The 144,179-nt window shown below is 38.2% G+C and overlaps 7 protein-coding genes across 18 annotated transcripts; 6 read left to right on the top strand and 1 right to left on the bottom strand.

Moving 5' to 3' along the window:
• Positions 1-27,115: 27,115 nt before the first annotated feature.
• On the top strand, positions 27,116-30,897 carry scoca (short coiled-coil protein a). Of its 8 annotated transcripts, none has more exons than XM_079859936.1 (4): positions 27,116-27,304; positions 29,079-29,150; positions 29,259-29,336; positions 29,527-30,897. In XM_079859936.1, exons 1-4 carry the CDS (start codon positions 27,241-27,243, stop codon positions 29,667-29,669), a joined length of 357 nt encoding a protein of 118 aa, XP_079716062.1. In that variant the 5' UTR covers positions 27,116-27,240; the 3' UTR covers positions 29,670-30,897. The 8 variants fall into 8 exon arrangements, with proteins under 8 accessions (XP_079716062.1, XP_079716061.1, XP_079716066.1 ...); XM_079859935.1 differs by having other exon boundaries at positions 29,256-29,336; XM_079859940.1 differs by lacking the exon at positions 27,116-27,304 and adding an exon at positions 28,148-28,191 and having other exon boundaries at positions 29,256-29,336.
• A 46-nt stretch (positions 30,898-30,943) lies between these two features.
• On the bottom strand, positions 30,944-46,269 carry clgn (calmegin). The gene is made up of 15 exons (XM_079859923.1): positions 46,087-46,269; positions 45,395-45,568; positions 45,193-45,266; positions 44,788-44,846; positions 44,539-44,680; positions 44,352-44,433; positions 43,421-43,613; positions 42,921-43,110; positions 42,530-42,643; positions 38,871-39,027; positions 38,393-38,608; positions 38,174-38,290; positions 36,175-36,337; positions 35,974-36,083; positions 30,944-31,943 (listed from the first exon to the last, which is right to left on the bottom strand). The coding sequence occupies exons 2-15, from the start codon at positions 45,566-45,568 to the stop codon at positions 31,863-31,865; spliced, it is 1,872 nt and encodes a 623-aa protein (XP_079716049.1). The 5' UTR covers positions 46,087-46,269; the 3' UTR covers positions 30,944-31,862.
• A 1,076-nt stretch (positions 46,270-47,345) lies between these two features.
• naa15b (N-alpha-acetyltransferase 15, NatA auxiliary subunit b) lies at positions 47,346-72,263 on the top strand. The gene is made up of 20 exons (XM_079864707.1): positions 47,346-47,634; positions 54,763-54,847; positions 55,172-55,276; positions 56,138-56,295; positions 57,766-57,900; positions 62,580-62,733; positions 62,939-63,058; positions 63,171-63,266; positions 63,351-63,457; positions 63,541-63,613; positions 64,618-64,787; positions 64,993-65,145; positions 65,234-65,362; positions 65,475-65,688; positions 69,043-69,236; positions 69,396-69,504; positions 69,900-69,998; positions 70,140-70,283; positions 70,383-70,480; positions 71,756-72,263. The coding sequence occupies exons 1-20, from the start codon at positions 47,581-47,583 to the stop codon at positions 71,954-71,956; spliced, it is 2,598 nt and encodes an 865-aa protein (XP_079720833.1). The 5' UTR covers positions 47,346-47,580; the 3' UTR covers positions 71,957-72,263.
• A 738-nt stretch (positions 72,264-73,001) lies between these two features.
• Positions 73,002-75,480, top strand: rab33bb (RAB33B, member RAS oncogene family b). Its single transcript, XM_079864715.1, has 2 exons — positions 73,002-73,473; positions 74,528-75,480. Exons 1-2 carry the CDS (start codon positions 73,261-73,263, stop codon positions 74,996-74,998), a joined length of 684 nt encoding a protein of 227 aa, XP_079720841.1. The 5' UTR covers positions 73,002-73,260; the 3' UTR covers positions 74,999-75,480.
• A 2,075-nt stretch (positions 75,481-77,555) lies between these two features.
• htra3a (HtrA serine peptidase 3a) lies at positions 77,556-87,075 on the top strand. 2 transcript variants are annotated; one of them, XM_079857082.1, is made up of 10 exons: positions 77,556-78,316; positions 80,956-81,055; positions 81,339-81,561; positions 83,894-84,088; positions 84,193-84,225; positions 84,312-84,426; positions 84,689-84,748; positions 85,605-85,662; positions 85,840-85,935; positions 86,236-87,075. In XM_079857082.1, the coding sequence occupies exons 1-10, from the start codon at positions 77,899-77,901 to the stop codon at positions 86,402-86,404; spliced, it is 1,467 nt and encodes a 488-aa protein (XP_079713208.1). In that variant the 5' UTR covers positions 77,556-77,898; the 3' UTR covers positions 86,405-87,075. The 2 variants fall into 2 exon arrangements, with proteins under 2 accessions (XP_079713208.1, XP_079713209.1); XM_079857083.1 differs by lacking the exon at positions 84,689-84,748 and having other exon boundaries at positions 77,566-78,316.
• Positions 87,076-121,768: 34,693 nt separating this feature from the next.
• gpr78a (G protein-coupled receptor 78a) lies at positions 121,769-125,362 on the top strand. Of its 2 annotated transcripts, XM_079862831.1 has the most exons (4): positions 122,252-123,263; positions 123,358-123,471; positions 124,378-124,430; positions 124,528-124,804. In XM_079862831.1, exons 1-4 carry the CDS (start codon positions 122,593-122,595, stop codon positions 124,617-124,619), a joined length of 930 nt encoding a protein of 309 aa, XP_079718957.1. In that variant the 5' UTR covers positions 122,252-122,592; the 3' UTR covers positions 124,620-124,804. The 2 variants fall into 2 exon arrangements, with proteins under 2 accessions (XP_079718958.1, XP_079718957.1); XM_079862832.1 differs by having other exon boundaries at positions 121,769-123,263; positions 124,378-125,362.
• Positions 125,363-125,965: 603 nt separating this feature from the next.
• On the top strand, positions 125,966-140,315 carry cpz (carboxypeptidase Z). 3 transcript variants are annotated; one of them, XR_013820411.1, is made up of 12 exons: positions 126,015-126,233; positions 126,820-126,849; positions 127,533-127,907; positions 128,133-128,348; positions 128,983-129,218; positions 129,996-130,157; positions 131,641-131,802; positions 131,890-132,025; positions 132,299-132,438; positions 138,370-138,469; positions 138,599-139,106; positions 139,829-140,315. XR_013820411.1 is itself a non-coding variant. In XM_079864711.1 (11 exons), the coding sequence occupies exons 1-11, from the start codon at positions 126,092-126,094 to the stop codon at positions 138,943-138,945; spliced, it is 2,046 nt and encodes a 681-aa protein (XP_079720837.1). In that variant the 5' UTR covers positions 125,966-126,091; the 3' UTR covers positions 138,946-140,315. The 3 variants fall into 3 exon arrangements, 2 of the variants coding, with proteins under 2 accessions (XP_079720837.1, XP_079720838.1); XM_079864711.1 differs by having other exon boundaries at positions 125,966-126,233; positions 138,599-140,315; XM_079864712.1 differs by having other exon boundaries at positions 126,013-126,233; positions 128,983-129,179; positions 138,599-140,315.
• Positions 140,316-144,179: the final 3,864 nt, after the last annotated feature.

Here is a 144,179-nt window from a genome sequence, read left to right as displayed (position 1 = left end):
CTGACTGGCAACTTTTTTTTAAAAAACGCTGGTGGGGAAAGAGTTAAAGTAATTAAAAGTATATTACAAGTATAAAAAAAATAATACCTAAATAGGAACATAGCAATATACAACCCCAAATCAGAAAAAGTTGGGACACTGTACAAATTGTGAGTAAAAAAGGAATGGAATAATTTACAAATCTCATAAACTTATATTTTATTCACAATAGACTATATATAACATATCAAATGTTGAAAGTGAGACATTTTGAAATGTCATGCCAAATATTGGCTCATTTTGGATTTCATGAGAGCTACACAGTCCAAAACAGGTAGCAATAAGAGGCCGGAAAAGTTAAATGTACATATAAGGAACAGCTGGAGGACCAATTTGCAACTTATTGGGTCAATTGGCAACATGATTGGGTATAAAAAGAGCCTCTCAGAATGGCAGTGTCTCTCAGAAGTCAAGATGGGCAGAGGATCACCAATTCCCCCAATGCTGCGGCGAAAAATAGTGGAGCAATATCAGAAAGGAGTTTCTCAGAGAAAAATTGCAAAGAGTTTGAAGTTATCATCATCTACAGTGCATAATATCATCCAAAGATTCAGAGAATCTGGAACAATCTCTGTGCGTAAGGGTCAAGGCCGGAAAACCATACTGGATGCCCGTGATCTTCGGGCACTTAGACGGCACTGCATCACATACAGGAATGCTACTGTAATGGAAATCACAACATGGGCTCAGGAATACTTCCAGAAAACATTGTTGGTGAACACAATCCACCGTGCCATTCGCCGTTGCCAGCTAAAACTCTATAGGTCAAAAAAGAAGCCATATCTAAACAGGATCTAGAAGCGCAGGTGTTTTCTCTGGGCCAAGGCTCATTAAAAATGGACCGTGGCAAAGTGGAAAACTGTTCTGTGGTCAGACGAATCAAAATTTGCAGTTCTTTTTGGAAAACTTGGACGCCATGTCATCCAGACCAAAGCGGACAAGGACAACCCAAGTTGTTATCAGCGCTCAGTTCAGAAGCCTGCATCTCTGATGGTATGGGGTTGCATGAGTGCGTGTGGCATGGGCAGCTTACACATCTGGAAAGGCACCATCAATGCTGAAAGGTATATCCAAGTTCTAGAACAACATATGCTCCCATCCAGACGTCGTCTCTTTCAGGGAAGACCTTGCATTTTCCAACATGACAATGCCAGACCATATACTGCATCAATTACAATATCATGGCTGCGTAGAAGAAGGATCCGGGTACTGAAATGGCCAGCCTGCAGTCCAGATCTTTCACCCATAGAAAACATTTGGTGCCTCATAAAGAGGAAGATGCAACAAAGAAGACTTAAGACAGTTGAGCAACTAGAAGCCTGTATTAGACAAGTTTAGGAATAGGAATGTTGTCCCATTCTTGAGCAACTTGTCTCCTCAGTCCCCAGACGTTTGCAGACTGTTATAAAAAGAAGAGGGGATGCCACACAGTGGTAAACATGGCCTTGTCCCAACTTTTTTGGGATGTGTTGATGCCATGAAATTTAAAATCAACTTATTTTCCCTTAAAATGATACATTTTCTCAGTTTAAACATTTGACATGTCATCTATGTTGTATTCTGAATAAAATACTGAAATTTGAAACTTCCACATCATTGCATTCTGTTTTTATTCACAATTTGTACAGTGTCCCAACTTTTTCTGATTTGGGGTTGTACTTAAAGTGCAAAAATAATATATAACTAATAAACTATGGCATGGTTTCATAGACAGTGCTTAGATTAAGCCAGGTATAGGCCTTAGTTTAATTTTTAAAGGATTTTTTAAAAGAAAACATTAAAGACAAAACAATGGCACTGACATAAGATATGCCAGTGCAAGTTGCGTTCAGTTAAAACAGCTCAAACATACATTTTAGTCTGTCTGTGACTAAAGTATGATGTTACGTTCCATTAAAAGAAAAGTAACAAGTCCTGCAGTATAAAACTATAACTATAGTTTACTGAGAGTATACTTCAAAGTGCACTTTCATAAACTAAAAAATGTACTACAAGTATTTGACTAGTAAACTAAGTATACCTATAAGTTCGCTTAGTAGTAAATTAGTTGTGTACTCAATGTTTACTACTGTTACACTTAGGCCTATACTTTTTTTATACACTAAAACGTGGGCAAATAGTACACTTCCAAGTATACTAGTACATGTCTATATACTTACTACATCAATATACTTGAAAAATATAGTGAGTGTGTGTGTGGTGTGGTGTGTGTGTGGGGAGGGGTGAGTAATTGTGAAAAAGTGCTGCTGCCCAGTCTAGTTTGCTGAGTAGGGCTAAAACAAATTGTAAACACATTCATTCTCTCTCTCTCTCCCTCTCTCCCTCCCTCTCTCTCTCTCTCTCTGTCTCTCTCTTTCAGATATACAGATATAGTCAAGGCCAAAAGTTTGCGAACAACCTATATTTTAGTGGGACTATTCTGGACCTGTTTCTCTGGGCCATCAAGATCAGCCTTTCTCCTGTTTTAATTGTATATAATAAAGTGTGCCAGACAGACTGTCTTTTTTAATTTTTTGCAATTATCTTTGATCAAATTAGCAGGTATGCTAAAATCTTCATATATTTTAAAAACTCAGTCTCAGACAAGAACAATGATCTGAGGATGTTTACTGAACATGAGAATTGGCTAAATATTGATGCATAATTTACCATGCAAGTTAAAGGGGTGGTATAATGCCCTTTTCACAAGATGTAAATAAGTCTTTGATGTCCCCAGAGTGTATATGTAAAGTTTTAGCTCAAAATACCCCACAGATATTTGTATATAGCATGTTAAAAATGTCACTTTTTGAGGGTGAGCAAAAACGCTCCGTGTGTGTGTCTTTAAATGCAAATGAGCTGCTGCTCCCGGCACAGAGGGCGGAGCTTCAACAGCTTGTGTCCTTTTACCTCACACAGACATGCACTGAATATTTCAAAAACTTTTAGCCTTTTATGTTCAAACCGGAGTCAGACAAAGATGGAGAGACTCAAGAAGAAGTGACAACATGTAGAATGCAACAGGACGTTTCTGAATGGTTAGTTGATTAATTTGTAGCTTATGTGTAGTTATCTTCTAGTCATTGATTAGCATATTCTGTCATGATAATCTATTAATCGCGTTCCGGGGGGCGGGGTTTATGTAAATTTTAGGGTTAGTGATGTCACAAACCCGAGAGGAATGTCATGTACACTGTAAAAAATTATCATGATTTTAACGGTAAAAGACCTGTAAAAATGTGTTAATTGGTTAACAGAAAGTTTCCGTACTATATACGGTAAATAACTGTGATAGATCTAATGGTACATTTAATGTAATTTTACTGTAAAATACAGTTAAATTTACAGTTTTTGAAAGTGAAAAAGAACAACTCATTGTATAATTTACAGTGAAAAACCGTAAATTGACATTCCCACAATTCCCTGCGTGACACTTCACATTTGATCTATTTTTGTTAAAATAACTATGTTTCTTCATAGTTTTCTTAGTTTGTTCTAATCAGTTATGTACATTAGGGTTTTATGTTACATTTAATGTTGTTAAATTAATGTTTATTGCATTTTTAAAATTTCATGTGTTTTACCATGATGGTGTTTAATGTTTGTGTGAATGACACTGTGCAGCTTCTATTATATTAGTATTACATTTCTTGTGTAAGAGCTGCTTGTGATGAGCTTTGATTGATCATGTGACTCTCATCACTGCTGTAATTGTTGGTTATCAGTGTATTACAATGGTACAAAACAGATATTAATACTTCAATAGGATGTTAAATTCACAATATATCAGATAATGAATTACAGTTTATTACTGTAAATTTTAAGTTAAGTCTGTAAAACCAATAACGTTGCTACCGTATTTTTGACGGTAAAGTACTGGCAACCACAGCTGCAGTTTTTTTACAGTGTAGTCCCTAAAAAGAAATTTCTTTAAAAGCAAACATCTCCCTTTACTTTGAACTTTGAGCGTTGTAACTGTTGCAGATGTTGTTTATGCTTAAACAGCAACATTACACACTAACTAAAGTTAGAAAAGTGAAATCATAATCAACCACCCCTTTAAGTTTTTTAATTGTTAGTCATTCTAAATATGGTATCACAATTAATTAACAAGGTCTCACTCTTACTTGTTGGACAAACAACACAACACATTCTGAACAGTTTTGCTGTTGTAGTGTTAAAGAAAAGCAAAGAGAATTGATACATTGTGCATTGAAAATAAATTCTAGACTAGAGGAACCGTGTTTATGTGTGTGGGTAGTTCTAAGATTTTGTGTACTTCTTGTTGGTGAAGAATAATATATGTGATACTGTAGCCCAGGAACCAAATGTTTATTTGCCCTCGTGTCCATCAAGGAAACGAGTGAGCGAAATGTTTTCAGTGTAAATCTCAACCTCACAGTGCAATTCATGGGAAAAAAAGCAGTAGGGCTATTACTTCCAAAGTTCTAGGAATATAAACAATACATCCACCCAGGTTTGGGACTCTCTGTACTTTCTCTAATGGTTGATACTGACACTAGTTGTTGGAGTTAAACTGCACTTTAGTGTTTGAGATATTGGTTTGTTTTACGTCTGGTTCTTTCACTTGGTTTAACAGCTACAGAACTCAATCAGATCTATAAACAAACAGGTGTGTCAAACACTTCACGTTATCTGAAACGCACCGCGTGGAATGATAGTCAGAGGACCGTTTAACTTCATGCATTTTCCCTAAAGTTTGTAATTAAAGCAGGTTGTTACTTGTAGCACGTACAAACAATTCATTACCAACAATTACTTTTATGTAACATTTACAGAGTAACGAAGAGTTACAGTATGTACTGTAACTGTTGAAGTAGAGCTGTTTGATCACCAGAAATTTGCTTTGAATATAAACACTGAAAGCAACTAAACAAAAGCGCAGTGATGTGATGTTTTTGTTTTAAGACATATATGTTCAGAACCTCTATAATGAAACATTTATGAATCACCCATCTGACCCTAAAACTTTTCTTCTCCTGCAATAATTTTGTTCATCAGGAACTCCTTTTACTCTTAATCTATTTCTCTATTCTTGAATCTCTGTAGAATCTGAATTTGATTACTTTGACTACACTATCATTCAAAGTTTTGGGTTAGTAAGTAAAATCAGTACGATTTTTTTAAGGTGAGACACTACAGGCAAAAACACTGTTTATTCGTGCATCTATATTTTGAAATTTGGGGCTTTTCATAAAGTGCTTTTTTAGACTAGTAGAAAGAAAACATCCAAAATACACTTTTAAGTGTATCTTTTATAGCAGTTTATCTATTTGTGTCTGTAGATTTCGATTACAGTACATATCTTTAAAGGTCGTTTTCACAAAATGAGTCAGAAATCTCTATTTCCATAGAACTTACACAACAAACTGTTTTATTCCTATCTATATTCTGAAGGTTTCTACAGAGGGGTTTGTTCATATAATTTGCCTGATTTTATACAACATTTTATTCTTTAAAAAATTGTGAAAATGTATTTATTTTGCTGACTGATGGCAGTATTTTCTAATTAATGGAGTAATAAAAAAAAAGAAATCCAAAATCCCCTCTGTAAAAACCTTCAACACTAATATATCAACAAAACGAAACAAGAATTTTGAACCTGGTTTAATCCAATGTTCAGGTTTATGTTCAAGAAATTGTTGCAAATTAGTGCATGTTTAATTAGATAATGCCTCATCTGCATGTTTAAACATAACATTTCAGTTGTAATACATTTTTTTTTTTTTTTTTTTTTTGCAATTCTTAATCAACTGGGGAAGTATGGTCATATCTATTAGTAATCATTTTTCACCCTATTCACCTGGGTAAATTAATTTTATTCAGCAGGGATGCATTAAATTACTCAAAAGTGACCGTAAAGACATTATAATGTTACAAAAATAGATTTCTTTCGAACTTTCTATTCATCAAAGAAAATCATGGTCTCCACAAGAAAAAATATAAATATAAATATATAAATATAAATATAAATGTTTTCAACATTGATAATAATATTAATATAATAATAATGAATGATTTCTGCAGGATCATGTGACACTGAAGACCGGAGTAATGAAAATAGTCAGCTTTGCCATCACAGGAGTAAATAATATTTTAAAATATATTTAAAACAGTTATTTACAGTAAAAAAATTGATTGTTTTCTGGTATATTTCAAAATCCTTAAAACAAGAGACATTTAAATCGGAAGCAAAACGACATAAAATCTATGCTGTAATGAAATTTAATGAGGTATAAAAAACTATTTTCCAAGGGGGTGAAAAAAAACATTCCCTTTTGTTGAGTCTGATTGTTTGATTGACCACAATCATTTTCTCATTTCAAGCATAAACCTCAGTAAATTTAATTTAGAAACAATTTTCAGAAAGCATAACGGGAATTATTCATTTTTTGCAGTACATAAAACGTGGGACGAGCATTGAATCAGGAAAAGAAAGGAGTGGTATGGTCCACGTTTTCTGTGATGTTGGGAGACGTTGTAAATATTTAATGTGGTCACCCATCCATTAGAGTGCTGATAAACAGAATCAATGGAGCTGATAGATTGACTATCCATGGAGAGAGAAAACACAAGAGAGGATAAACGGGAGCATTTTAGCAGTTATTTCACTGCTATGCTCTCTCGCTTTTTATAATCTATAGGAATAATAATACTAGATAATGTTATGAGTGAGGGGTTAAATGTTTCATTTCAGAGGGACTCTTTTGAATATGTTTAAGCGTTGGTGAGGAAAAGCCAGGGAGTTTAGAAAAACAGTGTGACACGACATAGGTAAATCTGAACACATGACTCCACTGCTGTGTGTGTGTGTGTGTGTGTGCGATTTTTGCAGGCAGCTCTGCGCTGAATACGTGACTTCCTGTGTGTAGTAACTGACATTCGTGTGAGTGTGTCAGTGTGTGTGTTAGGAGTGAGGGGGATCTCTGACTCATTCCCTCGGTATTCAAAAAAAGAATCGGATCTCTCAAGAAGAAGAATTAATGAGAGTTTTTAGGACAAGAGGTTGGAGGACAAAAGGGAAAGGCATGTGCACAAGGGAGAAAACTGAGGAGAGGAATTATGAGAAGAAAGAGAGGAGAGAAGCCGTGGCAGGTGAGCTGGCAGTGTGTGGTGTGTGCCGTGGATCCGTGGAAATGCTCCCAGTCACGCATCGAACATGCAGTCACTTAACATACAGAGGGTGGGAGGTGTGTGGGTGTCCTAGTTTCTGCACAGTCATGACTGCGCGTTGTCTGCTCTGCCTTAAATCATGACACTTTACACAGGTCTTCAAATCCACCAAGATACGAGTGCTGCTTACATTTACAAAGGCTCACTCTGTCATTTTTTCTTTATGTTGCCAATTGGCTGATCTATCAGTTGTCTTGGACTTGGATACTGACACCTAGTGGTGTACGCATCATGCCATGAAGCATCATGCCAATCAATCAATCAATCAATCAATCAATCTATCTATCTATCTATCTATCTATCTATCTATCTATCTATCTATCTATCTATCTATCTATCTATCTATCTATCTATCTATCTATCCATCCATCCATCCATCCATCCATCCATCCATCCATCCATCCATCCATCCATCCATCCATCCATCCATCCAGACAGCAACATAGTGTCGGCCCAGATCCGGCCCACATCTGGTACGCATGGAATCCACATGTACCAGATGTGGCCCAGATCTGTGCAGACACTATGTTGCTGTCTGGGTATCTATCTATCTATCTATCTATCTATCTATCTATCTATCTATCTATCTATCTATCTAATATATATATCTTGTAAAACCCCTATAATTATGTTATTGTAATTTAGCATAAAGTGCATATAAACACATACAGTGAGGAAAATAAGTATTTGAACACCCTGCTATTTTGCAAGTTCTCCCACTTAGAAATCATTGAGGGGTCTGAAATTGTCATCGTAGGTGCATGTCCACTGTGAGAGACATAATCTAAAAAAAAAAAAATCCAGAAATCACAATATATGATTTTTTAACTATTTATTTGTATGATACAGCTGCAAATAAGTATTTGAACACCTGAGAAAATCAATGTTAATATTTGGTACAGTAGCCCTTGTTTGCAATTACAGAGGTCAAACGTTTCCTGTAGTTTTTCACCAGGTTTGCACACACTGCAGGAGGGATTTTGGCCCACTCCTCCACACAGATCTTCTCTAGATCAGTCAGGTTTCTGGGCTGTCGCTGAGAAACACGGAGTTTGAGCTCCCTCCAAAGATTCTCTATTGGGTTTAGGTCTGGAGACTGGCTAGGCCACGCCAGAACCTTGATATGCTTCTTACAGAGCCACTCCTTGGTTATCCTGGCTGTGTGCTTCGGGTCATTGTCATATTGGAAGACCCAGCTTCGACCCATCTTCAATGCTCTAACTGAGGGAAGGAGGTTGTTCCCCAAAATCTCGCAATACATGGCCCCGGTCATCCTCTCCTAATACAGTGCAGTCGCCCTGTCCCATGTACAGAAAAACACCCCCAAAGCATGATGCTACAACCCCCATGCTTCACAGTAGGGATGGTGTTCTTGGGATGGTATTCATCATTCTTCTTCCTCCAAACATGTTTAGTGGAATTATGACCAAAAAGTTCTATTTTGGTCTCATCTGACCACATGACTTTCTCCCATGACTCCTCTGGATCATCCAAATGGTCATTGGCAAACTTAAGACGGGCCTTGACATGTGCTGGTTTAAGCAAGGGAACCTTCCGTGCCATGCATGATTTCAAACCATGACGTCTTAGTGTATTACCAACAGTAACCTTGGAAACGGTGGTCCCAGCTCTTTTCAGGTCATTGACCAGCTCCTCCCGTGTAGTTCTGGGCTGATTTCTCACCTTTCTTAGGATCATTGAGACCCCAGGAGGTGAGATCTTGCATGGAGCCCCAGTCCGAGGGAGATTGACAGTCATGTTTAGCTTCTTCCATTTTCTAATGATTGCTCTAACAGTGGACCTTTTTTCACCAAGCTGCTTGGCAATTTCCCCGTAGCCCTTTCCAGCCTTGTGGAGGTGTACAATTTTGTCTCTAGTGTCTTTGAACAGCTCTTTGGTCTTGGCCATGTTAGTAGTTGGATTCTTACTGATTGTATGGGGTGGACAGGTGTTTTTATGCAGCTAACGACCTCAAACAGGTGCATTTAATTTAGGATAATAAATAGAGTGGAGGTGGACATTTTAAAGGCAGACTAACAGGTCTTTGAGGGTCAGAATTCTAGCTGATAGACAGGTGTTCAAATACTTATTTGCAGCTGTATCATACAAATAAATAGTTAAAAAATCATATATTGTGATTTCTAGATTTTTTTTTTTTAGATTATGTCTCTCACAGTGGACATGCACCTACGATGACAATTTCAGACCCCTCCATGATTTCCAAGTGGGAGAACTTGCAAAATAGCAGGGTGTTCAAATACTTATTTTCCTCACTGTACATACATAGGCCTATACATTGTCACTACCTCTAGCCCTTGACTTACATTAATTATTTATAGCCATTTAAATCTTTGAAGGGACATTCAGTACTTTTAAAATATTTATTAAATTTAGAATATATTGTATGGTACACATTTGAAAATTAGCGCAAAAATGTGCACAAAACCGTATCTTCTTACAGCATGTTAACCATAAAAAAAGAAGCATTACCAACCAGAGCAGTTGTATCACTGTATATATTTATATGTTTTTTTTCTCATTTATTTCCTGCAGCTGGTGTTCACAGTAAATCTGTTTTACACTGTCGCTTTTTGCCACAGCCAAAGCATGTTTACAGTGAAGTAAAGACAACATGTGTTGCACATATACTCTCTGACCTGTGTGGAAACGCACATCGCTCCAGGATCTTGGCTGAAGAATCAATGGCAGAACAGCAGACTGCAGCAGACAGCAGAGGCGAGCAAACGTTTGGCCTGTGCTTTCAACCACGCTCTTGTTTGCTGCCTTTCTCCTCTTTTTTCATTTTTATAGGAAAACAGAAAACAAAAAGACAAGTTTATTTCTCCAAAAATGTAAAAAATAATAATAATTCCTCCTGAAATCATGTTTGGACACCACACCCATTGAAAAGTCACATGCATAGGCCATTGATTAAAAATCTTTTGAAAATATAAGGTCAAACTGTTTAAATAGAATTAATCACATAACATTTATACTTTCATAAGAAATGTTGCATTTACTCTTCCCAAACCCCCAAAACACAATACAAATACAGTGACTTACAATATTCGTCTGAAACAGATATGGAGAGGAAACTATTTTTATATTCCTACTATAGCTCTTTAAGCTCTCGTACAGTTGTCATCTACAGCAGGAAAAAGAGGTACAGCATAAGTGGCAACAACATACTGTAAGAACGACAGCTCACATGAGACTGAGCTCTGAGATCTGTCTAGTGTATTTGCCATGGTTTGATTACACTGGAAAGACAACCTTTCCCCGGAACACTCAAACAGAGACATTCCTTTTTCCCAAAAGAACAGATTTATGCATCTTTTGTCATCTTGACAAAAGAACTCAGGCGTGATTGTGCTAATTATTCTAATTAAAGAAAATGAGATGCATGGAACATTTCCCATGATTCAACTGTCCACATGCAAATTTAATTGCCGCAAACTCCTACATGCATTAAATGTCTCTTTAAAATTCTTTGACGGAATAGTCATAACAAGTTTAGATTACCAAAAAAAGCAAGTTCAGATCTGTGCCAAGTATGCTACCTACTGTATGCTCATAAATACCATTCGCACATTTCTTTCTTCCTTTTATGACGATTGTTTTGCATGCTTCTATGATAGTTTTGCATCATTTTTAAAGCTTGAAAGTGAAAAAGAGTGACGCCATTTTCTTCAATATGTCTACTTTTATGTTCCATGGATGACAACATTTTCATTTTTTGGTGAACTATTCCTTTAATGGGGGTTACAGAAACCCTATTTGCGAAAACAAAATTTTGTTTTGACAACTTTGTTTTCACATACATACCACAGTCACGGCTGCAATGATGACTGTCCAAACCACTAATAGCAGTTTGGTTGGTTTGGTGCAATTAGCATTGTTGTGTAGTGACCAGGTGTTCTCAGCACACTATAGGTGCTCACAGAGATAGTGGAACTGCTCTGTCTCTCTGTGTCTGAGTTGATGGCATTAGTTGATGACCTATGTGGCCAACAGTGTAAAATAAGAGCATGACCTCATTTTTTGTTTACCTGCTCAATCCTACAGATTAGTGTTTTCCACATTTGACTAGTCATGCTGAGATATGACTACTTGGACTCCTGGACTGTCTATGGGCTACCCAATGACTCCGCATATTTTAGTGAACACAAGACAAGGCCTGAATTCTTAATAAATGAACAGATGAGCAGTGAATGGAAGTGATTAACCTTCAGAAAATGGTGATGTTTAACATCAAGGAGGTCAAGCTAAATATTATATGAGATGGTTTAATCTCTATTTATGAAGTTATATGTATATTCCTAGCAAAATATGGGACTTAAAAATAAAGTTTAAAAACAAGATTTGTGTGATTTTGTAATTGATAAATTTTAAAGTCAAATATATAAACTCTCATATATAATTTTATTACGAAAAATGTACCTGAATCAAATGGGACTAGCAAATTTGCGACCAAAATGGCTTGCAGTTGATACATATAAAATAAATATCTGTTTGATTATTTATTCTTACAATAACCTGGGTAACATATCTGAATGATTGACGAATGCAGTAAGCATAACAATATTTGTAAATAAAAATGTTAAATTGAATGCGATTATTTAATTGTCTTCAAGGCATGAGATGGTTTAAATGATGACACCTACAGTAGTTGCAGCTTTGAAAAACATTTAAGTTTTTTTTTATGGGGTGAAATCATGAAACTAAATGTATCAATTAAAATGTCAAATATTAAATATCAACTGAATATAATTTCAAAAGATTATCAAAATTATGACTGGTGTATGGTTTAATTGTTCAAGGACAATTTTAAACGTTGAGGGTTGACATAAAATTAGCAGCTTTTCATGCGAGGTAATAGTTTATTTAAATATCTAATAATTCTCACAAAAGTGGATTTCGTGCCTAATACGTGTAAAAATGTTGTGTACTTTATTAGCCTAATACACTCAGAAAATACAGAGGTCAGTTTATTAGACAAAGAAGTTCATGTTGACAATGTAAATTCTATGATTGAGTGACAAAAGGGAAAGAGTGAGAGAAAGGTGACTTTTTGTGAAACTCATAATATAACACTGTAGCACTTTTACAGTTCTTTCTAAAACATGAAATGGAGTCACAGCAGGTAAGTAGGACTCACATTTTAACTCCTATAGCCTACACATCAGTGTGTCTATCCCAGGAGAGAAGCGTACAGCTTTAATAAACCATGTATTCAAACTCAAGCACATCCACAGATCAAAATGTAACTGAACCCACAATAGATACACACATGCACAAACTTAGATTAAATGAGATTAGTAAAATGAATTGCACAGGAAGAATAAGAAAGACACACAGACATTCATGTATTCTCACACACAAACACACTAAAGTGAGTCTGTGCCAAGGCAGACTACTGAATGGTAGGGAAAACCCTGGTGATTAGCTGATCATTTGAGGACATGAAAAGTTGCAGTCAGGATTAAAATTTAATCTGAGCTGTGTGCGCATGCGTGTCGGCGTCCCACTTAAAGTAGACTTGTTCACATTTAAAGTCACCATGAAATAATTTGTTAATGGTATATTGCAGACTACTAAATGGTTTATCTGTGCATCTTTTATTTTATTATTCATGTGCCCTCATAATCTTAAAGGGGACATATCATGAAAATCGGATTTTTTCCGTGTTTAAGTGCTATAATCGGGTCCCCGGTGCATTTACCAACCCAGAAAATGTGAAAAGTGACAACCCAGTAAGTTTTGGTCAGCCTTTCTCTGCAAGCATGTCAAAAAAAAAAAAAAACAGATCAGATTTCGCTCCCCTTCTAACGTAAGAAGGGAATGTTATTATAATTTTACCGCCCCTTAATCTGCACGTTTCCACCCACGGCGCCGCCATTTTGATTTCGCAAGCAACAACAGTGTAACCAGTTGTAAATGCAATGGCAAAGGTTCGAGCAAAGTAAGCAAAAAATTTATTTGTCTTTGGCTGCACAGACGAGCACAGAACACTACTTAGAGTCCCAGCCTCAGATGAGACAAGAGAGCAGTGGATTCATTTTATTTTCAACGGAAATCCCCAGAAACAGATTAATCATTGTAACTCCACAACACTAACCATTCAGAAACGTCCAGGTGATGTCTAAAAGTTGCAACCCCTTCCTGGGTCTCTCCGTAAGGCTGCACTCCGCTACTGATTATTTCTGAGATTTTGGATGACTGAAATTTCGCTTGTTTTGTTATTGCCGAATGTATCCAAAGCTCGTGTAAAGGATTGGCCCTCTTCTGAAGGAACAGCAGCTCATTTGCATTTAAAGGGACAACACACACACAAAAACGTCGCGTTTTTGCTCACACCCAAAAAGGGGCCTATTTGACAAGCTATAATAAATTATCTGGGGTGGTATTTTGAGCTGAAATTTCACAGACACATTCTGGGGACACCATAGATTTATATTACATCTTGTGAAAAGGGGCATAATATGTATTTCACCTTTAAATTTGTAATAACTTCACCTCCCTCTTACATCTCTTCTACAGTGGGACCAACTGTCACAATTATCCAATCAATTCCTGATGGACAAAATTGGACAAGTATGGTCTGTGCATGCATTCTGTATGGTCATTCAGTAAGTCACCTAAAAACCTATTAAATTATTGAATTGATGTATAAGATCAATACCACATTGTGCTGATATTCGGGAAAACGGCACTTTTGCTCGTGTGATATTGCTTATATATTAAAAACAATAACTTTGGAGAGTTTTTTGCACCATATCTTGATTTTTCTAAGCACTTTTATTAATTTTGATGCCATTTTTGCCCCACGCCCGGAAATGTGTTAATTTCCCACCCTGGTGTGTGTCCGCTTCTTGATGGTGGGGTGCTCTTTTTCGAGTACAAGCGGACATAGCAAAGGCCGCAACTGTTCGGATACTATAATGTTTTGCTGTCGTGACTGGCAATGATGCTTTTAGCTAACTGAGTCATCCACATAAATGCATTTGCACATTTAAAATAAAGGATGGAATGAGAGACGCGGGTCAGCTGGAGAAACTGGGACTTTAAACAGAAATATGGAACTTGAGTGTAGAGGTGAGCAGAATTATTACAGTTGTGTGAGCTGGTAGAGTGGAAGAGCGAAACATGAAGAGGACTGAGTTGAGCTGAACTGTGGAATGTGAAACTACAGGTTGCAGATTGAGGAAAGGTAAACTTCCAAGAAGGTCATTTAGAGTGTTCACTGAAGCTTCCTTGACTAATTAGAGGGTGGGATGTTAAGAAAGTGGGTTGCTAAACTGCTCTCATATGTTGATCCTCTCTTAAAAATGTGGCGAGAGAACATAGAAGGGAGAATGACAATCAGAATGTTAATAGACCTGTTTCTGGTCATTTAGAGCAGGGGTTCGTTCAACCTTCCCCTGTTCTACTACTGTGCTCAAAGAAGCATCCTGATTCTTTAATGTTTCTGTTGTATTTTTCTCTTCCATGCACTGTATGTGGAGGGTGTGAGCGAGGTTTCTCTGAAGCTATTTATACAGACTTATGGGATTATCAACTTTATCATTGGGTATTCTTTTTACTTTGTTTTTGTCATCTGGACACTCCTAAAACACTTCAACTGTAATTAATAAAGATTAATTAATTGTATTGTTAATTGTTATTAAAATAAATACATTTTGAAATGTATATTGTATTTGTAAGCCAATCCTATGTTGTCCATGTAGGGTAAAAGATAGCCTGCAGGACCTTCACAGACCACTAGGGGTCCACAGGAGCAATCGGACAAAAAGTCAGACTTTAGAGCAGTGGTTCTTAAAGAGATAGTTCACCCAAAAATTGTAATATTTTCATGATTTACTCATCGTACTCATAGTATATACCGTCAACTCTTTGGTTACCAACATTCTTTAAAATATTTTCTTTTGTGTTCAGCAGCAGAAAGAAACTTATACAGGGTTGAAACAATTGAGGGTGAGTAAATGATGACAGAATTTAAATTTTTGGGTAAACTATCCCTTTAAGCTTTTTGCTTTAATGGTCCTCTATTGTCCACAACAATATTCAAAGGCCCTATAATTTTTAGTAATGTTTCCTATAATGTTTCTTCATAATTTACTGGATGAGGATTAAAAAAAAATGTTTTACTTGCAATTTTAGAGCTAGTAAACTGTATATTAAAATGACTCATGATATTTTAAGATTTTATAGGCTACATTTGCACTACTTTTCCAGGTCTAAAAATCACACTTTTAATAACCTTCTTATATAAGTTTTCAAGACAGTAGGAACCCTGGTTCTTTAAACAAAAATAAATAAACAGTTAAATCAAAATAATTAAATGTTTGTTTTGTCTTATTTTAAATCATTTTAAAGTCCCCCTGTGGTGAAAATCAAGCTTTTAATGTTGTTAAATGTCTATGTGGTGTATTTAATATGATTTAAGACAAACCATGCGCAAATTTATAATTCAACACCATTGCTGAGTATTTTCTCTTTAAAACTGCAGTGAACCAAAGACAGTCTCAAAAACGCGGTTCGAAATCGCTGGTGTTTCTGACGTCACAAACTACCTTGTAACCAATCACGTCAACGTGGGGACGAGCTTTAGCATATCATTAACTATATGACCGCTCTGAAGCAGTGAAGTCTCAAGAGAAGCCAGGTTATCCCGGTATATTTTTCTGTTGATGTGAAAAATTGTGTAGATTTAGCAATATAGCAGGTGTATGATGTATTATGATGTTATGATGAACTATATGTCTTTCTCCACTGCGTTCTGAGTTGTTGAAAGTGTTTGTAAGGATACCGATCGTGAGAAGGCAGCGGTCTGACTCTGAGGTGGCGAACGAGAACATGGTCCATGTAACATTAGCAACGCACTATTAGTTGTTTGATAACATAGTCAAACAAAATGCTACTCATATTATCGTTATGTGTCCGACATTGTAAAGAGCGATACCATTGTGTAGTGTTTACCTCAGTAAAGTTGAGCGAGTGGATCTCTGAGCTGGTGTGAATACGGTGGCCCAGTAGTGCACAACACAACGAAATTAAACATAAGTTCACAACACAACGAAATTAATCCACAACACAATGGAAATGAGCCACAATACAACGGAAGTAAGCCACAACACAACGGAAAATGTACAACACAACGAAATAAAGCCGCAACACAATGGAAATGCTCCCGACCACTAGAGGGCTCTCGGAGAACGATAAAGTTAGTTTTCCATGCCACTGTTCTATAGCAGTCTAACAAATATATCAACACCACAATTAGTTTTAACAGTATGTAGCCATTGTATATCGACATTTATTAATTCAAAATCGCCTACGTGCATTATAGCTGCATTTATACTCTTGAATCACTGATATAGAATGATATTATATTATATATGTCATTATATACACTCACCTAAAGGATTATTAGGAACACCTGTTCAGTTTCTCATTAATGCAATTATCTAATCAACCAATCACATGGCAGTTGCTTCAATGCATTTAGGGGTGTGGTCCTGGTCAAGATAATCTCCTGAACTCCAAACTGAATGTCAGAATGGGAAAGAAAGGTGATTTAAGCAATTTTGAGCGTGGCATGGTTGTTGGTGCCAGACGGGCCGGTCTGAGTATTTCACAATCTGCTCAGTTACTGGGATTTTCACGCACAACCATTTCTAGGGTTTACAAATAATGGTGTGAAAAGGGAAAAACATCCAGTATGCGGCAGTCCTGTGGGCGAAAATGCCTTGTTGATGCTAGAGGTCAGAGGAGAATGGGCCGACTGATTCAAGCTGATAGAAGAGCAACTTTGACTGAAATAACCACTCGTTACAACCGAGGTATGCAGCAAAGCATTTGTGAAGCCACAACACGCACAACCTTGAGGCGGATGGGCTACAACAGCAGAAGACCCCACCGGGTACCACTCATCTCCACTACAAATAGGAAAAAGAGGCTACAATTTGCACGAGCTCACCAAAATTGGACAGTTGAAGACTGGAAAAATGTTGCCTGGTCTGATGAGTCTCGATTTCTGTTGAGACATTCAGATGGTAGAGTCAGAATTTGGCGTAAACAGAATGAGAACATGGATCCATCATGCCTTGTTACCACTGTGCAGGCTGGTGGTGGTGGTGTAATGGTGTGGGGGATGTTTTCTTGGCACACTTTAGGCCCCTTAGTGCCAATTGGGCATCGTTTAATGCACCATGTCACAAAGCTCGAATCATTTCAAATTGGTTTCTTGAACATGACAATGAGTTCACTGTACTGAAATGGCCCCCACAGTCACCAGATCTCAACCCAATAGAGCATCTTTGGGATGTGGTGGAACGGGAGCTTCGTGCCCTGGATGTGCATCCCACAAATCTCCATCAACTGCAAGATGCTATCCTATCAATATGGGCCAACATTTCTAAAGAATGCTTTCAGCACCTTGTTGAATCAATGCCAATTAAGGCAGTTCTGAAGGCGAAAGGGAGTCAAACAGTATTAGTATGGTATTCCTAATAATCCTTTAGGTGAGTGTAGTGTCTAGTGTCTGTTGTGGCTTATTTCCGCTGTGTTGTACATTTTCCGTTGTGTTGTGGCTCATTTCCATTGTGTTGTGGCTTAATTTCGTTGTGTTGTGAACTTATGTTTGCTTTTTAAATTTCATTGTGTTGTGCACGACTGGGCCACCGTATGTGAACGAGTGGAGACAGTGCTAATTAGTATATTCATAGATCCGCATCCGCGTATACTGAACGAAGCAAGGGTGTAGAGTTACATTCAAGCTATTTTTAAGGCATGAATAATTTTTTTGTCACAGGAAAAAACGTTTAAATATGTAATTTTGGTGATCAAAGAATTATTGACTACAGGGGGACTATATGTTATCTTGAGGCCCCTTGGAAGTTTGTTAATGCCCCCTAGTGGGTTCTGGCCCCCTGGTTGAGAACCACCTCGTTCTTGTCCAATTGCAGTGAGCCCAGTATTGACCATAACAGAGTAACCAAAACCAACATGGGCCACACAAAATGAGAATTTGAAAGTGCAAACTGTGGATAATAACACTGACCACGAGTCCACTGGATCTAAAAAAAAAGAGTGTGTTATTTACTTGCATTGCATGTGAATTTATGGGTGGAGGTTCTGTCAGGAGAGGAAGATGACATCATAATGTCATAGAGACCATCATTCTGCAGAGATGGCCCTGGCACTCCACCACGATAACAGCTTCTTCCTGTTGTGCCGCAGCAACAACGCCTCGTGCTCCCCTTCCTGAAGCCTCTCCAGGACCAACCCTCCCAAACTCTCCATATCATATTCTCAGCATGAGCACGTAAACATGTTCAGACAACATCAGTACATTATATACTGGAAATTAGGTGATGCTTTCAGTGTCACGTGATACAGAAATGCTGATTTGGAGCTTAAGAAACATTTCTTAATTATCATGGTTGACATGTTCAAATCACACGTCCAGTCAAATACTATTAAATACCCCTATTATCATACACTTCTGCTCATGCATTGCTGCTGACTGCTGCATTTCTACAGTGGAACTGGTAACTAAAAATAAGTCTTGCAATATTATTGTTTTTTCTGTAGTTTTAATAAATCAAATTCAGCCTTGGTGAGCATTTCTTCCAATCTTTTGATTTTAGTAGTGCTTTTATAGGTTTGGTTTGTTTCATGTCTGTGTCATTGCATAAAAAGCAAGACCATTTTTGTCTTTCTTGAGGTCTTGTTAGGTATCTTGAGGGATTTTGTGCTCTACACAGAAGGGAATTGATTTGAAACATGCCTTCTGGGTCTGGGGTTCAGTTTTACTGCATTATTTTGCAGTGCAGCCAGATTGAACCTCGGCTGGATGTCACGCCTCAAAGCACTGGAGCCAGGTTCTGTGTCGCCTCCTCTTCCCCTGGCTTGGCTGACCAAAACGTGGGCACAGGGGCACCTTCACTCCCTGGTGTGTCCTACAGTCTGGACACATTATGTTAGCAAATCATCATTTGAATGGTGGACAGGAATGTGATTTCCACTGATAGAGAGGACAGTTCTGCATGCCTCGTGAAAAAAGAGGAAGACATAATTGGTTTGAAAAACAGAAAACTGTTACACCACATGCAGGTGTGTACTGGCTGTAGTGCATAATATTAAAATAGCAAATAGGCCTAATATATTATACAGCTGTTATTTTTTAGTGTGGTTGAAGATAGTTTTTAGTGACTTTTTTGCATGTGTACATCGTTCTGCCAGTAGGTGGCGACAAGTGACTGTTTTGAATTACACTCAATTTTTTTGAAACACTGACTCATTCAGGAATTAAACTGACTGGATACATCTGATATTGCATGTTCTCTGAGCAGGTGCTTCTTTTGAACAAGCTCTTACTTTGCCACCATTAAGAAAAGTATGTTTTATATTAATTTGTGTAATCTGGACGTACTACATTCGTCAAGTTGTCATTGTCATGTGATCTACCAGCCTCATTGCCATTCCCAAATCCTCTCCCGTGGCTTCATGGGAGAGTAAAGGGTCAATTTGATGTGCACTTTTGAGTCTTGCCGAAAGCAGTAGGTCATCTGGGTGTACTTTTTGTGAATTCAGACATACTACTTTTTTCACAAACTATTTTTTTAGCAAAGAATATATTAGGTAAGTAGCTTGAATGCAGCTAAGTAACTGTCTGTATTAGTGAGTCATTGAATCATTCAAGCAACTGATTTGTTCAATACAGTGATTCAGGAATGAAAAACTACTTACTATACGTACGGAATGTCGCCCAGCGTAACAAAGTAAAAGTACAGGGGTTTTTTTCAGAGTGAAAGTAAAAGTAACCACATTTTAATCTGCTCTTAAAAGTACGAATTCTCCAAAAAATACAAGTAAATGTAACAAAGTAAATGTAATTCAGTACTACCCATCTATGCTTACCATCTTCTTGGAGACATTCTGCTATGGCTTCATTTGGAACTATTTTCAATAGCGGAGATTGTAATATACAAACTAACGGGCAATGTTGTGTCAACATTGTTAGTCAATACCTTCTTGCTTACTGAACTGCTGTAAAAGCAATATCACACTGTTTCTGTTGTTCTAAATTGCATGGCTGTGATTACCTGATTTATTCTGAAATGTAACTTACTCGATATTAACTTCTTTTTTCATAGCATTACATTATTTCTGTCTGTGCAGGGAGAGATCCCGTCACAGCATGTGCTAGTAAGAAACATGGTTAATAACTGTTCTTGCACCAGTCAAAAAATAACATTAATTCTCATTGCTCTGCTGGTGTTCCTAAACCCAAAGCTGATTTGGGGTCTGTACAGGGTTGACTGTTGCTGGTGCTCATGCACAGTGCAGATGGGTTGAGCTTCCTTTACAAGCATCAAGAGAGCCACTGCCAGCCATGGGCATCTGTTAACTCTGCAGTCTGAGAGGAATGAGAGATAGAATGAGAGATTGCCTATACATCTCCATTAGTGCTTATTCTTCAGTCTGCCCCTGTGTCACATACTGTGCCATTGTCTATCTGTCAAACTCTTTATCTCCTGTCAATGTATCATTTTGTTCCTGCATCTCTCTGATTTTCCTATCTTCATCTCATCCTTCCCATCTCAACCTTCATCATCCATTCATTCCTTCCTTTTCATTCATTCATGTTCTACTTTTCGTCTGAAGAGACATTGATGCTATATGTTAACCCATTTAAGCCCACCGGCAACTATAGTTGCCGCAGTGCATAGTTGTCATTTTCCTTTTGTAAATATTTTTCTAGATGTTGTCCATGTTTTATTTCTCAATGACATGCAAGCAAACAACCAAATAAAGGATTTCAAGAAGAAAAAAAAAGGTATTCACTTCCTCACTGTCACATGAGGCTGTCAACTTCCTACCCCTACTTCCAGGAAGCATGGCGAAGGCAAACCCTCCCAAAGAAAGGTCATTTTCATGTTACTAATAAGTATTTTTTGTTGACATATATATATCTACATAATCACGAAGGTCTCTAGAATCATCCAAACAAAACAAATCTTACAAGAGATCTATAGTTTTTTGTATACTTAGTCAAAAGTCCAAGCGGCAACTAGTTGCCGGTGGGCAAATGCCTTGTAACTACATATAGCATGGGAAAATGGGGTATATTGTGTTAATAGGTTATAAATCAAGTTTATTGGTCTTGTTTAGTGCATAAACATAACTTAACCATTTAAATGACATCTCTATATAGATATATTTTTTCTTCATTCTATTTATTTGTATTTATTTATTTTCATTTAACTTTTTGATATACAATGCCCTGTTATGGCTGCACTTTGTTCTGCACTATGTTCCACAACTTTAACCCTTGTGCGCTGTTCGTTTGCGGTTTACAGTCAGGCTGTTTGGGGTCTGAGAGACTCCAGGCAACAAAATGTAATTTTGTAACAATATATATATTTTAGGGCTGGGAATCGATTAAAAAAAATTAACTAATTAATTGCACAATTTGCTGTAATTAATTGCAATTAATTGCATTTCCACCAAGCTTGTAATCATCAATATTTAAACTTACAATCACCTAATTAAATTAAACAACACATGAAAAAAAGGAACAGAAAATCGCCCTATATTAAAATAATATTAAACATGAATATATCAATATATTTTTATTTTTCAATAATCAATCAACATAATCAATTTAACAGATTACACCACCCAATACACCACAATTTTTTTTTCTACTAATTATCAAAATAAAATATAGTCCTACTAAGCTATTATTACCAGAGCATGTGATCAGAGCTTTTACCATTGTTGACTATACCAGCATGACTATACCAGCTCAGCAAACAGAAGTATACAGAGAAATTTCACGTTATTTGAGTGGACTTTACTTTTCCAGTGCTCGGTACATGATTGGAGCGTTTGGGCCGTTAACGACAGAGCCGCCGACACACACACACACACACACACACACATGCTGCGTGTGCTGCGTTAATTGCGTTTTTTTTTTTTTAACGCGTTAAACATTTCGTTAATTCCCCCAGCCTAATATATTTTAAACAAATGTAAATTTACTCAGTTTATTAATGTTTTTACTCTACATTTGGACATTTTTACTCCACAAAATGTTCAAAAAAAGAAAAGAAAAATTCTCCAAAAATATATATATTTTTTTGCCTTATTAAATACCCACATTTCTAACTTTCATTCATGGGGATAACATGGATAATTTGACATGGTTTAGTGTAAGATTTTTGCCCAAATTTTGGAAAATGCAGTTTTAAAAGTAAAAAAAATAAAAATAAAAATAAAAAATCACTTTAACCAGTAGATGGCTGCAGAGCTCTAAAAGTACTAAAAGTTTCAAACTAAAAGACATATTCCAGTTATCTTTTCCAGTTAGATTCATATCTACATATAATGAAATCACAATTATAACAATAAAAGTTACTTTTTGTCAAAGTTTGGCAGTTTTTGTACTGAAAAAAAAAACAGTTTTTCAATAATGTTACATTATGATTAGAATCAAACCTGATCAGGATGTTACAAAGAGAAAAGTTGGAGGTTTTAGAGTTTATCATTTATTTCAAACATCTGTTTTTCATATAATTCTACAAATTTAAAGTGTGCCACTTCATTTCTGTCTATGTGTGTTCTGTGTTGTTTCTGATTTTGAGGATGAATTTTGTCCATTGATCAAATTCATTTGATTCTAATCATAATATAACATTACTGAAAAACAGATTTTTTTTTTCAGTACAAAAAGTGCCTAAACTTTGACAAAAAGTAACTTTTATTATTATAATTGTGATTTCATAATATGTAGATATGAATACAACTGGAAAAACTTGTGAAAAGATGTCTTTCAGTTAGTCAAATAGCAAATAGTTCTGCAGCCATCTACTGGTTAAAGTGATAATTTGTTACTTTTAAAACAGCATTTTCCAAAAGATGGGCAAAAATCTTACACTAAACCATGTCAAATTATCCATGTTATCCCCATGAATGAAAGTCAGAAATGTGGGTCAAAAAGACCCTGAACAGCGCACAATGGTTAAGGCAAATGGATTTGTTGTTTGTTGTGTTTTCATATTCAAGAGATTATAAGCTAGATGCAGTTTTTTTGGGTCTGCTTCAAATGTTCTTCGACTTTTATACATAATAAATTTGTTTATGAATAAAGATTGATTTGTTGAAAGCAGTTATTTCGAGATAAATTCTCCTCCTATTCATATTTTACATTGAAGGGGTGCATACAACATATTTGCCCACCGGCAACTAGTTGCCGCACATTCAAATATGATTTTCAAGAAAGAAAAAAAAAAAACCTGGGGAAAATAAATGCAGAACATGTTCACATAGGACACTATTAACACGATTATATGCATGAAACCATTCAGAAAAATTTGGGCACAAATAAGATATCTCAAATTAAATTAGTTGACTTTGGAATGAACTGTTTTAGTTTTAAAGGGGTAGTTCACCCAAAAAAATGAAAATTACTCACCCTCATGTCGTTCCAAACCCGTAAGACATTTGTTAATATTCTAAACAAATGAAGATATTTTTGATAAAATCTGAGAGCTTTCCCCGCTCATTTTCAGCCTAAGCAACTACCACTTTCAAGTTTTTTTTTTCTTTCTTTTTTAAAATAAAGGCTGTGTCCGAAATCGGTTACTCTCTTGTACTTATTTTAAATAGGTAATTACTTAGCGACCGCTAAAAAGGTTTGTTCTATATGAGTGTGTGTAGTATGAATCTAATCCAGAGTCCATACGTACTCCATTCGCCATGTTGTAGTATTGTACTTCAGTACTACCCACCTACCCATTTATCAGGGGCGGCTGGCCAATAGAGGGCCCTAGGGCAGCACACAGCAGTGTTTGTGAACGAATCTGCGGCTTTGAACGAATCGTGAGAGTCAATGATTCATACATAAATACAGCCATTTGCTGTTACTGTATGAATAAATGACTCGATGACTCACTCATAAAGACAGTGACTTACTGCCACCTACTGGCGGTTTTGATTTCATATTTAAAAGCATCACTTCGTTTTTACCATCATTCCATATTTCTCTATTGAACTTTTTTTTTTTTTTTTTTTAAATTTAAAGCATTATTTATTTTATAAAGGTATTTATAAAGGTAAGTAAAAAATGCACTGGAAAAATCGATTTAAGGGGGCAAATATGGTCCCTTACTGAAAAAGGTGTGATTGCAGAGAAGGGGGTGCAGAAGGATGTTAAAAGCAATACCAAGGGCAGAAAGTATTATACAGAGGTCACTTGCAACGGTAGGTTAAAGATACAAACAAAGAGGGATTCAAGCAAATAATTTACAGACTGTGAGCTGAAGAGTAAAATTCAAAGAAAAACATTTTCTTAAGAGGTTTTTGAAGGAAATAAGGGTGGATGCTTGACGGATGTCTTGAGGAAGAGACACAACGCTAAAAGACCTGATGGCTCCCATGGTTACCAAACTATTGAAACTGACTGAATATGGCACAGCCCTATATTTTTCACCAGCCGCCACTGAACATTTTTGTTGCTTTAAATAAAATAAACGAACTGAAAAAAATAAAATAAATACTTAAACTTATTTTATTTCAGCAAGTTGCCAGGGCAACATTTCTCATTTTTATTTAGTTTAACTTGGTGTACTTAAATAACTCAAACTAAAATTGAAATATAACTTAATAATAATTATATAAAATGTATAAAAATGTCAAAAAACACAACAAAATTACTAAAACTTTAACTAAAATGAAATTGTAAAATATAATAATAAAAAATTCAAAATATTATTTAAGTTTAATATAACTATTATATAACTATAATATAAGAATGATAATAAAATAACACTGCATAGTCCAGTCATTCCCTTCATGTTTTTATTATGTTTAAAGCAATTCAATTTAAATAATTGAGTGAAAACATTATACTTCAATTACAAACAGGTAAAGTGTACTTGCAACTAGTTTACTTAAATGGTATGGTTTTAACATTAAGTAACATTAAGTTTTCAAAGACGCATATTGGGCAAAACGTTTTGGGACAGGAGTGTACTAAACTTTCAAAGAGAAAGACATGAAATTCCTACTTTACTCAAATAAGTATTGTTATGATCACTTCTGTTCTGTTTAGTTTTATATGTTTAGCTATTTTAGCTTGGTCTGCGTGTGTGTTTTGATTAGGCTCATTAATCTTGCATTAACTGTGTTTCTCTGCCATGTAATCACTATCTTGTGAATGCTCAGGCTTCCACGGAAGTGTGAACATCCTGTCCAAAACCCCAACCCCGAAAATACACTCCTTTATGGATCTTGCAATAAAAAAAGATTATTATATGAAATAGCATCATTTATAGGCTTGAATAAGTTTGGGGCATTTGCAGGAATGTCGTATTGTTCAATTACCGTGAATATAATCAAAGGCACAGTCCAACTGAACCACAGTTAGTTTTGTATTCATAAAAATGATGCTGCAATCACTATAAAGGCCAGTCTATTGGAGTGATATTGTGTATTAATTGGTGTTGATAGGATTATCAATACAGTTTCAGCAATTACATGCTAGTATTTTTTGTGAAGCTGCTAATTGTACTTCCAAGCTGACGATTTATTATAAATTCGATGCAAATTATGTTTATGCAATCAAATCTATTTATTAATATTACTACATTTAATAGCCAAAATTAATATATTAAAAATAAAATATGACTATTATTTAATAGACATGATACAAACATTTCACAGTCTAGCTGTGATGCATTAGTACATTTGTTTATTTATTTATTGACAAGCGTTACATATGTGTTTCATGAGTACAGATGATGAAGAAACACAGTCAGTTCCTCCTTTATTTTAGGGCAGGCTTTAACCACTAGGAGGCACTTCACACATACTTGTCATACTTGTTTTTTGGGGGGCAAAAGACAGACTTTACCAACCCAGAAAAGGTGATTCTGCACAGATGATCCTTACCAAGAAATATTAATATTATAACATTCTACACTACACTTTCATCCACGTTCCTGCTCTCAAATAGATTTAGGCTACTAATAATTTGTTAAACATTTATAAAGTTACCATTAAAAGAAAATATAGGTAAGCTATTGAAGTGTGTTGTAGCATCAAAAATAAAATTAGCTCTTTGGACATTAGAAAATTCTCTACTGACATATATGGACGTGAGTTTTGGTTTTATAAGTCTTTAATCTCATTATTTGGCACATTTACAGACAGGTGCACTGGGTGTGTGATTCATCTTATTTGCCCAGTTTACAAGCACTTAAACTCATTTACATTCTCACTAAAGCTGATCCTCTTCAAGTCTGTTAGCTTTGTTTTATGCAGATATATAGTAAGATATGTATCTTTGAATTTGTATACAATTAAAAAACTGTTTTGTTATGCTATTATAGAAATTATGCAGACTGTGCATACAAAGTATTTTCTGCACTGTGAATCAGAAACTAGACTAACAACATATTCTTACTTCTGCAGCTTAAAATAAAACAATTATATTTATTTTTTATTTTTTATGAATCATCATTTGAACAATCAGTGCATGATGGCACACCTTTTCAGTATAGCTTGAAGTAATACTCTGGGCTTTTTACAACACCGATCAAAGTGCAAAACAACAAGGCACTGCCATGTGGTTTTGTTTGTGTGAGGCCGGCCATCAGAAAGTCACTTTAGTTAACGTGTCACACTATAGCACAGATAAAATAGGACAGATGGCACGAGAAAGTTAAAGGTGTGCGCCTTTGGGTGAGAAGGTTTGGGGGGGCGTCTCACTGTAATCTGAGAAAGTGAACGAGTAAACTTTGGATCTTTCAGGCGTTGCCCTAAGTCTGCTTTAGCATAGTCACCTGAGTTGCCACACAGGTCTGGTTAGTAACCGTGGTGATGGTGAATAATTGAGAGGGCACGACCAGACACACACACAGCGTTTCAGGAAGAGAGAGAGCTAGATAGAGTGAATATACTTTTCCAGAGACATTGAACTAAATTGCTTAACTAAATTGCTTGCGCACACATTAAGTCATGGAGGATGACGTAGATGAAGCGAATTGGACTTTTACTAACATTTCACTAGATGATGAATCAGGTAAGACGCGGATCTGAAACCTTCTTTCCCTTTTCTTTTTTTTCTTTTCTTTGAGAAACCAAATCAGTGATGGAAGTGGGAAATGTGCATGAAAAAGCACACAGGTGCACATTCAACTTGTTGTTCATTCTGCATCATGCATTGTCTGTGGAATGTTTATACAAGTCAGCCCATGGCAAAAACATATGCAATTCCATCTGTAATTAATTTATGTAGTGACATCTATAATTACACTATTTATTCTACCCCTTAACCCACCCTTAAACAAATGCATACCACCAAACCTGTCAGTAACTTTAACTGTATTCTATCAGTAGTGTTTTGCAATACAACATGAACACAATAAGTATATTGTACCTTACAATTTATATTTCTGATGTAAGTATACAGGCCTACATAGTGGTTAAAGACACTTATTATAAAGTGTGACCAGAATGATTTAACTTGTGTTTTTTAAGTAATAATAACTCGGCGTCTAAATGCTTTAGTGCTGTGCAGCATGTAGTTTTCTTGTCCAAATACAGGAATGAATGGCTAGGCATTGAGTCAACACATGTCAGAAACCTCACTTGCTATAATGGCCAGTAAGTGTGTACTGTGCATGTGAATAGGGACTGTGTAGAGATGGGCTAACAACACATACAGTGAGCATGTGTGAATGAAGCTACTGTCAGAGCAGTAAGTAGAACAAAGGCTGCATATTTCAGATGACTCATAATCTACCCTGAGTGCTAATATGATGGTTCACCCCAAAAAAAGAAAATTCAGTCATTTAGGCCTTCTCACTCTCATGTTGTTCCAAACCTGTATGACTTTATTTATTTTTTCTGTAACGCAAGGAGACATTTCCACTGCCCCAATAGCACATGATGTCAAACTGTATGGGGGTAAGTTGTCACAGTGGAATCTGACATTAAACAGACTATTATAGAGAGCAGTGGTTTTATTGTGTTCACTATTACTATTCTATTATTTAAAAAATAGAGGGCAGTATGCAGTAAGTAGCATGCTAGCGTTGCACACTTAACAGAGAGCTTCTGTCTCCCTCTGTCGGTACTTCTCTGTAGTGAGTGAATGTAAAAGAGAGAAGTGATGAGGTAACGGACGGTCTGTACCATTACATTGACATCTGCTTTGGAGGCCTGCTTATTTTTGATCATCTTTAATAACGCTGAGAGGTTTAGTGTTATATATCAGGTAGGACTGTGTGATTGTATATTTACTTCGGGGCTTCACTATTTCATGCGATCATGCTAATTTCGATTCAGCTTATAATATTTCCTAAAGGCCCCTTTACCAATTTTATTTGTGGCTAATCATTTCAAATTACTTGTTATTGGGGCCTTTTAAAGCCGTCTTTCCTCTCGAGTCCAGGGTGCAGCGGGCTGTAATGCATGAGAACGAGGGGAGACTTAGTTTTGGACGTGGCATGAGTTAAAACTTTATAAAACCAGAGTAGTAATGTTATGTCTCGAGTAACGTTACTAATAGCTATATAATTATATTTTAAGCGTGCTATGTTAATTACAGTGATCTTAGCTTTCTGTGACTTATATTTATTTATGTCAGGCGATGGATTGTTTTGTTAGCCAATAGCTAACGTTAACTTAGCCAACTGTTTTGATGCGCTGGGACTTTGAAACGGCTAAGTTTGCATTATGCGCGAGGTAATTCAACGAATACCATGAAATTACTATAGAACATGTCCAAAAATATCAGCACATGGTTTTATTTGTATTAGTATATTTTATTTCACATTGACAATCTCTTACAGCTGACGGAGAACCGACAGTGCAGCGCTTCATACTGGAGGAACAGTACAGCATCATGAACTGCGAGATTGATGGTAAATATCACTCGCAATTTATTATAATTATTTTATATTGTGTTGTTAAAATGCATGTTTTCCGTTACAGTTTCAGTAGTTTCAGATGTTGGTGTATCTTTTCAGGAGATATGGAGAATCAGGTTGAGCAGGAGGAGAAGTCGAGACTCATAAACCAAGTGCTGGAGCTTCAACACACACTTGAAGGTATAAAAGCACTTTTTTTTTTTCAAATGCATCTAGTCCCAGTAGTTTCTTGTCACTGTTTTATTTTGTTACTCAACATACACCCTTCATGTTGCTGTTTTTCCAATAACCAGACTCAACTGAGCACTCTTAATGGCTGCCAGTTAAGGCTAAGTGATGCACTCTAATGCTTTCTGTCTGTCTTCATTAGATCTCTCTGCGCGTGTGGATGCAGTAAAAGAGGAGAACCTTAAGCTCAAATCGGAGAACCAGGTTCTCGGGCAGTACATAGAGAACCTGATGTCAGCCTCCAGCGTGTTTCAGACCACCGACACCAAAAGCAAACGAAAATAAGTGACCATGTGGATCACGTCAGCTTAATCCATCTCCTCTCTTCCCAACGTTCAAACAACTAGCCCGTACATAAGCCGCTGTTTGTTTTGTATTTATTTTGTTGTAAAATTATACTGATGCCTCTTTCAGCATGGATTTGGTAATACTTGAATGGACTGAGCTGCTGCCTCTCCCTGTCAGCTAACTGTGTTACAAGACCTAAAAGGATGCATGATGCATTTTGTGATCAGATAAGTACAGACTGAGCTGGTGTAATAGCACCTCTTCTGTATAATTCACTTAGTACATAACCAATCTCATTTGACCCTCTCATCGACTTCACCTTTTCAAGTACTAGAAAGCCAAAGTCTGCTATTGAGTTCTTTTGAAAAGATTTTTTGAGCCATTTTAGCCTTTCACTACTAACATTTACATTTAATATGCATTATGTAAATTCAAAGCAAGCACAGACTGTACACAGATATGTTCCCTTGAAAGTGCATGACATCCCATAACTCAAAACTAAATTGCATGATTTAAAAGGCTGAATGGATATCCCAAACTAGTCCTCCCTCATTTAGTATGTCTTTTTGTTGAACCAAGGTCTACATTCCCCTTACAAAATTTCCATGACAGTTGCTCAGTTGGCACAGAAAATATGCAATTGAATTCTGCCATACATAAAATGTGGTCCCTGATCCATATTTAAGTACTTGTACAAATATAAGGACTTCCTTTATTGGCCTCTTAATTTTAAGAGACCTTGAGTCACTGAATTGCATGGATTTATCTTAAAAGATCTGACTAGTGCACAAACCCGACATCTTTTGAGTAGGATCAATATACCACAGTGTAAACGGCAGCATTGTGTTGTAGAGTTCGCTCTTCATGGTCACATGTCCTTTGGATCAACTTAAAATGAATGAAATAGATGGATTTTTAGCTTTTACTGCTTTCAAAGACTGAAGTGAGGTTGCTGAGTGATATTGATCTGATTGCTTCGAAGCGTCTGCTTGAGCGACATTTATGAATCTGGATGCTCTGCTCTTTGCTCAGAGTTTGCTGATGTGAAATTTTACTTCGTTGGAATTATTGACATGACACTGAAGGATCTGCCACGACACTACATACTCTGTTCAGTATTTCTTTTGTGAAAATTTTCATTTATGTAATTTATACCTGCCTTTTCTGAAAGTGTACATTTTATTTTGTAACTATTATGCCTTTAATAAAATAATTTGCCTTTGCACAGACGAGTAAACTGTTCCTGGTTGAAGTCATGGCAACAGTGCACAGATGTTTATAGTAAATATTTATTTCCAAGAGCAATGAACAGTTCGCAAACATGTAAACAAAAGGCTGTCCTCGTAAGGCTGAACACATGACCTATAAAAAGCAGAAAAAAAAAAAACTGTTCATCACTTGAAAAACAACCTGTTTGTTTCCAAAGCTCTATGGTTTCATAGATGGCGGTCAGTCTGATGTCAGTGGGAGTGTTTTCAGTGTGCTTATGACTGACTCTGCGGTTAGAGAGTGTCAGTGATGGAAAAACTGTGCGTAACGACTTTCTTCGATGGCGGAAAAGCAATACTGATCTGCGTTCCTAGCACTCCGCTGACCTAGATGTTTGGTGGAGACGGCCCCTGGTCTCACGGAGCTCTTCTCCGCAGCCAACTGTGGCAATAACGCAGTAGAATGCGAGATTAAAAAGTTCTATGCCTAAATTGCATCAATTTTCAAACAAGACAAACAATAAATACGATCAAAGCTCATAACTTAAAAACTCACAAAAGAACCAACCTCTTTTTAATAACTTAACAAACTGAAACGTTGAGGTGATCATAAACTATCTCTTTAAAATATCCATTGAATTCCCTTCACAGTATTCAGACTTTCATCACTAGTAGGAAAAGACTGGCCCAGTAAAACTTCTTGAACTCTAATCTAAAAAGATAAAATAGGAAAAAAATGTGGAGATAAAACTCAGCAGGTCTGACTTTTGTATCTAAATCCAAATCCCAACGGTAACTGATAAGAACTAAGCGGAAGACTGAAAGAGTCGAGGCGAGGTTTAGTCGAATGAAGGATGACCTCTTCGGGAGAGCGGCTAGGTTTGCCGTTTTCTGCATGATAAAGGGCATAAGCCGAAAGCATGCAGCAAAAAGAGGCAAAGGACTGAGAGAAGGGAGGAGGAAACGAGGAAAATGTGGTTCTTCAGTCCTTCCGTACTCTTCTCTTTCTCACAGCTTTAGGTTCTTCTCCTGAGCCCTGAATTTCCTCAATGGCGTCCTTCATCTGCAAAGACCAAAAAGGGTCAGTCTAACAACAATCAGTGGATCTAGATTATCAGTACAAACCGACTTAAAACAAAACAAAATGATTATTGATGTTAAAGCTGCAGTCTGTAACTTTTGCCGCTCTTGCGGTTAATAAACATAACTTCTCTTTGTTTATGTCTATGACGAGTCACGCGGTTACTGGACTACTCCGCAGTGGTACGACCCGAACCAGTCTAAAATAGTCCGAATATAAACACTTATTATAGGTGGACCGTAGTGATTCAGGATAGGACAAAAACACGGTTTGGAAAATGGATTCATGATGTACTCGCTCACCAAAGTTTGAACACAATAAGTTACGGACTGCAACTTTAAGTTAGGACAGTGTTTCCATTTGTGACCATTTTCCAGCAGGTTCTTTCTAACTGGTCTGTTATCGATTTCTGATTTGCATGCTTCTTAATGTCACATAAAACATTATTATTATTATTTTACGTTATCAGTCAAACAGTCTCTTCTCGTCCCACTATGATATTCGCAATGCAGAAAACGCAGACGAATCGCGAAATCCAGCCATATAAATGGAATTTCCAGTATAAAGCGGAATGTCACGAATTTGGCTGAATGAAGGCTGTACACTAAATCAAATCGTGATATGGATTAGCCAGTGTCTGAATATTAAAGCGTAAAAAGACAGCTATTTAAATATAAAGTATGAATGTTCTGCGTGTCTCTGTGTAAATAAGCGGCGCAGTTTTCAGGGCGGCTGAGTCCGTAGCCATTTTCAAGAAACGGCTGGAGATCTTTTTCGGCAACACTTGATCCATTAATACTAACATTTTCTCTTCTATTCTATATCTATTTATAAAATAATGTATTACTGCATTAGATTAAACTGGGAAGGGTCATAGCACTTGCATATTGTTGTCCTATTGTTAGTTTAACTGCTTCTATTGTTTTCATTTGTAAGTCGCTTTGGATAAAAGCATCTGCTAAATGAATAAAAATGTATAAAAAATGTAACAACATTGGCTATCGAATCATTCGTCGTTGGTTTGAATTAACAAATTCAAATACTCTGTGTTGCTAAAAACATTTCTTCCTGAATACAAAAGCTGGTGCACTTTGAACTCGTGAGTGCAAATCAGGCTTTGGCTCCATAAAGACTGGAACCAGTTGACTTTTTCGACACTAATGTCACCTCAGAGACATTCCAAACCCCCCCTTTCCCCTCTCTGGACCACAGAGAGATAACAAAACTTGAAACCTTCTACACACACACACACACACACACACACACACACAAACATCCTCCTATAGAAATATAGTTTTAATGTATGTAACTCAGATTTGGGTTTGATCTTCCTGTACGCATGTTTTATTAATTCGTTTGACCATATAATTATGATTTTCTAGAGGTGTGGTTTTGAAATGTATTCTTTAATCAATAGTGTTTTAGTTAGAGAGGGTTCACTAACATTCTCTGGCAATCCCTTCCCCCCTGTGTGGAACTGTGTTTTATTACCTAACGGAATGTTAGCCAGAAGAGCAGAATTAGGTGTTCATCCTAGATATTTTATATGTATAACCATTGAAGAAATATGTAAGCCTGAATGTAATTTCTCTTTTTCATGATTGTTCTTCTCTGTGATGGGTTTTTGTATTCTTGTAAACCGTAAAGGAATAATGTTGCGGATGTGCACCCTTTTTAAATCATAGATATGCCATGTGGATCTTTCTAAAGTCCAATCTTCAATGCCCACTTATCAATGTACACCACATGTTGGGTTCATTTTATTCCTAGGTTGTTAGTTTAACTTTTAAGCTTATTTTTACAGAATAATAATCTATCTCGACGTGTACCTTCGAAACATATCTAATTCGGTATCCACGTAAAGCTCTCCTTGTACTGGAACCAAATGTATGCATCAGGATCTGGTAAAATGTATGATACTATTTTTACCCTCGTTAGAGTATAACTGATCACATAATAACGCTGCCATAAAACATGCAAATTAAACTGGGAACTAAGACAAAGACATTTTTCCCGCTTCAGACCTTTGGACGTTCATTGGTTGTTCGCGCGAACAGAGGCGTCAACCCATATTGTCCATAAAAGACCGACTCAGAAAACCCTTCTCACTCTCATGCCTACGCTCTCTCCTTCCTCCTCCAAAACCCAAGTCCGGACCGGCTTCGGCCTGCTTCTCTTTTCTTTTTATTTATTTCTTTTATGTTTTTCTATAGTCTAGTTTCGTTTTCCTCTTCGCCTCTGTTCATTCATGAGCTGAATGAACTTAGCCTGAATCATTCCCGGCAACTCTTTGAAGCTCCCGCGCTCGCACGCGCGCCGGAAGACAGCACGCGCACGCCTCCCCTCAGACGACTCGCGCTGCTTTTAAAGACACGCAGAACCCTGCGGTCCTACACACCTCATACAAAGAGAACCATATGCCATGCAAGTATCGATTATTGAATTGAACTTATGATGTGATTTCTTTGTTGTGTCTTAAGGGTTACTGTCTGTGATTTTGCCATAGCCAACTGCGATCTCTGATCGCAGATTTTTGCTTTCACTTCCGATCTCGTCCCCCATCCTTCTCTCCATCTCTCGCATCTTCCGATCTCTCTCTCTCTATCTATCTATCTCTCTCTCTCTCATTTTCGTTATTCGTTATCTTGTATTGTTTAACTGTATTTGATGTACATAGACATATAATCCGTGTGTATTGTGTAGTTTGATATATTCCTTAGTTCGATGTATTGGTCCAATTATTAAATTCCATATGCCATTGACTGACTCTGATTTAATTGCCCATGTTACTTAGTCCCTGAAATGTTCGATCTTAGCTATATGCTTTATCTTGGTAGGCTACGATTTAAGTAACCTAATTTTAGTCTACAGACACCGAGAGTGTCTTTTCAAGGCCTGGAAAAGATACTCTTTCTCGTGTTTGTAAGAAGGATAATTTTCCTTGAGAGTTAAGTTAATCTTACGTATATGTTTGCTGGACAAACAGATTGTTTGATAACTAAATTAATTCCATTAAAGTTATCCCATAACTTCGAGCTGAAATAAGCACAATTGATGTATTAATGACGAACCATAACCCGTTATGGTAATCGTTCATATATCAATCTAGTTCAGCTGCGCTAAATTAATGTAACTGTAACATACAACATATTAATCATATTCATGATTAATTATTAAAATTCCCAATAGATAATTTGAGCTAATATTAATATTAATATTAATATTAATGTACGACCCATTGTTCTTACAAAAATAAAGGTTTCGTCTAGTACACATAAACTCCTTTCACACATAAAGTCATTAGGATTGGGAATCAAAAATCGATTCCAGAATTGGTACGCGTCTTCTTTTGCTTGAACGCACAAAATTAAGTTAAAATGTCCTTGTAAACACAGTCTTAAGTGAATGTCTTAAGTGAACTTAAGTGTCTTCAGTGAACGTAAACAGCTGAGAAAGAAAGCGCATGTTAATGAAAGAACAAAAGAAAAAGAATTTGAATGACTTTTGTAACTTTAATAAGATTTAATAATTAAACTATACAGTGATTTTAAATTTATTTTCAATTTCTGTACCTGAATTGTGTTCCGTTGTATTTATTTGTGCCATTGCTAGTTTGTTTGTTTGTTCTTTGTTTGTGCTATTACTGTTTACTTGTCTATAACAATGTTTGAAATTTTTATCAGTTAGTCTGTGTTTTTGCTGTGGTATTAATTCAAATGATACCCAACCCTAACAGTAATTACTGTTAAATTACCGGTAAAGCAGGTGGATGAAGAAAACGGCTCAGCGTTTTAAGGTCATTTCTGATGATTGACATCACAGAGTTTACTGGTATTTTGGTACTGATGTGTGAATGGTATCTTACCAGTAAAAAGATGGAACGCTGTTGCTTGTATGAACAGCACATTTTTATAGGACCCTACTCTTTTTGTCTAAATGGGCGGAGTAATCGACTTCATGTTGATCAAAAGTCTGGCTACAGAAGACTAAAAGACAATGCAAACTTGCTTACTTCATCCTCTGAGGCTGAGCCATTTGGCTTACCGGCCTCTTCCTCCTCTTCATCTGTATCTCCTCCATCTCCTCCAATGTCCTTCTCCATCCCGTCCCCATTCTTATCCACTGGTGAGGGAATAACAAAAGAAGAAAATTATGAATAACAGCTACACTGGAAAATAACTTAAAATGGGAAAAAAGGATTCATTTAACAAACCATTAGCTTCATCTGCTTTAGCTTCCTCTTCATCTTTCCCTTTCTCCTCCTCTTTTTCCTCCTCTTCCTCTTCCTCCTCCTCCTCCTCCTCGTCTTCTTCTACCTCCTCTGGTTCTGCTTTGGGCTGATCAATTTTCTTGTATACGTAGTCATCATCTGACTTCTGCAATACACATATAAACGTGCAAGTTAAAGTCCCCGTGAACCGGAAGTTGCAAACGACTTTTCTCCAGTGTTGTGACGTATTTCCAAGTGAAACGGAATATTGAACAGAGGGCAGGGTTTTACTCTAGCGCTCCTCCTCTCCATCTCTCGCTCATAGCAGACTAACGGTTTGAGGGGAGTGGTTAAGCGTTTTCAAACCAAGCCGTCAAACCTATGTCATCAGAAAAAGACGCCATTCCAGACCGGAAGTAACTTTTCAGATTTTGATTAAAGATTACCATGGTAAAAAAAAAAAAAGGTTTTTATATTTACTTGCACGGATTAATTGTTCACCACAAGACTAGTAATATGCGCTAACAAAGTAAATAGGGTCAATTTTGATTTCATGGGGACTTTAAGAATATTCAGGAAGCAGTTGTCCAAGTCCACTTCACCATGAAAGGCACTATCACCGCGGTCACACTGAAGAAGGAGGAAGACGTGCACCATCCTGTCTGTCATCACAGATATCTGGAGACAAACCTGAACGCTTCAGGGCAGGTCACTGATACTCTGTTGCTATGCTACCAATGATAAATACTCATTAAGAGGATTTTGTGCTTGCAAGCTAATCCTAAACACTATAATCTTTAGCAACATATCAATTGAGTTAACATAGTAAACCAGATTAATCAGCTGTATTGTTTATATTTCAAGCGTACCGTTTATGTGGATCTCGTCACATAGCAAACACACAACAAATACTGGATTTGAGCCAAGTTTCTCAGAATGACCTATACTTGAAGTACCTTTTTTCTAAAGCCTTGTTTTTTCCCCCTATATATATATATATATAAAGCAAGGCTTTGGCTTGAGTCACGTGTCCTTCACAAAGACAGATCTGCCTGATTCTGATCTTCTCTGATGAGTCCAGTTTTCAGCTGGTCCTCTAATGGTTAACAATTCTAAGCCTGGAGAGGCCTACAACCTACAGTCTTTTGCACCCACAGTATAATTTGGTGGAGGATTGGTGATGATCTAGTGGTTCTTCAGTAAGGCCAGGATCGGGCAGATACGTCTTCGCGAAGGATGCATAACTCAAGCCGCATACAAGATTATCCTGAAAGAAAAATAGCTTCTTTCTGCTCTGACAATGATCCAATCCACACAGCCAGGCCAATCAATGTGTGGATCTTTTTTCCTTATTTTGACCAGTTGTCATTTTCTGCTAATAAATGCTCTAAATGACAATATTTTCATTTGGAAGAAATGTTGTCAATGGTTTGAAGAATAAATCAAAAATGTTCATTCTACTGTACTCAAACAGATGCATATAAATAATAAATGCAGAGGAACATTCCAGTACATTTTGGTATTGTGTTTTACAGCAGTTCTTACTGTCTCCTCAGAATGAATCTCTTGTATAAACCTAATTTTGTAAGTCGCTTTGAATAAAAGTGTCTGCTAAATGAATACATGTAAAATGTAAATTTGTATGGTTGACTGTGCATGAGTGTTTATTTCATTCTGCTGCTCTTGATATCTGCTTTATTTATGGTAGTACGAGACAGAATCTTGCCATTGTGATCAAAACAGGTTATTATGCTGTACACACACACACACACACACACACACACACACACACACACACACACACACACACACACACACACACACACACACACACACACACACACACACACACACACACACACACACACACACACACACACACACACACACACACCTATAGGATTCAGAGCAAAATACTGACAGCTTAAATATAGCTGTGCCTGCTATATCAAGTGTTTCCTTTTGCATTCAATGGGATCTCCTCTATGGGGTCAGGCCTTACCTTTGGCCAACAGAAGAGCACAGCCAGTCCAATAGGCAAACCAACAGTAAGGATGTAAACCACCCACAGCCAGGGCCTCTCTTCTGCAGCCAGAGCCAACTGACTCAACACTCCAGGCTACGACAGAAAAAGACAGTCAACACAGTGAGTACGTCAACCGAACTAAAGCCCAATGAGCAATAATTACCAGAGCAAAGCTTATGTAAGGCAGAGGCATACCTCATTGGCACTAGCCACCAGTTTTTTGAGTCCCCAGCTGTCTGCAGCCCAGCGGTCCGCCACTTCCTTCTCGGCGGTAACGATGAAATTGTCAAAGTAAATGTCAGAGGTCATAGACCACAGCTCCAGACCTACAGCTCTGAATGGTTCCATCCTAAACGGGTGAAGATCCTCAAAGTAATCAGGGTTTGCAACCTTCCGTGGACTCCACACACCCTGTTAACAAATACACAAAGATAAATGAACATTTTCAGTGGTCACCGAGCGCAACAGTGAACACCCACTTTTTCAGTGTATACTTTAGTGTACAGCTTAAGTGAGGGGAAATAACTAATAACATATATATTTTAGTAATTAGTAAGCAGTAATATGCAATAGTTTTAACCTAATTTTCAAGAACAGGCTTTGTGTCACATTTGTTTGTACTGAATAAAATCTGGGAGCTTCGGCAACATTTCCAGACTCCAGATGTCAGTACCTGGTAGTTAGGGTTGTCTATGAGAGGAGCTTTCCATTTGCCCTTATACTGAGGATTATTGACCATGGGTGGCTTCCATTCACCACATCCAGGAGCAGCTGTACATGCTGGATTTGGCACCTGAGGAGCCTCCCATTCTCCATCCATTTCCTCATCCCTGAGAGAGAGAGAGAGAGAGAGAGAGAGAGAGAGAGAGAGAGAGAGAGAGAGAGAGAGAGAGAGAGAGAGAGAGACAAGATTCTTGTTGCTGACAAGGTTCTATAAAAGTTAGAAATACAGTGACAGCATTGCGTATTGCATAGTGTAATATTACTACAGATGATTGTCTGCCAATTCTATCAGACAAAGGGAGCATTTTTTGTGATTGTATAATAAAATGTGTGAAATAATTGCCTAATAATAATGTACTTGGGTGACACACAACACCAATACGGCAAGATAGTCTAAGACCGCTTGCCAATGACAATATGTGACATAAGAGTCTGAGATAAAGCGCATGTAGCTACGTGTCACGTTAAACGACCAACAGCAACATCCAGGGATGCAAACTTCTCAACATTGTCAAAATTGTCTATTTTGATTTGATTAATGTAATGTAATTTCTAACTGAATGTGACAAGACAAGAACCATTAACAGAGCCGTTTTCAGTATATTTGGCACAAGATTATGAATGAATGTGTGCACATTGAAAATTTTCATATTGTTAATTTTGTAAATAATTCACTTGTCAAAAAAAAAAAAAAAAAACCCATAAAACTCAAATTGGGAGAGTTATTGTCCTCAGACTTGCGCTAGAACATGGAAAAATGTATGGCTTTGACTCAAGTGTGTTTATAGGTTGTGGTTAGGACAGTCATTTAGCCTATTAAAATAAATACATTACTTGCAAATAGTTCAAAATCATTACTTTACAGTACATTATAGTTCTTTTACTATTTTCCTTCATCTATTTCTTTATTTCTTTCATTTTCTCCTTTTGACAAGAAACTTTACTTTATAGAGGCAGAACATGAATTTCAGCACAACATTTCAAGTTTTAACAGTAAAAGAGTGAGATAAAATGTAAGTATATAAAACGTAATAAACGACATTCAGCATTTTAAATGATACATGTAATTTCAAAATGAATGTTACAAGACAAACATTAGCAAAGCATATTACACAAAAGATTAAGAATGTGTGCACATTGTAAATGTTCATTTTGTGAAAATTCATTTGTCTAATAAAAACATGCATAAAAGTGTTTGGAGTTGGGAGAGTTAACGTTCTCAAACCTACATTAGAATATGGTAAAATGTGTGCCATTGAATTAAACGTGTTTATAGGATGTGGTTTAGCCTATTAAAGTGCCCCTATCATGCTATTTTAAAGGTTCTTAATTTAGTTTTGGAGGTCTCCTACAATTGATTGACATGCATTAAAGGTAACACTTTAATTTACTCATGATATACATATCACCTCATTTCTCAAAGATTCTGAAAATGGTTCGTTCGAAGATTCAGTCTCTCTAAACCGCGTAAAAAGCGTAATAGGGGCACTTTAAATGTAAAATATTTTTTGGAAAAGAGTTTAAATACATTACAATAAATTCTAGTTCTTTAAATATTTCTCTTTATTCCTTTAAGTTTCTCTTTTTGACAAGAAACCCCAAAGTTTGTATTTGTCCATGTAGATATCCCATGTCTGGTCTGTGCTCAAAACGTTAAAGGAGAACTCCGGTCAATTTTAATGTCGAGTTCACGCGCGTGATCATAGGTAACTAAACCTATGCGTGTGAACTCGACAATCGACTATTGTGGACTTCGACCGAAAACAGGATGTAAATACAGGTATGTGCGCTGGCTGAATTAACATCATTTTTATTCATATCTTGCACATCTACTGCAGTCACATTCACCCGCGTTCACTCTGAAGGACTCACTCACATTGGCTGTGCACTTGTAATGACACATCAAGGATGTTAAGAGACTAAAAGCAGGTTTAAAACTTGCCCCATTGAAGTCAACAGGGTGCAAATTTTAAAAAGAGGATAACACGGTGTAGGCAACACCGATTTTTGTCGTTGTTCTCTGTACTGACAGCACTCCAAATTTACAAAAAAATGAGCTCAATGTTAAAATTGACCGGAGTTCTCCTTTAAAGGGTTATTTTACATAAAAATGAAAATTCTGTTATCATTCACCCACCCTTATGCCATTCCATACCCAAATACTAATTTCCAAAAGACCGACATGGTTTTAAAGCTTTTGTTATCCAATTTTTCAAATGTGGGACTAACTCTATACAACAGTTCAATAAACAAGAAGTTAATATTGTGAGCAAAATTATAAACACAACATTGGCTCTTATTTCACCCACAAAAAAGCCGCAACAGAACCGTTGTGTGCCGTTGTAACACACAGTGGTGTTTCGTTACTGAATGATTCAGCCGATTGAACGAATCGATTGAATGATTGATGACCCAATGACTCAATGGCTACGTTTACATGCACAACTTTTGTATCAATCGGACTGAATTCATTCCGATTGATGAATCCGAACGTAGTGTTTACATGAACGCTAAACGTGATTGGGTTGATGTGCGCATTTATATGTCACAAGATTCAAATCGGAATAGATTTTTTGATGTGCACACTGCACGAATATACAGCGTTTTCTGCTGTTTGCGCATAATAACTATTCTCCTACAATGGTTCTTTATTTGTTTTAAACAGCAGACTTAATATTTATCCATTTCTGGTCATAATTTGGAGACAATGAGCATATGAACCGGTGTGACGTGCTGCTCATATCACGCAGTACAAATGTCCAAAACCAGTCGTCTGTGGATGAAAATCCGGAACAAGGACTGGGTGGACGTTGTCCCGCTCCACTTCACAGACGCTGAGTGAAAGGAGAATTTTAGAATGACGGGACACTCATTTATATGACACTTTATTCAACAGGAAAAACAGCTCGTTCAGCACGTCATACGCCTTTATGCTATTTCAACATCATTCATTGCACATGCGCAGTCCTTTCAGTTTCGGTTTTCAATCCGATCAAGCGTTTACATGTTCTCTCGATCGGATTAGAAAAGGAATAAACCACCCCTTTCAATCTGATCGAAATTTCGTTCGGATCGAGCTCAATCGGATCGATTAAGGTGTTTACATGAAGGCTTTTCTACGGTGGCCGAGAAGTGCAAAGCAAACCACAATTCCGAAAACAATAAACGCTTTATAAACGCAATGGAAAGACTAAAAACAAATGAACAAGTTAGTTGTGAAAATGAAAAAGGAGTTTATTGATTTAAAAACGATTGTATTGCTTCCGCTGAAGAAAATAGTCAGTTCCGTCTCTACGGTTAGAATCCTGCGTCCATAGCAACGCTCTGTTTTTCATGGCAACGGTGTATTATACTTAGCAGCGGTCTGTTATCAAGAAATAACAGACCGCATTCTACATTAGAATTCAACCAAGCCATGTAATAAAACACATTATTACATGGCTTGGTTGAACTCTAATGTAGAACCTCAGTGCAAACTCGAACAAAATTTAGTCGCACCAGCAGGAAAAAAGGTTGCAAAATGTCTGGAGCCCTGCTTACTGTGAAGCTCCTCATTGATATTGAGCACTGACATATCCACTAGATTAAACAAAATACTTCTGTTCTCACCAGTCCTCAGGCTTTTCTGCAGTGGGGTCAGACACAAACTCTGGCTCATCATCCAGCCAACCATCAGGCTTCACTGCATCAGGATCAGGCACCTTAGCAAGGGCATCCTCATCCCTAGATAGAGAGATGGATGGATACAAATAAAAGAAATAGTGTCTTAACATACCACTTCTGCTATTCTCTTGACACAACTTCATCATAAGTTTATGTGGTTCATCATATGAGTACCATGTTTGTCACTATGACCTTTAAAATTTAAATAAAAAATGTGAAAGTAGTCACAACAATGTACTGTTAAGGCTTTGGCAACAAACAAAAAAAACACAAGCTTTAAAAAACACGCCAAAGACATTCTTTGCGTTTGACTTTGCTTCATATTCATAGATCTCACCAGTCATCAGGTTTGACTGCTTCTGGGTCCGGGATTTTGGCTTTCTCATCCCAGTCCTCTGGCTTGGAGTCTTTGGGATCGTCAATCTCTTTTGGAGGGTTCACAGGTGGGACGACATCTGTCAACATGTTTCCCCTGCTAACACTGGACTGGTCAATAAAGACCTCATAGCTATTGTCTGGATTTAAAACTGAGAAGAGGAAAAGAAGAGAGCAAAAATAATTACTAATAAATAACTTACCACTGATTAATGTAATATAAATCATTCAATGCATGCAAAATTACTTGCAATTGAACAGAAAAATGTCACATTTCATTTGTAATATGGCGAAATACTTGTCAGATTTAATCTCCAATTACAATTGATAAATTCAATAATTTATTATAGCATTTATTATATCCATATAATGGTAATAATAATAATAATAATAAATATTTTTAAAAGGTTGTCAGAGCTTTCACAATCTTATCATGACAAGAACACAAGTGTGTGTACGCACCAAGTGTGTAGAGGTGAGTTTTTTTATCAGTATAGATCTTTTTCAGATCGACGTCGGGCCGTTTGGCATGTTTTTCTTCTACATCTCCATTAAGTGGGTTTTTATGTCTGAAGATGAAGTGGAGTTTGTAGTCCTCTCCACATTTGTCCGGCCCAAACATGATGCTGTATGGTGTCCGGTCATGAAACTGTTCCTGTGAGACAAAAGACGCATACATCACTCTTAAAATCTATATTATATATTTTTTCTTTTTTTTGCTTTGTAATTTTCCTTCAATTATATATCGTATTCGAATCCAGTGTCTTTTTATTCACACTTGTTCACACTTGTAGTTTGGTTCACTACACACTTGGTCTGGACCAAAAAAAAAAAGAAATGATACATTTAGTCCTGGTTCGCTTAGTGTTCACACTGTCATCTTTAAGATCGAACATCTTTTTTACATGTGATGGTATTTTGAGCTCGATGGTGTTTTAAGCCCCCAATGGCTCCTTAGAGGCAGCTAACCCTACCCTCAACCTTAAACCTACCCATCCCCTCGCTGCCTGGAAGGCGCCATTGGGGGCTTAAAACACCAAACACCGTATTTTGACCAGCTGAGAACTCATGAATAGCTTATAAAATGTGTAAAGAAATCAAAACAGCGGCAGGAATCCCTCCGTCACACACAAACGGATGCCAACTTCCGTCCGTAATGTGGCATCACGTCCTGTTTTTGGTTCGTTTAGAAGTCCTTGGTCCGTGTTGCGTTCATATTTTATCCGACCTGCACCATCTTTTCAGGGGTTTCTGTCCGCTTGTTTGGTGCGCACCAGGGTTCAGATGACTAACAGACCAGTCGCACCAGAGTTTGTTTTAATCAAACCAAACATGCCAAGTGTGAACACACCCTTAATTTATTCCAAACATATTAATCCGTTAATGAACATACCAGGTCTAAGTCTTCTGAGTCTGACAATAGCTTGATGTAAGCGCCGCCACAGTCAATCCCATCCTGAAAATTGACCTCATACCTGCATAGATCGGATTTTGTTAGAACGCACATGCTTTATTTTACAAGTATCATAGAAATCCAGTATTCTGTGAGATGTCAGGTTGCAAGTAAGAACAGCACTCACTGGACAATGAGGGGCTTGTCCTTAAACACGAAGGGTTTGTTAAGCAGAGCCGCGATAGCATGATGCTTAGCACGAGATTTCAGCACCAAGCCCAAATCACCAGGCACCTTGTTTTCCTTAAGGGGCTCAACCTCCCATTTACCTACAGGCATAAGAGACATAATCATCTGGCAGTTGATTTTTTTAATGATAAAATGTATTATCAGTATTATTCTCAAAATCACAAATCCTCTCGGCTGGAAAACTAACCATCATATTTCGCAATATCTTCATCAGCATCCTCCTTCATTGTTTTAGACACCTGCCAACTGCAGAAAATAATAAAACATGAAAAAGCTAACAAATAATTAAGAAATAAGTAACAAGAGGCCATGCTATTTGCATAGAGTTCTATTAAAATTTGATTGATTTTGTGAAATATTTTGATCATTATATCATCATCATCGTTTTGACAATCTGTGGAGTGCAGAATTAGTTATCAATATTCTTAGTCGGTTCGCCCACAGAAAAGCTGTACATTTTAAATGTTGTCAACATTTATGCGTATAGTTGAATAAAGATGATCTCAAAGCAAACATACATGGATTACAAGCCACAAAACTGTCATTTTGATTTCATTCTTTGTGCAATATCAAATTGATAAGCTTCACAAACCTGCCCAAAGATCCTTCATCAAATGTCTCAGAAAAGAACACATCTCCTGTTGGAACTGGGGTCTTGTAAGTTACCTGTGCAATTCATATGAGTATTTACAAATTCTTATGAAAATTCTTGAAAATTCTTATACACATTTTCTTAGATGAGCATTGTCCATTATGACATGCATATTTTTTGATTTAGTGGTATGATATCTTACCTGAAAAGACACATTGGCGTCTACTTCAATGCTTTCACCACTGTCTGTCTCCACGTCCACATCTCCATCTTCCACTTGAGCCTCCTCTTCATCCTCCAGGTCTTCTTCCTGGGCCCATGTTACCATGGAGATGGAGAGCAACAAGAGACACGTCCAGCCCCACCGCAACTTCATCTACAAAAACATGCAAAATAGAGCATGACCAAAGGAAAACAAACAAATAATAATGATAAAAACCGCCTTTTTTTTTTTTTTTTTTTTTTTTCTTTGGGGCGGAGCGTCTGATTCCATGACACTTTGACCCCTATATTAGTCGACACATATGCCATCGGAAGAGCAATTTTTTTCAATATTTGATGGAAGACTTCACTTTTTATAACAGAATAGAATTAAAACGAATAAGATGAACAGGTAATCTTTAAAATACTTCAATTACATATTTTACATTTAATCACAATTTTTTCCCGCACTTTGGTGTTATGGATTTCTCAGAATAGTACAATATTACATTTGTTATTAATATTATTTATTATTTCTTTAATATTTATAACAATATTATAGTAACGTGCTCTGGCTAGCTGCGGTACCGTTAGCTGGGTGATGACGATGATGATGATGACGATGAAGAAGATGATGATGATGCCTGTCTGCGTTAGTAGTGTTTAACAGAAAAAATGTCTTTTTTCACTCACCTCCTCCAGCTGAATTAATATTGGCAATGTGTCGGATAACTGTAGCGCAAGCGGATGGGTTTGTCATCCAGTATTTCGGCGCGAAGAGTCCGCTATGAATGAGGGCGATAGCCAGTGTTATCAGAAGCGCAGGACGCCACTGTCAACCGCTCCTCTGCGATAAAAACCCCTTCCGCAACACCTATCAAAATAAAAGTCCCATACATTAATTTGCCACTGCACTGTATGATAAAATCCACTTTCACATCTCACGCCAAAATAAGTCCCGTTAATTTTTTCTCAGTCTTTTATGTTTATATGCTGTCACTTTGCTCCTCTGTAAATGTAAAAAAAATATAAAAACTTCCGCATCACTTATAAAAATAATGAACCAATTTATTTATCCAACATTTTATATGCCACTCACCCACCCAGCTGTCGCAAAATAAAACCTATATTTTACACGAAGACGGTTTAGGATTCTGTTCCTAATTTATATGTAAGGAGCTAAAATAAAAATGAGATAACATTGTCATGCTTCAGTAATGATGTTACAGAAATTATTAATTAAATGTTCCCAATAAAGATCGCCATGGAACTCAACACAAAACAACAGCGAAGTGGAAAAACAAATATATTTTGAATCAATAACAAAATAAAAATGTTCGCAAAAATAAAAAAAATATATATATTTTTATACATTTAATATATTCATGTGAGATCTGTGGTAACGACAATAAAACGATTTAAAAATAAAATTGCAGAAATTATAATCTAGCAGCATTTTATTATCGTGTTTTCTTATTTGTTGTTTACATAATTTAACCAATTGTACTTTCAAAAAATTATTTTGTTATATAATGTCAATTATGATTATTATCATTATTATTAACTTGCAAGAACTTATTGTTAACTTATTAATTTATTATTAAATTGCAAGAACCAGAACAGAACAAGAACAGACAATCATATTAAAACAAGACAAATAAAATAAAGAATAGGTCATGGAAGAATAAATAAATAAATAAATAAATAAATAAATAAATAAATAAATAAATAAATAAATAAATAAATAAATAAATAGGGGTTATCTGCTAGTTTAAATTCCTCTATGTTACTGAAATTCAAGGCATTCTTCTTCTTCCTTAATTTCAATGATAATAAATAATGACACAGTTCCTTGTGAAATATGTAGAGATTTGGATATTGTTTGTATTGTTTGTATTGATATTCATAGTAAAAAAATGTTTGACCTACAAATGATGCGCCCCCTGCTGTCCGTGAGGCGACTGGCAGTCAAGCAGCTTGACCCGGAGGAGAAGCGCCGCATCGGCCATTTTGGGCTCAAAGGGGGCTTTTCTGTCACCACGTGAGGGCTGGGTTAGTAAGTCTGACACGGGCACTAAATCGAGCCGAGCGAGGAGGACTCAGAGAACAAGGGGGTAAAAAACGGGGAAGACGCTGCCTCACACACCCGCACTCATTTCACATGTGCTGATATAGAGAGTGTAAAGGATGCCGACAGTCACTCTGCCTCCCAAAGAAAACGCTCTGTTCAAGAGGATCCTGGTGAGTGCTAATGCTCCAGTACAAAAACATCCATCCGACAAACAAAGCCTGTGGGCAACCGTCATGAATGTGGTTCTGCGCTAAAGCTAATTTTTACTACGTGCGAAAATGAACTATCAAAAGAGTCTCTTTCTGTCAAATGGAGGTTAGCTTTTAGCCTGTTAGCTGCTAGCTGTCAGTGTGCTAATGTAGCTTAACATACAGACACAATGCTGATGGAAAGAGGCTGTCATTGCTTGAATAAAAGCGTACGGGGAGTTTAGTCTTCATTTATTTGATCATAAATGGTAATATAACTACGTTTATACAGTCAAGTGCTCTGCTTTGAGGCTATGTCAGTGGCTGAAGTGAGTCTCGTGGCCTGTTCATCCAGCAAACCACTTTTAAAGATCCTCAGGATATTTCTATGAAAATGACATTTTTGGTGGAGTTTTGATTTTGCGAGCTTTGCAGAGTTGTTTGATTAGATGGGATGAGCTCAACGTGTTTGCAGTGTTTTTCCGTTGTTTGGACATTGAAGGAAAACCTGAGAGTTAAGTGATGCTCAACTTCAGAGCTAACGTACAAACACTTGACGTGTTTATACAACTCCAATTCACTGTCACAGCGTGCATTCTTTGTGCTCCACTAATATGTAATGGATTAAACTTAGATTTTAGCAGTCAGGCCTCTTGATAAATGAATGTGTTTCTGTTAGCTGCATTTTGGCTGTTTTATCCATGTTTCATAAGACTCATTTAAACGGTTTTGCATGTTTTTTGTCATTGCAGACCTTTACATTTATTAGAGTTGGATGTGGGCATTCATTTGATATGGGGAAAGTAGATGGCTTGAGAATTAAAACTGACAGCATGGTAGGCTTACATGCATGCATAACCTTAATTGAAACTCTCAGTGCGGCCATACTGTCATTCCCCCATAACTTTTTCATTAGTATTCACTTGTATCCAAAACTATCCACTTTCAACTGCTATTTTGGTAAAACTGATAAGCAATTTTTTTTTTAACTTTATTCCTTCATGCAATAGTGAAGATTCTAGTGGTGTTGTTTTTTTTGGCTTGGTCTAGATATAATATGCACAGTCTATTTCATGAAGATGTTAAACTGTAATCATTACAAGGCAAGTCTACTAAAACTTGGTTATCTCTCTGGTATGTGATGCACTGATGTTTTAAAGAGCATTTTATGTAGCCTATTATTCTTAAATGATCTATCTGCGAAGCAAAAATGCAAATCTGCAGAAGTAGTAGGCTAGTTCTTTGTGAACTTTTTATCTTGTGAAATACTATATTGGCCCTGTTGATCATGATTGATCACATTGTCATCATGAATCCACTGACTGATTTAGCTGAACTTGGTAGTGGTTGAACGTTAAGGATTTATTATTTTTTTCATTTGATGACCGATATGATTAGATATCACACTATTTAATTTAAAGATAATTACTGCATAACAATTCTGAAATTTAATTTATATTTTATAATAATTACTTAAAGGTATAGCGGAGGATTTTCCCGAATTTTAGAAAAGAACCGCCCTCTCCACTTTTTGAAAAACTGCACATGCGCAACACTCCACCTGCTCCCGAGAGGGAACGCCTATTAAACGTGTGCACGAGCTACATTAACTTTTACTAGCAGTGATTTTAAATGGATTTCTCCAAATAGCATGCCAAACTTTACCTGTCAAGTAGAAACTTCGCGACTGAGACATCAGTGGGAAGCCCAACCTGTGTTTTGAGCGTGTGAATCGTGTGCACGAGCACGTACGACGGCCTTACGTAAACATATCACCAGAATGATTGACACTTAGGAGGACCAATAGTCTTGATGATCCACCCGGAAAAAGAAAATCCTCCGCTATACCTTTAAGTGTTTACTAAATAATTAGAAATGAACAATTTCCAGAACTTGGACTACTAGGTAGTTATTTCAACTTTAAAGCATTATTGAATCTTAAACCGTTCACAATCATATTTTTTCGTCTTCAACCTCATGCGTGTAACTAGATTTTACGCTGGCAGCTGCTCTTTGAAGTGTTGTATTGGTTTGGTTTGGAGTCTGAGAAACTCTTACCATGTTGGCAGACAGGATAGAATTTTGATGAAGGGGAAGCCCGAGGACAGACCCCACCTGGACGTTCTACCACCTTTGCTCATGGTTGGGCGCTCTGTTCTCCTGCCTGATTGTTTTAAGCCAATTGCTCAAATCACATTGATGGTCAATGTAAAATGATTCTTTTTACAGTCAAGTAATAAGGCTATGCTAAGCAACAAAACCTTGACCCCTCGGTTAGGACTGTCTGAGGGACTCGAGATCATCATCTGAACGTGGAGCCACAGATTTGCTTTCTACTGCCAGAGAATTAAAGGGACAGTCACATTAGATTGTGTGTTCTATTCACTTACATTTATACTTTTTGGCCCTCAGTTCTATTTAGGGCTGAGCGATATAGCCAAAAAAAATCATCACAATAAAATTTTTCATATCAGTCGATATTGATAATTATCACAATAAAAGTTGAAAGAGTTTTGCTCCTAAGTGAAAGTTGTAGAAACCACACCGTTAATTGTGGTTTTAAACTAGGCCTACTCTTTGTCAGAACATGAATTATTTACACTTTTCCAGTCATTTTTCCTTAACATAATAAATATTATAATTGAAAAATTAATTTCTTAGTTTCTGCATGTCCTAACGGGTGATATTGATTCAAGTCATGAAACAGGTTTGTGTCGCCTGACTTTGAGGTGTATGTTCAGCACAGTTTGCAGTGCGGGCTGTTGCAATATTAATAGTATTACATGTTTTGTCTCTTAGAAATGCACATTTCACAGTAGTTTGAGTTGGGATGCAGTTGTAAGTTTTTTTTGGTTTTGTTTTTTCATACAAAAAGCAGTAACCTCTGTAAAAAATGTAACTACCTCAGTTTTATGTTAAAATTTCAATATTCTGACTGTTTGAGTTTAAAAAAAAAAAAAAAATTAAAGGGATACTTCACCGATTAGCGTTAAGCTTTGTATCAGTAGAAATCAGGTGGTGTTTTCGAATGACCATGATTCCCTCCCTCATGTCCCCCTGAGACGAGAGATCTCTGTATTGTGTCTGGAAAAAAAAATCGGAGGCTTTTTACTACAGCCGGTAGTAGGAGCTAGTTCTGCATGTTTTCAACCCACCCATAGGGGGTGGGATCTCACGATTAAAGGTTGAGCGAGTGGATTAGGTATTCTGAGCTGGTGTGAGTGAGTGGAGGTGTATACAAAATGAAGCAAGGGTGTAGTAGAGTTACATTCAAGCTATTTTAAGGCATGAATAAAACATTTTTCACAGGATAATAACGTTTAAAAATGTCATTTTGGTAATCAGATCAAAGATGAGTTCTAAGGGATACAATTATTGACTGCAGGGAGACTTTAATAGTCTACATTAATAATATAATAAAATTCTATATGAATATCCCACATTTCTGCCACAAAACCATGGTGCTATTAGTGTTACTACAGTAAATCCATGGTAAATGATGGTGATTTGTAGATTGAAAAGCCTTAAATTCTGACTGTATCGTTGCATGCAGTGTTTCTACTGTTTGTCAGTGCTGATTCATCTGGCTTTAAACTCGTTTAAATTACTGAGACACTTAAGTTCTTCACTGAATCCAAGCGCTTCAGTTCTTCACTGGATCTCTCAGCACTGTTTAGTGGTCACGTGACCGAGACCGGTCAGCGAGTAAACGCATCTGCAATAGTAAGATTATGAAATGTACAATTAATATTGCCAGCCACATAACTAAATAACTAAATCTAAATCAATTTAATTATAATTTTTAATTTAAATAAAGCTGAACCTAAACAAAAAATGCAAACACAAATTAGAAATGTTGTTAAAGTTAAAGTTGAAGTGCTAAAATTATTAACTTTTTGAAATAAATATTAGAGATCCACCTATATTAGGGGTGTGACGAGATCTCGGAGTTGAGTTTGTGTCTTTTACTGCATATGATAATTCATACTCAAAGTATTATTAGACCGTTATCTAAGGCTGTACATACAATATATTAAAACCATTTAGAAATCATAATAAAACAGTGATTTTGTATAATCACAAACGCTGCGATTCAAATATATGATCATTTACACGTCTCAACTCCATCTCTACATGTGCATTCTTATAACTTTCATCTGGGAACGCAACGTGCGTAATTTAATCAGATTTGTAATGTAATCGTTTATAAACATACGCCAACATAGGCTCTGAGTTTGCGTGTTTTGATGTCCCCTTGTTCAAGAAATCATAGTGGCTGTAGCATTTCTGTCGTAAAGAAGTGGCCAAATATTAAAGATTAAGTGGACATTTGTATTAAGTGCTGTTAGGCCAATATTAAACAAGGATTGGATCATCATGCTGTAAAGTGCCGTTGGCGCCCTCTGTAGGCATTTATTAACTTATTAAACAGAAGTTGATTATTGTGTATATTATAGTGTATTACTTTATGTATTTTAAGTGTTGTTCAATAAAACCATATTTGCTTTTTGCCTCATTGTTATGTATTTTGAGTCATTTTAAAGGCTATTGTTCACTTAGGTCTGTTTTTATTAACACATTGGTTTGTTTTTTGTGACTTTCAGTCAAATAAAATATTTATTATATAATATTACAAACATATTTTGTTTTGCCATTAAAGATTTTCTTAAGTGTTAAAATATTTAGGGCTGGGTAAAAAAATCTCGATTTCTCGATTTTAATCGATTCTCATTTTTATGAAACGATATCGATTCTTAAATCTCAAGAATCGATTAGTCACCCTGTTTTCAGTTGATGAATGAATGGAACATTGTTGCGCATTGTTGCGAAATTCAAAAACATAAATTACCGTTTTGGCGCTGTGGCGTGAGATCGCTTTTTGTTAAATATATAAAAATATAATATGCACCGTATTACATATTCATTATAATTTTTAATGTTCTTCAATATTTAATGCATGTTTGAATAAATCTGGAAAGTTTTTTTATGACAGCCACCATTTAAATTTGTATATAATTTCATATAACTTTATTATTATAAAAATAAATAAGTGTATTTTAAGTGTTTGTATACAAATCAGTTAATGTTTACCTTCAATATTATAGTAGGCTAATGAAGCCTATAGGCTACAACTGACTCCCGTTTACTATTAACTATTTAGTTAAGAGATTTGTTTTCCTTGAGAAAATTTGCAATGTATTGTACCTGATATCCAAAATAATCAAATAATCAATATTGAATCGAATCGTAATCGAAAACGAATCGAATTGCAAGCTTGTGAATCGAATTGTGAAATTTGTGTCAATACCCAGCCCTAAAAATATTGTCTCATCTCATTCACGTAAACCCAATTTTGTGTATCGTCTCGTGAGCTAAGTGTATCGTCACACCCCAATCAATGTTGCGTTTTTTTAATAAACGACAGTCCGACACCAATTTTAAATTTTATATTCATATCACAATAATAAAACACATAACTTTTATTAACAAAACAAATCATTCAAATATTCGAATATTCGAGTTTGTTATTTATATGCCTATGTGGTGTTTTTAATATGCTTTCAGTCAGACGATGTGCAAATTCACAAGTCAACACCATTGCTGAGTATTTTGTCCTTAGAACTGCAGTGAAAAAAAGTTGCCGCAGTGGGCAAGTGATCGAATCGGTGTGCTGATAACATGGACCATCGCAGCAAGCCTAATACATATATCAAGCATTTATGTAATATCTCATTTGAGCATGAATGGCTGTTACATTTGAATAAAGTTTATTCAGTAAAGCAAAGCAAATTACTGTATCTGTATCAGATATTACAAAACCGATATTCGATTAGGAAAAACTCTTATTCTGAAAGATTAATCTTGTTTGATTTTCCTTCCAAATATAACAACTTGCTTTGCTTCTGAAATCTCCTTTTTGGCTTACTGCTGAATTGTTTTTTTTTCCAAATCAATCTCTGATGTGTTATGCACCATGATTTGCAACTTTATAATAGTCCATATAATACAAGCTTTGAATACAAACTTCAGTTGTGAAGAGAAACTAAATGGTTTGCAGTTTCATGGGAAAATGGAGTAGCTGGTGTACTTTAACATTTTGAATGTATTGTTCTATTGTACTTGCACAAAGTAATTAGCAACTCAAGTCCGTATCGTGTTGTTAAAATCTACTGGGACTGCCCTTTTAATAGTTTTCAAGCCTCTATTTTTAATTGAGAAAGGCTGTTGTATATAGGATGCTCTGAATTGATTTGAAACCATGCCAGTAGTCAGTAGTCCTGTATTGAATGTCGAAGAGCTGATTCCAGATTTGCTGACAGAATGAGGTGATGTTAGTGATCTCACCACCTATTAGCTGAGCAGAGGCCTGTGTAATAGAGGAAACAGAAGCTGCTCCAAATAGAACTACTCAAAGTAAATTACCATCATTTACAGTGTTTGCAGGGGACAGCGTAAGCATGTGCGTTTATCAAGCGCACCCTCACACAAGGTTAGCCAGCTATATGGGTTTTCTTTAGAAAGCACTAACCATAAGAGAAGATACAGATAGTATTGCCAAAGCTCTGCACTTTGCAGTTTATTTAGGAGAACCCAGAGTTAAACTAAAAATTGTAACTGGGAGTACTAAGCTGCACTAAAGTAGCAATGCTGTTTAGAATGTTTTTATTTTAATTTGTTAGAATTATTTTTTACATGTTTATGTTACATGTTTGTTTACCTGATTCAAGCTTTTATTTAAAAGAGACACTTAAGCGACAGCGGACTTTATTTTTATTGTTTGCACTCTTTCAGACCCCTTTATTTATTGATGTAAAAGTATTTTTGGCATGTATGGAAGGAGGAAGTGAAATTACAGTATAGGAAAAAGTGTTAACTGTTTTGTTCAGTTCAGTGCTGTTATAACTATCAAAAACAGAAATAATATATCATTTCTGTATACCGGTTATCGGGCACAAAAACATGCAAATAATATGTAGGCTACCAGTTATACAAAGTCAATATCGGTCAATCTCTAATAATAAAGATCATGAAAATCATCTGTGGGGAAAAACTGTTTTCTTATATTTTTTGCATTAATAGTTTTGTTTTTTTTTCTCCTCATGTCATCAGCGATGTTATGAACACAAGCAGTACAGAAATGGACTGAAATTCTGCAAACAGATTCTCTCCAATCCCAAGTTCTCAGAACATGGAGGTAAGAACCGTATTTAGCTTATACAGTTTAATGTGAATAACATGGAAACAAATCTAATTGAAATTAGCATATTCTGAACAATATTAACTCAAACATGTCCATATGTATTGACAAAACAGTATATTTAGTGACTGGGCAGAATGACCAATCGGGCACTGTTATTAATAATCTCAAAATAGCCACATATCACTCTGGCTCATTATTACTGCATAAAACATACATAATTATATAGATTTAGACTGCAGCTGAGACATTTGTTTACCAATCCAATGTAAATTTACTAGGGCTTAATTAGTGAAAAGTTAAAGGTTATGATCTTTGCAGAGACGCTGGCGATGAAAGGCCTGACCCTGAACTGCCTGGGAAAGAAAGAAGAAGCCTACGAACTTGTCCGCAGAGGTCTCCGAAATGACCTGAAGAGCCACGTCTGTATCCTTGAACCAAAACACACGTTTAAAAGATTTCAGTGTGACATTTGTATGCGTCAACCTCCAGCATGCAGAGTGGAGTATGCTAATGGTCCATGTGTTGGAGCAGATGGAATGAGTTTGTTTCCTCATGTTCACAGCAGCAGAATTAACACTCCAGTATTTGTCTCAATTTGAAGCCTGTCGTCGCCGGTGGGGGGGGGGGGGAATGGAGCACAGCCAAAATTCCTGCCCTGTGTCTGACAATGATGTGCAGTTACACCATGAACTGTTTGGAGAGCCAAACACATAGTGTGGTGTTTCCTCGTTGCCGGTCAAATGCTTCACATTCTAGAGGTTCATGTTTTACAGGAGAAAGAAAATACATTTTGGAATATAATAACTTATTATTTTTTATTGGTTGTTTCTACATGAGATACAGTTACCACAAGTTTACCAAAATTGAATTGAAAATGTTTGATAGTGGATAGACAAAAGACACTGTCAGCTTAATACTACCAAGTAGTTTTTTTTTAATTTTATTAATGTGGAATGGCCTTGTTGTAAATATACAGTAAAAGCCATTATTTTGCAACTTTTTTTGCCTACTATCTCCTTACCTTCTTACTCCCCACAAAATAAATGAAAACAAATAGACATCTTAATATTTTAGGAAAGGGGTCTCTTGCAAGGGGTTCATTATATTTGCGGATCATTTTTGTTGTCCCCGGTATAGCTGACTCATTGTGTCCTGGGGCAAATGTTTTGTCTTGGGCTTTGTGAATTTTTAGTGATCATTCTGGGCACAGCACTGACTGTCATCAGCTCTCTAGACTTGTTTCTCTTTGCAAACTAGTTGCTTTCCTTAATGTGACATTTTCAGGCTGGCACGTGTACGGTCTGCTCCAGAGGTCTGACAAGAAGTACGATGAGGCTATTAAGTGCTACAGAAACGCTCTGAAATGGGACAAAGACAACTTGCAGATCCTTCGAGATCTCTCCCTGCTGCAGATCCAGATGAGAGACCTGGAGGGTTACAGGGTGAGGATGTGTGTTCAATTACAGTACTGTTCAAAAGTTTGGGGTCGTCATGATTTAAAAAAAATGAAAGAAATGAACTTTGAAATGACTTTTATTCAGCAAGGAAATTATATGAAGTGAGTCCAGTACTAAATCAAGGAGTTTATTATTATTATGAAAATAGATATGACCAGGTTGTATATACAAGATGATGTTGAATTGGTCACACAAGACTCACTCGTTCATATTTATTGAAAGGGGAAGAGAAACCAGTTTGTGATTTTGTGTAATAATTTGAGTGTAAAACACATTTTAATAGAATGTCCATTTTTAAGTGATATTAGACAGGTGTATTAATGGACGTTTTTAAAAAGGTTTCTCCTGGAAGAATTTCAGAATTTCTATTATATATTAAATTGAAAGATTCTATGTAATTGTGATTATTATTGTTTTTACTGTTGTATATTGATTGTTTTTAAGACAAAATTGTTAAATTATTGTAAACAATATATTGACGTGATATTGTAATCATAATTATTTATAAAAATTGAAATACTGTTGTTTGACATGAATATAGCCATTGCTGCTGATGTTAAATCATAAATAAATAAATAAATACATTTACTCAGCAAGGATGCATTAAATTGACCAAAAAAAGACCGTAAAGACATTTACAAATGTACAAGTTTTCTGTCAAAATAATGCTGTTCTTTTGATTTTTCTATTCATCAAAGTTAATCTTTGATCTTTATTTCTGCGAAATCTTTTAGCATCAAATCAACATTAGGCTGATTTCTGAAGGATTTTGTGACACCAAAGACTAGAGTAATTATGCTGAAAATTCAGCTTTGCCATCACTGTCAAGAGTTACTTTAAATTGTAATAATATTTCACAATATATTATTATTTTAGTTTTTGCCATAATTTGATCAAATAAATCCAGCCTTGTTGAGCATAAGAGACTTCTTTCAAAAACATTAAAAAATCTTAATGGCCCCAAACCTTTGAACAGTAGTGTGTATTTCATTTATTGTAGAATATGCACTGAAATATGAAAAAATATGCTCTTTAATGGAATTAATTAAAAGCCCCGTATGTGTGCACAATGTTGAGGTGAAACACAAAAGATGCTTGCGTGTGTGTGTTGGGCTAAATACAGGGGCCATGACTCAGCAATGTCCATTTCCTGTCTCTTGAGCCTGTTTCTCTCTGCTCTTCTCTTGTCTTTTTGTTTCTTTGTTTTCTGCGGTATGATAAAGTGGTTGTGTAATGTTTCGTAGCCTCAGGCTACTCTGATACCTGCTTTTACCACTGAAATGAAAGCCTCAGATGTGGGCTTTGTGCAATATTGCTCCACTGTTGCTTTCAGTAGTTTTAGATGGTACTTTGTTACATTGTTTTGAAAGATCCAATTTCTCCTCTCCATTCAGCAAGAGCTTAAACCCTTTAAGCTTTTTAAAACCTAACACCTTTGTTCTGACTCTCTTATAGGAGACCCGGTATCAGCTGCTGCAGCTGCGGCCAGCCCAGCGAGCGTCATGGATTGGTTACGCCATTGCGTATCACCTCTTAGAGGACTACGAGATGGCCGCCAAAATCATTGAGGAGTTTAGAAAAACACAACAGGTAGATACAGACATGACGGGCAGATGCAGCATTTTTTATCGTGTACGGTCACAATACCAAAATGCTAGTATACTAATGAACATAGTAATATATCAATATGCTTTAAAACGACATGGATTGTGAAATGTTATTTAAAAAATTAAAATAATGGTATGTAGTAGGGGTGTCCCCCACTAAGGATTTTCAATCTGAATCGTCAAGTCTTGCCTATAGTCGACTAATAGTCGAATCGTGTGTGGGGTTGGGGAGGGGGGCGGGGCTTTAACATTTTAAAGCCGTGATGTACAGAACATCACACAAAGATATAGAAGAAAATGTATAAAAACATTTTGGATCAAGAAAACTAAGAAATAACATAAGTAACTGCAGAAAGGCCACCCTGTAGATAGGATTTGCATTTCACATACAAATCAAATGAAATCGGCTAAATTGCCTGTGCGAGCATGCTCTAGGCCTACAGCGCAACATCAATGCACTGAAAAATAATCAACAATTAATTTACAGAATTAAAGAACACAATATATATTTCTAATAAATAAAAATACAAACCGAAATAAGTCAGAATTAAGTCACAAGATGCAGAACAAATGTGTGCAAAATGCCTAAAGTGCAAAGGAACATAAACAGTGGGGAGAACAAGTATTTGATACACTGCCGATTTTGCAGGTTTTCCCACTTACAAAGCATGTAGAAGTCTGTAATTTTATCATAGGTACTCTTCAACTGTGAGTGATGAAATCTAAAACAAGAATCCAGAAAATCACATTGTATGATTTTTAAGTAATTAATTTCCATTTTATTGCATGACATAATTATTTGATACATCAGAAAAGCAGAACTTAATATTTGGTACAGAAACCTTTGTTTGCAATTACAGAGATCATATCTTTCCTGTAGTTCTTGACCAGGTTTGCACACACTGCAGCAGGGATTTTGGCCCACTCCTCCATACAGACCTTTTCCAGATCCTTCAGGTTTCGGGGCTGTCGCTGGGCAATACGGACTTTCAGCTCCCTCCAAAGATTTTCTATTGGGTTCAGGTCTGGAGACTGGCTAGGCCACTCCAGGACCTTGAGATGCTTCTTACGGAGCCACTCCTTAGTTGCCCTGGCTTTGTGTTTCGGGTCGTTGTCATGCTGGACGACCCAGCCACAACCCATCTTCAATGCTCTTACTGAGGGAAGGAGGTTGTTGGTCAAAATCTTGCGATACATGGCCCCATCCATCCTCCCCTCAATACGGTGCAGTCGTCCTGTCCCCTTTGCAGAAAAGCATCCCCAAAGAATGATGTTTCCATGCTTCACGGTTGGGATGGTGTTCTTGGGGTTGTACTCATCCTTCTTCTTCCTCCAAACACGGCGAGTGGAGTTTAAGCTCTAAAAGCTCTATTTTTGTCTCATCAGACCACATGACCTTCTCCCATTCCTCCTCTGGATCATCCAGATGGTCACTGGCAAACTTCAGACGGGCCTGGACATGCGCTGGCTTGAGCAGGGGGACCTTGCGTGCGCTGCAGGATTTTAATCCATGACGGCGTAGTGTTACTAATGGTTTTCTTTGAGACTGTGGTCCCAACTCTCTTCAGGTCATTGACCAGGTCCTGCCGTGTAGTTCTGGGCTGATCCCTCACCTTCCTCATGATCATTGATGCCCCACGAGGTGAGATCTTGCATGGTGCCCCAGACTGAGGGAAATTGACCGTCATCTTGAACTACTTCCATTTTCTAATAATTGCGCAAACAGTTGTTGCCTTCTCACCAAGCTGCTTGCCTATTGTCCTGTAGCCCATCCCAGCCTTGTGCAGGTCTACAATTTTATCCCTTACACAGCTCTCTGGTCTTGGCCATTGTGGAGAGGTTGGAGTCTGTTTGATTGAGTGTGTGGACAGGTGTCTTTTTATACAGGTAACGAGTTCAAACAGGTGCAGTTAATACAGGTAATGAGTGGAGAACAGGAGGGCTTCTTAGGCCCCGTTTACACGTACATAGTTATTTTGAAAAACGGAGACATTTCCCTTCGGTTGTGCCCCTCGTTTACACGCAAACGGAGAATTCGCCTCTGAAAACGATTTTTTTCTAAAAACTCCAGCCAGAGTGGAGATTTTGGAAAACTCTGCTTGCACGTTTGCATGTAAACTGAGAAAAACTGAGTTTTAGGCAGTCGACGTCATAGTATGCGACAGAACTTGCAATGCGTCAAAGGTGCGACCTATATTTTCGGGATTCTGATTGGCTAACATGGGCTTCTTGTTACACTGCCACCTACAGGTTTGGCATGCTCTTGACGGCATATACACATGTTTGTGTAAACAAACACTTTTCTGAAAACGGAGAGGGTGAAATGTCCGTTTATTAAAATAACCGGCCACGTGTAAACGTAGCCTTAAAGAAAAACGAACAGGTCTGTTAGAGCCGGAATTCTTACTGGTTGGTAGGTGATCAAATACTTATGTCATGCAATAAAATGGAAATTAATTACTTAAAAATCATACAATGTGATTTTCTGGATTTTTGTTTTAGATTCCGTCACTCACAGTTGAAGAGTACCTATGATAAAAATTACAGACTTCTACATGCTTTGTAAGTGGGAAAACCTGCAAAATCGGCAGTGTATCAAATACTTGTTCTCCCCACTGTATTCAAAACACAAGCCACAAATAGTTAAATTAGATAACCCTGAGTGATCAATTAATAAAATTAAAATAAAGAAATTATCAAAATAACGAAGTGGCAGTCTTTTTTAGCTAAACATGTTCACAGCATCCAAAAATCAAATTAGAAACGACTGAAATGTTTTTAAATAACTTGTACCCTAACTGATCGAGAAAAAATTCCAGTCTTTCACTCTGTCTGTGTCCGTTTGAGGCTTTTCAAATTGTGTAGGTGGATAAAATACATTCTAAAATGCTTAACGTGAAAAACGTTTAACAGCTTAATGTCCTAAAACTATTATATTAAAAATAGGATTTTATGGGCTTTTCCCAAATCACGGAAGTGACCTTGACGTCCTGGTTAGCGGTAGCATAAGCCATCAGGCAAGTGTTATTTAAATAAACTCCTGATGTACTTACAAACTTTCCAATGCCTCGTTTTATGAGTACAGAACATATTTGTACTACTGTAGAAGTTTGGTACCATTTTGGGCATTATTAGTGGGGTAATTTACGAGATACAACCTTGGATCCATTAGAAAAAAAGCTTCTGGGGGCGTGTTTGGCTCGAGGTCATGGTGCAAAGGACCTTAAGTTGACATTACTCCGAACCATCCCTTTAATAAGGTGTGTAGCCTACTGTGTACATACATTAAGCAAGTAAAAATTCTTTGCACATTTTTATTGACAGCATTATCATAATGGGCTGTATATTAACATATTGAAAGAAAACCAGTAGTTCTATATGAAATCTTACATTGAGCACCCTCATATAGCCAAAATGGCATGATCCTCGTTTAATAATACCTCTGCGAAGATTCGACCGTGAGATTGGTAGTCGAATCAGCCGCCTGATTTTTTTTTTTTTTTTATTAAGTGATTGTATCAAGGTTATTAAAACCATAAAAACATTGTTGTATATAAAAATAAACATAAATTGAAATATAATTCAAGTTTAAAATATAAAACAAATTAAACTAAACTTAAGGCATCTCCCCTTTTTTATTTAGTACATTCTTTAATTTGATATACTAAAAGAATAAAAAAATGAATAATAAAATATAATAGTATCTCAATGACAATATAATAGTATCTCAATAAATATAATAGTATCTCAATGATTTATATTTTCAGTTTTCATTTTAGTTTGTTTTAATTAAACATTTGTTGTGGTTTTGTAATTTTTATTAGTTTTTTTATTTCTATTTAATTTTTTTTTTTTTTTTAGTTTTAGTGCTTCAACTTTAGCGTAAAAGGACATTTGAAATTTGGCTTTGGTTAGTAACTGTAATTTAAGTTTTTCATCTAATTATTTTTTTTTATTTTATGTTAATTTATATCATTTCAATTAACAAAATAGAATTTTAATGGTTTTAGTTAAAAATAACAAGTTTTTCAAATAATTATTTAAGTACAGAGCCAGTAAATAAAACACAAATGTACAAGTTTTTTTTTTTTCATCGTATTGTTTGACTAATTCCTTTTTTTTTTTCCTTATTTTATTTTGTTTGTCATATGAGACAGTGGAAATTGGATTGGAAAGTAGAGGAAGATTTATGCAAACATCTGCATTGTATCAAAACATTCACGCTCTTCTCAGAGCATGCATGCATGCATGCATATGAATGTTCAAAAACTGGTGCCTGTCAGTGAGACAAAGACCTTTTAAAAAAAAGAAAAAGTATATAGTATAGTATCAACATGCGTACCAAAGTACCTGTACTTTTCACATCCCTATTAACTTGGAATAGATTTGAAAGAACAGGGCCAGAGGTATTGTGAAAACTTCAACCTGCCACTACAGGTCAACAGGCAACACAATAGCATACGATTATTGTGGCTTCCAAGATAAGACGCTTACTTCCTCTCATTGGTTTCTAGCCCAACAGGAAAATACAAGTTGGCAGGCTATATAAATAATTCCTAACTGTTTTATATTATTTTAGAGGGATTAGTTAATGCAACAGATAATTTATCTGTGTATTTTTATGGTGTTTATGAATGTTTTTTTTTTTCTTTTTTTTCTCAGACATCCCCTGACAAAGTGGATTACGAGTACAGTGAACTGCTGCTGTATCAGAATCAGGTCCTGAGGGAGGCAGGACTCTTTAGAGAAGCTCTGGAGCATCTCACCACCTACGAGAAACAGATCTGTGATAAACTGGCCGTGGAGGAAACCAAAGGTACATCAGTGCACCACTTTCTTCCCCATCTTCCACGTTTTTCCTTTGTTTCCTGTTTTATCTTCTGCGTTTTATGATATTTTGTCCATTATGCAGTTTTTCCTTTTCACGTTTTGCTTGTCTAGCACATTGACTTCCTGTTTGTGGTGCCCTATGGAAAATTCTCTCTCATTTCATTCCTTCTGTTTGTGTTGTGGATGTGTAGGGGAGCTTCTGTTGAGTCTGGAACGGTTCGAGGAGGCGGCAGATGTATACAGACGACTGCAGGAGAGAAATCCTGAAAATTGGTCTTATTACCATGGCCTGGAGAAATCCCTCAAGCCTGGTACACACACGCAAACTGATTCGCCAGCATTGTTTTTATCTTACATCTTATAATAATATGCATGCACATGAGTAACAGTTTAACAAAACACAGCATTTCTGGTGTTTTTCAGTGAATGCAGAAGAGAAGCTAAAGATCTATGAGGAGGCCTGGGAGAAATACCCTAAAGGTCTCGTACCTCGCAGATTACCGCTCAGCTTTCTGTCTGGTAGGCAGCTCTTCTTCTAGTCTAATACATCAGCTTCTACCGTAATTTTGGATTTGTTGAATAAAATGCTTGTGTATTGTTCAGGGGACAAGTTTCGAGAGTGTTTGGATAGATATTTAAGAATGAACTTCAGTAAAGGCTGTCCTCCAGTCTACACCACACTCAGATCTCTCTATCAGGACAAAGAGAAGGTGAGGAAACACACTACACGTACAGAACATTCATACTAGTGTTTACGTCCAGATGGGTTTTTCACACATCATTTTAATTGCAGGTGTCAATAATTGAAGAATTAGTTGTTGGTTTTGAAACGTCATTACGGAGCTGTCGAATGTTCAGCCCAGATGGTATGATTTTTTTCTTTATTTCTTATATTTACTTTTTATTTCATTTCATGATTAAATTATTTGGATTATAGGGATCATATCATGAGAAGTCAAATTTTGCTTGATCTTTTAAAAAGTCAATCTGTATTGAAGCTTTCAGAACACAAAAACTTGCCATATCAAAATGGTGTTAAAGCAATTGTTATGTGAATACCCACAGCTATGTGAAAAAAGTGGATAAAAAGTGATAGTTCACCCAAAAATGTAAACTTGCTGTTAATTTACTTGAGTCAAAAAACATACAGGCAAAACAAAATAATACCTGTGGCTCCTGACGATACATTGAGGTCTTATGAAGCGAAACAATCGGTTTGTGCAAGAAACTGAACATTATTTACAGCATTATTACCTGTAATCTAAAGCCTCTGCAAATGGTCCTGAGCGCGGGCTTCCTGTCACATAATGATATGCCCTTTAAGACCAAAGTATACTTCTGCCGTCTGTTTCGCAACTGTCTGCGTGACATAATTTTCATCATCAGGAGAGTCTGTGGATGTCTGTGCACTCTGTCCGCATGCAGCCCACTTTTTGTGTGTGCGTACAACAGCTCATGCGCAAAGTGAATGTTGAGACAGAAGAGTCCACTAGGTGGCAGTACCCAGTTGTGATGTATTGTACAGGCAGTAGTCGAAGAAGAGTGCGGAAAGAGCGATTTAAGAAAACAAAGCAGCATATCATTCTCCATTGTTTTTGTTCTTGTTTTAAACTTTATATGCAATGGCGGATCCACTACTTCTATCCTTCTGAGCAAATGTCCTGTAAACGACACAACTCAGTGCTGCCCTCTGTCGTCTTGTATAGAAAAGCAACTGTAATGCGCATGTCGAACTCTTCCAGCAAGTGGAAATTATGGAGAAATGAAATGCTAAAAATGTATATGATTCTTTTTATGCTGTGGTGAGCCTTCTGATTGGTATTGGTGGATAAGCATTTATCTGATTGGTTCTTTTGCTGGTCACATGTAGATGATGGCAAAGAGGAGCCGCCCACTACGTTACTTTGGGTGCAGTATTTTCTGGCTCAGCACTATGATCAGATCGGCCAGCACACCATGGCTCTCGAATACATCAACGCTGGCATTGAGAGCACGCCTACTCTAATAGAGCTCTTCCTCATTAAAGCCAAGATATACAAGGTAAGATACAAAACACATCATACAGCATTACCATTTTGAAGATGCTTTTCATTCAATTTGCAGTATGCTAATTGATGCGAGCTTCATTCTCTCATTGAATGGTGCAACTAATCAAATGAAAATGCGAGTAATTAGGTGGGTTCAGCGATTTGATTGTCAGATATCCCAGCTCCATTGTGTCTCTTTTGTATTTCCCCTCTCTCAGCATGCTGGGAACATCCGGGAAGCAGCTCGCTGGATGGATGAAGCTCAGGCCCTGGACACAGCAGACCGTTTTATCAACTCCAAATGCGCCAAGTACCTGCTTAAAGCAGGTCTGGTCAAAGAAGCTGAGGAAATGTGCGCCAAATTCACAAGGGTAAGAGGAGTGTGCGCTCGTGCTCATTTGTGTACACAAGCAGGCTTCTCTCTGGTAATTATGTTTGTATCTGTTTTTTGTGTCTTAGGAGGGAGCGTCTGCAGTAGAAAATCTGAATGAGATGCAGTGTATGTGGTTCCAGACTGAATGTGCTCTGGCCTATAAATCTATGAAGAAATGTGGAGAAGCACTCAAAAAATGCCATGAGATTGAAAGGGTTCGTTTTTTTTCTGCTTTATTTATATGATGATTTTTGTGTGCTGATTTGACCTCCTCATCTGATTGTTTACCTCATTTTTTTTGCTCTGTCACACATTCGTTCCTTACAGCACTTTGTAGAGATAACCGATGATCAATTTGACTTCCATACATACTGCATGCGGAAGATGACGCTGCGTTCCTACGTGGACCTGCTTAAACTGGAGGACGTGTTACGTATGCACCCATTCTATTTTAAAGCCTCACACACCGCCATCCAAATCTACCTCAACCTGCACGACAACCCGCTAACGGATGACAGCAAGGAGCTACAGGCTGAAACTGGTAATATGACTGAATCAAGCCCTGCATATCGTGGCTGTCGGGTGGAAACCTTGTATCTCCATATTTTGCCTTTTTTTCATAAATTAATACTTTTGGTCACCCTTTACATATGTCTGTGGGTTTTACAAATATTTACTAGTGGTGGAACGGATCACAAAATTCACGGTTCGGATCATTTACAGTTTTTGAGCCACGGATTGGATAATTTTTTCGGGTCAGCAAAAAAATGTATTAAAATATATATATATATATTGGGGGGGTGGGGTAACTTTGCTTTTCATTTATTACTAAAAGCTCACTTGAAGTTCTTCGATACTACATCAAAACCTTCTAGCCTAACTGATAAAGTTTAAACATTATTAAAAACAAGTGAACAGTCAGTAATAAAATAAGAACAAATACATAAATTACAAGCAGAGATGAATACTAAATAGCAAAGTTACAAAGTCTAACAGTACTGCCGTGCAAAGGCCGAAACTTCGTTTTTGGTCGAAAATGAGTTATTGACATTTTTGGCACATTCAAGACCTCCTTTATCATGTGGATAAGTATATTGAGTCAATGTCGTTGTTTTTAGGAGAAAATAAAGGGTTGTCTTAACAGTAACTTCCAAAAACCAAGGCAGAAGGCAAAACCTTTGGCTTTGTTTTGGAACGCTCAAATTGAGTTACGGTACTCTGCCTTTGTTTAGCCGTGTCAATATGAAGTTACTGTGCCGGTGTTCTATCAAATATCTGATTTTACAGTGTTCCACATTGTTTTTACTGTCCATTAAAATTTGCCGCATTTAAATTATGGTGTAACCTGTGTACAACTGCCATCAGTCCCTGTAACCTCTGAAATGTCCTCAGAGTGACAGCTTTGTCCTGCACAAACGCGGTCAGAACATTTAGTGCTGGCTGCGCCTCTCTCTCTCTCTCTCTCTCTCTCTCTCTCTCTCTCTTTCTCTCTCTCTCTTTCTCTCTTTCTCTCTCTCTCTCTCTTTCTCTTTCTCTTTCTCTTTCTCTTTCTCTTTCTCTTTCTCTCTCTCTCTCTCTCTCTCTCTCTCTCTCTCTCTCTCTCTCTCTCTCTCTCTCTCTCTCTCTTTCTCTTTCTCTTTCTCTCTCTTTCTCTCTCTCTGCGTTTAAAATTGTTTGAATGTGTAAATTGGCAAGACAAAACATGTCCAAATGATAAACTTTCACTCTATGATGGTTAAATTTAGCAGTTAATCCACTAATCACATGCCTGCCGAACCATGGGGCCTGGTCCGTACGGATCAACTTCGATCTGTTCCACCCCTAATATTTACCATCAAAAAATATTTTAATAAAAAAACACTGTGCGCCTTGTCCGCCTAAATGAATTATAAATAAACATAAAATACTAGTAGGCTATTTGCAGTATTAAATCGTTTTTGACTTTAATAAAAAAAAAAAAAATTTATTAAACAAACCAGATCAAGTAATAATATTCAGCAAACCTTCTAGTAGCCTACTTTCTTCAATCTGTCTCTCTTCTCCAGTGGGTTGGGCTAATCCAAAAGAAGTGAAAACAAGGGGGGTGTTCTGAAGACAGACTGTTACCTGTGAAACAGCGGTGCTCTGAAAACACCCCCATTAGCAATTAGTGTTTTCCACCTGATGAAATGAACGCGGCAAAACTGATGAAATGAACGCGGCAAAACTGATGAAATGAACGCGGCAAAACTGATGAAATGAACGCGACAAAACTAATGAAAAAATCGACCAATCAGAATTTTGGTCGAGCCAGAACGTATCGACCAAATAATCGACTAATCGACTGGGAGATTACAGCCCTAGTTATATTAAAAAGATGACTTCAATGATCCTCAAACTCTCTGTAAAACCTCATACCTCACAAATATATAACCTCAAATGTATGGTTAGGGGTGGGCGAAAAATCACGATTCACGATTCTTTTTCATGTGACTTGAGCATTACAGCCAAACTAATGTCCCTATTTTAAAAACAAAGCCTTACAAGGTAACAACATATAAGAAAAAAGAATGGCAGACATTTAGGCCAAAGTGGCTCTAAGTTTCTTTCTTCTTTTGAAAATAAGTTATTTTGAAGAATGTGGGTAACCGAACAGTTGCTGGTCCCCAGTGACTTCCATAGTATATTTTTCCTACTATGGAAGTCAATGGGGACCAGCAACTGTTTGGATACCCACATTCTTCAAAATATCTTCTTTTGTGTTCAGCACAAGAAAGAAATTAATACAGGTTTGGAACAACATTAGAGTGAGTAAATAAAGACAGAATTTTCATATTTTGGGTGAACTATCCCTTTAAGGACAAGCAACAGCATGTTTGCTATAGGCTACTGTCACTTCAAGACCGCACCAAATATAAACGCATATGACACGCACCTTATTTTCTCAAATGTTTGCTTTCACTTTAGATGTGAACAACTGTGTTTATGTAAACCTTGTGTGTATTTGACAGTATTAGCTCAATAATACTTAAAAAAATAACTTAGCCCACTAACCAGGCGCTGTGTGACAGGCCTTTAATGCCTCTGTGCTTCAGGTGTACACGCTCAGAAAAGCGCATGATAGAACAGCGTATCAGCCCGCGAATGAAATGTTTAGCCGACTTTAAAGCACGTGCAAATAGTGAACTTTTGTGAATTGCAGTGTCCCGTGAGTGTAACTCTACCTCTGTGTTAACGTGATGTGAAGTACGTCGCATTTTACAGTATGTTGGGACTGAGGAGCCAGAACTGCAACTGATAGAATGCACTCTAACATGATACTACGATATTTCTTCAAAAGAGGATCGTGGAGACATTTTTATCGTCCATGATCAAAAATCGTGATATCGCACACCCCATGTACACCTAATGAGTGGAGAAGAGTGTTTTAGTCTAGCATTTGTTGTAAAGTCATAGCAATACTGTCTTAAATAGCCTGTGCATATCATTTCGTCTTTAATAACCTGAGATTTTGGCCAAATGACAGAAACTGAGCACCCACATAGCTACAATAAACTTTATAACCTGTAAGTTGATTTACTTTTTTTTAATGTGATTCACTTACTGCCTCTGATGCGACCGTTCTAATGAAGGACAAAACATGCATGTCAAACATTCACTGGCCAAAAGCCTTGTAACTCCATTTTAGCTTGATTTTGGTAAAATGCTAATAATATAATGACACATGCAAGTGTCTGACTAAATATAAACCACAATATTAACTAACAACAGGCAAGTGTTTATTTACAAAAATAGTGTTTTTTCCATTTCCTGAAAAGCTGTTTTGGACATACAAGGTTTCCTCCCGACAGCGATAACATTTTTCACGTGTTTTCTTAAAAGGAAGTATGCTTAATGCTGCTTGTTTGTCAATCAGGGAACCTGACTGACAAAGAACTGAAAAAGTTAAGGAATAAGCAACGGAGAGCACAGAAGAAAGCACAGCTGGAGGAGGAAAAAAAGAATGCGGAGAAAGAGAAACAGTTAAAGAACCAGAAGAAGAAAAAAGAGGATGATGACGAAGAGATCGGCGGACCTAAAGAGGAACTCATACCAGAGAAACTGGCCAGGGTGTGTGTTTGGTTTGAGAGAAATGTGTGTGAATGTGGGGAATTCTGATGAGAAAAGAAAAACACAGTTTATGTCTTTTGTAGGAACCCAAGGGGAAATTTGAAGGAAGTTAAAAGCTGTTATTGTGCTTGGACAGAAAGAGTACTTTTGTTTTCCCAGGTGGAGAACCCATTAGATGAAGCTGTAAAGTTTCTGACACCTTTGAAAAACCTGGTGAAGAATAAAATAGACACACACCTTCTGGCCTTTGAAATCTACTTTAGGAAAGGTATGTGCTTACATCTCTGAACCACAGTCTCATCTTCATTTGAACAATCTAGTAGTCATAATATCTAATGAAAATTCCCCTTCTAAATGCGTGTTATTGATCTTTTTGTGAACAATTTAACCATGCATATGTTTCTTTCTTTTTTTTATCCTAATATAATTGGTGAAACTTAACTTAGCGTATGCCTGACTTCTCCGGTTAACACCTTTCTTACAATCGACTGAAAGCTCGCTTTCAGATTTGCCTCCATCCAATCAACAACTACCTTTATTTTTCCAATTATATTTCACTTGGATGTACATCACAATGTGAAATAAATGATCTGTCGCTACTTCTGTTACATTGTGAATTTAATAGTTGCATTTTTTAACGTTCTTTGTCATCAATATCCTCAGAAAAGTTCCTGTTAATGCTGCAGTCGGTGAAGAGGGCCTATGCAATAGACCCGGACCACCCTTGGCTTCACCAGTGTCTAGTGCGCTTCTTTAAAGGAGGTGAGTGAACCCAGAGTGTGCTTGTTTTCTTTGCATTTAATCAATTGGTCACTCTTTTGACTTATTTGTTGCTTCTGACACCATATTCACCTCCATGTGTGAAGTTTGGTCAGTAATGTGTTCATTTTGATTGGCTAACAGTGTCCGAAAGTAAAGACCTAGCAGAATCGGTCTGCATGGTGCTCAAGCAGGAAATCTCCAGGCTGTTTGGGGAAAGTAATGCCAAGAGCTTCAACCAGGCCTTCCTCACCAAGCACTCCAGTTCCATCCCTCACCGAGTAGCAGGTGCACATGCTCAACACTTTATATTCACACAGTTTTTTTTTTTTTTTTCAAATGACTACTTTTCCATAATGCATTTTCACCTATTTTCTTCCTTCACAGCTGCCAAAATGATGTTCTATTTAGACCCTTCAACACAGAAGAAAGCAATGGAGCTGGCTATAGCACTTGATGAATCACTGAACAACAGAGGTGTTCAGGTACATAGTAGACTACATGACCTTAAGAGGATTTTACTAGCTGGTTAATGTATAACAAGTGACAAGAATGGACACGTTTGGGTAAATATTGTAAAACTACTTTTTAAAAGGATAGAGTTTAAGAGGATGAATTTATCCACACTGTCCCTTGTAGAACATGCACAGCTTTTTATTTCAGAGCGATTTCTTCACAATATTGATTTGACTAGCTATATGCTTTCTTTTTTAATTATTAAAGCTTATGTATTCAGCAAAACAAGGCAGTTGAAAGAAAACAGTTGGCTGACATACACTACATGACTTTTGCACAGATATTTTCCCTGATTTGCATGTTCATATTAGCTTGGATTCCGTCCAGTCTGAGGATATGTAACTTGTTTGATATTTTGAGCCAATTTTAAATATTGTTTTCATTTGCCATGCATCTCCTAGCAGCATGTTTCTGCATGAATTTTAGTTCGGAACTACTTGAAAATCTGCTGTGTGGTTTAGTTTTACTCTGTAACCATTTACATAGTCACTAAGTTTATGATGCTAAGTGTTTTAAAATCTCTTTAGATTTTAAAAGTTGTGTCGAGTATTCCAGCCTTTACTGTGGGCCTCTTTACTCCTGGTCACTTCATGCTTTTTCTCTGATCGGATATCTCTTCAATCGTGAACAGACCAGGTGTAAATGCCCTCCGAAACGCTTTCGGATTTCAATCCGATCCCTCAAACCACTTCAGGAGCTGGTTTGAGACTCATTCCAAACGAAACTGGACTAGTATATGGACTGTGTAAATGCATCTGGTTGATGAAACCACATAAATTTTACTCCCAGAATGTTAAAAAATAAACATGTGAGAGCATGTTATAGCCAGATATGACAGCTCTACTGCAACACGCATTGCCGCAGATGAGCAGCTGAGTTTCTCTTCAGCAAGCTGACGTGCAAACTGCCGCAAATGAAACTGAAAGTAAGTCGCAGACTCTCAAAACACAATCATCTTCATTAAAAGTAGTGTGACTAAATGATCTTACCAGTGCTGATGCCGCATTCTCTCCTATTTCGGTCTTTAGCTGATGATAAATAAAATGCAACTTGTATCTGTTGCTTCCGTTGACGGGAATTGAAGAGCGGATTTATATCCGTTTTGCGGAGACCCATTTATGTGGCCGAGTGTAAATGGAACCGTTTTAACGAATCAGATAGCTATCCGACCAGTAAAAACACATGAAGTGACCAGGTGTAAACAGACCCTATATTATAGCCATACTACTTTATTTTTCTTGCAGATCTGTACAGATGTTTTGGAAAGCCTGCGTGATGGCAGCCTTGGAGAGGCTAAAGAAACGGCCGAGTTATACCGAGCGGAGTGTCATAAGATCTACCCCTATACGCTGGCCTTCATGCCTCCAGGCTATGAGGAAAACATGAAGATTGCGGTCAATGGAGACGTCTCCACGGAAACTGAGGAGCTGGCCAATGATATGTGAACATCCGAAGAGGGTGAAGGACTGAGGGAGGAGGTGGAGGAATGGGAAGCGGTGCGGCACCGCCACTGTCGAACACCCAAGACGGTTGCCATTGACTATTGCGGTTCTGTGAGGAACTTCCTGCGATCTTCTACACCCCCAGAAATTGCAGTTAGGACTCAGACAGTGACTGTGTTTTGGAGTGGAGGAAGAAGAGGAGGGGTGTGGAGGGAGAGACGAGAATAAAATGCCCATTTTACTTTTTTAACCTTGCTGATGACTACTCTCTAACTGAAAACTAGTCAAACATGCATCCCATTTTGAAATACAGTATGTCTGAATGCAAACTTTATGCAATGGCGAGAGCAAATCCCATAGTCAACAAACCAAGCAAGAGAAACACACTCAAACCCGTCTTTCCCCTGTTTTAAAGAGTAATTTATATGAAAAATAAAAGCTTAAAAAGGATATTGGCTTTTTGTGCAGAAGATCTGGTGTGAAAAGGTGGCTGAATCGTCTGAAGTTGGACATGGTTTTGGGGGAAGGCTGGGTGGACAGGAAGTGATGTCCTAATGGGGAAGCAGCATGTGTAGATGTTCCTTATTGCATTTCTTGGAGGTGTCCAAAAAAAAAAAAAAAAAATTGGCTTGATAATGACAGTAAACTGTTATCAAGAGCCCTTTCCCCTGCTCTCTGTTCCAGCTTACCTCATTTTATCACTCTGTCTGATCCAATTGGGTTACAGTGTTCAAAGAAGAGTTTGTTGTATGATATAGATTTTTTTTTTTTTTGTAATAAAAAAAAATCTAAATGTAAGAGCACACATTTGGCACCAGCCCATCTACTGTTCCTTCTCATTGACATTGGTAGGGTCTTTAAAAATCTTCTAAGTATTTAAAATGTTTTGGCCAAAAACATCTGAAGTATATTTTGTCACAAAAAAAAAAAAAAAAAAAAAAAAAAAACCCTATACTTGCAAGGGATATGAAATAACTGTGGGCTGTTTTTGGTTTCTGTCCAAGCTGGATGTCAGACTTCCCTTTTAACAACGGTTCCTACCCCTTTTATGCATAATTACATTCATGAATAAAAGGAATAATCATATGTATTATATTGCAAAAAGGCAGAATTTTCTTTAATTACCTGATTTGATGTCTTATGGAAGTGGGGCTTAAAAAACGAGTCCAAGTTTCTCTTTTATTTAAGGGGAAGTAATCAGTAAGCATCAGTCATTGACATGTGAGGAGTGCTCACTGGAGCACTCTGAACTTTTAGCTTCCTTTTAACGTCTAATTCAGGTTTAGTTTTCGCCACTGGAACGGTAAATGGATTCGTCCTTGGAGAGCTCCAGCTCGTCGAACGGTGTCCCGGTGCGCTGCCGTCGTACCTGTAAGATCATTGTGATCGGAGATGCCGGAGTCGGTAAGACCTGTCTGACACACCGCTTTTGCACCGGACAGTTTCCCAGCAGAACGGAGGCGACAATCGGGGTGGACTTTCGTGAGAAACTTCTTGAGATAGAAGGCGAGAAAGTCAAAGTAAGAACTCAATTATTTAAGTTGTACTGTATTTTCGATTAATTTTATAGCACGTTTATTTTGCAGCAGATTACAAAAATGTTGCCTGGATGCATAAAACTAATTTAGGCATTGCGTTAAACCATCCGCAAAAACGCGATTAGACATATTTTTGTGAGTAGGAATGGCGATTTTTTTAATTATTATGTTGTTTCACGTCATGCAGCCTATATTGCGTAATCTCAACATCTTTTGGTGGTTTTAGCGAAATGTAATTTTGTATCACGATCAATGATAGCCTTATTGTTTATTGTCAAGTCATAAACTACGTTTTATTTGTATCATTATTCGCTTATAGGTTTTTTAACCCTTTTAACTGTTCACTCCCTAAATCGAACATACCGGTTTTGGAACTGATTCATCGAAGAGATCCGACTCAAAGAAAAAAAAAATATATATATTTTACGCAACAATAAATACAGAAACAAGACCGTAATGAACAATAATAAACAATAATTATGGTTACAAAAACCACAAAGAATATTAAACTAGTTTAAATGTTTTACACCATAACAGTCATATACAGTAGAGTTTTTAGAGTTCCTCAAAGAGATTTGATGTAGGCTATATCAAATATTTGTAATAATTTGTGTACTGACTAATTTGGATTTACCTGATCTGTTTATCGGATTCAATAGCCAAGATGTAAATTCTTTACTACTTTATTTTTTCTTTTTGCTTGTGAATGCCATGGAGGAACAACGGAACGCTGGATTTTACCGTGTTGTTGAGATCTTAATTAGCTTTGAAATGAGGAATTGGACTTCACTTTTGAGAAGAGAAGCTTTAGTCCCACACCACAAACATTAAATAACAATTGCTTTAAAGATGAACATTTAGGCTACATTACTACCCCTATTTCAACCAAGGAGGTCAGGCCCAATGGAGACTCAAGTTTCAATTTTCAGTGTTTCTGTAGCTCAGTTTTGTCATGCATGGCAAATAATGTATAATGTGCTATAATATGTATATGTGAACAAAAATATAAATCTTGTCCTCTTCCATCTCGCTTCAGGTACAGATGTGGGACACTGCTGGTCAGGAACGTTTTCGTAAAAGCATGGTTCAGCACTACTATCGCAATGTGCACGGGATTGTCTTCGTGTTTGATGTCACTAACCCCATTAGTTTCCGCAATCTGCCTCTGTGGATGGACGAGTGCCGTCAGCACTCTCTCGGTCCAGATATTCCCCGGGCCCTCGTTTGCAACAAGGCCGATCTGGTCACTCCGACTACATCTGTGGTAATCGAGCAGGCTCGTCATTTGGCCGAAGTCCATGGAATGTCTTTTTATCTTACTTCAGCCAAAGCTCACAAAGGGGACCAGGTGGACAGCATCTTTGTGACATTGGCAAAGAGTCTGAAGAGCCAGAGGAGCCAGAGTGTGAAAGAATGTGTGTTAGGGTGCAGATCTGAGAGCTTCAAAATCCCAGCAAAAGTCCCAATAGCACAGGAGACCAAGAATAAATGGGGCTGCATCTGCTAACTGACAGATTGAAAACAAGAGTGGCGTGATTATTTCAGGATGTCCACTGACAGGGACAAGAAGTAAATAGCAAGTGTATCCTTTGAGAATCACAAGCCAGTGGTCAGAAAGAGAAAAAAAATCTTTAAACTTTTTGCAGTCATTGCAACTTTTCAAGAATTATGTTGGCCATTATGCAAAGGGGAATTCATGAAGGAATTTCTCCGGCATGGAACCTTCTACAGACAAGTGTAACACTGCTAGACTAAATGACTAAATGAAAAACTGCTTAATGGAGCTGGTTAGTTGTCACTGGTTAAAAAGGATAGCTTTGTCTGTATAAAAGTTGGCGTAGTCTCTGACAACTGAATCTTCGCTTACTTGTTCTTGCTGCTCTTTGTGCTGTCCCATATATGTGTGTCTAAGGCTAACTGACTTACTGACATGTAACCATATATTACTCAATTTAAATATATTTAACAACAAAGTTGTTTTTATGATTCAATAAACAAGAAGAAAAAAAAACTTTTTCCTCATACTTTTTTCAGCATTTTAAAAGCTTACATTTCCTACTTGGATCCTTCGACATCTGGAATTGAAGCAGGAACACAATATTCATCGACACCCTCATGTGGCTGTTAGAGGAATTGCATAAATTCAAAAAAAGAAAAAGATTTAATTGACTTTTTTTGGTTATCACAGTTTAGTTTGATTGTTATCGGACTATGGACATTAGCTTTGCTACAGCTGTCAATTAGTCATTTAATTTTTGTACACCGTATAGATCACACATAATGTTTGTATGTTCATGGCCTGGTTTCACAGACGCCGCTTAGATTAAGCCAGGATTAGACCTTAGTTCAAGGACATTTAAGTAGCTTTTTTAAAGATATGCTGTTGCTTAACGACAATATAAGTTTCAGTAAAAACAGCTCAAACATACATTTTAGTCTGGGACTAAGCCTTGTCTGTGAAGCACTCCAAGAAATAGCTGCTGTACAAGATGTGAAATTCTAAAATTTGTGTTTAAGTTTTTACTTTAAGAATGTTGCGCATTTGTTTTTATTTGCTGTTTAGACATAGGCCTACTGTCTAAATAATGTTTAAGTTTAAGATCATGGCATCAGACGTGGTGAAAATAAAAGCACCATGTCTCAACCAGTATAAAACAAAACTTTATAGATGAAACTTTATTTGCTATTTCAACAATGAGTAGGTCATTTTAAATTGCAGTGATATTATTCTCTCTCTAAAAGGTGCTTGTACAGAAAAAAAAAAGTTTTTTTTCTATAATATCAAACTGTTCTAATACTTTGTTGTCTTAATTGAAGACATTCTGGTAAACTTCAAAGCACAACACGCAGAAATCTGACCACTATAACCAAATCACACGCGCATGCTGTGTACAACATTAAAAGCCCTCAGTGAAGCAAAATCTAGATCACCTTGTCATAATCAGAGTAACGCATTACAAGTAACGCGAGTTATATGTATTCAGATGACTTTTTTTTCAAGTAACTAGTAAAGTAGCGGATTACTTTTAAATTTACAGCAAAATATCTGAGTTACTTTTTCAAATAAGTAACTTTGCATGTTACTTATTATAGTTCTGCACTAAATGTGAACAAACAAATCTCACTTGCACAAAAACAGATTCAGTATTCCTTAAAATGAATGAAAAACAGTAAAATGCAAACTCAGAATATTACGTAAGCCTGCAATAATTATTAAATTACACAAATATTCTTTATGTAGGCTATTTAATCTCATTTTATTTACCAATGACTTTGCTGTTGACCTTCAATGATCCAATTCAACCATACTAATAAGCAAAAATGACTTTAGAGAAACATCACATTTGTGTTACATTTTATTTATTTATTTTTATTGCTGAAGTAAGATTGTTGAACTTTCTTCTACTGCATCCTATTCTTCTTCGATCCAGAATGGCAGCACAACTTAAAAGTTTGTCTTTTGGTGTGAAAGAACCTTTGCATTAGCCCAAAATATAACTTGTTTTATTTGTTATTAAAAAGCTAACAAGCAATCCCAGTCCAGCCCAGCCCAGGTGAGAAAAAGTTATGCAAAAGTAACATAACGCATTGCTTTTCAACCAAGTAACGCAATTAGTTACTTTTTGGGAGTAATGCAATGTTGTAATTGATTACTTTTAAAAGTAACTTTCCCCAACACTGGTCATAATTAAGTTTAATATAAATGTTTAGCATGTTTCTGCATACGCCACAGGGAGGCATGATAGCGGTGAGCTGAGAGAAGCTCTCGGATATGTTGTAAAACTGTGAAATATATTACAGAAAAGACATCAGCAATACTGTAGAGTTAGACATTTTTTTCCAAACGTTTGTTTTTCTATTACGGTGGGGAGTTTCTGTTCATTTTTATTGTTTATATCATGATATTTTCTAGCCTGATCCTTTTTAATATAAGCTTGAAAGCATTTTACATCCACTTCTTGAAATGTAGATATTTCCACAGAATGTGATAATAAATTCGCTCTTTGTTTAGTAATGACACTGTCCTACCTATTTCATCATACCTCACACTGAGTGTGTAAGATATACAAAAGCATTGAAGTGGAGGGAGTGAGTGTGGCCACATGTCCGGGAAGTCTGAGAGATTTATCCAGCACTGTATTTTTTAACGGCATAGCACAAGGAACATAAGAACGAGCATCTGAGACTGAACTTTGAATCTAGAGAATGAAGCTGTAAATTTCATGTTAAACGCCGCTACAATCATCGTGTGACGTTCTCGGAAAAGTCAGAGGAGCTCTTTGCTGTATTTTGGACATCATAGGCCACGAATGAATATCACAAAGAATTAAAATAGCTAACTGAACAGACTAAATACACTGACTGAATTTCTCTCCGAGTGTAGGCTACCTGAAAACTGAAAAGGGAATGCTGGTCATTCTGTTTGCAGCAACAATGCTCTTTGCGCAGGACGTCGCCGTGGCCGAGCCGAGGACAAAATGTTCATCCAGGTGTGATGTGAGTAAATGTCCGAGCCCGAGCTGTCCGAGCGGGTATGTGCCCGACCACTGCAACTGCTGTCTTGTGTGCAGCCTGAGCGAGGGCACATCGTGCGGTCGGAAGGATGATGCTCCGTGTGGCGACGGGCTTGAATGTAAATTTCCAGCCGGTAAGCGACTTTCCAAAGGCGTTTGCCAGTGTAAGACAACTCACAGAGTGTGTGGCAGCGACGGAAAGACCTACGGTAATGTGTGCAAGATGAGGGCAGCCGCGCGTAAAGCGCAACAGCGAGGGCTCTCCGTGATTACCCAAACGCACAAGGGTGCATGCGCATCATCAAGCTCAGGTCAGTCACTGATAAGTTCAACTACTTATTTTTCTTCTTGATTTTTCTGTTTCTGTTCAGTTATAGCCTCCTATCAAAATTGGTTCTGTTCCGTGTGTCTGGAATAGTAACTAGTAATTATGTTTACTACTATTTTGTTGGCTATCAGCGCTATTGCCTTTTTGCGCATGACACTTAAGCGTGCTATTTGTCTATTAAATAGGCCTAAGTCTCAGCTTGAATTTCATAAATGCATTGCATTTGACAGTATTTCCTGTCTTGCAGTTGCAATAGTTTCCAAAGGTTTGGCAAATATGTTTAATGTACAGTCACATTAAAGGAAGACTCCAGTGACATACATTAGGGTATCATGGTGGTTGCCATGTTTAGATTATATGACGAGCTGAATAGTTGCTACCTCTTTTCTACCATCATTTCTGAATAGAAATACCCTTGTTACTGGACCTTTTTAATGTGGGGTAATATACAACAATAGGTGACAAATGCTCCTGCAAATACTTTCACAATGGCGTCAGTAACTGACAAATTTGGACTGCTGCTTCATCCATGTGAGTAAGACCACTGTTGTATTGACTGGGGGGAGAAAAAAAAATGACAGTGCAAGTGTTTGTGTGTGTGAAGCATAGGCTAATACTCAGTCAGCTGTTGGACTGTTGCTATATCTTCACTAATTTTGGCTTCATGTGTGATGTCTGAATGTGTCTGATTGAGACGTCTTGGAATGCCTACTAAGTAGAAACATCAGTGTGATTTTGGATGTTTAGTGAGATGTAGTGTCAACAGCTCTTAGTTCCTTCCTCTTACTATTCCAGTGTGGTCTGTAGTTATTTCACTAAGAGCCAGTGAACATAAATCTAAAAGCAGCTTTTAACCCTTTTATACTGAAGCGCGAATCAAAACATGCAAGTATTTTTATTCTAAAGCTTTGGAAAAGAGGACACAATCTAGGCCGAAAACCATCTGTGTCCAGCCCACAGAATGTGAGGGAAGTTAAATGCGACACACCTAGTCACAGATGAGCAGTGATCCAAATTATTACAATTGATGTCCTATATCTATTCTGTTATGTGCTCTATGGGACATCTATCTAATAGAACATTTGGTCACTGTGATTTTGCCAAGACATGTTCCTGGATCAACATATTCTGTCTAAAAAATGTATCCTAATCCTATCCTTACCCCTAAACCTAACCTTACCCATAACCTATTCCTTAAACCAGAGGGAAATAATAGGTGAATTACAATGTAGAAGCACCTAACCCTGGTTGTAAGTCTAAACTTAACATTCAATTTTCCCTCAAATCTGATTAGTTGTTTGGAATGTTGTTTCAGGATCAACAAAGAACTTATCCAGGAACAAGTTGTGCTTGGTTTAGTTAAGATTTAGTTCTAAGCAGCACAACGGAGGCTGCTGATATTGGGAGATTAAGTTAATGAAGTCTAAATATGTTTGAATTTCATAGATCTTGGCATATATTCAGAGGAAATTCCTCTGTCAGTGATTTTAAAATCACAATAACGGTCAAAAGTTTGGAATAATTAAGTTATATTATTAAATATATTATTAATAAGTTATATTATTTACTCTATTAAAAATAGAGTAAAACAGTATTATAAGTATTAATAAAAACAGTATTATTAAAATACAGTTAAAAAAATCTTTATATAATAATTATTATTAATTTTAATTATGCCCTTATAATTTTGTGGAAACTGTGATACACTACTATTCAAAAGTTTGGGGTAAAAAAATAAAATAAAATACTTTTATTCAGCAAGGATGCATTAAATTAATCAAAAATGACAGTAAAGACATTTACATTTCAATGAAATGCTGTTCTTTTTAACTTATTAAAACAATTATCACATTTTCCTGATTTTTTTTAATTTTTTTATCGGTTTCCACAAAAATATGAAGCATCAAAAACTCTTTTCAACATGGATAATAAGAAGAACCATTATTAATAATTGAGAACCAATAATAACTGAATTGAGCACCAAATCAGTGAATTTGATCATGTAACAATGAAGACTGTAGTAATGGCTGCTGAACATTCAGCTTTACCATCACCGGAACAAATAACATTTTACAATATAGAAAACGGTTATTTAAAATGCATTAATATTTCACAATATTACTGTTTTTATTGTATTTTTGTATCAAATAAATGCACACTTGGTGAGCATATGAGACTTCTTTAAAAAACATACTTTTGATCGGTAGTGCATTACACCCTAAAATTTGGTTGCCACTTATTCTGCTAATACAATATAATACATAAAATATTATGTGAGAAAGATTTGCTTAAATATTAAATTAGTGCACATTTACACTTGTATACCTAGGTCAGGGGCAGTTCGGTCCTAGTCCTACTCCGCTGTCCTGCAGAGTAGCTCTAACTACAAGTGTTACCTGAAGCCTTAGTGATCCTGAAGACATTGATTAGCTTGTTCAGGTGTGTTTGATTATGGTTGGAACTAAACTCTGCAGGACAGCGGCTCTATTGGACCAAACATGCCTATCCCTGACCTTTGCTATTTACCAAAAAACAAACTGTTAAGTATTGCTTATATTAGTCATTAGTCTTCATATCTGGCTAACATGTCACTGACGTGAATGATTTTTCCTGCTAGTATAGGTCCTGCACATCTGAACAGCCCAAGGTATAAGTTTAACTTCATCGCTGATGTTGTGGAGAAGATTGCCCCTGCTGTGGTACACGTCGAGCTCTTCCTCAAGTAAATTATTCTCTTCTTTATACCTATAACTGTAAAAGATTACTTTTAAGGTAATGTTTTTACTGGTGATAGCTATATTTATTTGTCATGTTTGCACTCGATTGAAGAGAAGGAGTTTTTATATAATTCAATACTGTAGTAATCTAAATTAATCTAACTATTATGCATTTAGCAAGTTGTATTGTTATATTAACTTATATTTTCATGCAATACTAGAATATAATTGTAATATTTTCACCCTTTCAGTAATGCGATAACCACTGCTTTGAATGTTTGTGTCCAGCCATCCGCTCTTTGGCCGCCATGTACCTTTGTCAAGTGGTTCTGGATTCATAATGACTCAGGCAGGTCTGATTGTGACCAATGCTCATGTGGTAGCTAGTAGTGCAACAGTAACGGGCCGCCAGCATCTACGAGTGCAGCTACACGATGGCCAGACGTATGACGCCTCCATCAGAGACATCGACAAGAAGTCTGACATTGCCACTATCAAAATTAATCCAAAGGTGGGAATCATTTCACTAGCATCAATGACCCATAACTGTCAGTTTACCGCTCTTTTTTTATTGCCTTGTTTTCCTATCACACATTTTAGTAATAATCATTTATTATCATTCGAAAGCTTAAAAACGAAAAAATCATCCTGTGAAAACCTTGAAATCGGACAGTGAATTACCATGGAAATGGTAGCCTACTTTGAAATCCTCTCCCTATTGGGAGGTGTCATGTTTCATTAACAAAATTTATTTTAAAGTGTTAGCTCACCCAAAAATGAAAATTCCGTCATTAATCACTCACCCTCATGGGGTTCCAAAGACCTTCGTTCATCTTCGGAACACAAATGAAGATATTTTTGATTAAATCCGAGAGCTTTCAGTCTTGCATTGGGAGCAACGCAATTTACATATTCAAGGTCCAGAACGATAGGAAATACATCATTAAATCCATGTGACTCCAGTGGTTTAACCTCAATTAGTGCTTTGTTTGCACAAAAAAAAACCCCATAATTGACCACTTTATTTACGAAAATATTGATATATTAGGGGGAGCACCACGACGCATGCGTGTTGTGTTGACTCAAGACCGGAAGTTGTTCTGTGAATGCGCTTTTTGATAATATTATTTTGTAAATACAGAAGTAAATTCTTATTATTTTTGCGCAAACAAAGCACTTGTTACTTTATTGATATCTTTCCTATCGTTTTGCTTCCAATGGAGGGACTGAAATCTCTTGGATTTCATCAAAAAATATCTTCATTTGTGTTCAGAAGATGAATGAAAGTCTTGAGGGTGTGGATCTAAGGGTGAGACAGAATTTTCATTTTTGGCTGAACTAACCCTTTAACTACTTTATACTTTACACTAACCCTTTACCTACCAAATTTGGTGACTGTTTTGTGATAGAAGTTTTATTGTGACAGTAATTTAGTAATTTGTTACAGGAGAAAACATCAAAAAAAGTCAATGGAATGTGGGTGTCACCAGGTGGCTATTTTTGGTACAGTGCCTAACCAATTTTTGTGATATCAACTTCAAATTTGGAGCACAGCTTGGTACATATGGCCTTGACTTTTTTGTCGTTGCAATTTAATAAAATTAAATTGTTTTACAGTGCTTCAGCAATGACCTGCTGAGTGTCTTCTTTAAAAAGAGACCAACCTTAGTTATGTACTTCAACACATTCACGAATTACAACCATTTAAGTTTGGATAGTGCATTTTCACATCTATGCTCAAAAAGGGGGGTGGCATTTAAGGGACAATAGAATAATAGGACCATTATTTCTAGTGTTTTCCCCTCATTTTTAATATTTTATAGTGTTTCCCTTGTCTCCATTATTTCCTGTTGTAAATGTGAAACAAGGCCTTGAGGCTGAAAAAGTTGAATCCTCAACCTTTCTTGCTGTCAGTGTCACCACATTTTTCTTTACAGTGGAGTTTCCAGACACAAAGCCTATTAGCCAGTAGTCCAGAGTTCATCTTTCATAAACATTCAAAGTATAAAAACTCAGCACAAATCATCCAAAAATGGCAACACCTTTGACTCTTAAATCCCATGTTTATGACTCCAAAGGCAGATGGTTTATATCACACATTCCGCCTCATCTAGACACACTGGGACATGTTAACTGTAGCCTTATTTTAAGCACATGCTGACCTACATTTGTGTGTGGGAATTTAGGAGGTGTTATAAGAGGTGTTTTGTTTCCCGATGCATGTGGATCTGATTATGGAGATGTGTAAACCGTCCAGTGCAATATTTCTGTAGCCCATTTCTGAATTAGACTATCAAAGAGAAACTATTCAGGGTAGACATGGCTTTGGAAACCAAAAATGAAGAATGTTCCCATGTCAGAGAGTCTGGAATGCTTGCAGATATTTTGTTTCTGTTTATAGTAGTTGATGTCATTTCCCCATCTCTTGCTCTGCAGCCTTAGACTTTCTCCACACTGCGCCCAATTTCTGATTTGTTTTTTAAGACTGTTCAAATGTTTTTGCAAGGATTGAAATCAGACCAGTTTGTTCAGGTAGTGTTAGCAATTAAGCAACATGAGCGTTAGCGTTGTTGTTCATATCACCATCCCAGCTGTCGTTCTGAGTAAGTGTGTAAAATAGGTGTGTAAAAAAATGTAAACACATGAAAAAAGTAGCACATCTTTACTTGAGGAAATAACATTTATTTCAACATTGAATGTCAGTAACACGCTGGCCGGGATAGCTGTGATTCGGCCATAGGCACGAGGCTGCACTTTTTAGACTAACAGGATGATTGAAAACATATGGACTGAATCACATTTCAGTTGATTTAATTTGCATGAAATGCTCTGTTTATCTCCAGAAAAAATTACCAGTGTTATCACTGGGTCAGTCTGCTGATCTGAGGCCTGGGGAGTTTGTGGTTGCCATTGGCAGTCCATTCGCCCTTCAGAACACAGTCACAACAGGCATCGTCAGCACAACACAGAGAGATGGAAAAGAGCTCGGCATCCAAGACTCTGACATGGACTACATCCAGACCGATGCTATCATCAATGTAAGACAAGCAAGAATGGTGTTTTCAGGCTACAACAACTGTTTGGTAGATATTTTACCTGAAGTTGATTGTCTATTACTCTCTCTTTCATCATCAATGGGAAGTATGGAAACTCAGGAGGTCCACTTGTCAATCTGGTGAGTGGCAATGGAGTTTTACATTAAGAGGACACTGGGTAGATACATTTAATATTGCTAGCTTTATAATATTTCTGTCATGTTAGGATGGTGAGGTGATCGGAATAAACACACTAAAAGTTACCGCAGGGATTTCTTTTGCCATTCCATCCGACCGAATCATTAAGTTCCTTGATGAATCCAATGATAAACAGCAGAAAGGTAAGCATCATGCACAGAGGTAATGCAATTAATTCGGTAATTCCAAAAATGAATTCATCAACAGAAATTTTAGCTCACAGAAATCTGAATTTACAAATGGATGTTTATTTTCATTCAATTCTATGGATTAATTAGGTGTTTGTGTGTCCCACCTATTAAATTATGTTCTGCCAACTGTGACAAAATGGCTACAAAACATGAATACACTATGCATGAAACAGCCTGTCCATTACATCCTTGGTGTCATTTACTTTGATTTCAGTCAAGCAAATGGTAGGCAGGACAAACTTCACGCAGTCTCAAGTTGTGAAGACTGCCTCAGGTGAGGTAATTGCTAGCAAATGTCACTTTGCTAGCTAGCTGCTAGTCGTCTTGCTGGCCTGATGACATCAAACATGCAAGCTATAGCAGAATCAACTGAAATTGAACTGGTCCATCATACCATTAAATTACTTTGTGAGAGGAGGCACAGTAAAGGTGCAGCATTGATGTTTAGGCCACAATGCTGAATTAGGTTGTTAACTGTTTATCCTGTTATACCGTAAAACTGCAATGCATGAATTTGTCCCAGTAACCTGCTACTAGCTAACTGCAAGTCGATATAACTCTTTGCTTCGGTGTTTAACAAAAATCGCTACCAAACAAAAAGGCCGTAATTATTTTGTTCAGTTCAGTTTTGTGCAGTGCTAAACTCATGGTTGTGAATAACACTCAGTATGGGGTACTACAGTTATCTGATGGTGCTTTCAAGTCCTCCTGGGAAGTTTGTATTTATGAGTTGGGAATGTGTACCAATGTACCAATTCTACGAAAAAATTTGACAAGATTTTGATGAACAAAGAATGCGCATCAGGTTTTTTTGCTTTCAATTGAATTATTGAAGGTGCTGTAAACTGTATCATTATATATTGTACATGCAATTATAGTTTTATTGTAAATGTAAAAAAATTATTTCAATAATTTCCACAAATTTACTGTCAATACCATTCGCCCTGTTTTCTCACTGACATGCCCCCAACTCAGAAACTCAGGGCTCTAAGAAAATCCTGAATTTCCCAATCATGTTTACTTTGTGGTGCAATTCATGGGCTTTTAACTCGTAAAAACAATCTTTCAGGCATGACTTGAATTCACATTGAAATTGTACAAATATCTAAAACTAATCATTTCTCTTTCAGATATAAAAGGCCCCAAGAAAAGGTTTATTGGAATCAAAATGGTCACTTTAACAGAAAAGTATGTTATGTCAATCAACAACATTGCTTAAAAAACAAAAAACAAAAAAAAAAAACCCAGAATCCTTCACATTTAATAGTGTCAGGTGTAATCAGCTTTCCGAAAGGAGAAATGTCTTTCTGCATCCCTTTTCCCTCAGATCTCATCTATTTTCTTGTATTTCTCTTTTTTCCTCAGCATTGTTCAGGAGTTAAAATGGCACAATCCAAACTTTCCAGATATCGGCAATGGAATTCTTGTCCATGAAGTTGTCCCGGATTCCCCAGCTCAGAAGTATGTCTAAAGGCCAATTCACACCACACCAACAGACGGCAAGACACTTCGTTGGTTTTTGCGATGTGTTGTAATCCGTTGACTGTCGGCATTGATCTGCGTTTGTTGGTGCAGTGTAAATTGGCCTGAAGCCAAACTTTAGATTTATTTTCACCCTAGATTCTTTTCAAAATGCTTTTGAGCATAATATTAAGCATGCTATTACATACAGTATATGTTGTTGCAACATCAATCAACTGCATTTTTATTTATCCCAAACTAATCACGTGACATTCTCCTTCCATTGGTTCCTCTTCACAGGGGTGGGCTTGAAACAGGTGATATTATAGTGAAGCTAAACGGCCATCCATTGGCCAACACTGGAGAACTACAGGAGGCGATTCAGGGAGACATGCCCCTCCTTCTGGAAGTTCGGCGTGGTAATGATGATCTACTGTTTAACATTGAACCTCATATCCTTATGCAGTGACAATGGCAGAGATGTGGAACCAGAGGAGTGATTTGAAGAACAAGACAAGTGGAACAGATTGGTTGAGACTGGAGTGTTCTTGAGTTTCTACAGCTGAATGAAAATGTGAAGAAAGTAAAGCACAATTAACATTGCATCTGGGCTTCAAAGGACAAATGCAGTAAAAACAATTGCCTAGTACGCGCACTGGATCTTCAGACCATTTTCATAATTTTTAATAAATAAATACATTTTTATTAATGTCATTCTAACTCCAAAGTAATACAGTGTCTTTCTGTATGGATTGTCTTGGTCTTCACAATAAAGATCAATGATCATTTAGAAAAAAAAAAAAAAGGCATTTTGCCAATTATACACTTTATATTTACGCTACTGAATGCTTTTGGCACCTGATGAAGTGTATCATTTTCATTTGATTTGATATCATTGCTTGCAGGAAAAACGCCAGTCAGAGTAGTCTTTGCACACAGCTTTTGTAAAGGCAAATGCTGATATTGTTTATTCGTTTTTAAATGCAAAATATTTGCACAATGAATATGTATTTTGATAAATGACTGTTGAATACTACTAAATAACTATTATTTTTCAAAGCTGATTTAAAGTGTCTAGCGCTGTTTTAACATTTACAATGACTTTTGGAATGTCATCTAATAAATTGAATTATATCAGTCATTTTACTCAATCATTTGTATCACACACTGTGTATCCAGGTCTCCTGTAGCTGGAAAGGCAGAATGAACTTTGTGAGAGTAGCTAGTAGTAGGGGAGAACGGGGTTATGTGAGACATCGGGTAATGTGACACACCCCCTGTATCTAGGCAATGGAACACAATTTTGGTCATTTGAACATTATGTTTTCAAGCCCCTCTCATTTACCCTTGGCCATGAAGGAGAGGACCTCATGGTGCTGTAGTAAGCATGTTTTTTTCACAAAAATATTTTTTTTTGCATGTAAAAGTAAATTTTCTTGCTGTCAACTTAATCAACTGTTGTGCCAAAGCAAATTGATTCAGGTAGAAAAACTTATATCATACATGTTGATGAACTACCAACATATAAAACCATGTGATGATGCTAGCTGAAGATAAGCCTGAATTGCTAAGAGAGATCGTTTTTTTCTAAAATGTGGCGGTGGGGTAAAGTGAGACAAATGCTGTGGGGTAAAGTGAGACATGAGGCACAAGTTAAGTTTAGTCTTAAACATATTTTAACGTAATGTTACATGACATGTTTTATTTTTAATGTCATAAACATTGTAGAAAAGCCATCAAAAAGAGAAGGGGGAAGCAAAATCAGTAGCCTGAGGTGCAGTAGCTGAGGCAAAGAGGTGGAGCACCTTCTCCCTCTCACCTTGTCCGAATGGAGCATGTGTCCCCTCCTCGACAAAACCCCCAAGGTCCGTTTTAGGACCGAGGTCGCTCCGACAAGAGCTCCGCACTCTCCCTGGGAGCCTGCTAGGGAGTAAAGTCAGCATGGGAATCTCGTCCATCTGCAACCTCACGGACACTGTCGGTTTTTGTTTTCGGAGGAGGACCTTCCTTTTTCTCCAGGGGTGTCTCAAGCCCCTGGAGTCGCTTCGCCGTTTACCAAGACCGACCATTCGACAAGCATACGTTTTACCTATGGATCAACCGAGAAGCCCCGGACGGTTCGGGATCAACCGAGAAGCCCCGGATGGTGAACCGCGATGCGCAGGCTCCCTACACAAGGGTCTCGCTCCACTCGGGCCTGGGCTCGAGACGACACGGCCACTCATAGGGTGCATGAGGAACCATCTGCGGGAGGCATCGAGGCTGGGAAGGGTACTTTCAAAGTGGGAGGAGGCGCAGGGCGAAGTTCGGCTCTTAAGGCGTGCCAGGGGGGCCCCAACTAACCCCCCCCCCCACCGCCTTTGCAGACATCCGTTTCAGACAGGCTATCTGAGTCTCCCGAGGTCTCGTATCGACGCGCAAATCAGGGAGGAGCTAGCTCCCACTCGAGCGGGCAGGGGCCGTCCCCAGGCACGTCCGAAGCTCCAATCGACCGGGCACCCCGACTTAACGGCCTGAAGGAGAGGGTGCGCTCCTCTGGGCCCCAGGCAACCCTGAGGCGCCTGTTTTCCATTACCTTGTCCGATAAGAGTGTCATCTCCCTCCTCTACAACACCCCGAGCGTCCGTGTTTGGACCGTTGTTGCTTTAGCAGGAGCACCAGCAGGTGTACAGATCTGACTTTGACCGGAGATGACCCACCCTCCCTGGGGCTGGCCCGGGAGGTCTGTGAGCATATAAGATATTTTTGGACATTTTTACGAGGAGGAATATCCTCCAGTGTGTCTTTCACCCCTAGCTCACCCAGGACGGTGCACGTTCACCGGTATGCACGCCCTGGCACCGAGGGACTGTGTCCAAACCAGACCCTATTTACTGGAAGTCTCGCCCGCACAAAGTGCACTTTCTCTGGGCTGGGCCAGGCGGTTTCCCCACCCGATCTGACCACCACGGTTCTCTGGTCCGTGTTCCTTGTCCAAGTGGAGCATTGTCCCTCCTCCATAAAGACCCAAAGGTCTGTTTTAGGACCGACTTTGCTCCAGACAGAGCTCCAGCGGTGGCAGACAAATCCGAATCTGGCCCAGGACAGGCCACCCTCCTTGGGCTGGGCAGGGCAGGTCTGAATGCATTGACCTTCCAAATGTGTCACAATATTTTGGACATAGTTCTTTTTTTTTTAGGAGGAATTTCCTCCAGCGTGCCATTCACCCTTATCACGCCAAGGGCGTTGCACCTTCACTTAGATGCGCACCGGTGGGTCATCAAAAAAATGCGCTTAATTGACCAATCCCCATGATTCTGTTACTAGTCCGACATTAGTTCTGGAATGTGTGGTTGCCAAGCTAGCTGTCAAGATTCTTACTTTTACAACATGTGTTGTTATGGAAGTTTCAGAGTGGAAAAAGTAAGCGGATCAGTTTACCCCCAGCTGGTTCACTTTACCCCCTTGATTTCTCTGGTCTGTCTCAGTTTACCCCTAAGCTGGGGTAAAGTGAGACACAAGACCACTTTTTTAAAAACAATCATATTTTCACTGCCCTTCGTCCTGAATACATTCTAATAATTTCCATTGCTAGGAAACATCCTGAATTAATGGGAAATGTGTAAATTTGACTGATATATCATTTTAGCTCGCTTAGAGGGGAACAAATGTAAAAAATGTCTCACTTTACCCCACTCTCCCCTACAGTAGTACAGTAAACAAAAATATGGATGAGTTGATGTTAGAGTACAATACAATATGTACTGTAATTTACAGTAGCCTATAATATATCCAATTTATATGAATGGGCACCCCCTACCATCTAATATCTACTCACATAGAGGAATAAATAAAAAGAGATTAATGTATGTTTTTATATTTACTTATATTTGTTATTGTATATTGTTTGTGTTGGCGTTGAAGACTATTGTTATTCTGGTGGGGATTTATACAGATCATTTCGTCAGTAGTTAACGACAAGTGAAAGTCTGAGTAACTAATTTGAATCATTCACATTCGTTAAAAACAGTCTCGATGTGTTCAAAAACACTGAATCATGAAGGAAGGAACAAAAGACCACTGTGTTTGATCAGTGTGTCACAACGGTTAGCAAAGCAAAAATAGACTGGCCATAATATTGTCTAAAACGTAAGTTACTCGAAGTAAGTACTTAACTTGTTTATTGAACTGTTGTATAAAAGCCAAACACAGAAGAGCTCCATGTGAGGCCTTAGAACTAATTTTTGCATTCCACTGCGATCCTTTTTCATTTTTTTTTTTCATTGTTTTGCTGTAAACATGCGTCAGACGAACGTTGACCGTTGCTCTTGAATCACGAATTTTGAATCACGCACGAATTGAGAATTTAAATGAAAAAGTCGAGACTTTTTCATTTAAATTCTCAATTCGTGCGTTTTTATACAAATAAACGTTTTGTGTAAATTAGGCTAGAAGCTTAGCCTGTAAATCCAGACCTAAATCTGAAAGATTAATGATCTGGCATAGCCTGGGTTTCCCCATGCTGCCTTGGGCGCAGCGCGATTTTATTCACGCTGCTAGGCAGCCTGGACACCATGGACCAGTTTTTCGCCTCAGCGAGGGGACCAATCACAGAACGGGGAGGGAGCAGCAAGACGATGACGACGTCTATGCGACACACCGAAGCAGTTTGTTTATATCTATGGATCCAACATGGCAGCAGATGCGAAGTTATTTCGATGCAGCCTTAGATAGTGTTCTAAGTAGTTTAGAACGCAAGTTTATTTTGAAAAAAGAGCATGTCGCTCTACATACGTCATCTGGTATAATTGAAATGATTGGCTATGAGCTACGTACAGGTGCATTTGATAGACATTCGTAGCGCCCAATAAACGGCTCTGGGCATTCGTAAACCACGCCTCAAATACGAGAAAATGAACATGTGGTTCCCAGATCACGTCTCAATGAGACGCGGTCTAATGTTAGCCAGGCTAGGTCTGGCATCGATTAGTGAAAAAATCGGCCAGCTCGAGGGGCGGCATCAAGCATGCGTTTGAAAATCTCACTGCACGCAATTGGATAACACTACGACCAATCACAACAAGCCCCATACACTTAACGTTAGCTACCAGCGGAGCTAACTGGTAGATTAGACTCTTGCTTGCTGTACCCGGTCGGCAAAACAGCAAAAACTCCCTTCTTGCAAAGGAACGATTAGAGTGCCGTCTTCTGTTCCTCTTTTAGATAAAAAGCCAAGTCTAACTCATTCATTGTAGCGGCCAAAGCCGTTTCAAACAACTTGTGTTCATCCATAGCCATCTTGCAATGTTTACTAATTACTTCGATGTCACAGCGCTGTCATCATCTGTTTAGCTCGCCTCTGGCCTGCCTATATCAGATAACCTGATGTGATTGGTGCAGCTCAGATACAAGGGCATATTTAATGAGCATCATTACTCGACGCCAGAGTAAACTCGCTGAGCAAATTCAACTTGTGCTCTTGCGAGAACTCTGGATTTCCAGGGTACTAGAAGCTTGCTTTCGACACGAAAATAAAAAAGGTAATTGTGAATTTTTAGCTATTTTTTCCCTCTGAATTCTAATAGCCTAAGTTTAAAAAAAGTTCATTGTGACTTTTTATAGAGGGTTTGCACTTACGTCACGATTTGGTCAGTTACCCGGATGCGCGGCCATATTGGAGGTACTCGGATGTAAACAACGGCATGGATTGCACTGTTTATGTACTACTGAACACATTGTTACACTAATTTATGATGTCTAAACCACGGAAAAAAACACATGGAAGCTGCAAAATCATATAGAGAAGGACTTAGTAAGCAGGAAAGAGCGTGAAATTTTGACAAACTTAAGTTAATATGTGGTAAAGATCCGAACGAGCTAGCTTCTTGTAGCAACAATGGCATCTGCTTTTCACATTAAGTGAATCATGTGATGGCGAACACATCGTCTTTGTCCTTAAGAAGACAGCGCTGGTTAATAATTTTCCCCACGGGGCCATTTACCAACGCCCATGTGTTTGATATCCCCCCCGACTTTATACACACACACACACACACACACACACACACACACACACACACACACACACAAACATCCCTTTGTGTTTAAATTAGGATAGAATATACTTTAATTTATGTACAATTACATTAGGCATGTGTGATTTAGTTTGGCTTTATAATAGAGGTGTGGTTTTGAAATGTATTCTTTAATCAATAGTGTTTTAGTTAGAGAATGTTCAACAATATTCTCTGGCAATTGCCTTCCCCCCACTTTGCTGTTTTATTGCCTAATGGAATGTCAACTGGGTTTTTAGGAGTGGAGCAGAATTAAAGTGGTAATCTTTACTCCTACTTAAATCCTACATTTTCTACTTAAATCCTAAATTTTCTATATGCATAACCACTAAAGAAATGTAAACATGGATGTAATTTCCCATCTCATAATTTTTCTTTTACGTGGTGTAGTTTGTGTATTCTGGTAAACTTTGGTAATAAGGTTAGACAAATCAGGTGTGTACCGTGTTTAGTTCCTCAAGCTTCATATCCATTTGTACCCTATAGGGTACAACACATTTTGGGTAAATCTTATTTCTAGACATGTAACGAACTTTAAAATGCTTGTAAATATGCATATCTTATGTAACTTGATTTTCTTAATCTTCTTATGACGTGTGTGATATCGTTGAAATTCTCTCAATCTAACAGAGTCGAATTTCGATAGCAGAATGAAGTAATATGCATTATTTTACACTTTTTCATATTTCGGGAGCCGAACAGCTCAAAGCTCATCTCCTCATGACTCATCCGAGTGGGCGTGGCCCCAGAGACAAAGACATTTTTCCCGCTTCAGACCTTTGGACGTTCATTGGTTGTTCGCGCGAACAGAGGCGTCAACCCATATTGTCCATAAAAGACCGACTCAGAAAATCCTCTCGCTCTCTCTCTCTCCTGCTTTTACGAACCCTCTTCTTCAGAAGACCCATGGCTGCCTTTTAGGGAGCATTCTTTCGTATTCGGACTCAGCGAAGCAAACGCAGCAAGCAACTTCAACTCAAAGAAAAGACTCTTTTGAAAATCCCGCGGCCGCGCTCACCTGAAGACGCATGAGAGAACAAAAGGCCCATGCGCGCGCGCCTGCCTCAGCACCACAACAGACCACATGCAAGTCTCGAAATCTAAATGCTGTTTAAGGTTGTATCTTCCCTTTTTCAAGGTGATCTGATTCCTTGTTGTCTGTCAAAAGGTTGCTGTCTGTGAGTCTGCCTAAAACTGTGCTTTCTCTGATCGCACAGGTTGCTTTCACTTTCGCTCGCTCATCCTCTCCATCTCTCGCATCTTCCGATCTCTCTCTATCTCTCTATCTCTCTCTCTCTCATTTTCGTTATTCGTTTAGTCTTGTGTTACGTGTTCTGTATATACATATATTCTGTGTGAATCGATGTAGTAATTAGTCCAATTATTAAAACCATTATATTCTGGATTGTCTCTAAGTGTTCATGTTACAAGTCAATGAAACTCCGATCAAGTTACGCTTTACAATGCGTTACTGTTAAGTAACCTACATTTTATAAGAACAAGAAAGTAATTTTCATGGCCAGAAAATATAGCTTTCTTCGAATTATAAGAAAGATAATTTGTCGAGAAGTTAATGGCATTAATTTTACGACCAGTTTGCGGGACAAACAACTGTTTAATTAATACATTAATTTCCCTTAAAAAATTATTTTGATTAATTGATCTGAAAGAGGGACCTTTTGGGTATATTAATGATTCAATTATAACTCATTGTAATTGATTATTGATGTATACAAATGGGTCCAAATTTCAGCTTCAATAATTGATTAATATTGTAAGAATATAGATGAATCAACCCGATTCATAATTTTGATTCCCTATAATCATTTGAGCTAAGTCATATTCGTTATAGTTGGTGGAGACAAATGCGGGGAGTTTCAAACTTTGTTTTATGAACAATACTCAGTTTCAATCTGTGGACATGGTTAGCCTATTACTAATTTTTGCGCTATGAAATGATGAAATCGTGAGATAAGTCGCAAAACGCGAACTCACACCTAACTGACTGAGGCAAAAAGCCGATGTCAGTCAGTAACGTTACATTTTAACAGCTGCTAAAATATGCCTAGACATTTTTTTGCACTGTCGATTACTAAAACTGCAGTTAATAATATTAAACATGTGCCTGTAAAAGACGAAACAAACTCTTTGCAGTGTACATGTTAATATTATCTAAAACCGCCTATAAGACGAAGAAATCTCTTTTTAGTGCGAGACGTAAGTCTGATTTTGGGCGAGTTTCCCCTTCTCAGCAGTAGATGAAGGCCTGAAAAATTATATCGTTATTGAATTCGTGGTTAATCCAGTAATATTCAGCAAAACGATAACTCCTGGTTTACATTGACTTAGCTAATCAATTGTAAAAAACCTAACACATTTTGAACCATAGTGCTATTGGGAAGAATGTTTATGGGAGCCGACGACAGACGAAAAATTCCTGTTGTTTCGCATTGATGCGTAAGTTAGTGCAGCGAGGAAATCCTGCCACACACGCGCTTGTGCCATTATAGCACCAAAGGTCCGCCGAGACCTGTTTGTATGTTTGTATTGTGATTTTGCAGAAAATCTAAGCGTAAATGCTCTCAGATTTTGAATCACTGAAAGTCGTAATTCCGCTGACTAACACCAGAGGGTGTCCTTTAAGTGTTCAGCAGCTCTCAAAGATTGCGCCTCGCCCCCTGACGTCACTCTGCGCAACAGCGCCATCGTGTGTACATTAACAGATAGATTTATTGTTCCGGCATGCTCTCTGTTCCTGCTATTTTCACTCTCCCTGCGATTAGTGAACTTATGGTCTAAACCACAATAATAATTTGCATTTACAGCTTTTGCTCGCGCAAATATTATTTCGTGTTAGACAATTTTCCTGCTTTCGACTGGTACATTTACTTTGAGTTTGGTTCAAACAAGATTTGAATTAAAACTTAAATTAAATCCCAGCCCAGCATTCACTGAGGAAACAACGGCACCTAGTGGCCCCCTCCCGCGAGGCCGGTTCACTCAGCTCGCGTTTCTCTCTTTTCAAATCCTGTCGTGAATTGTTTTATTTCTACTTTTCTCTTTTGATTATTTTTATAGTTATTAATGATACTTCACTGTTATCGTTAATTTATTATAGGATATGATTCTGAGCTCCCTTTTTAGACTTTCTTTACATGCTCATTTAAATTTTATTTAAACTAGTTTTGAATTTCAAATTTAAATTGAGTTTCTATTTCAGCCACTGATATTCACTTGGAGGAAACAGCACCATCGTGTGGCCTTGTGGATACTAAGTCGGCATCACTATTTTCCTCCCTTCACTCTTTTATATCGTCTTTCTCTCCTGATTATTTTTATAAATAGGACTGATACTTTAGTGTATCTGGATTATTATAGGATATCATTCCGATTTTTTTTTTTTTTTTTTTTCAGTTTTGAATTTTTAATTTGAATTAAGTTTTCGATTTGCCAGGTTGAGCACAGAGAGGGAGCACGCCCCCTTGTGGTGAAAACCCACTACTGCGGCCTGCCTCTTCTCCTGGGTTCATCCTGCCATTTCATTTTGAATTTGATTTTCAATTTTTATTTTTATTCTTTTTCCTCTCTCTTTCGGGTTATCATAACTTCCTATTGTTTTATCATTATTTAGTAAAACCTTTGACTCTCCTTTCTACATACATAACTACTCAATTGGTTTTAAACAAGCAAGCCTTAATTCACTTTAAGTTTCCCTTGTTCATCCTTCTGTGTATTTATTGTAGTACTCCCTTTGTGATCTGACAGCCATCTCTGCTTGGTCTCCGGCAAGCGAGCTCACCTGTCCGACGCTACCTGACGCTGGCCGTGCGTGAGTCTCGGACACCTCCGAATCTCGTACCACCGAATGTGGCACGCCACACCAACATCAGCAATTTGGCCCGCCAAAAGGTTAAGTCAACGCCAGCGGCACACAAGGCAATTTTGAGACAATCACTCGAACTGGGGTCTGCTGAAAGGACCACTCCGAGAGGAGAGTTCCGAGGAAAACTCAATTTTTCCGTACCGTCTGATGATTGACACCTTGGCGTTGCCACTTTGTGTTTAAAGTCGTGAGTGGTTTGAGTGGGCACACCGTGGTACCGAGAGACGAGGCTGCCCGAGGGCACTGCGGTCAAGTGTTGGAGAACCGTCGGAGAGGTTGACCGAGCCACTGGTTTCCACCTGAGTGGCCTCAATTCACATCAGGTAAACTAAATGTGATAAAACCCATTCACTTAGTATAAGCCCCAGAATATTAGATATTCCCCCGGATATATTTTAAGTGTTTTGACCCACCTTTCCTCTCCAAGCCACACCCTCTTCCTAGGCTTCATGCCCCGATAGCCCCACTCACCTGTTGGCCCTATCTTAAACCCTAGCAGTGGTAATAGCTTAGGTCTCGTTATCCTCTCTAACACGTACCGTGTTACTATTCTGTTTCATTTAATTCCAGACCTAGTCATCACTAGTGTTTTGTTTCACTTTGATCTTTTCTATCCTTTGTTTTGTTGTGATTTGTTTCTTTCAGTTCACCTAAAGACAGTAACCTGTGAGAGCCACCAAGGAAAACTGAATAAGTAGAGCGACAACCAGAGCCGGCGTCACAACACGTGACCCGCCAGGCTACTGCCTGCCAAAATCTCCATTTCAGGTCCTTTGTCGACCCGAGTTAATTGGCACAGTCTAACTGTCTGCATCAGTTAGCCCAAATTCTAATAGACGGCATAGCCGTATTAGCATAGCTCGTTAGCCTTAGAACGAACTTGCATTGGTCTCTGTGTGTGTGCTGTGTTTCTCTCGCCTACAGTAAGCCAGTATGTCCCGCTCATCCAGCCCTGTAGTTCGCTGGAACAACCTCTCGACATGGCTGAGAGCAATGACAACCCCCTTCCTGCCCGAGGGTACCGAGGACCTGCAGCACCGGAGCCAAGAGCAACTGGACGCCGAGCTAGACAAGCTGATAACCCAGGATCCGACACAGAGCTACAACTACAAAGACTGGGCCAGGATCGTCGGAAGCGTCGCCCACAATCTCGTTGCCCAAGCACAGCTCAGCGAAAGGAGCAACATCGACCTGGAGCAGGAAGCCGCAGCGCTAAAGCTTCAAGCGGACGAGGCCCGGAAGGACCAGGCCAGAACCCAGAGCCGTCTAGATCAGCTCCTCCTCGAGACCCAGTACCAGCGCGAGAAAGAGGACGCCACAGATCCAGAGCTACAGAAAGAAGTAGAAAGACTTCAATATACCCTGCAAGATCTTCGCCTTGACACAGACCAAAGAGAACAGTCGGCGAAAGAAACCAGAAGAGAACTCGACGAAAAACTCCAACAAGGTGAAGCTCTCCTTGCAAGAGCAGAGACTGAAATAAAAGACAGAGACGCTAAAGCCAGGGCCTGCGAGAAACACTTGCAAGCGGCCCGAGCTGAGATCCATGAGCTTACTCTGCAGAAACACGATCTCAAAGACGAACTTGACATTGTTCACAGAGAGCTGAAACATTCTTACAGACTGCAGAGTAGCTGGAACGGAGAAACACACATCACAGAGTTTCTCCCGGCCCGCCACTCCAATTCTTTCAGCCAAGAACCCAGAGCTGAAAAGGTAGATGTAAGCCCACGGCTCAAGACATCACCAGCCAGCTTTCCAGAACACCTGTCAGCAGCAAAAGGGGGAGGACCCCTTCAGACAACCCATGCCACTAACCACGGCACGACCCCCCGAGAACTTGACAAGCTAGCTCGAAACATTCCTATGTTCGATCCAGATTCTGCAGAAGGTCGTGACGTTCATGCTTATTTAAAAGACATCGACTTTCACTTGCAAACTGTCGCCAACATGACAGCTTGGGACAATTTGTATCTGTTAAGAATAACGGCTAGCAGTGATGTTCGTAGCTTCCTAGACCGTCAACCTCAGACTGTCAAAACGGACGTCCAACAATTACGGCAAGCTTTGATCCGTGAATTCTCTGATCCAGACTCCGATCAAGGTTTCTTCGCTGCTGTAGACCTCAAGCAAGGTCGGCGTGAACACCCCCAGACCTACTACAACCGACTCCGACAAGTCTTCTTCGGAGCACGGAATGAGCCCGGGATGGAACAGGACATCAACTTTAAGACTCTGTTCCTCAGAAACCTACATCCCACTTTAAGTTACCATTTGGGCGTGGCCGCGTGCCCACGTAGCATGTCTACACAACAGCTGCGAGAACTAGCCCATAAAGCCTACAACAAGCAAAAGACTATTTCTGAAAAGGCTGTGAAAAACCCCACGAGCTATTCTGTCTCTGAGCACTGCCCAGAGCTGACTTTAGAGGGCGCCCCACAACACCACAGTCACAGACTTTTTGACGGACAGTCAAAACCGTTCCACGCCAGCAGAGGGCAACACAATCGTGGTGGTGCTCGACCAAAGCACCAGAGCAACCGCTCTAAAAGATTCTGGGACCAGCATCACCCGCCGGCCAGAACACCAAGCCCCGACAGAGACTGGAACCACTCTCGACACGACACTGGTAAGCTCAATCCTGAGCCCACATCAGAAAAACACAGCGCAGCCACGTCTGAAACAGCAGAGATCCTGAGGGTGCTGAAAGAGCTTCTTTACAGAAAAACTCACAAGCAAGACAAGAAAGACCCAGACATCTTATGTCTAAGCATAAGAACTGAAATCAACACCCTGTCTGACCGCCATCTGACTGAGCCAAGCACCCCGAACACTGCTCGTCATCTACAGACCACAGAGCCAGCTGTCACATCACAAAGTGACAGCATCACCCAAGCTCCACAGCTGACAGCTACACAGCCTGAACGAGACAGCACAGTTCCTCACATCAGGTACCACAATCCCAAGGTACCAGGAAATGCTGTTTTGGCTACCTGCCTCCGCGGCGAGCTACACGAGACCGGTCCTAACCACCCATCATTCATCACACCTGCCATGCCAACATTCCTGGGCAACCTGATCGAAAAGGGGGTGGGCCGGAAACTCCATCTGAACATCACGTTGGAAAAGGCAGTGAGCATGGAAGCCCTGATCGACACAGGATCAGACATTACGGTGATTTCATCTGAACTTTTCAAAAGACTCCAAATTGAAGCTAAGAGACAAGATCGAACTATCACACCCAAAACTTGTGAACTGAACGTGCAGTCATACAGTCAAAATGACATCCGACTCGAACAGGTAGCTCACATACACCTGAAAATTGGTCCTTTAAGTCTACTCCATCCCGTGTTCATCTCAAAAATGGACACTTTTCCGTTCCTCATCGGCAGAGACCTTCTAGATCGCTTTGAACCGTTAATGGACTTGAAACAGCTCAAAGTCTGGGCTCAAGTACGAGAACTTTACCCCGTCCAGCCACAGCCAGACGGTCAGGTCACAAAGGTCACGGGAACTTCCTCAAAGCCAGACTTTCAGGTCACAGAGCTCATGGGAACTCCCACAGCCAGCCAGGAAGACAGACTCAGCACCAACTGAAGGTTCGAATCCGCTAACCTGCACCTTACAGCCCACCAAAGACTTTGACACCTACTGCCTCAAGGTCATGACTGACCTGCAGCAACATGACCTCACTCATGCCATCGCCAAGCCTGGCGCACTAAACAACAAGCTGTGGTCACTTTCAACCCACCCTCAAGGTTGAAAAGATTACACACAGCATAAGACTTTTACTAGATAAACTGCCTACCTCAGAGCCGCTTACGCTGGCTCCGCTGTTTGAAAAAACCAACATAGCAGACATGCAGGCTTCTGAAATCCACATAAAGACTTTAAATTACCACCTCTCAAACCCCTCCAACCACCCTTGCATGCCATCTGACCTCACTGACAACCAGTGCCTCAGACCAATGCATGACACCACGCACATGCTGCGTGAACAGCAAAACATTATGGGTTGTGAACCGATTCACATCACAATGCCAAGGCTTGTAATGCCACGGCGCACAAAGGGGGATAAACTGCTAATGTTCGTCTATAACGCATCATGTGCTACACACCGCAGCACCAGAGACACTGACGAGACACTGAAGCAAGCGACAAGCCGGCAGCAAGATGTGGCAAAACATGGGCCTTCTCCTGAATCTGCCTATCATTGAGCCAAGCCGAGTCTGCAGACTTAAAGACATTGTCAAGGTCGGGTTTTTGAAAAACAACACCCACATCAAGACACACATTCCAGATGTGGCCTACCGCGACAGCAACCCACAGCTGTACCTGGCTCCAAATCTGCACATGTGTACTGTGACCAAAGACATTCTCTGCCCTCGAAAACTCTTCCTCAGAGACAATATTGAAGAAACCTGCAGGTTGCCAACCCTGGCCAGCAACACACGCTGCCCCGCTGAAACCAAGCCCCGCACCCAAGTCACAGAGACGCAAACAGAGATTGCAGTTGAAAGGTGGCGTGCTAACACACCCGTGCACACAGCCACTGTCACTCACGACCAGCATAATACCACCAGCCGTGTCAACATGCTCAACCAGAATATGGGACTTCAAGTACCAAGGTGTCATCCTACACCTTGATGGCCTTGCATTGTACCAGCTTCCCAGCAAAGAGTACCAGACAGCACTGAAACTCCCATCCTCCAAGAACTTCAACTTCACCTTAAATCCAGGACTGGAACTCTGGATTGAGAAAAGGGGGGTCCCCAACTCACTGACCCTGCTCCTATCAACACAGCCCTCCGAGCACTGTCTCGACGACCTGTTCTGAACACTTCATCTGCGGTCCAAGCCAGAACCGCCGCCGACATTGCGCTGTACATCCCTGCAGGTAATCAGCCACACCCTAACACTAGGTTGGCCTCCATCCTGCACAGAAGACTCAACCAGATGCGATACAGACCAGCTCACGAAAGCTGTGTCCAAAGGTCTCAGACGGAATCCCCGGAAAGGGGGTGCCAAGTCAGAGACCACGCCGAACCTCATCGAGCTGAATCCTCAGCTCCAAGATCCACCTGCCATCAATTGTGCCTATTTGTTGTTCGATGAAGTCCATCCCGGATTTCATCTAACAAAAAGGGGGAATGTAGCAACAATGGCATCTGCTTTTCACATTAAGTGAATCATGTGATGGCGAACACATCGTCTTTGTCCTTAAGAAGACAGCGCTGGTTAATAATTTTCCCCACGGGGCCATTTACCAACGCCCATGTGTTTGATATCCCCCCCGACTTTACAGCCTCGTGACATTCCTCACACACACACACACACACACACACACACACACACACACACACACACACAAACATCCCTTTGTGTTTAAATTAGGATAGAATATACTTTAATTTATGTACAATTACATTAGGCATGTGTGATTTAGTTTGGCTTTATAATAGAGGTGTGGTTTTGAAATGTATTCTTTAATCAATAGTGTTTTAGTTAGAGAATGTTCAACAATATTCTCTGGCAATTGCCTTCCCCCCACTTTGCTGTTTTATTGCCTAATGGAATGTCAACTGGGTTTTTAGGAGTGGAGCAGAATTAAAGTGGTAATCTTTACTCCTACTTAAATCCTACATTTTCTACTTAAATCCTAAATTTTCTATATGCATAACCACTAAAGAAATGTAAACATGGATGTAATTTCCCATCTCATAATTTTTCTTTTACGTGGTGTAGTTTGTGTATTCTGGTAAACTTTGGTAATAAGGTTAGACAAATCAGGTGTGTACCGTGTTTAGTTCCTCAAGCTTCATATCCATTTGTACCCTATAGGGTACAACACATTTTGGGTAAATCTTATTTCTAGACATGTAACGAACTTTAAAATGCTTGTAAATATGCATATCTTATGTAACTTGATTTTCTTAATCTTCTTATGACGTGTGTGATATCGTTGAAATTCTCTCAATCTAACAGAGTCGAATTTCGATAGCAGAATGAAGTAATATGCATTATTTTACACTTTTTCATATTTCGGGAGCCGAACAGCTCAAAGCTCATCTCCTCATGACTCATCCGAGTGGGCGTGGCCCCAGAGACAAAGACATTTTTCCCGCTTCAGACCTTTGGACATTCATTGGTTGTTCGCGCGAACAGAGGCGTCAACCCATATTGTCCATAAAAGACCGACTCAGAAAATCCTCTCGCTCTCTCTCTCTCCTGCTTTTACGAACCCTCTTCTTCAGAAGACCCATGGCTCCCTTTTAGGGAGCATTCTTTCGTATTCGGACTCAGCGAAGCAAACGCAGCAAGCAACTTCAACTCAAAGAAAAGACTCTTTTGAAAATCCCGCGGCCGCGCTCACCTGAAGACGCATGAGAGAACAAAAGGCCCATGCGCGCGCGCCTGCCTCAGCACCACAACAGACCACATGCAAGTCTCGAAATCTAAATGCTGTTTAAGGTTGTATCTTCCCTTTTTCAAGGTGATCTGATTCCTTGTTGTCTGTCAAAAGGTTGCTGTCTGTGAGTCTGCCTAAAACTGTGCTTTCTCTGATCGCACAGGTTGCTTTCACTTTCGCTCGCTCATCCTCTCCATCTCTCGCATCTTCCGATCTCTCTCTATCTATCTATCTCTCTCTCTCTCATTTTCGTTATTCGTTTAGTCTTGTGTTACGTGTTCTGTATATACATATATTCTGTGTGAATCGATGTAGTAATTAGTCCAATTATTAAAACCATTATATTCTGGATTGTCTCTAAGTGTTCATGTTACAAGTCAATGAAACTCCGATCAAGTTACGCTTTACAATGCGTTACTGTTAAGTAACCTACATTTTATAAGAACAAGAAAGTAATTTTCATGGCCAGAAAATATAGCTTTCTTCGAATTATAAGAAAGATAATTTGTCGAGAAGTTAATGGCATTAATTTTACGACCAGTTTGCGGGACAAACAACTGTTTAATTAATACATTAATTTCCCTTAAAAAATTATTTTGATTAATTGATCTGAAAGAGGGACCTTTTGGGTATATTAATGATTCAGTTATAACTCATTGTAATTGATTATTGATGTATACAAATGGGTCCAAATTTCAGCTTCAATAATTGATTAATATTGTAAGAATATAGATGAATCAACCCGATTCATAATTTTGATTCCCTATAATCATTTGAGCTAAGTCATATTCGTTATATTCTCTAGTCCTTACTGCAATTCTTCCTTCTATTTCTCATCCCGACATTGGCTACGTTCAGATTGTCAGTCCAAAAAAAGCACATGAATTTCAAGCTACATCCATATGTGGTTTGAAATCCTATTCAAATCATATATCAGTAAATCCACTTCAGTCTGAACGCTCTGATCGGATTTCACGTGGTTTATGTGACTTTCTCACGCCACGTAAAATGTAAACATCAGACGTTGTTATAGGGAACATGCTGAAAGTCTCTGCCGAAACAAGGCTGTGTTGTTGCAAAGTGCCGGACGAGCAGAAAATTATTATTTTTGAAACGTATTTTGAAACCGGCGCAGAAAAATAGTTGTGCATACCAGCCTCCTACAGTTCTGCAGCAGGCTCAAGACGCAGTAGTCCAGCGCAGCGGCTACACATTTCCATGTTGTAAAATTTAAATAAGACAACATTTCTATTGCAAATGCAAACCCCTCCATCAACGCAACATCATTGCCGTATTGTCAAAGAGCTGCGTGGACACAAATCGGATCTGAACAGTTGCGATACACAGTGTGGACATCATTTTAGATCATTTTCCAATCGGATACAAAGATAATCGGATTTGGACTGATAGTGTGAATGTAGCCATAGTGAACTACTTTATGTCAACATTTTAGCCATTAGTCAACGCTTCATTTACACATGTGGCTGATGCTGTGCCTCTCTCAACCACAAACGCCATCTTTCATCAGTTTTTTGCACTCTTCTCTTTAACTTTCGGCAGTCTATAGAACTCGAAATGTTTTTTCTCGGTGCGACCGATTAGTACAGACCAAAACACGACCATTTTTCAGCAGCAATAATCAGCCAAATTTGCAAGTCCGTTCAGTTCAGTGGCATTATTTACGTTCAGTGCTTCCAAAATGGCCGACTTCCGGATTGATGGCGTGTAGTGAAAACCCTCTATCTCACAATTCGGACTTTTCTTCTAAGAACTGCAAGTTAACATCAATGCTTTAAGGCTATCTCCCTATGTCTGAGTTTATTTGGCAATTGTGATTTTATAGCTAGAATTGTGAGAGAAAAGTCAGACCTGTGAGATCAAAATTCGCAATTAGGCCTACCATTTTTTTTTAAGACAAGCTTTCAATAGCCTAAAAGACACATTTCCAGGACGTGTGAGAATTTTGTGGTAAGTTTTCAGCATTCAGAGCAAGTGTTCCGCCTGTCATTGGCTAATTACCACAAACAGTTTGAAAAGAAAAAAGTGCAGTTTCATATTTTTGATTGATGAAATAGAACAAAAATCATATGTAATATGAGGTATGTAATACTTTTATCTTAGGTGTGAGGATGAATGGAGACTCCACTTCCTAGAACTGTTTCTCTCTGGTCATCATCCTAAATCATCACAGACAGATGTTATGAAATAGCAGGCTGCTATCCAGTACTTCTTCTGTTTCCAATAATTCACAGTTTATAGTTTCTCAAAATATATTTTAAAGAATGTTGCTGGATAAGATGTTCCCAAGAAACATTGTAACCTACTTTCCTTTTAAGGTGATCTCAGGCAGTCAACAGCAGTTCCGCACTCTAATTTCGTCGAAGCACAATCCAAAACAGCTAGCAAAGCCTGTGACTCCATCACTGTCCTGAAGACAGGTAGGTGTCATTGGCACAGTGGTGGAATGTGACATGTCTGTGTAAATCAACACATCTCATCTACACAAAAAGTGCAAACAAAATATAACGCATTCGACATATTATTAGTGGTTGTAAAAAACAACAATGTTAGGTGCACATTGTTGCTGTGTTATAAGAATCTGAAAAAAGTGGACAAATATCAAACTCTCTGTATTCATAAAATTGTTCATTATCTGGCAGGATGCCTGTGATGAGTCCTGACTTGACTAGATGATTCATATGTAAGTTCAAGTCCACAGGCAACCTTTTTCTGGAAGGAGGTCACTTTTGAACACGTGTCCAAACCCTGACTCACATGCCAGTTCCTCTCTACTCTGTTTTGAGGCCGTTTAGAAGGGAAGTGTTTGTGTATCTTGGTCAATATGCTGTTTACTAGATAGAAAACAGAGACAAATATTTGTATACTTTATTGTGAACCTTTATGGTTATGTTTATAGAGTAATTTGAACACATTTGCACTTGTGACATTGGCTGTCACAACAATAATTAGGGGCCAAGCACCGAAGGTGCGGAGGCACCTATTGTATCTGTTCCCGTTCTTATTATTATTAGGGGCCAAGCACCGAAGGTGCGGAGGCACCTATTGTATCTGTTCCCGTTCTTATTATTATTCTTCATTTTTCCGACTGGGCTTTTATGGCAGCCCATAGAACCGCTTGCGGGAAAGTTGTGCAATTAGAGGACAGATAGAGGACAGTCTGACAGTCTGACCTGTCACCATAGCAAATTTGGAGTCTCCAACTCAATCCCTCTAGCGTCACCAACTGTCCAAAGTTGCACTCATGTTTATGCTAATAACTTTTGAACCACATGGCCTATCAACAAAATTCTTTTTTCCTCTGATTCCTTAGCTCAAGACGATTCAATTGCACCCTATGACCTCATTTTCCGTCATGGAAATTTTTCCGCCATTTTGAATTTTCTGAAAAATCTACTTTTTCGAACTCCTCCTAGGCCGTTACTCCGATTTTCACGAAAATTGAATCAGATCATCTACAGACCATGCCGACAAAAAGTTATGGAATTCAAGTTGATTCGTCAAACCGTTTTCGATAAACCCACAAACAAATTTTACGTAGCGCTTGCGAAAACAGACATAAGGCTGTATCTCTGCAACGCTTTATCAGATTCAGACCAAACTTGGTACAGGTCATCACAAGCATGACCTGAGGCTACATGCAGCGTTTCGGCGCAGCACCACCTACTGGTCCGGAGATATAAAAAAATTATGTTTTTGCTTATAACTTCTGAATGGTTTGTCCAAAAATGTAATAAAAGTGGTCTCGTTAGATTCAGGGCGTCATGCTGAGTCGACTGATATCCTATTTTCCCAGATCAGCCATTTTGGCTGGCGGCCATTTTGAATTATGTGCTAAAATGCTGTATTTTATGAAAGCATGAACGTATCGTTACGAAACTCAGTATGGGTCATCAGCACGATGCCCTGAAGGAGCGTGAGAAGTTTCGAACCAGCGCCACCTAGTGGTCAAAAGTTATAACAAAATTTACAAAAAGGCTAATAACTTTTGAATACATCTGGCTATTGAAATGCCACTGGTCTTAATAGATTCATTGGGTCACGCCGATAACATAGATACCAAGTTTTCCTTATTTGGCCGAACTTCCTGTCCGCCATCTTGATTTTCATTCAAAACCTACTTTTTCGAACTCCTCCTAGTCCGTATATATCCGTTTTTCACCAAAATCGAATCGCATCATCTCCAGACGGTGTCGACTAAAAGTTATGGATTTCGTGTCGATAGCAAAGTTGAGGCATGATGCCAAAAAGACTATTCCGGCTTTATCTCTGCAATGCCTTGACATATTGACGCCAAACTTTTCTCATTGTTGCAGTTGGTCTGACATCTTCCGTCTTGTCATCTTGTTCTGCTTGGCCCCGATAATTGCTGCTTGCAGCTATATTTTAATTTATAATTGCTAAGATGATGTTGCAAATGGCTTATAAATGGACAAGAAGACATGAATAAAAGTGTCTGAACTTCAGGAAGTGACAAGGCTGAACGTTTACAAATATTAGATTTGGCAACACTGATTGGCAACCTTATAATTTAGTTTTTTAATGTTTTTCCAATTACATTTTTTTAAAGGTACCCTATGTAACGGTTTTTGTTCAAAATTGAATAAATGAGTCAATACATCATCAATCCTTCTTCCAAAACGTGTTTTTGTCTTACCCTAATTATATGGTAAGCCTTTAAGTTTTCATATTTTAGACCTGACTGGATGGTTTTCATGGGAAATTGCACACAGAGCTTGTAATAAAACCAGAATCAACATTGGCTTGGTTTTTTGGCGAGAACTGAGGAAATGTGGAGGAGAACTGAGGAAATTTGAAATGTTGCAAAAGTAGAGATGGCATTTTTATTACTCAACAGGTGAGTAAGGTATTTTACTGAACAGATAAATTGTTATATGTAGCTCTCTAACATGGGAATAATGGGATGGAAATTAATATTGTGTTAAATCTGGCGTATTTACGTCAATTTATATTGTACGTTCATCAATATGCATTGTCCCATCCAAACAAATGAATAACAGAGTTCACTGTAAAGCATTATCTATTGTGAAGGGTCATTTTAATCATGGTTGGTATAGCGCTGTGCTGGAATGTATTTTCAAGGAAGTAACGTGTCTTTTAATGGGTATAGCTAATGTCTTCAGCTAGTCAGTTTGAGATCCTTCTTAGTTTTCCATCTAAACTGGATATCTCTTTATTTATGAGAAAGAACCATATTCTGCACAGTCACACAGAGGCGAAGCACAACTAAAAACAATGTTCTTCCACAAAATGCATGCAGTTTCGTTTTTTAACCGCAAGAGGGACAAAAGTTACAAAGTGATGTTAGTGAGAAAGAGTTGAATCAAATAAAATCAAAACCCGAATAGTTAGAAGGATGATGCAGTATTCTTTTTGACTGCCAACACACTTTCTCATGTACGTGTCCTAGTTTATTTTGGAGAAAGTAAAACCAAAGCTGTGACAAAGCAGTCTGAAACATCAAGACCTTCACTGTAGACTTGATCTGATTCTGAACTTCAGCAAACTTTTATTTTGGTTCATGTTGTGGTAGAGCTGTGGGATTGAGACATTATTGTGGATTTGGAAGACTTCAAGAATAGTCATTATATTAGGAAGGTTTTAGGAGTAGTTATTGGTATGTTGTATCTGAAATATAGTGTACTGATTTTGACCTTCTGAGGTTAACACCAGAGCCATAGCACAGCAGTAGCACACGTGTTTATGACACACAAGATTTTTAGTGCTCCTGTGAAGACACAAGTCTGAGGCCAAACCACATCATTTCCCAATCCCACACACCCCTCCTCCCTCCTACTCTTTCCTGTCATCATTCTTTAATAAAAGGAATAAACTTTTCTTGGCAAAAGTTAAAATTAGGTCGTTTGACATGTCCATTTCCTACAGTTTCCCATTTTGGATAAAGCTCGCAGTGATGAAGGCAGGTAGAGTCATGTTTAATTTTCTGAGCAGTTTGTGAGCACCCTCTGGAGGAACAGACCATCAGAATAAAATGAAAAATAATAATAATAAAGAAAAGCAGCTCATGCCAGATGCACATGTAACTGCTAAGGAGAACATTGCAGATGTTTTGACCCTTATTGACCCTATCACATTGAGTGCGAATTCATATAGGCTATTTACATTCAGTATATCTGTCTTTTATAACTGCACTGTATATCGAGCTTGAGTACACTTGTTTGATGTTACTACTTATTTTAAGTAATTCTTTGAGAGATTTCAGTGTTTATATTTTAGTTCAACTTTTCATTTCTACTTTAAACACTGCTCGGTTCCAGCTGTGACTGATTTACTCAAGCTGCCAATACCTATACATATTTTCACTTCCACATGTTGTTTTCTTAGTTTTTGAAGTCAGTACTCGCAGTCAGTTTTTAACCGGCCACTAGATGATGCTGTTTGTTTAGACATCGGGCAAGTCCTGCTCTTTGAGAGACGTGGCATAGTCCTGCATCTACTTACTTGTGTTTATTCTAGTGTACTTGTCCTTCTCAGGCTCTTGAGTTGCTCTTCCATCAGAGGTTTGCTGCACCCTGCAAAAGTCGTTTTAAGAAAAATCAATAGTTTTTGTCTATTTTAGTTAAATTATCCTCAAACAAGAAAAAAATTAATTAGCAAATGTGTGTATAATGTTAAGACTTGAAAGTTGTTTTGTATTAAGCTGCCTATATATATAATGTATATGTATATGTGTATATATATCTATATCTATATCTATATATATATATATATATATCTATATATATATATATATATATATATATATATATATATATATATATATATATATACACATATATACATAGATAGAGATATATATATGTGTATGTGTATGTGTATGTGTATGTGTATGTGTGTGTGTGTGTTAACCTCGCCTCACTAAATTTGAAATCAAGCCTTATTATCAAATGAAATTTTGATCATGTGAACTTGTTTAGAATTTCTTAGTGGAAAACAAGACACAAAATTATTATGAAAAATATATATATATATATTTGTGTTAAATTATAAAGTAAATAAACAGATGATTAATTTTAACTATGGTAAAATATCCATGGGGATATACAGCATTAAATATTAACACTGCATGCCAGATCTCCTTTAAATGTTTGTCCATTTTTCATAATGACATTTCACTGTCACACTAATGGCATAACAGAGCATTATAATAGGAAGGCAAGCCAGAATCACCTACATGTTCCTGTCTTTTTTTCTTTTCTTTTTTTAAATCCAGTGATTTAGGTCTCTTTTTGTCTTTTTTCTTCCTCCATTTCTGAAATTGCACCATTGGACATCATTCAAAGAAACTCACAAATACACACTGGGGCCCTCCTGCATAGAGACTCTTTAGCATGGACTTTAAAAGAGCAGTGGGGGATTCATACCTCTGGAACACACAGTAGACAAAAGCAGTTAAACACGGGTCACAGACAAACTGGCATCTGTTCCACTGTCTCTGCGCTAGTACAGATTATCTGTTTCCTGCACACGCTGTGCTAATTCTCATGTTATGACATCTGGATATGACATTTTTGGATAAATATTAAACATAGTTGAGCTCATAGTAAAATATTTCATTTTATTACAGCTAATGATGTTGCATACATTTAAAACCTCCAACCTCAAATGCACACATACATACTGTATGTCATCCTCTGAACCTCTGAGTCTCAATATGTCCTTAGTCAATGTCCTTTTTGAGAGCCAGCATACATATTTCATTACATCTAGATCATCTACTATATACTTTAGCATTTGGAGATTTGTGTGTGTGTGTGTGTGTTGTTTCAGTTGATGACTTGCCAGTGTTTATTTAATGGAAGCAATTCTCTTGGGAATGTTTTGTCTTGATGTGAAACAAAAAAGATCAACATTGCAACATGCTCACCAAGTTTGCCAGTTAAAACGATCATTTGTGATTAGTCAGCTATTCTTATTAAAACTTCATGTTAAAATCAACACTGAATCTATTGGCCCATCTGTCTGGCTCAAGACTGATATGTAAATGACCCATCTGTCATAGAAAATCATCCACATAGCAACTATATTTCTGCTGTTTTGAGTTGACCTCACCCCCCAAAAATGTCATGTTGTTGTCCAGCACACTTGCTTCATCTGAAACTTGCTATTTGTAATGTGTTCCAGTCATACAGTCAGAATGTGGAAAAGGTCACACAAGGAGATAATCCGGGATCTTATGGGTCAAACCTAAACAGAACAAATCTGAGATAATCTACAAATCAGAACAGATAATAATGATCCTAATCTCGGGCATTTAGAGTTGAGCGATTATAGTTACAGCTGTTGCTAAGCAGCATCAGAATGGGAAGACTAACTATATGCTAATTTAATGGTTTTATCTCTAATTACTGCATGGGCTGGGCTACAGTATATGTACATGAGTTGTGATGACACTGGTTACAAATGACAACTAATGTATGATTTTGAGTTAGATCTGCTCATTTTAGTTTCTAGATTTAATGTAAATTTTACATTTTTAACATTGACATGCTTCTTTCAGTTTTAAAAGAGACATTTATCTATGACAATTTAACATTTTTAACTGATGCAGGCTTGTTGGCTTCAGTTTACATTTGTGTTTTAGGCCTGTAATAAAAATGATAAATTATGTTGGGCTACTGTTTGACATTAACATTAAAGGAGAAACCAAAATGCAGGAAGTGAAAACTGATTTGAGGGCCAGATTTAAGGATAAACTAAACACTTGTGGGATGTAAGTATCATGCACATCAAATGTTTGAGACCCCCTGGCTGATCTAAACTGACAATATCTCCCTTAATCTTTGGCTTATTCCTTTTACAGCTGATGCCTACAGGTTTTTATTTGTTTTTCCTTTTTAGTCAATATCACCCATTATTTCCAGATGTTATTTGTTTTCAACATGTGAGGCCACCCAGTGGTGTTCTGATGAAATTTTAGACAATGGGTCTCATTCGCTGTTAATTTCGCATGAACACACAGCAGGTGTGTACGGTACATACTGTGTATTTGTTCTTATGCTCATTGTAATGTTGATGATTCTGAACTATTCAAACAGACGGAGCTAGTAATTTGCATAAAAAACACAAACCATGTCTAAGTGCTTCTGGTATAACTTAACCTCTCTCTCTCCTACTCGTTCATGCTCTCTCTTTCATGTGGTACTCTTGCCTGAGCATACAGAAAGATCTTTGAGCAAAGCAATTCCCAAAACCAGTTAAAACACAGTAAACTGTTTTTATATGCACACAATAGTGTTTTGAACCTCTCATTTGCCAGCCGTGCATACAGGCTACATTTAGTCATTTTTCTTTTATTTATTGTTATACATAAAACAGTTATACTTTTGTATAGTTACTCAGTACTCAGACGAAACAGACATGGTACTTGGCAATGAAACAGGCATTATGCTGATCTTTACTTACTCCTCAATAATGGAGTTCAACATTAGCACACTCACATCATCCTTGTTACTTTGGGCCGGGCTCCACTCCATGCCCTCGTACTCTATAAGAACCCCCACAGAAACGGACATAGGGACTGGCTCCCACTCCTGGTCAGACTCCTCTTCTGGCTCAGGCCCGGGGACAAACTTGGCCTTCGGGGTATGCTCCGTAGTGGAAATGATAGCCGGTTCACGCACCTGGTTAGACTAGGCTATCCTTACCACTGGGTCTCCGGTGGACTTGCTTCACCTCCTGTTTGGGATTTGGCTTTTGTATAGTGGTGGGTTTGTGCTCTAAGTCTGTGGTGGGCTCGTCATGAGGTCCGCTGGTGGTTTGGCTGATGTGTGATGTGATCGCTATCGCTAACTAGTCGCTAGTTTTGATCATCCTCACTCTCACCGTTGTAGATGGGGTAGTAGTAATATCTACTCAACGTACTTGTGGAATGTCCTTCGAGGGGCGTCTCAGGGCAGGGGCGCGCCTTGTTCTAGATAATTAACTAGACACTGGTGAGACATGGGGGGTGATCAAACACTATGGCAACAGATGGATGAGACATAGGAACTGGGAACAGTGCAAAACTAACAGGCTAACAACTCAAAGAGTGCGTCTCAATCAGCTCAATGAATATATTGTGAACATGAATTCGGGCACTGATAAGCACAGTAAGGACCCTGGCTCACTACACATTGGGGCACTGATGACTCTATTTCCGGCTACATGACAACGTCCTCATTTAAAAAAACATCTATCGCATGTCATTATGTCTAGTGTGTTGGCTCACATGATTTATGTTTCGCGCTTCAGAAATTCTGTTAAGGGAGCATACATCGATGCGCTCTGATTTTCACAGTGTGTTTTGGGACTTGTTAGGGAGCGAATTTTTCAGTGCACTGGAAGGATTTTGTGTTTCAGACAGGCCGACTCCCTGAACAGTGCCCTGACTACTAAACTAGGGAGCTGATTAAGATGCACACAAACATAACTCAAACCCAGAAACAGACATTGCACATACATGTGATTTTTGTGTACATGTGGTTTCAGCTTAAATTTACAGTACATTTTAGTGTGAACTTGATGAATAATGATTTCTGTGTTGACAAAATATATGAAAAATGATATGCATACAGGTAATTTATATGCATATTTTACACACAAAAATGCGAAGATGGTTAGTGAATAAAACTCTTGAATTTTTCTCATAACCCAGAGGAACAGACTTTTAATCACTCACTCCTTCAGAGTTCTATTCCTGGAGGCTGAAGTTAGCACATGGTGCCATTTATGCAGTTGAGAGTTTGCACACAGACTGATAGGGGAGAAGGAACAAGCTGAGAGTGCTTTTGATCATTGTAGTCTGCCAATTACTTACCGAATTCAAGCTCCACAGGCACACACACACACACACACTAAAGCACTATTACAAATGGAGCATCTAAGCCATGGTAAATAACCTTTTTTTTTTTTTTGTGCGAATCTGGACACATTATATATAAAACCACTGCGAGGAATGAAATAGCAAAGGTGATGTAGACGAAAAGGGTGTTTTATTTTCCCGGCTAAAAATTGGCAGTGTTTGAAGAATTCAGACACATTTTCTCTAATAGCACTCGCCAAGATTAAAGGCCTTCCAGAAAGCTTATTACACTGTTTTTTTTTTCTTTTTCCACATACTTTATCTCTAATGCTCTTTATTGATGTACTTTTGTCTGTCTTTCTCTATTTCTTTTTCTTTTTTCTTTTTTGTCATTCTTCATGATCTCCTCTCCAAGAATGTTTTTCCAACCACGTTCTTCACATTCATTTAATAAATGTTACCCTATCTGCCAGAGGTTGGAAAGAGGAAGAGAACATTTGCTTTGTTTTCTATTTATGTCACTCCAGCGGTAACAGACACACCGTCTCTCAGAGCAGCAGGTGCTTGTGGATGATAAGAAGTACCTGTCAACTGGTACAGCACTCTCACCTGTCACATTCAGACTCCTGTGAAGTGCTAAATATAGTCAGACCACTCCAGTGTATGTGTGTGTGGGTGTGTTCATCTAATGAGTAATACATGAGTAAAGAAAAATGAAAGCAAATAAAAAACATCATTTAAAAAATTAGTTTGATTAACGGCTTAAATCAGGTTCATTCAATTTATTTTCAATTTAATTAATTCAAATGAGATAAAATCACACTTCACAATAAGGTCTCATTTAATTAATTAAACATTAATTAAAGGAGTAGTTCACTTTAAAATGAAAATTAGCCCATGATTTACTCACCCTCAAGCTATCCTAGGTGTATATGACTTTCTTCTTTCAGACGGAAGCTAGAATTTTACTTTGTAACGTGTTAAATATGAATATTTTTCTTAAACAAACTCATCGCTTTGCTTCAGAAGGCCTTTATTAACCCCTGTGGAGCACTTTTATGATGGATTGATGCACTTTTATGAGCTTCAATCTGATGGTTCACTCTCAGAAAAAAAGGTACGAAAGCTGTCACTGGGGCTGTACCTTTTCAAAAGGTACACTTTTGTTCCTTTTAGGTACTAATTTGTCCCTTTTAGGTACTAATATGTACCATTAAGGTACCAATATGCACCCTTTAGGTACAAAAATGTACCTTTTAAAAAGGTACAGCCCCAGTGACAGCTTTCGTACCTTTTTTTTCTGAGAACCACTGCCATTATAAAGCTCAGAAGCATCAGGGTGTTTATTAATGTAACTCTGATTGTATTCGTCTGAAAGAAGAAAGTCATATACACCTGGGATGGCTTGAGCGTGAGTAAATCATGGGCTAATTTTCATTTTAAAGTGAACTACTCCTTTAATAAAATACTTATCATGAACTAACTCAATATATTTTTACAGCATTCAATATCAAATCAAATAACTTATATTGTCACATCACTAACAGCACTTGTGCCGTGGTGAGTGAAGACAGAGAAGAAAACAATCTAACACACTTACAGATAACAATATACATGACAATGCACAATATAAAACTAGATATACAATTAAACATAATTTATAGATAACAGTACACAATATATAAAAAGTACATTATACATAAAATACACTTAAAAATACACACAAGTAATAATGCAGTATAGATGTGCATTGGATTTGGATTCAGTGATAGATAACTTTTGTTCATTTTAATGTTAAAAATGCAACTGTTCATACTCATGTTAGTTCACAGTACATTAACTGTGTAAAACTTTAATGTTAAATGTAATGTAACAATTTACTATAAACTAAGTTTAATAAATGCTGTAGAAGTATTGTATCATTAGTTCATGTTAACTAATGTTGACTTATCAAAAGTGTTACCAAATTCTCTAAAAACAATATTATGGACATTAGCCTAATATGGGGGTAAAAAAAAAAAAAAAAAAAAAAAAAAAGGATGCAAAGCAGGCCCGGAGTGGGTAATCGGGAGAATCGGGAGAATTCCCGGTGGGCCGCTTCACTTTTGGGCCGGTCGAGGAATTAAAAATTTTTTTTTGTCACATTTCACGTTAGTTACATGGGCTACACACGTTTCGCATTCTGACACCGCAGCGCGCAGCCTCTGCATGGGTTGTACCATGTGAGGGAGTTCTCCCCTCCCCTCCGATAGAGTTGGTTGGGTTAGTCCGTCTTTTCCAAAACGTTTTCTCAGGTAGGCTACCGCGGCACCACCGGCGCCTACCGAAAGCTGGGCCGGCCCTACCGTAACGGTACACGTCAGGGAGGATGGATGGGAGAAAGAGGCCAGGAGGTATGGAAGCTTGTTTCCGCCACAGAATAAAACATTTTAAAAGATAATTGCGACTTTTTATCTCTTTATTTTTATCACTTTATTTCTCAGAATTGCGATATATAAAGTCAAAATTGCGTGAAATAAAGTTGCAATTGCGTGTTATAAAGTCAGAATTGCGAGATATAAATTCAGAATTGTATGAAATAAAGTCGCAATTGCTTCTTATAGTCAGAACTGCGTGAAATAAAGTAGCAATTGCTTATAAAATCAGAACTGCAAGATATATAGTCAGAATTGTGTGATATAAAGTCGCAATTGTGTGTTATAAAGTCAGAATTGCGAGATATAAAGTCAGAATTGTGTGAAATAAAGTCGCAATTGCTTCTTATAAAGTCAGAATTGCAAGATATAAAGTCAGAACTGCGTGAAATAAAGTTGCAGTTGCTTATAAAGTCAGTACTGCAAGATATAGAGTCAGAATTGTGATATAAAGTCGCGTTATAAAGTCAGAATTGTGAAATATAAAGTCAGAATTGTGTGAAATAAAGTCGCAATTGCTTCTTATAAAGTCTAAGTGAATTATTATTTAACCTTTACATTATTTGTTAACCCATGGTATTAATACAAACTACACAATAGTAAGAGCTGAACTGTTGCTTCATTTATCCAATTTAGAAAAAGTGCTAATTTGGAATTCCACCATGGAAAAAGTGGGCCGGTCTTGGGCCTGAAACTCCCGGGCTGAAAAGTGGCCCCACTCCGGCCCTCAAAGTATCATAAAAGTGGTCCATATGACATGTACTACATTTCATGTCTTGTGAAACCATATGATCACTTTTTGGAGAACATTGCAATGAAACTTTAATGAAGGGACTGATCCACTACAGATCTAATGTGGACTGATCTGGTTCTCGGGGTCTTAATGTTTCTAACAAAACTATCATATGGTTTTTGAAGATTTGGAATAGTATAAGTACAGTTCACGTGGACTACTTTGTTACTTTTATGGTGCTTTTGTGTCCTTTTTAAAGCTTCGATCACAAACAGTAAATTCTTTAAAATGTCTTTTCCTGTTTTCAGTTTAGCGTAAACTATTTTTTTCCCCCAGTGAGTTGTGTCCAATACATTCCATCTTATTATGTGTGGACTGTATGTATTGGGGAATATGGGAGGACTGTGATAAGCCTGTGGAGCCAGTACTGATTACAGAGGTGCTGAATACATTACTGGGGGGCTTGTGCAATCTCATTATAAACAAGGCAGATTGAAGCTAAGTGGCTTGTAAAAACAAAAGGAGAGATATTAGTGTTTACAGCAGGGTAAGAATGGCTTAGTCGCACGGATGAAATCAGGAGCTCAAGTAAATAAAAATGTAATGCAGCTTGCTGTTATAAAAAGTGCATGCTAACTGTAAGTGTGTAAATTTGTTATGCAAATTTGCTGATAATGATGTCAATAGTAGATGAAATTATTTGGGATGTTCACTGTGTTGTATGGTCTCATAAGTCATAATGATTTGGCTCTTGAGTGAACACAACCCCATCCACTCCCAACGGAACACTCACACAAGTGGAGAGCCCATTAAACTAAAAGGGAAAACAAGTTCATTGCAAAACTGAAATTCCTGTCGCTTTAGTGTAACATGTTGCTCCATTTACAAAGGAATTAAACAGGAACTATTACCCACAGCAGTGAACTCCTTCAAACCCCAGAGCGCTTGAGAGGCTCGAAAATTAATGGGATTTTTGTGGAGGAGTAGCGTATTTCACAAGAGCCTTTGGGTTCACTCCAAACTAGCCAGGCTCTGGGTCCACTTTCACTCAATGTGATCAAATCTTTTTTTCAGTGTTGTTTTATCAACTTTATTCTCACAAACTTGATCCGAGACCTCCCGTCTACCTACCATCTGGACATGTTGTTGTCAGCCACTATAGTCACACAAAGCACAAGATGTTAATCAGCACCCACAACATAATTAGCAGATATATAAGCAGATAAGAAATGCAAACAAGACAGTTTTCCTGCTTACACTATCAGTTAGTGACAGGACACAGCCTACAGGTATACTCTCATACTGAACTTAATAATTTATGGAATGCTTTATTGCCTCTGTCTTTGCATTTTATGAGCTGATATTTTTGAGATATGTCATCATGTCTGTTGAGGTCATTTAGAGCTGATGCCTGTGGGAAAGATGCTCCGTAAAGTGTCCTGGAAATATGACACGTGATAAACAATACAAGTTCAACCCTTTAGAGGAGAGGAGGAAACCGTTTCCCATCCTTAAATCATGGAGTTGATTTAAACTAATACTTAACATTAATATTTAATCTTTGAAACACAATTACACATTGAAACGAGTGAGGAAACATGCCTACACAGTACACACGTGAGATCACACAGAAGAACAGCAAGAACTGCAGGCAATGAGCCCAGTTTTAGACAGGAGTTAGTTTTTAGTGAATTATTTACTAAAGCCTGCAGTGCGGAGGAAAAGCTTGTTGTACTTAAGTGGCTTGTGTACGGACAGGTCTGTTTTTTTGTTTTTTTTTCCTTCAGATTTCAGTAGGCCTATTTGAAATCCAATAGATATAAAAAGTATACACTGTTAAAATAGCTATTTTTTTGTGATGTAAAAAATGAAACGAGGATAAATTATATCAGAACTTTTGCACATTTAATGTAGAAATTACAATGCAACTGAAATCACTTGACATGACTCATTTAAAAAAAAAAAAAAAAAAAAAAAAAAGGTGTTTTAACAGGGATGTGTAAACTTTTTATGTCCACTGTATAGGGCCATAGGTCATTCCACAGATATTCATATGTTTGCAAATATACACTGTTTGCATCACAATGTCCATTTTAAATTATTTATATATACTAAAGGCATTGACAGAATTAATGAACTAATTATTCCACCATACGCAATTTCATTTGTTTGTCATGGGGAAAATAAATGTTATGGCATAAGTTGATCATAACTGAAAGCACATTATTTTACATCTATGGGGATGGAAAGTGTTTGATCTATTTCAAATGCTAGCCAGCCTGCTGTGTGTGTGTGCCTGTGGTGCAGGGAAGCTGAATACAGTGTAGGGTCAACCTGTCTTATCATATTAATATAACTGGAGCAATAGCAGAACCACCAGTGGCTTCTTCTCTTATATATGTTTGCATGTATTACATTATTACTTGTTTTTACTGCATAAAGAAAATTATACCTTGTTGATTACTGTGCCCCCATCATGCCTTTGTTAAATATAGGGGTGTAATACAGGAAGTCGTTGTTTACTTTGGTTAAATGAACTATTCTGCAAACAGTCTGTTGACTGTATGACGCTGTAGGCTGCTTAATTTGATAAAGACTTAAATATAGTGGCAGATGTGATCCTGAATCGGGTCAAATGTAGGTTCGTAAATGTTGTTGACACAATATATATGACAATTTGGTGTGTGTGAGTCAGGTTTTTTAATCTATGCCACAAGGAAATCGTAAATCCTGAAGTCACAACACATGCTCATTGGAAAAATTATGATTACAGGGACAGATTGATTAATAAAACCTTTTTTTGTCTCACAGTTCCTTTCACAACACTATGTTGTGACCTCAAAACACTTTTACCATCATTTGTAAACTAATGCATTTTGACGTATGCATCACATAACCAGACGTAATAAACGTTATAAAACGTCGCCAGATTCACGTTCAACTGTTTTGGATAAAACTGAACTCGCTTTTAGTGACATTCAATGTTTATTTCACTTTTGAACGTAATGTCATTTTTGCAGAATTGTCATCATTGGCTCGTTTTTCCACACAGGCACGCTTTTCCCAATGAGCCTGGGTTGTGGGTACCAAGCAAGCACCATTCACCAAAACGCCTCATTAAACAATACATTTCTTCATGTAAATTCAAAGTTTTTTCTATGAGGGGTAGGGAATAGAATATATCATTGTCTCAGTATAAAAACAGTAGAAGTCAATGTAAATTGCCCACTATAGGAAATCAAATGTGTGTGTTTGAGAAATATGACCCTGGATCACAGTCACAAGTCGCACGGGTATATTTGTGGCAATAGCCAACAATACATTGTATGGGACAAAATTATCGATTTTTCTTTTATGTCAAAAATCATTAGGATATTGAGTAAAGATCATGTTCCATTAAGATATTTTGTAAATTTCCTACCCTAAATATATAAAACGTTTATTTTGTGAGTGAATGCAGCACAATCGTGAACATAAATGGACAACTTTAAAGGCGATTTTTCTCAATGTTTCGATTTTTTTGCACCCTCAGATTCCAGATTTTCAGATAGTTCTCGGCCAAATATTGTCATATCATAACCATACATCAATGGAAAACTTATTTATTCAGCTTTAATGTGATGTATAAATCTCAATAAATAAATAAAAAATACCCATGTGACTGGTTTTGTGGTCCAGGGTCAAAAATGTGTATGTAGTTGTAGCCTACTTTATGGACAAAAAAATGGCTTGAGGTGTCCATGTGGATGTGAGTACAGTACACCTCCATATGCACAGCAAAAATTCATCCTGACCTCAAGACATCCTGTTATGTAATCTCTCTCTCTATATATACAGCTATGAGGAGAGTGAAAGAGGGAAGGCAAGAGAGGTATACCCTGACTGTTGACATCTTAAGTGGTTCTCTCATCAGCACTTTCTTGCGTAACATCCTCTCAGGGTCTGACCATGTGAACACAAAGAGGTTTCCTTCTTTACCACAGGACACTTCCTCAGCACTCTTAAGAGTTTTCCGGCAAGACATCTAAAATGACCATGAGCAGAGCTAATAGCTAAACATGATGAGAGAACACTCATCTCAATGCATGATAGTAAAATGTTGAAGAGCTGTCAGAGACTTGCGAATCTGCTAATTGAATCACAGCAGAGACATTTTCATTTGCATCCTGCTTCACTACACAATGCAATGCAGTATGACGACACCATGTTGTGTTACCAAAGCTATTTGTAAATGAGGTGATGAACACATTCTGTTGGTGATACTTTGAAGTTTTTATACACAGTCTTTATTTAACCTGCACTGCATGCTCACCGTCTTCATCGCCTGGCTCTGAATGCAGAGGACTCTTGTCTGAAATCATCTTAAATAATAGACAGAGGTTGAATTTATCTAATGTAATAATACATGTAGTTTTACCAAACTGACAGGGAAAATAGGATTATTCAGATTAGCCTTTTGTGTATTTAGTAAGAGCCATGTGTAAACATAGCACTGCCAGTATTTTGTTTATTTGATTTGATCAATTTAGTTAAGTTGAGTTAAGTTAAGTTGAGTTAAGTTAAGTAGGGTCAGGCATTGGTTTTCTTTCAGTATTCAATAAATAACTTTTCGATCATAAATTTTCAACCAGAAAGAAAATCCTTAAAGGGATAGTTCGGCCAAAAATGATAATTAACCCATGATTTACTCACCCTCAAGCCGTTCGAGATGCATGTGTCAATCATTTTTTATAATGTCAATCATTTTTTATATCATACACTTTATAAATGAAAATATCTTGCTTCCGGCAACGGTCGACGCGCGTTCACGGGAGATGGATGCCGGCGTATGACGTATAGGACGTAGCGTTTGTTTTAGCTATACTTCGTTCTACGTCACGACGCTTCCTACGCTAAGTCCTACGTCATACGCCGGCATCCATCTGCCGTGAACGCGCGTCGACCGTTGCCGGAAGCAAGATATTTTAATTTATAAAGTTTTAAATATGTATATTTTTATGACAAAACCGCACGGATTACCCTCAGAAGGCCTTCGTTTATCCCCCTGGAGCCGGATGGATTACTTTTGTGAAGGATGCATGCACATTTTGGGACTTGAAGGAGTGGACCCCATAACTTGACATTATAACCACTGAAAGATCTAAGACATTTTCTAAAATAACTGAAAATGTGTTCGTCTGAAAAAAGATTGACATATGCATCTCGAACGGCTTGAGGGTGAGTAAATCATGGGTTAAACATCATTTTTGGCCGAACTATCCCTTTAAGGGGTCTTTAGTCCCATTGCAGATCAGCCGCCTCAAAATACTACCCTGACAAACATGTTTCATAAATTGTTTAAAGAAAAAAAAAAAAAAAAAAACTAAAAAGATGGGGAAAAAATCACATGCTTTTCAAGTTGCCATAGTGATGATGAAAAATAGCCCTGGCTTTACCTGCTGAGCAATTTTGTGTGTGCGTATGAAAGATACACGTTTCACATTTATTCTCCCTAGAAAGAAAGAAATGCAGAAGAAAATGGAAAATGTTGTGCACCTATGTATAATTTAAGTTAGTCAAGCACTATATGCTATGGAATATAGAAATGATCTTTCAATTCTTCACTGATCAATGGCTAATTTCAGCTCTATTTCCATTGTGTTAATTCTTTATTTCCATTAGGTTCCAGCCTGTTAAGAATCCTCACAATTGTGCTGCTGGGAATAGCCGCGTGTAAATGTAATTCGTTACTTTCCACCTCTGCCTATAATCAAGCTTCTGACTTTTCTGAGAAATCTTTTTTTTTTATATGTTACAATACAGACCTCAAAACTTAGGCTACTGCATAACATGAATTAGCCTATTTTATATTTGAACAGAGTTTTGCAGCTTCCTTAGGCTTAAAATAATCCATCTCTTCCATCTTTCCCGCTGGCCAAACTGCATATTTATCAAGCAAACGTCACATGCAATAAACTGGCTGCACGTGAGCCGGAGCGCTCAGAGAAGAATCATTCCAATGCGCATGAGCACGCGCTCCGACTGCGCGCACTCAATTCACCTTCGAACGTGTTGTTTTGCGTTCCCTAATATACATTCATACAAATATGATCATTTTAACCTAGTTAATGTAGACGACAGGACTGAGCTTAATTGAAGGATGTGATGGTAATCAAGTTATTCAGAGATTACTTCAGCACACTGGACAGCACTCATCGCCAGTGACCGTTCATTTTTACCAAAGCAGAATGGAAAGCAGCAAAGATGAGCCAACGAGGACCCACGGGGAAATCACGGACAAAACACCGCAACAAATCAGCAGTTATTTACTTTAGAAAGAGACATGAACTTATTGGAAATATTTCTGGAGTTACTCATCGTTGTAATCGCAGTTGTGTCACTCGTGTCGAACTTGCTAGTGTTAGTATGTTTCACCTGCAGCGCACAAGTTCGTGCACAGGTGCCAGGGATCTTCATCATAAACCTCTCATTCTGCAACATCCTCATCACCGTTCTCAACATGCCTTCTACACTATTTGGGGTCTTAAAACGGCAAAAGCCGTTTGGCGATCACTTTTGCCAAACAGTGAGTTTTATGGATACTTTTCTGACTACCAACACAATGTTGAGCATGGCGGCTCTCAGCATAGACCGCTGGATTGCCGTGGTTTTTCCTTTGACTTATTCCAGCAAAATGAGACTCAAGAATACCGCGCTGATGGTCAGTTATGCCTGGCTTCACTCGCTCGCGTTCTCGCTGGCTGCTGTCCTGCTGTCGTGGGTCGACTACAGTCCCGCGTACGCATCATGCACTGTGCACCTGGGAGACGATGATGGGCGCCGTGTGCACTTCATAGTGTTCACCACAGTGTTCCACGCATGTACTTTCGCTCTCTCTCTCTTCATCCTATGCTTTACCTACCTGAAAGTACTACAAGTTGCTCGCTTCCATTGTAAGAGGATAGACGTTATAACGGTGCAGACAATCATGCTACTTGTCGACATTCACCCAAGGTACATTTAAAACATTATATAGTAACAGTTACTGTTACATATTATAAGCATGTGTATTCTTGACGGAATATTTATTTATTCTTTTACTTCTTAGTGTGAAACAACGGTGCTTACTGGAGCAGAGGAAAAGGAGACAGAGGGCCACAAAGAAAATCTCCATATTCATCGGGTCGTTCGTCCTGTGCTTCGCCCCCTATGTCATAACACGGTATTGCTTTATGATAATACATTTTAGTAGAATGGAGATTATAAAAAATGTGCTCACGGCAATTCGTACGAATTCTACGAGTCAAGTCAAGTCAAGTTTATTTATATAGCGCTTTTCACAATACAGACTGTATCAAAGCAGCTTCACAGTATTAAATTAAAATAATACATCAATGTTTGTTTCTAGTGTAAAACGTCCACGTTTGGTAATGCTGATCAATAGTATTGTTGATTAATTAATTAAATTAAGTATCCCCAAATATCCCCAATACAAATATCCCAAATACGAGGTGGCTAATTCGTACGAATTCATACGACCTCACTCGTACGAATTCGTACGATTTTTGCTAAATCGTACATATTTTACGAATTGCCAATTCGTATGAATTCATACGAATGACCTACCCCTGACCCCGCCCCTAAACCTACCCATCACGTGGGTTTAGACAAATCGTACAAATCGAATTCGTACGAATTAGCCACTTTTTTATCACTCGTACGAATTCGTACGAATTGGTCGTGAGATAGCGTTGCAGTAGATTGCCCATACTTCAATGGCAATACTTATAGTAAGGGGAGACAGGGGCTAGTTGTCTCAATTTTAACTCCAGTCAGAGTAGGTTTATTTGTGAAAGTTAACTCTTAATGTCTTTCTATAATGTATTGAACATTTACACCTTTATTGCTCAACAAAAATGATTTTTTTTTTTTTTTTTTTGTTGCATGTGGGCCCTATTATGTAATATGATTAAGTCAACCTCTGTAATAATCCTACTTACACACTACAGACTAGAAAATAAGAACACTGGTTTATTGTAAATTGTTTCCAGCATAGTCATACATCAGTTTCCTCAATACAGTGCCATATTGAATGTTTCTATAGCCTAATATCCTTCTTTTCTCATAGACTGACTGAACTGACTCCTTCGGTAAAAATCGACCGTTATTGGGGGATCATAAGTAAGTGCTTGGTGTACAGCAAAGCTGCCTCTGACCCTTTCGTCTACTCCCTCTTACGGCAACAATATAAGAAGGCCCTTTTTGAACTGTTTAACAGGATTTTGGGACGGGACTCATACACACTGTCTGATCACAGCAGCCCCTCAGACATGGAAAATGAATGCTGCTCACAAAGGGTTAACAAGTTGAAGGAAAACTGTCACTAGAGCAGGTGAAAATGCCAAACCAAACTGCCTATAATTTCTGAAATAATGGCTTATACTGTATCATTTCTTAGTCTTTTGAAACCTCGGGAGGCCACAAACTTTACCAATCACTGGATTTTCTTTTATTGAAATCAGAACATTTGCACACTCATCTGGGATTTGACTCTTTATTCACAACATAGTCCTATAATGTGAATTATGATGTACATTCTGAAATAAAAATAATTATTGAAGAGTAAGAATTGTATAGATATATGATGCCATAGCACGACATATTTATTTGGATAAACTTTACTTTTTCGCCATCCATCAACACATATTACCTCATAATATTAAATAGCACGAATACAAACTTAAATCTCTCATGTAATTAAATATTTAGAACTTTTTTCTTCTAAGTGCAGTCTCTGGCAGGGCCACAAGGCTATTAAAACGTGTCCTAAAGTCACTCCAGTGTTGTCTTGAAAGGTGAAAACTTGTTTAAAATGTCTGTTTCTGTTTGATTTGATATTCTAATAATTCTTTTGTTGCCTTACCAAACTGCCATCATCACTCTGGTTGCCACTGTTATTTTTCTGGTAGAAGTTATGTGTCTTTTAGAAGTAAATTACAGTCGACAAGTCACGTTAAAAAGAAACATTTCGAAACATCAATCATAACAAGACATACTGAAATGCACAGCTTACAATGAGTTATTTCTATTCAATTTAGAATTACTGTATTGGTAAACAAAAAAAAAAAAAAAAAAAAAAAAATGGAATTAAACATTAAGTTATCGAGTTTTACATGTTCAGAAATTCAAGTTAAAGTCATAAATGTGCAGGTGTGTATACATTCCCATACATCCATCATGCATTGTCCTTTGACCCTTGTGTTCTTTCCTTTTACCCATGACATACTAACAACAAGCAAGAAAATATGTGCAATTTAAAACAAAAGATATAACTTTTGTGGTAGCCTACTTGTATGTATCAGCCTACCAATTCTACACTATTTTTTTTTTTACTTCCAAAGGCTCCACATCAGCTCTGTGGTGTACGATATACGATATACTGCTTTTTGCAGGTCTTGAGTTATAAGCTGTCTTAGATTTTGGTCTGAAACAAATAAGTGTGGGTCTTTATTTAGCCAGGTGGACCCGCCTTTCTGAATCATATCCAGGCAAATGATTTTACCACACACAGGGATTACAGTCAAGTTCTTGAAAATGAAAAGAAAAGTGTTTATTCCCTTTCTTTTTCTTTAACACAACACTGCATTGAGTTTGAAACAAGTCTATACCTCAAAAAGGGTAAATGTGAAGTCAGGCTTTCTGAAAGAACTGTAATTACAGTGGGTCCCAGACACAGCAGAAGAGCGGCCGCCTACCGCGGGAGTGCTGTAATTTGATCATTTGGCAGCGGTGCTCGTGCAGGCTGTCCCTTAAGCGATGGGGGTAGCGGGACTTTTCGGAAGATGATCAACTTTGTACGTCGCTGCGAATGCCACATCATTCAGTTTATGGACAACAAAATGCTCACGGTTTTAATTCTTTTAAGCGCACTGGCGACATGCTTGAGCGTCCCACGACGATGTGAACCGGAAGAAGCAGCACTAGGTAACCTTTTACATTCATTCAGTGTTGCACCCATGTTAGTAGGCTACAGTTAACTACAATCTTATGTGAGGGGGAACTGGGAACGTGTAGGCAATATAACTACACTACTAGTCTGAATGCTCTTTTGAATTAGTTTATCATGGTCTTATTTTTTTATTTTATTTTTTTATACAAATATGAATTGTGCATATATATATATATAGTGTATAACACTATTATTAATAAATAATTGTTTTTAATTAACGTATTTAAATAGTGTGTTTTATTAGTAAAGGGGGAAAGCTAAATATTAGTGGAAAAAGCAAAAGCATTAGTATAAAATGTTAGTTAAAATGTACTATACATTTAACATGTGTAAATAGCTATAAGGAACGAGAGGGTGTGAACAAACTGGCAGTATAAATGCTCAGAGGTCAAATAACTTTTTGCATTTACAAGTGTGAGAAGGATCGACATTGTCATGCAATATTCCTGCAGAAAGATGTCTTTCTTTCCACTGTGTACTCTACTGCCATCTAGCCTTCAGAGACTGGCTTTGCACTGACTTCAGCAGCTGTAACATCCTCTGTGAATAATTGCTTTTTAGGAAGATGCAGAACACCTGCAGAAGAGAGGCGTAAGTATACTCATTTTATTCCATTGTGCGTATGCGTCAGGTTGCTGCATGTACCTATTGTTATTGTGTTATATCATGTTGCATGGTGTTCTGAAATAGAGTGCAAAAACTTTTTTCTTTCACAGCTCTAAGGTATGGGGGGAAAAGGTACTCTGAATACCAAACATCACTGCAAGATGGGGCTTGTCTACATCACTGAAGAAAGGGAAAGACATGATATGCCTTTAAAGGCCTTAGGGTGATTTAGTAAAAGTTGTGAGATGGCTTATAAGGTGCAATTTGGTTAAGAACAAAAAACAAATAATTAATCTGATATACTAAACAAGCATTAATGTCTTGTCATGCTGGGTGTCACATACTGTCATTGTAAGAAGGTATTTATTACTAAACTGCCACTAATAGGCTGAATAAGCGAAGCAGCCATTAATTTCTTTCTCAAAACTTTAAAACATTCCATATATTTGATTAATGAGGTCCTCCCTTCAAAATCTAGTATTAAAAACATTCCACTGCAGATGACATTCTACAAACTGTTCCATTTCAAGAACTTGGAGCGATACAATACACTTTACTTTCCAACTTTCCATATTAAAATGAAATAGTGCTACGCCACGTGCAACACATTCGTCATATATGCACCTCAAACTGATTCTAAATTAAAATCCTTTCTCTCCTGTCTCTAGCGCAGTGCATGGAGATGGTGCTTGGTTACTGTCAGGATGTGCCCTACAGCCACACCACATTCCCCAACATTGTGGGCCACCGTTCACGTCAGGAATTAGAGATGGGTGCAGAGTACCTTCTCTTGAGCGTGATCCACGGGCTGCTGCATGGAGAGTGTTCTCCAGACATCCGTCTGCTGGGCTGCTCAGTGTTGGCTCCACGTTGTCAAGACGGCAGACTCGTGAAGCCGTGTCGTAGCTCGTGTGAGATGGTGAAAAAAAGCTGTATCCATGCCTTTGAGGCCATCCAAATGGCATGGCCTTACTTTCTGGACTGCGACCGATTCTTTGTTAGCAGTGAGGAGGGTTGTCATGACCCATTGTCAGAGCTAAGAGGTAAGAATTGTGGAGTGATTAAAGTAAAATATAAGTTCATAAAAAAATATTAATTAATATGCTTATATGATTAATTAAAAAGTATTAAAAGGGTTGTTCACCCCAAAATGAAAATTCTGTCATCCTTTACTCACCCTCAAGTTGTTCCAAACCTGTATGAATTTCTTGTCTCTGCTGAAAACAAAAGATGATATTTTGGAAAAAGCGCATCATTTCTCTCCTCAGAAAAGCAGGATGTGGCGTTTGCCAACATATCTGATGGTGGTCTTTCCACTATCCTTCGGTTCACTTACCACTCCAACTATCAGATGTTCAGCATCCTGAAGAAGACGGCAGCTAAATGCCCCCATATCTCAAATACGTACAGCATTGGACGCAGTGTGGAAGGAAAAGACTTGCTGGTTATTGAATTCTCTAATAACCCTGGACAACATGACCTATGTGAGTATGAGGTACACAACAGTTACATTTATTTATTTTTTAATCAAAGAAACGTATACTTGTACTCAGCAAGGATGCATTAAATGCCTCTAAAGTGACAGTAAAGACATTTATAATATTACAAAAGAAAAAAACAAAACAAAGTTATGTCATGAAAATCTAGATGGTGCCAGCTGATAAGTCCTTTACTAAATGTGCTTGCAATCACATCATTCTGATCTGCTACGGGTCCACATCCACACATAAATACAGGTAATTCATGTATTCTATATTGTACAGCAGCAGCATGTCTTATTTGCTCACAGCATGTCGTGTATGTATTGGCAGTAGCAAGTCCTGTACTTGCACAACAGCAGCAGCGTAGCAGATTTATTCGATCAAGACCAAACATATCAACAATGTCATACCCGTTACCATGCCAAACACTCTATAAGAGTTGTCATGACAGAAATGTAGTTCTTTTGAATATTCTCAAAAGAACATTAAGCAGCACAACTGTTTCACAGTGCCGGCTCATCAGGGCAGGCAAGGGAGGCACAGCCTATACAATAGCAAGAGTACTATTCTAGAATACTATTTTGAATTAAGCTTTGATTAAATTCCTGTTCCCATTTGTCTCTTCACTGCCCTCTAGTGGAGCCTGAGATCAAATTAATTGGGAACATGCATGGAAACGAGGTTCTCGGCCGACAGCTGCTGATATACCTGGCTCAGTATCTGTGCTCTGAGTATCTGCTGGGCAATGAGCGAATTCAGACCCTCATCAACACCACACGCATCCATATCCTGCCCTCCATGAATCCTGACGGCTACGAGATTGCCGCTTCTGAGGTAGCCGATAGGAACGACCCCGAAAACATCTACCAGGAAGTAAATATTTTGTTGTCTGAGTCTGTCTGCCTGTCTGTTTGTCGGCTGACTGACCATGCCAAACTCCCTGCACCAGAGAGTGTCCTCCAGAACAGGTCAGGCCTCAGATGAAGTCCATGCTATTGTGGAATAATTGTGTTTTAAAGTTGGCACAGTTTATCACTGCTTAGGAAATAAAAACCATAGTAAAAATTGATCTAGTGATTCAGCTATGAACTGAAAAGGACAACTGGTAGAGGGAGGCCTTGACTAACCACTCTAATAGACAATTGCTCGCATTTTCTTTGTCATATAACACAGCAGTATTTTAACAATAGCTTGTTAAACTAATAGTAGATTCATCTAAATCTCTTTACTGATCACCACGGGTGATGTTGAAGAATATAATGTGTTGTGTTGGAAACAATTGTAGGACGATGAATTGAATCTTAAATAAGAGGATAAAACCATGTTGGTTTATTCATTTAACACTAACAGACGAATCTTTGCCTGGTTCTGATGTTTTCTGTCTTTTTATACATTCACTGTCTACAGTAACCCTTCGCCTCTTCCTTAATGCCTGACTTTCGTTTTGGCTTTCCGATCCATTCAATGTGTTAAATTGTTTAACTCCTTAATTGGTCATTTAGTTTGATGTGTAGCAAATGTCTTACATGTAAATTGAAAAAGAGAAAAGAGTATTACAAATGTTCTTACGTATTTAGTGACTCTCTTTGAAACCCTGTTAAAATTTTGCCCATGATTTTTTTGATGACTGCTGGGATTTGTAACATTTAGGGTCATGAGTTCAATGGATGGACCAGTGGTCGGACCAACGCACAGAATCTCGATCTCAACCGCAACTTCCCTGACCTCACCTCCATTTTCTACAATCGGCGTCGCTTCAGACATTTCCGTAATAACCACATCCCCATCCCTGAATCCTACTGGTTAAATAAGGTAGAAATGAATGCATTCCCATCTCTATCAAATGTACAGTTGTATAACAAAAATACATTTGATTCATGTTCTGTTTGAATATTTGAATAATCTTTGTATATACACTCACCTAAAGGATTATTAGGAACACCATACTAATACTGTGCTTGACCCCCTTTCGCCTTCAGAACTGCCTTAATTCTATGTGGCATTGATTCAAAAAGGTGCTGAAAGCATTCTTTAGAAATGTTGGCCCATATTGATAGGATAGCATCTTGCAGTTGATGGAGATTTGTGGGATGCACATCCAGGGCACGAAGCTCCCGTTCCACCACATCCCAAAGATGCTCTATTGGGTTGAGATCTGGTGACTGTGGGGGCCATTTTAGTACAGTGAACTCATTGTCATGTTCAAGAAACCAATTTGAAATGATTCGAGCTTTGTGACATAGTGCATTATCCTGCTGGAAGTAGCCATCAGAGGATGGGTACATGGTGGTCATAAATGGATGGACATGGTCAGAAACAATGCTCAGGTAGGCCGTGGCATTTAAACGATGCCCAATTGGCACTAAGGGGCCTAAAGTGTGCCAAGAAAACATCCCCCACACCATTACACCACCACCACCAGCCTGCACAGTGGTAACAAGGCATGATGGATCCATGTTCTCATTCTGTTTACGCCAAATTCTGACTCTACCATCTGAATGTCTCAACAGAAATCGAGACTCATCAGACCAGGCAACATTTTTCCAGTCTTCAACTGTCCAATTTTGGTGAGCTCGTGCAAATTGTAGTGGAGATGAGTGGTACCCGGTGGGGTCTTCTGCTGTTGTAGCCCATCCGCCTCAAGGCTGTGCGTGTTGTGGCTTCACAAATGCTTTGCTGCATACCTCGGTTGTAACGAGTGGTTATTTCAGTCAAAGTTGCTCTTCTATCAGCTTGAATCAGTCGGCCCATTCTCCTCTGACCTCTAGCATCGACAAGACATTTTCGCCCACAGGACTGCCGCATACTGGATGTTTTTCCCTTTTTACACCATTCTTTGTAAACCCTAGAAAAAATCCCAGTAACTGAGCAGATTGTGAAATACTCAGACCGGCCCGTCTGGCACCAACAACCATGCCACGCTCAAAATTGCTTAAATCACCTTTCTTTCCCATTCTGACATTCAGTTTGGAGTTCAGGAGATTGTCTTGACCAGGACCACATCCCTAAATGCATTGAAGCAACTGCCATGTGATTGGTTGATTAGATAATTGCATTAATGAGAAATTGAACAGGTGTTCCTTATAATCCTTTAGGTGAGTGTATATTTAAGTTACTTTCATATAAATGTACTGTATTATAGTAATGTTCAATATAATGATTCAATATAGTGACAATACCTTGTTCAGTGAAACTATGAAGTGAAAATCACAGAATATGGTTTAGTGTTGAGCATAGAGAAACTATGAAATTTTGGACATCTTGTGTTCATTTCTTTTTATTGATTTACTTTTAGGTAGTTGCACCAGAGACATATGCTGTAATGAAGTGGATTAGATCCTATCCTTTTGTTATATCTGCCAGTCTGCATGGAGGAGAACTGGTCATCTCATACCCCTTTGACTTCTCTAGACACCCCCAAGAAGAAAGGATATTCTCACCCACACCAGATGAACAAGTGAGTAAATGTATGTTCCTCCAACTGTTGCAGACGAAGCTCCTGCACGCACTTATTTTGCATAACAAAGTCATTTCCTGTGTGTAGATCTTTAGGCAGTTGGCTAGGATATATGCAGATTCCCATGCCACGATGTCCAACAATGACACAGAGAGATGTGGAGCCTCATTTGCCAATAAAGGAGGGATAACCAATGGAGCACTGTGGTATAGCTTTGCTGGAGGTAAATGCTTTCCTTAAAGAAGAATCATTGTGTCTTTGAGGCTTAAATAAGTTAAATATGTAGCCATACCTATCCATGAGCAAAATGAGCAAGCCATTTATTTTGTGTAAAATCTCCATCTAGCTGTACAGTTTGTGAGTCATTCCCCAAAAAATCCCCCAAAAAACTTCATGAGGACATTTTGCCATCCAGTGTGTGTTTTGTCAGTGTCCACATGTTGTCTGCACATGACACTTTCTGTTTCCCATGTCTGTCTATGTGTTATTGTTTCAGGGATGTCAGATTTTAACTACCTGCACAGTAACTGTTATGAGATCACAGTGGAGTTGGGCTGTGATAAATTCCCCTCTGAGGTGGAGCTCTACCCTGAGTGGCTCAGGAATAAGGAGTCACTGCTCAGCTTCATGGAGTCTGTGAGTTCACTCTTCTTTTGGGTCATCGAGCTAAGCATAGATTTCAAAGTTGCAGCTGCCTGGACTCTTAATTTTGTTTTTTTGTTTGTTTGTTTATTTCCTCACATGCTAAATTTGTGCTTGATTTAAATTTCTTTTCAATTTTAATTCTGGCTGTTGACAGTATTTTCTGATTTATGGAATCATACAAATATATATCCAAAATCCCCTATGTAAAAACCTTTGACACTAATATATCAACAAAATGAAACAAGAATTTTGAACCTGGCTTTATCCAATGTTCAGATTTCTGTTCTTGAAATGTCTGCAAATTAGTGCATATTTGATCTAATAATGCCTTGTTTGCATATTGAAAGGTAGACTAAGTAACTTTTTTTGTTCAAAATTAACAGAATTTAAATAATGAGTTTATACATTATAAATCCTTCCAAAACATGACTGACTATGGTGAGCCTATTATAAGTGTTTATATTTTAGACCTGACGGGATGGTTTTCAGGGGAAATTGTGTACATATTTCACCTGTAAATAGAGAAAAGTTGCTCCAGCATACCAGTGTATGATGTCGGAGTGGCATAGGTTAGTTGTCACACCGAGTGAGAAAGGTTGACATGGAGCAGCTTAATCTTCAACCTCCGGGGAATCATCTGTCTTAAAAAAAAACGCAGAACAGATGAGAGTCTGCTGACAAAAGAGAACGCGACAGAGCTTGTGATAAAACCAGAATCAACATTGGCTTGACTGTTCGGAGATGGCGAGAACTGAGGGATTTGAAATGTTGTAAAAGTGACGTGGAGATGGCGTGCCATTTTTATTACTCAATTGACAAGTAAGGTATTTTATTGAACAGATAAATTGCCATATGTAGCTCTCTAACAGAGTTCATTGTAAAGCATTATTTATTGTGAAGGGTCATTTCATTATGGTTGTATAACTCTGCCATGCAGCGCGGGTATATAATGAGCAGAAGGTGCGATTGCACTTCAGTTTTTCACTGAGGAGCCAAGCAGTTGACCCGGCCATGCAGCGGGGTACAGGAGCTGTGGCGAGGGTGTGTACGTCTCTGTTCCCTCCTTCGTGGAACGAGGGTCACTGTATGTAACCGAGACATTCCCTATCAGTCGGTCACTCTCGACGGATGTTGGGCTGAGTAATAGGACTCCATACCAAAGCGCCACAGCTGCTACCCCCTTTCAGTGCCCTGTGCAAGCCTCCTGCCTCTTTTTGCCTGGAAGAACGATAGGAGAGGACTTACACAGAGATTATCTGTCACTGTTGTTTCGTGGTAACCCATACAGTGAGACTATTGGATTACACTGGGAAAGCGTGCCCTTTCCACATGACGGAGAACGCTGCGGAAGCCACATTCTTCCCCGAAGGAGTTATGTGGAGATATACATATGGACTAACCCGTAGGTTGTACTGCATATTAAATACTGGAGTGACTTAGCTCAAGGGAAAGACACGGGCTTCCGTTTGGGAGCAACCGAGGAGAATACACATATGGGAACCCCAAAGGGTCACACATATGGCAACCAGCCTAGACCTGGTTCTCAAGGATTCAGCGGGATAAAGGCCTGGCACCGGACGCTCCTCCGTGGTGGAGGACTTGACAGGTTTTTCACTCTGGAGCAATATAGCGCACTATAGGGCACATTAAGCTGACAGAACCGGGCTTCTCAGTGCTTCTACCTGTTTAAGGTGAGAACACGGGAGGAGACCGAATCTACACATAGGCTATAAAACCTAGCGAACATGTTAGGTGTCACCCAGCCCGCAGCTCTACAGATTTTTTTTTTAGCGAGGCGCCACGAGCCAGCGCCAAGGAGGATGCAACGCTTCTCGTGAAGTGAGCACTCAACCTGAGCGGGCAGGGCATGCCTTGTGCTTGATAAGCCAAGGCGATGGCATCCACTATCCAGTGGGCCAACCTCTGCTTGGAGACAGCCTTTCCCTTCTGCTGGCCTCCGTAACAAACAAAGAGCTGGTCTGAGGTCCTGAGGCTTTGAGTTCTGTCCATGTACAGTCGCAGAGCGCAGGCGAGACAAAGCAAAGCCACTGATGGGTCTGCCTCCTCCAGGGGCAGTGCTTGCCGGTTTACCACCTGGTCCCTGAAGGGAGTGGTAGGAACCTTGGGCCAGGCCGGGGTCTCAGTACCATGTGGTTGTCACCCGGCCCGAACTCTAGGCACGATTTGTTGACCGAAAATGCCTGCAGGTCCCCTACCCTCTTGATTGAGGCCAATGCAACCAGCAGCAAAGTCTTCATGGACAGAAGCTTTAAGTCTGCTGACTACAAAGGCTCAAAGGGAGGATCCTGAAGTGCTCGAAGCACCAGGGAAAGGTCCCAAAAAGGTATGGACGGGGGTCGAGGAGGATTTAACCGTCTCGCCCCCCTAAGGAACCTGATGACCAGGTTGTGCTTCCCCACTGATATGCCATCTATGTGGTCGTGATATGCTGAAATAGCGGCAGCATGTACTTTGAGGGTGGAGGGAGACAGCCCTTTCTCCAACCCTTGCTGCAGGAATGAAAGCATGGACCCTCGTGCCATAGCAATAGTGTAAAGTACCTCTGGGGGTAAGTCACCTAGAACCTCCACGCCCTTCCTCAGAGGAATGGGCCAAAGAGGGGCTGTCACGAGGAGCATGAGTTCCGGGAACCAGGTCCAGGTGGGCCAATAGGGAGCAGCAGGACCTGCTCCTCGTCCTCCCTGACTTTGCACAGGATTTGTGAAAGTAGGCTCACTGGGAGAAACGCGCATTTGCGTAGGCCCCGGGGCCAGCTGTGTGCCAGTGCATCTGTGCCGAGTGTTTCCTTGGTCAGGGAGTAAAACAGCTGGCAGTGGGAGGTCTTTGGAGAGACAAACAGGTCTACCTGAGCCTCCCCGAACTCTCCCCAAATCAGCTGAACCGTCTGGGGGTGGAGTCACCACTCTCCAAGGAGCGCAGCTCATGAAAGCTCGTCTGCCACATGGTTGAGCCAGTGCTGAAGCGATCTCATATAGAGCAACTCAGGCTGTGTTAGTGCTGCTACCACTGCCATATGCCCCAGGAGCCTCTGAAAAAATTTCAGTGGGACCGCCGTCCTGCCTTTGAACGTATTCAAGCAGTTCATCGCCGACCGAGCACGTTCCTCTGTAAGGCGCGCTGTCTGTGCAACTGAATCCAACTCCATACCGAGAAAAGAGATCCTCTGCACGGGGGAGAGTTTGCTCTTTTCTCAGTTGACCTGAAGACCCAACTGGTTGAGGTGACTGAGCACCAGGTCCCTGTGTTCGTATAACTGATCTCAAGAGTGTGCGAGTATAAGTCAGTCGTTGAGATAGTTGAGGATGCGAACGCCCTGTTCTCTCATGGGAACAAGGGTCGCCTCTGCGACTAGGCGTACCCACAGAGGGGCAGCGAGGTTCAGGGGGCTCTCTTTGCAAGGCGGGCAGTAGCGGGGTGTGCTGTGCAACACTTACCTGGTTCCACAGGGCAGGGGGCGCAGGAGAAGGTTGTGTTCTTGAAGTGGTGAGGTTTTTCTCCTCTCACTCCTCTCCGTACCCTCTTCGGACCCAGAGATGGAAGAAACTGCTCTTTTTTTGAAAATTTGGGTACCATTGGTTTTGAGGCCAGCAGCGGAACACAAACAAAATGAAACATACAATTTTCCACCCGGCCCTCTTCCAGGGGAGGGAGTGGTGCGGTCACCATCTCTTGAAGAGCAGTCCCCTCCATCTCCGGGTCGCCCGTCCTAGGGCCTGTTGCCTTTGCCACCCCTCTTGGTGGGGACCTGGACGTGCTGGGCGGCCTGCCTGCGGTTGGCTCCCCAACGCCGCTTAGGTGGAGGTTGCTGCTGCGGTGCGGGAGCAAGGGCTGATACAGGAGGACGCCCTCGGCAATGAGCAGACTGAGGTGCTACGGGTGGCGGATGGATGGAAGCAGCAGCTGACCGCTGAGGCAGGATGTGTTTGATGGCCTCAGTCTGCTTCTGTACAGCCGAGAACTGCTGGGTGAAGTTCTTGACCCCGTCGTCGAAGAGGCCGGTCTGGGACATGGGGGAGTTAAGGAACCTGACTTTGTCGGTCTCCCTCATGTCCGCCAGACACAGCCAGAGATGCCGTTCCTGGACCACCATCGTGGACATTGCACGACCCACCGACGTGCGGTCACCTTCATCACTCAAAATCCGTCGTGGCACAAAGTTCTTGTAGAACTTGGGGATCATGACCACCCTCATGCAGGTTCTTCAGGGCCTTGGCTGCCTCAGCGTGCTCGATGCCCAGACACATGAGGCAACGATCGTGACCATCCCTCGATCCCAGGTAACGACCGCATCCAGAAACACATAAATAGAGTGACATCTTTAAAAAGACGCAGCTCTACTTGTGAAAGTTCTTTCAGGGAACTACTCTCCTTGGGGCTGAAGCACGCAGGGGCACGGTCACAGCAACACAGACAGGGATGGTGGTCTGTCATGTGCTGACTCTCTCAGTTTTGAAGGTGGTCTCTTACCAGCCGTAAAAATGGCCTTTCAGCGTTCAAACAGCACACCGTACCAGCTGTGAGAACAGCCTTTGTTTGCTCAATGAAAAGGCAAAGAATTGAAAGAAAAGAGAAGAGAGAGGGGAGATAATCGACCCCACTGCCACGCCGTATCACCAACACTGTACACGAGAAGGTTCTCCTGAAGAGCTGCTCGCTGAAACGTTAACACTCTCTGTAGACACAGAATTCGAAACGCTCGGCTCTGAAGCGAAAAGCTGAAGTGCAATCGCACCTTCTGTTCATTATATACCCACGCTGTGTGGCAGAGCAGCTGCTGCAAAGGATTGCAAGCTAATGTGCAATTGGCTCGTTGTAGTTACACTCCTAGCGAGATTCATATTAGTCGGTCACTCTCGACGTACGCCGGACTGATTTGGGATAGGGAACAGTGTTTAGGAGTAGCGTAAGCTTTGACGCCTCTCGTGGTTCAAACAGGGCTGTGCAACCGCGTTCGTCATTACATTGTGCGTCAAGTTCAAGGGTTACTCTTTTGGCGCAAGTCGACTTGCGTACGGCCGTCTGCTGGAAGCTAGTTATTTTAGTCGATAAAGTTTTAAATATGGATATTTTTATTACACATACGCATCACTTCGCTTCAGAAGGCCTTTAACCCCCCAGAGCCGGTTCGAGCACTTTTATCACGGATGGATAGGGTTTGATGGACTTCCAAAACCATATATCCATTGACTCCCATTAAAAGGCTTGGAAGAGCCAGGACAATTTTTAATATAACTCTGTTTGTATTCGTCTGAAAAAATAATGTCATATACACCTAGGATGGCTTCAGGGTGAGTAAATCATGGGCTAATTTTAATTTTTGGGTGAACTATCCCTTTAAACATAACATTTCCGAAATCTTGAAATACAAATTTTTTTTTGTAATTCTTAATGCCATCAATTAGAGGTATGGTCATATCTAGTTTTTTTTTTTTTTCCACCTTATTCCTTTATGTAATTGGTTAAATCAATGTTAGGAAATGTTTATATTGTATAATTTATCCTTCATATTTTTTCATATTCCTCAAATTTCTCAAACTTTTTAACAGTATCTAACCAATTAAACGAATGAACATTGCCCCAAAATGCAGCAACACACTGGACTAGTCCAATCTCATAAGAGAGGATGACTGTTTTGATACCTTTTTTTTGTGGTAAAAATTGTTTAAATTATTTAGATTAATTGTTGCAGTGCACACATAAAATAAAGAACAAGACCTGGAACACTTAGAAAAACAATGAAATAAATGGGGCTATTGGGAAAAACAACGAAATGGGGCTATAGGCCCCGATCTCTTCTAACTACACTAGTATCTATAGTTGAGAGAAAGGATTATTTTAATTGGCTATATGGCACCAAATGAGGTAAATAGCAACTTCATCATCCTGAGCTGTTACTTGCAGGTCCACAGAGGTATAAAGGGCATTGTAAAGGATGAACATGGAAATGGCATTAAAGGAGCAACAATATCTGTTAGGGGGATGCGACATGATATCACTACAGGTAACAATTTATAGTAAAGTCATAATGCCTTCAACACACTTTTACAAACCTCTTGTGTTCCTTTGCATTGACCTGAAATGAATAATGCAGTTGTAAATGAGTGTTGATGTAGCCTCTGTCTTTCTACAGCTGAGGATGGTGATTACTGGAGATTGTTGAATCCAGGTGTTCACATTGTGACTGCAGCTGTCACTGGCTACTCTAAAGTATCTAAGCGCCTTAACCTGCCAAAGAACATGAAGGTGGGCAGAGTGGACTTTGTGCTGAAGAAGGTCCCACGAGATCGCTCTCTTGACTACTTTAACATCCCTGAGCTGGACAACTATGAGCGTTTTGACCCCTATAATCAGTTTGAGCAGTACAGCCAGCGGGAGCTGGGAGAGAACGGGGAGGAGAGAACTGAGAAGCCCTGGTGGTGGGCTTATTTCAGCCAGTTAGGCATATCTGCGCCTACCTGGCTCCTGCGGAACTACTAGGGACCCTCAGGACACCGTTGGAGAGCAACCTGATCCCTAACTTTTTGCACCCAAGCCATCACGATGGTGGCATTAACCACATGCTATAGATGTGCAACTAACCACTGGGAATAGTGAAGCATTGCTTCTTTGGTAAATTGCCTATCTTATTAAAAAGTCAAGCTTTGGAATAATTATGATTTTTTTAAATGTTTTTTTAAAATAAATCTCTTATGCTCACTAAGGCTGCATTTATTTGATCAAAAATAAAAGAGTTACAAATAGTTAAAACATTAATACTGTGAAATTATTACAATCTAAAACAATAGTTTTATATTTTAATATTTTTTTAATAATGTGTCACATGATCCTTCAGAAATGATTCTAATTTGCTGATTTGTTTTTGGTGCTTAGTTATTAATAATGGTTCTTCTTATTATTGTCAATGTTGGAAACATTTTTTGTTGTTTAATATTTTTGTGGAAACCGTGATACATTTTCAGGATTCTTTGATTAATAAAAGTTAAAAAGAACAGCATTTATTTGAAATATAAATCTTTTGTAACATTATAAATTCTGTTACTTTTGATAAGTTTAATGCATCCTTGCTGAATAAAAGTACTTTTTTCTTATACCTTCCCCAAACTTTTGAATGGTAGTGTATAACAATTTCCATAAAACTTAATGCATCAAAAACTGATTTTTAACATTGATAATAATAAGAAATGTTTCTTGAGCACCAAATCAATATATTAGAATGATTTATGAAGGTTCACGTGACAGTGAAGACTGGAAGAAGACTGGATTAAATTGCATTTAAACATATATTAAAATAGTTATTTTAATTTGTAATAACATTTCACAATATGACAGTTTTACAGACTTTTTGATCACATAAACGCAGCCTTGGTGAGCATAAGAGCACTTCTTTCAAAAACATAACAAAAATATCTTAATTATTCTAAACTCTTGACCGGTAGTGTATATCAGACTGGCGTCAACAGAATTCACCTGTAAAACTAAGAGGAAGTATTATTTTGCTTTTATTTTCTCTTTGATTTTTTTGTTCAGCACTAGATCATCTTCCCTAAATGCAGCTATAAACAGCTTATTCTGATAAAGTTTGGCAGCTAGAAATGGGATGGATAGCATTGCATATAGTAAATGATAGCATTGCTGTGGCTTTTGCAGTGTGTTATCGGTTATCAGGGCATATATTGTATATTCATCTTTTTCTAGCACATTAAGGATGTTCAGTGCATAACTTCTGAGGCTGTCATTAAAGTGTTAAATGTACTGTTTTAATTAGCCATAAACAAATAAAAAATAAAAAACAATGGACATGGACTGAACATCAGGTGTGCAAGATAAATAAAAACAAACTTCAGTGCAATTTCTGTTTTTTTTTTTTTTTTCATTCTACAATTCGATGTACATTAGAGTTGGATGATCTTAAATATTTAAATGAGGATTCCTAATGGACCACAATAAGCTTATAAAAAGAGAGTTCCTTAAAGGCATAGTCTTACAAAATTGTTTAATTCATGTCATGATGGTGAGTACATTTTCATTTTCAGTAAACTATTCATTTTAAATTGTGCAAGTCAAGGAATACCATTAAAACATTGATGTAGTTCATACAATGTAGGGTATATACAGCATAATGTTGTTCTGTTATAATATTCTTTTCCCCCCTATTGTCAACCTTTTTATAAAGGTTCAGTAATATGCAAAATCTTGGTACAAATGCTAGGAGGCTACAGTGCTTTCTTGAACCACTAGATGGCAACAAAGTCTATATAATGACGAATCAGCTCTATCTAACTAACTTTAGGTACATATACTTGTTTTGATTTAAATTAACTTTGGTTACTGTTCTTTTTTTTAAACAATGGAAATAGAAAATATATAATAAATATATTAGGATTTTGATCCTTGGGGTTGATTGATAGGAAATCGAGCCTACAGAACAGAGTATTCAGAGTATGTGTATATATATATATATATATATATATATATATATATATATATATATATAGAGAGAGAGAGAGAGAGAGAGAGAGAGAGAGAGAGAGAGAGAGAGAGAGAGAGAGAGAGAGAGAGAGAGAGAGAGAGAGAGAGAGAAATAGATAGGCCTATATATATATAGATATAGATATAGATAGATAGAACATGTCATAGTGTTACCGTAATATTATTACTAAGAGGATATTTATGTTACTTAAATTTCTGTTTTGAGTTTGCTTTTGAACCTGGTCGTTGTGTAAAATCCAAGAGGAAATCCAAGGAAATGGTTATTGTGCATCAGTCCTGTCTCAATGTGTCAGCAATGTTAGCTCAGATTTAGCACAACAACTCTCCATTTGGCTTCAAACCACTTTACAACTGACCCATAAATGAACTGGTGGCAGGGGTTAATCCAGTGTCACATTCAATTTAAAGATGTAATAGTAATGCACCCATAAAGCATACTCAGTTTTAATGGCTACAGTATATTATCTCAGTGTTATTGCAGAATATTACACCGATATTCTGAACACCAAATAAGATTGCCTTATTGCCTTATACTGTCTTGAGAGCACAGTATAAGGCAATATAATTTGCTGTCAGCATAGCCTATCGTAAATTACAATTGATGTCATAACACCGCAGCTGCAGCAGTATTCTTTACAGTTGAGCAGGTGTCTGTCCCAGTGGCTTTGTAAAGAGAGTCTCTAATGGCCTGTAATACGACTGCATTCACAAGCTCCAAACACATGATGATGGAATTTACATGCAGCAAACATCATAACTCGCTTCTGTAAGTGCCCCGGATGCATATCACACTGGTTGTCTTTATTGCAGCAAATCATTTTGACACATTAGCCTGAAGAATAAGCAGAGTGGGGTCAAAGTATCACAACAAAGGCGCCGCTGTAAGTGCCTTTTCGCACGGCCTTGTCAAGTTCTGCACTCTATAGGCTCTGCATGCCTTTCTTGCAGCCAGTACATCTTCTGTGGTTTTTGGTTATAGTCTGCTAACAAACCCTCAGGACTAATTACATAGCCTGTGTACTTTACCTCTGAATTAGAAATTGTCATCAGACCAAAACAAACGCACAATCACAACTAGAAAAACGAAACAAAAACACCCTGCAACTTTCTGAACAGCCGGTAAGATTTTATTCTGCATATTTTGTCAACATTTTGCACGGTTGGTCTTAGAAAATGCGATTTGGTACATTTATTTACACATCTTTGTGGCTTTGGTAGGTCTTGCTTTTATATACTTCTTACCTTTTACTCATTCTTACGGTTTTAAATATTTTTGGTTAAATTGGGCTTTTAAAAAAATCCATCATATGACTTTACCCTCACATAAACCCTTGTCCTAATTAATAAAAAAAGTTTTGATTTAAAAACACATTTTTTGCAACTCAAGTTTTACTCAATGAGAAATATATCAGCAGGCACAAGATCAAATCTGTTGAATACTGTACTTCCTTTTGTAGTGATAGCAAAATTACAACGAGTGACTAAGTACTATTTAAAAAGTTAAGGGGTTTGCTTATATAATCAGGGTATTTACTCAGTTTTCTGTAAGCTCTTGTTTCCAATAAGTTATAAAATTTGCATTGCTAACTGAAGCTTTCTGAAAATCTAGGAGCAAATGACAAATTCTAACAGCTCAGTATGGTTTTATTCAGTCATGCTCAATGAGTTTATACAAGAGAAAACACTAACTATTATGCTACCTTAACATGTCATATTTTTTTCTATACAATATAAAAATACTATATTATTTATGTAATTTAAAAGATTATTTCTTTAATGGTTGTGTAATTTAATGATAAATGATAAATAATATCAGGTTGTGAATGAGAGACAGTTCTTTAAAAGGTGTATTTGTTTATAATGAATATGATAATAGACCACTCTGCAAGCACTTTTCCCTCCCACAAGTCATCCTCACAGTGGCTTTTGAAATAAAACATAATTTTACAAATAATTTTTGAAAGAGCTAACACCATATAGTGCATCCAATGAAGAAAAACGAATGAATGAAATGGTTGCACATTTAACCTCAAGCTAAATGGGTCATTCACACTTATGGCAGCTTGTCACATGCTCGTTCATGACAAGTTTGAATAGAATAAAATACTAGTGTCCCGTCATCTTAAGCATACCGTATAATGAGGATATCATGACAATCTTTCAATGTGTTCTGCTGTCTCCAATTTAAGATGAACCTCTTTCTCCTTTCTCGTTTTTTTTTATTTTCCCATCCGTTTGACGTGCAGCTCAACCTCTTTCCCAGATTCTTTTCCCCACTGTATAATTGGAGGCACAGTACATAAACAATGCAGCTTCAGTTGGAACATGCCAGCGTGGAATCCGTGGTTTAGGCCTATGCGTCCATGTAAAAGAGCTCTCTTGGTAGCCTTCTTTCTTCTTTCTCTCTCTCCCGGCGGTGAGGTGTGCTCAATGTGGCAGAGATAATTTGTTTGCTTTGCAATTATTTTCCATCAGTGGAGACAAATTGATTTGTACAGCATAAAGCGACAGTGAGAGTGTAGTGCACTATAAGCAGCTCAGACAGATCAGCACTAACTTGCTTATGCTAAAGTCTGACAGACAATGGCACTGTTCCTGTCATTCACTCTCTGTTGAACTCAGTAGTTGGTGCACCTAAGAGAAAACAACTGTGGAGCTCTAAAATCAGTCAGCTGTACAGTATGTGATATGAACTGTTGTTTGCTTTAAGAAAGTTACCAAGCCCTGTGCGCATGATTGTATTATTGCATGACGAAGTAAGACAATATCCAGAAGTTTTCCATGTTTCTGCATATAACATTCCATGCAACTGATTATTTTCTCTGAGAAAAAAAAAATTGGTCAGATATATAAGTTTAATAAGTAATAATTAAACTATAATAATAATAATATGCCTAAGTATAATATGTTTTTATTTATTTATGAAAAAGTAAATATGTGACCCTGGATCACAAAACCAGCACCGGGTATATTTGTGGCAATAGCCAACAAAACATTGTATGGGTCAAAATTATTCGATTTTTCTTTTATGCCAAAAATCATTAGGATATTGAGTAAAGATCATGTTCCATGAAGATATTGTGTAAAGTTCCTACCGTAAATATATAAAACATTTATTTTTGTGAGTGAATGCAGCACTATCGTGAACTTTAAAGGTGATTTTCTCAATGTTTCGATTTTTTGCACCCTCAGATTCCAGATTTTCAAGTTGTATCTCGGCC

This window comes from Squalius cephalus (genome assembly GCF_949319135.1).
Source record: "Squalius cephalus genome assembly, chromosome: 2".
Lineage (NCBI taxonomy): Eukaryota > Metazoa > Chordata > Actinopteri > Cypriniformes > Leuciscidae > Squalius > Squalius cephalus.
This window is presented reverse-complemented; position numbering and strand designations above follow the sequence as displayed.

Excerpts from the sequence above, each read along its gene's own strand:
- scoca (XM_079859935.1), top strand. The coding sequence starts at position 27,241 with ATGGAGGATGACGTAGATGAAGCGAATTGGACTTTTACTAACATTTCA. Across the intron at positions 29,151-29,255 it reads CATGAACTGCGAGATTGATG|GAGATATGGAGAATCAGGTT; the intron begins GTAAATATCACT and ends GTATCTTTTCAG. Across the intron at positions 29,337-29,526 it reads GCTTCAACACACACTTGAAG|ATCTCTCTGCGCGTGTGGAT; the intron begins GTATAAAAGCAC and ends TGTCTTCATTAG.
- clgn (XM_079859923.1), bottom strand. The coding sequence starts at position 45,568 with ATGAAGTTGCGGTGGGGCTGGACGTGTCTCTTGTTGCTCTCCATCTCC. Across the intron at positions 38,609-38,870 it reads TAGACAACCCTAACTACCAG|GGTGTGTGGAGTCCACGGAA; the intron begins GTACTGACATCT and ends ATTTGTTAACAG. Across the intron at positions 31,944-35,973 it reads GCTCAGCCTCAGAGGATGAA|ATGAAGGACGCCATTGAGGA; the intron begins GTAAGCAAGTTT and ends TGGTCTTTGCAG.
- naa15b (XM_079864707.1), top strand. The coding sequence starts at position 47,581 with ATGCCGACAGTCACTCTGCCTCCCAAAGAAAACGCTCTGTTCAAGAGG. Across the intron at positions 69,999-70,139 it reads AGTGCGCTTCTTTAAAGGAG|TGTCCGAAAGTAAAGACCTA; the intron begins GTGAGTGAACCC and ends ATTGGCTAACAG. Across the intron at positions 70,481-71,755 it reads TGAACAACAGAGGTGTTCAG|ATCTGTACAGATGTTTTGGA; the intron begins GTACATAGTAGA and ends TTTTTCTTGCAG.
- rab33bb (XM_079864715.1), top strand. The coding sequence starts at position 73,261 with ATGGATTCGTCCTTGGAGAGCTCCAGCTCGTCGAACGGTGTCCCGGTG. Across the intron at positions 73,474-74,527 it reads TAGAAGGCGAGAAAGTCAAA|GTACAGATGTGGGACACTGC; the intron begins GTAAGAACTCAA and ends ATCTCGCTTCAG.
- htra3a (XM_079857082.1), top strand. The coding sequence starts at position 77,899 with ATGCTGGTCATTCTGTTTGCAGCAACAATGCTCTTTGCGCAGGACGTC. Across the intron at positions 84,089-84,192 it reads AGACCGATGCTATCATCAAT|TATGGAAACTCAGGAGGTCC; the intron begins GTAAGACAAGCA and ends ATCAATGGGAAG. Across the intron at positions 85,663-85,839 it reads ATGGTCACTTTAACAGAAAA|CATTGTTCAGGAGTTAAAAT; the intron begins GTATGTTATGTC and ends TTTTTTCCTCAG.
- gpr78a (XM_079862832.1), top strand. The coding sequence starts at position 122,593 with ATGAACTTATTGGAAATATTTCTGGAGTTACTCATCGTTGTAATCGCA. Across the intron at positions 123,264-123,357 it reads CTTGTCGACATTCACCCAAG|TGTGAAACAACGGTGCTTAC; the intron begins GTACATTTAAAA and ends TTTACTTCTTAG. Across the intron at positions 123,472-124,377 it reads GCCCCCTATGTCATAACACG|ACTGACTGAACTGACTCCTT; the intron begins GTATTGCTTTAT and ends CTTTTCTCATAG.
- cpz (XM_079864711.1), top strand. The coding sequence starts at position 126,092 with ATGATCAACTTTGTACGTCGCTGCGAATGCCACATCATTCAGTTTATG. Across the intron at positions 126,234-126,819 it reads ACCGGAAGAAGCAGCACTAG|GAAGATGCAGAACACCTGCA; the intron begins GTAACCTTTTAC and ends ATTGCTTTTTAG. Across the intron at positions 138,470-138,598 it reads GCGACATGATATCACTACAG|CTGAGGATGGTGATTACTGG; the intron begins GTAACAATTTAT and ends GTCTTTCTACAG.